A 112,955-nucleotide genomic window follows, 5' to 3' on the forward strand; every position below is an offset into this window, starting at 1 on the left:
CCGCTCTCTTTCCTGTGGCCCCTCACTCCTCTATTGGTGAATGGGCCATGGTGTGGGGTACACTGAAGGGAGAGACTCAGACCCCGACAATGTTGTCATCATTGAGACATTACATGAGAGGGGCCTTGGTGCCTTTGTAAGATTCCCCTAATCCCTCCCAGCACCCCCTGGGCCTACAGGACCTTTGTGGTATCCTCTCAGACTTTGCTGGAAATACTTCTGGATTTGCATACCAGTTCCTCTGTCAGAACTAGCCTTTCAGGACCTGGCATGGCTCTCTTTGTATTACAGATGGTAGCCAGGCCCTTGGTGACTTTCAGGTCTTGCTATCATCACTGTTGGGATTAGTAAGGATGCTGGAGCAGCTCCGGGAAGCCTTGCATTGCCTCTCCCTGGGCTGCAGCTTCTGAGGTGTCCTCTGGGGTGGCATTGCTAGCCACTCTGTCCTCTTCTTTGGCGCATTTGGCAGCAGGTGTACCTCTGTGGTCAGCCTAGAAAGGTGGCATGAACACTTTAGCCTGCTAGTTCTTTTTGTTTGGGTCACACAAGGCCAGTTAGACTCAACTCCCATCTTTAGTCTGCACACATCTCTGCTCCCCCTCGGCACCCTTGCCCAAGGCCAAAGCCTTTTCTGAGTGCTCAAAGGAGCCTGTGCCCAGGTTCCCTGTATGGTGACAGTCCTCATCAGCTTTCTCCTCGTTGAATTGGCTTTAACCTCCAGCCAAACTGGGTCCTACAAGGTTCATGGAGGCCTACTTTGTCAGCAATCAGAGACCCCCTGGGTAGCTCACATATTTCTGGTCCCCCATTTGGGTCCTGGCCATCCACACTCTTTTATTGGTCATAGAGAAGTGGACTTCCTTCCCTAATAGTCCTCCTGGCCCCTGACCTTAACCCAATGAGTCCTCCCAAGCCTGTCTTTCCAAGGGCTTCAACCTGTTTCCAAAAACCAGATCGTCTCCCCACCAAGACTCACAATGGAGCCTGTCCCCAACACAACACATGTGTGTTCTGGTAGTCGCCTTCTCTAGTCACCCCTGTGCTGCAGCGTCCCAAGACCTCCTTAATTACCTGTTTAGGCCTTGGCTGCTTCGGTGGCTTAGAGCTGGCTTTTGGGAATGGAATCTGGCAGGATGGGCAGCCTGGTACCATGGACAGAGCTGGGGAGGCTTGGGGGAGGATTGGGACTGGGCACCCTTATTCTGTCCATATGTTCTCTGGCTATGAAGTCCTAGAGGACAGGGACCCACTACCTGCTAGAGTCCAGATGTATGTTATCTGCCCTTTGCGGGCTGGAGGCACGTCCCACAGGCCAGCCAAGGAGTTTCTCGGTTCCCCACACCCTGCCACTTCAGAGCCCACAAGCTAGACCACGCTCATCAAGGCAAGCTCAGGACCTCACTGCCCATCAATTGTTCACAGGCTAAAGCAGAAGGGGTGTGGGCCAGAGTGGGCTGGACCATGAGGGAGGGGAGGGGGCAGCTGGCTCCAGCTCCTGCTGCAATGCAGCGCTCTCTGCCACAGCTGCAGTAATTGGATAATTAGTGTCATTATGCTTCCTGCCCATCGCTTTTCGCTCTCCTGCTCTCTTCAGCTCTCCTTTTCTAGCTCTCTCGCCTTCTCTGGCAGGAAACAAATGACTGCCCCCCCCAAGGGTAGAGTCATGACCCCCCTTAATGACACTTCAAGGCAGCAGCTAAAAAGGGACTTCCAACTTCCCCCTGGGACCCAGGAGCACCCAGTGTTGTGAGGGCCACTGTGTGCGAGTATGTACTTCCCTCCAGAAGCATCCTGGGGAGCCAGCTGCTTCTGCAGTGCCTAGCCCTCTCCAGGAGGGATTCAGAGTCAGGGTAAGATTGAGGATGGCCCCAGCAACAAGGAAGCATCTGAGAGGCTTATGGGATCAGTGTCTGTCCAAGCAGAATGTTCTGGTCCCACTGATGGAGCCTGGTCCTGACCTATGAATTCTGGGGTCCAGATGAACTCAGAGAGAGCTCAGGGCTTCAAGACAGGCAGAGGGAGGGTAGGCATAGCAGCCGGACTGACTCAACAAGAAACATTCCTCTCTCTCATTTTCTGGGAGAAGAAACCCTCCAGGGAAATAGGGACCTTCCTATGTTATGTACATGTCGTGACCCCATTGCCTATAATTCCAAGCTCTGAGGTTTACAGGGATAAATTTGCTGTCTAGTCACTTTGTTGAACTCTAATTGTCTTTAATCATGTGTTTGCTGCTTTTCTGGAGTTTTCTGGGCAGTCACTTGGCAGGGGAACAATGTAAAATTCTCTGGAGCTAGACCACCTGAGTTGACCTCTGTTCCTTGCTTGGCTGTGTGACCTTGAGTGAGCTCTTTAACGTCTCTGTGCCTCAGCAGCTTCAGCTCTGAAGTGGAGATCATCAGTGTTCCTACCTTACAGGCTTACTGCACAGAGGGAATGTGTCATTCCTCCAAAGCCTGAAGAAGAGTGCCCCACACAGTCCAGGTGCACAGCAATACCTATGACCATATTGTCATTCTGTCTCTCTCTAGTACTTTCATGGTTCTGTCTCCTCCTGCTTTGGCTAGAACTTCCAGGACCATGGCAACTGGCACAGGTAAGAGGAAGCCAAGCTACAAATTATCACATGTGCCAGGGAGCCTATGGAAGTATGGAGGTTTGGTAGGTTGTGGAGACTTCATAGAGACCTACTGGCTCTCTTAGAACCAGAACTAGCTTTGGCCACTAAGGAAAAGCAAGTATAGTACCCAGTGATTGAGGCTGGGTTCCTCCCTACATGCCTGAACTACCTAGGTGATTCACTTGCCCTCCTTAACAGTGACCCAGCTTAATAAGAGAGAAGTTGATTTCATTCATATGCAAAGGTCTAGGCAACCTAGGGCTGGTATGCAGCTACTTGGCCATCAGCAGCCCAGGCTCCTTTGCTAGTGCTGCCATCCTCAACATGCAGCGTGCCAGGTGGAGTAAGATATCTGCTTCTGCTCCTATCTTCACATCAGCATTTCAGCTGGCAGGAAGGAGGAGAGGGGCAGGAGAAATCACATTTTTCCCTTTAAAGACACAACCCTGCCCTGGCTGGTGTGGCTCAGTGGATTGAGCACTGGCCAGCAAACCGAAGGGTTACCGGTTCAATTCCCAGTCAGGAAACATGCCTGGGTTGCAGGCCTGGTCCCTGACTAGGGGTGTGTTATAGGCAACCAGTCAATGTATCTCTCACACATCACGTTTCTCTCCTTCTCTTTCTCCCTCTCTTCCCCTCTCTAAAGATAACTAAATACGATCTTTAAAAAAATACACAACCCTGAAGTTAACCTTATCCCTTATTTTTCCCCATGTGCTGAGAACCCCTAATGCTGTCCATGCGTAAGGTGTGTCTCTGTTCCTTTTGCTCAAATCTCATGAGCCAGGACATAGTCATATGGTCATATGTAACTGCACCAGAGTTGGGGGAATATAGTCATCAGCTGGATGACAAGACACCTAGCTAAAAATTAAAATACTGTTCGAGAACAGGGGAATAAAAATCAGGGAATATCTAGCAAGTTTATGCCACAACCTCCTAGGGGTTCCTTAGTGCCTCCTAAAGCCATTTGATATTAACAGAACCTGTGATCTGGAGACCAGGCCTTCCCCAAGTGTTCTGGCCAACCCTTCTGGTCCCTTCTGAGGATGGGATGAGGTCAGCACCTCTGAGGAAATGTATACAAACAATAAGAGAGGGGATAGGTGGGGAGAACACAGGGCCACACTTCTTCCAAGTAGGGGGGAAGAGCACCAGCAATGGCCACCAGCAAGCCCAGCTTCTCAACTCATCTGCTTCTCTGACACCTAATAGGTGACCAACCAACTGAGGTAGGATAAAGGTGGTGCCAAAGGTCAGAGGCTAAAGGGTGAAGGTAGAGCACCTATGGAAGGGACTGCTTAGGTTTTCATTCCAGGTAAGGGATGCTCCTGAAAGTGAAAATCCACATGGGTGGAATCATTGGTTGACTGGTCGTCAAGGCAGTGGGACTCCTGCTGTCACTGTGCTGCCCGAGGCACCGTGGGAAGTACTCTGGGCAGAGAACAAAAGGGCTGGGGGGGGGGCTGTTTGTTTTCTTAGTTGAAGCAAAATACACATACCATAGAATTTGTCATCTTAATCATTTTTAAATGTACAGTTCAGCGGCATCAGTGCACTCACATTGTTGTACAACCATCACCATCATCCATCTTCAGAACTTTTCATCTTCCCAAACTGAAACTCTGTCTATACCCATTAAACACTAACCCCTGTCCCTCTTCCCCAGCCTCTGGCAAACACTTTTCTATTTTCTGCCCCTGTGGATTTGCCTGCTCTAAGGACCTCGTATAAGTGGTATCACATATTTATCCTTTCGTGACTCGCTTATTTCACTTAAGGTAATGTCCTCAAGGTTCACCCATTTTGTAGCTTGTGTGAGAATTTCCTTCTTTTGAAGACTGAATATTATTCTATTGTATGAATAGACCATATTTTGTTCATCTATTCCTCTGTTGGTGGATACTTGGGTTGCTTCCACCTTTGGCTACTGTGAATAATGCTGCTATGAACATGAGCATGCAAATCTTTTAGAGATCTTGTGTCCAATTCTTTTGGATACATACCCCAATGTGAGATCGCTGGATTCTGTGGTAATTTGTATGTTTAATTTTTCGAGGAACCACCACATCATTTTCTATAGTGGCTGCAACACTTCACATTTTCTGTTGGCACTTGCCTTAACTGGATGATTCTGGGCCTTCCATGGAGTTTCTGAAGGCAACCTGGCTGGGCTTCAGGATCCCCTGGGGGGCTTCAAAGAGTCCCTGTGCCACCCCCCTTCTGACTTTGAGGCTCTGGCTGGTACCAAGCATTTTTAAAGTCCCCCTCCAGGTCTGGCATTTGCCACTCCAGATTAAAGTGCTGAGCTACTGGTTCTTAGGGGTGCTGTAGAGGTTTACCAACTTGGGTCTCTGCCATCTCCAGGTATCTAGACCTGTTGGTTTTTTCCGGGTTCCAGAATTCTCTTTGGCTGGACTCTAATTAGCCTGGACTCCGTGCATCTGTCATTCTGCTGGCCTGAGACAGTCTTTTGAGTCTGGACCTGACACTGAATAGGAAGCATCCTTTGGCCTTGCTGGTAGCCCCCAGCAGGTCCCTGAGGTGGCCTTGGTACCCTGGTGGCAGTATAACAGGCCCTCTCCTAGGGACAGCCCCACAAGGTTGAAGGTTCAGTTGGGAGGGTATGTTCATGAGTTTAGAGAGAAGGTGCCATGGCAGTGCTTGACTCTTTCCTTCTGTTATTGTTTTCATCCAAAACTGTTCCCTGGGAGAGCCACTTGACATGTGCACAGACTGTACCAGGAACAAGGGGGAGGAAGAACAGAGGGGGAGCTGTCCCTTTAAATCTGTTTTCTCTGTTTTATTTCCTTTTCTTTTCCCATACTCCTCCCTCCACTAGCACAAGTGGCAGGGCTGTGGAAGGCTCAGGAGCTGCAGTGACGGTGCCTCTGAAATATTAATGAGGCTGTTCTCTGCCTCCGCTCCCGCTCCCTCCCACCCTCCCTGGCTAAATGCAGGCCTTGTCCTTAGAGCCCTCTTCTCCTACTGGGTGGTCACCAAGGTGTGTCAAACATAGAGGAGGGGGCAGGGGGCCTGGCAGGAGATCTAGATCCTATCCCAGGAAGGGGCTTTGTGGGAAGTCAAGGTTAAAGAGGCACCTTGAACCACTGTTTCACCTGCCTGGATCAAATCAGTCCCAGAAGAGAGCAGGGCAAATGGGGTCCCCCGAGGGCCCCTGCACCTGCTCTCTTGCCTGCTCTCCACATGCTGCTAGTGGGTTTGACCAAGCCCCACTGGTGTCTGCAGTTGTTCGGGAGGCCCAAGCTGGACTGTGGGGCCTCCTGATCTTGCTTTTGTGAAGTCTGGCCTGGGTTTCAGGTGCCCGGAGGTAGAGAGAGAGGAGGGGACTGTTATTTCAAGGAATCCCCACAATGAGTCACGTTGCTGAGCCATGGGTTCTTCTGGAAGTTGAGACCCTGATCAGTGGATCTGTGGGGAGATGCCAGAGGGCAGTGTGCCTCAAGAAGGGAGGCAGTGGAGTGCATGTGCCTGTGGCGGGGGGGGGGGGGTGCTCAGCCCTGCATCTCTTGCCCTGACCCTGTCTCAGACTGCCTCAGACTTAGCTGTGCTGGATTATGCTTCCTTCTTGTCCCAGGATGTGATTTCTTGGGCCTGTGGAAGCCCCCAGGTGGTAGAACCCAGCCCTTTCCCTCAGGCATATTTCCATAAAACTTGCACAGTGACTTAGGAGCAACACCAGGAACTGCGACTGCTTGGTTTGTAGCTGGTGCTTCCAGCTGGGCTTCATCCACCCTGGGGAGGCAGTAAATGCTCCACTATCAATGTGGGGATAGATGCTCCACTCAGACCCCAGCAACTACAGACTTGGAGGTGGTGGACAGGGACTATTATGAGACCATATTTCCACAATTTAGGACAGGGTATATTCTAATGTGTTGCACCTCTCACTTGGACAGCAGTGGGATTTCATCTTCCATTCCTTCTCCTGCCTGTAAAGGTGAGGCTGGGCAGATCCACATGGAGCTGAGGAACCAGAAAGGTCCTGTCTCCTGGCAGCCATGAGGCATCGTGACTGTCCTCAGGAACATGGCCAGGAGATCTGATCACTGGATCTCCCTCAGCCCTCACAGGGTGTTTTTGAGAGTGCAATGAGGAAATCATCTGGAGTGAAGGTCCCAAGAGAGGGGACCCTGGGAACAGGGGTGCCCCCACCTCTTTCAGAAAGCTCCAGGCCTGGGGGTGTTCAGAGAGGTGAAGTTGGGGATCCAGGCAGACTAAGTCAGAGGTGCTGGGAGAGCACCCAAAGGCTGAACAGAGGTAGCCAGAAAGGGCCAGGGATGGGGAGAGGATTCTTGTGTTTCTCATTACATGGTCATGCACCACTGGGCCTAGGGGCAGGAGAAAGGTCCAAAAGGCAGTTGGGGGACAGACCTAAACTTAAGCTATCTTTTGCAGTGCTCCAGCAACCCCCTGAGGTAGCAGCCTGTTAAAAATGACAGTGCAAGGGTGAGGCGGGCAAGGGAACCTCCGCAGGTCTCTGTTCTCGCCAGCCCACCATGCTGGCCAGTTTGTGCAAGGGTGGAGCAAATGCCAGAAGGTCCCAGTCCCTTTCTGTGGACGTTTTCAATTCAATTAAGCCAATTAAAGTCTGAAAGATGAAAGAGTACAGAAATGGTACATTCCCTGCCCTTTTGGTGCCTATAAAACGTTCTAGGCAACCAGCCCAGTCCGGAACATCTCTGTCGGGCCTGCAGAACTGATATGCCCGGTCACTTCTGTTCTTGGCCATTTCAGTGGCGGTTGCTGTCCTTATTCAGACCAAGGAAGGCCATCACCCAGACTTACAGAGAACCCAGGAAAACAAGAGTCTATGCCTCTGCAGCAGCCAACAGTCGATGATAGACCTTGATATAACTGATGGCTCCTCTCTGCCCTGTGGCCTGTGGCATTAATCAAGATGAGAAAGGTTAGCACAAGCAGTCTTTGACTTGACAGGCCCCCAGAGCTGGAGCAGGACCCCTGAGAATGCTGAGAGTAGCCTGCTGGGGTTCATGGACATTCCTGTGCTTTATCCCCGCCCCTCACCCTTGTGCTCTCTGGGACAGTGCCCCCACTCCCAAGGCTTGCAGCTCCTCCTTTGCCAGACAGGCCCCTACTCACTCACTTCTCCAGGCCTTTGTCCTCACCTAGGGCTGATCAAACAATGGACTTCCCACCAACTCAATAACCACTTGTCTCAAAGAGCTTACAACCCCAAGAGCAGGAAAGACATGCTCACAGGTTGTTGCAATGTTGAGCAGAGCAAAATAGGACCAGTCGTGGGATTCTAGACTCAGTAGCAATCATTTTTGGTAGATATTTTCTCGAGCACGTTCAACTTGAATTGCCCCTCAAATTTGTTGGAAGGCATTAGGTAGAGATAGAACAGAAGGTGTGCAGGGTAGGGCACCTGCGGAGTACTCAGAGCTGGCAAACCTGTTTGTCATGGCGGGGGAGCAGTGCCGTGGGCAGACAAGCCAGGGGTGTGGCTGAGCAGACCAGAGCAGGAGAGGAGCTGGAAGGTCCTTTGAAGGAATATGGCCTTTTGCTTAATGGGGGGGGCGTTGAGGGTATTGAAACACGGCGCGTGGTTTTCTGGAGGCCAGTGCAGCTTGGAGGCAGAGAGAGTGACAACGTCTGAACCAGGAAAGGTTCCAAGCAGGGTCGTAACAAGCCACCCAACTGGAAGGAGACCTATTAGTTGGTAGATGGGATGTGGGATCTGCTTGGTCAGGGATGAGAAAGAAGGAGCAGGCCATGGGTGGAGGCAGGGTGCCAGGGGATACTGAAGTGTGGAGGGACACAGGGCCAGCCAAGAAGCCATAGCGAGGGGCCAAAATACTTTATGCCCTAGCAGAAGGTGAAGCTTCACTTCCCCACCTAGTCCCCTTATCATGAGTCACCACAGGCCCAGTCAGCCACAGTAATGACGCTCACCAGTTAGGAGCTGCCCAAGGACCCTGTGTGGCTCTGTCTGGGCTGCTATTGCTTAATCGAGGGCAGGGCAGCACTGGGGGCCAGGGGCAGGGAGTTCGAGAGGGAGGACAGAGCTGGCCTTGGGTGAACCCTGGAGGGCCAGAGAGTAGGGACACTGTATTGCTGGCATGCAGGGTACCCTGCTTGATGGAATAGGCATTTCTGTCAGGCCACTGGGATGAGCCCACCTAACTATGCACCATTCACTCTGTCACTCCTGAAACCCACCAGTGCCCTGTGGCAGGAGCTGGCACCTTCCAACCAAGCCTTAACCAAGTGGGTGTAGAGGCTGAAAAGATAAGAGGTTCCAAATGAAGAAACTCGTCCTCTGCTTCCCTTTTAGAAAGAGCCCCTATGGAGTCCCTAGGTGGCTCAGTGAGGGTGACACAGGTACACAGCTAACCCCTGGTGCCCTGGCCGCATGTGGAAAGTCTCAGAATGCAGGCCAGTGGCCTGCCTGCCAAGGGCATCAGAACCTGGAGTGAGTGCCCGCCATTCTCTTCAGCCAGTACTGCCAGGGCTGGCATGGCCTGGGGACTCTGCTCAGGACAATTGACTCACGTTTATGCTGGATGCCCCTGCCACTTGGCCCCAGCACTCACAGAACCAATTGTTTGGTCCTCTCCCAGCAGCCCTGCCTGGCTGGGGCCTGGAAGACAGCTGAGCCCAGGAAGTCGACGCACAAGGGAGTTTGTGGGCCTGATGCTGGCTGAAGCCAATGTCGGCACAGATAAATCAGACCCTGCCCCTCTCCTCCATCAGCCTAAACAAAGGTCCTAAGTAGGGGAAGGAAGCTGGCAGGGACACAGGCATAGGTGGAGATGCCAGGTGAAACTGTGTGGGGAGGACCAAGGAGTGCAGGTGACAACTGAAAGCTCCCATCACTGTCTCCAGCAGTTCCATGGTCCAGTGAGGCCTGTGGCCAGAGGCAAGAGACCTGGGTGTCCTTGTGGCTCTGCCACCTCAAATGGCCAAGTCTCGGTTTCCTGCCCTGGTGAATGGCAGAGTGACTCCTCCTGTGCCCCAGTTGGGTGGGTGGGGTGCATTCATATAGCACCCCAAAAGGAGCCCAACTTGCCTCATATATCACTTTGCTGCCCCACGCATCCCTGAGCTCAGGGCTCATCCACATTGCCTCCACCCTCACCCAGTCAGGCAGAATGACTGACTGAAGTCCCCTCCCCCTCCCCGCTTCTGCCCCTCCAGTCTGTCCTCACCCAGGTGGTGGCCCATATCACTCATGGCTCCAAGGGATCTGTAGTTCCTCCCCCCGCTGACCTGTCCATTATCTGCCTTATTCCTACTGTCAAAACACTGTTTGCTCCAAAAGAATGGCTCGCTCCACACCTTGAATTCTGGTCATTTCTTAAATATGTCTCTTCCGAGGGCCTTCCCTGACCTCTGTCCCCAACATAAACTTCGACCCCCATCACTCTGATGTCACTTTCTCACCGGCAGGACCTGCTATGTACCCATATCCCAGCCAGATGGAGACTGTGGGAATGCATTCAGTTCTGTCCACTGCCCTGTTAGCCTGTCCACCACTCTGTCCCCAGCACGGGCATATAGTAGATGTTCAGTAGAGATTTGTCAGGTGACAGACTGGAAGGATGGGCAACGGGCAGTTTCGTGACTGTGGGAGAAGACAGCACATTTGTGGGTCTGCTACTTGGTTCCCACATCTGGTAATGAAGGCAGCTCTGTGTGGAAGGTGTCTAGGGAGTGAAGACTGAGATGCCCAAACTTTTAAAACACGGATAGTCATTTTCTGAGGCACCTTTCTGCTTCCCAAACCTTGTCAGCAAGGACTGCTCTAGGTACACATGCTTTTTCTTGACAGGTGGGGCTAGCATCCGGATGACCTGAGGCCCCCACCATTTTCCAAGCCCCTGAGAGCTGTGGTGCATTTCTACACCCAGCATTCGCTCTGAGTGACAGGAGGGGCAATCCTGAGAGTAGCAAGCCATAGGGCTTTGGGCTATTGTGCATTCAAGGGCGGTTCTAGATCAGAAAACTGGATTGGTGGCCAAGTTCTGCCTCCAAGAGGATTATTCTGAGCCAGGAGCGTCCTCAGAGGTGAGGGATCAGGCCCAACTAAGCCACGTTGCCAGGAGGCCTCTGCTGGTGTGAAGGCCAAGGCCATTTGCACTGAGACTACTTCAGTCCTGGGAGCTTAGCACATGGCCTTGGGGGATGCTTCCACTCATGCGCAGGCAGGCTGCAGGCTGGGAAGGAGATGTAAGGAAAGACCAGCAGGAGAAGCTAGAGGCCTGGGACACATAGGCCCCACAGGCTCAGCAAACCCCTGTGGTCCAAACCGCCAGACCCTGTGAAGGCTGAGGACGAAGCAGCTGAAGCTCCAGCAGTTTCTTGGGCAGGTGTGGGCAGTGGCAGTACAGTATGGGGACAGTAAGAGGGACCACGGCTTCGTGGTACACTGCAGAGGAGAGAAGGTGGTGTGACCCAGGAGTCAGCTGGCTGCTTTCAGTGTGTGTTGGGGTAGGAAAGTGGTTGGCACTGTGCTGCAGGGTAGGACGACAGAGAAGTAGCCAGTGATCTATGGCTGCTTCCCAATTTCTCTTGTGTGCCCTCTCTTTCACCCCTCCTCTTTCACTCCCTTTATCCCCTCCTTCCCCCTTCCCTCTCTCCTTCCTTCCCCCTTTTTTCCCCTGCCTTCCCTCCCTCTCCCTCTTTCTCTCTCCCTTCCTGCTTCCTCTGGGGTCCCTCCCTTCTTTGCTTCCACTTCCCAGGTACCCACAGGATAGCAGAGACACCTTGACCTGGCACCCAGCTTGCCCTGTCCATGGCTTGGCCTGCTCCTTGAACCCCTGTGCATCACCCTGTGCAAACCGTGAACTGTGAACAGCAGAGGCTGTGCTGGAAGATCACCTCGCCGCCCAGGATTTATAGCATGCAGGCCTCACAGGGCAAGTCTTAATCAGGCAAGAACTAGAATGATGGATTGGATGATTTGCTGGAGGAGGGGCATAGCCATGAGAGGACCATGACACGGCTAACCCACCCATGCCAGGACAAGGCCATCACTAATCAGTCCTGCCCTCCCAGCTTGGGTGCTCATGGTGGGCATGACTGAGAGCTGGCCTGGCAGGTGAGCCTGTCAGGGCAACAGGGGCAGCACAAGCCCAGCTTGAGGGATGAATTTTGTACTTAGTGAACCATGACTTGGACTGAGCGCAGACTGGCAGAGAACATTCTAGAAGAATGGACCTTGGTTTTGTTTCAACTGTACCCCTGGCTTCATCTCACCCCTGTCTTCCCAGGTATCCACACTTGGCCACTTCCCTGCTGCCACCACCTCTGCTGCACCTCCCCCAGGCACTGGGACCTCAGGTGGCCACCTGCCCCTGAGGCTGCACCTGTGAGAAGGCCCAGCATCCTCTCCTCCCAGTGCAACAGGCAGGATGGGCGACATGGCCAACAGTTCTATCGAGTTCCACCCCAAGCCCCAGCAGCGGGAGGCCCCCCATGCAGGAGGCTTTGGGTGCACACTGGCTGAACTGCGCTCCCTCATGGAGCTCCGAGGGGCCGAAGCACTGCAGAAGGTCCAAGAAGCTTATGGGGATGTCAGCGGGCTCTGTAGGAGGCTGAAGACCTCGCCCACAGAGGGTAAGTCTGCTAGCAGAGACCCAGCACAACCACGTGTTCAAAGGGGACTCTGGGTCATGTGCCACCCAACACTCCTCCCGGCCATCTAGGGACATCCTGAAGATATTCCCTACCCGAAGCAGGCCCAGTCAAGGGCTGGGTGGTGCCACTGCAGCAGCTTTTGAGAAGTACTCTTACTCTGACCATGCCCTCTCCGGGCAGCCATTTCCTCCTGAGCGGGAGATTGTCTGCATGGGGTGGGAGGGTCACCCTCTAGGCAACCCGCAGTCTTCAAAGAGCTTTGGCCAGACCCCTGTGCCTGCACCTTCATAATCAGCAGCTCCCTGGATTCATCTGTTCTTTGGAATAATAGAGATTGAGTGACAGAAAAGGGGAAGAGAGGAAACAGCACCACGTCAGCCCATGCAGGCCAGATGGCCCTTTTCTGTATGTTTGGGGTGCCCCGTGCACTCAGCCTTGTGTCCAGTTAAGAGGAAGGAGTGTAGAGTATGGACCCTCTGAGGGCTTGGGTTATAGGAGGCCTCTCCCTGGCAAGGGAGGGGATGACTTCCAGACAGTGGGGCCTGAGGGGGTGGTGCCCAGAGTGCCAAGCGGAGGTCGCACTTGTGGCAGTCTATCCCAAAGAGGTGCAAGCATGAAGCGGTATGGATCTGAGCAAATCTGCTGCAGGGAGTCTCTATGGAGCCTGGGAGCATCCTTTAGAAGGTTCTAGGAGTGGAGACCTGACTGCCACCTTGGTTCCCTGCCTCTGCCCTGTGGTCCTTTCCCCCTGATCTGGAGGCAATCTTCCACCCTGCCCTGTACCAGCCTTCCCCAGTCCTGCCTGCTGGGTCTGCTGGGAAGCCAGGACCACCAGGAGCCAGGCTTGGCTCCAGATTCCAAGAGCTGGAGTGTTCTCTGTCCCAGCTGGCACCTCCCTGTCAAGGCTGCTGGGGCTGTCCCAGCCCAGTGCCAGGCCTGTTCTGGGCCAGCACTGATTGATCTCATCAGCTCTGCTCCCAGCCATCACATCTTCATCTACCCAGGGCCCTGGCCATCGCCCTTGTCTCCTGCTCCCTGGTCCCATCTGTCTGCGGGTGGCTCATGGGCTGGAACAGGGAGTGCAAATGGCCCACCTGGGAGGAAGTGGGTCCAAGGGCCAGGTGAGTGTGCCCACCTGACCAGGTTAGGAACTCCAAGGTAGGTGACCTTCCCTGGACATCCTGAGTCTCTCTCGGTTTGCACTGTCAAGGGGCTCAGCCCGGCACAGTGTGTCATGGGGGCAGATGGTCTGGCTCAGGGCCAGAGGATCTCTCTCCTTCCCTCCTCCTTGCCCTCCCTCATGATCTGGGGCCATTTAGCCACAAGAGCTCTGGCCTCCCCCAGATAAAAGGAAGCAGATGGGCTTCAGCTGGCAGCTCTTTCCTCTGCCTGTCAGGCTTTGTTAAATATTTAAAATGTCAAGGCCCCTGGGAACCTGCCTGATTCTGCCACAGCAGCTCTGGAGCACACCCGCTGCCTGTGGAGGGGCTGGCATGGAGAAAGGCAGGTGCCCAGGTTGGTGGCCCAGCCCCAATAGAAGGAACTGACCAGGCCTGGCCTGCGTCCCAAAGGATGAATGGTGTGAGGACCACCCCTCGCCTCTTTGGCTCTGGGAGCCCTCAAGGTCTGGGCACCAGGAGTGGTTGACTCTGGCCCTCCAGCAAGTGTGGGATCCTCACACACCTGCCAACCTAGTCCTAGACCTCTCACCCAGACCCCCACCCACTCCTGCCCAGACATAGTGGACTTAGCTTGTGCAAGGGGTTGGCTTAGCTATGCCCCCAGGCACTACACCAACCCCTTAGGGCACACTGCTGGGCAGACTGGGAGTGCTGGCAGAGTCGTGCTTTGGGGAGGGTAGGGAGGTGCATGGTATACTGGAGAGGAGACTTTTAGCAATCCAGGAGGATTCCAGAAGCCAAGGAACCCAGATCTTAGGCTGAGCTCAGTGGTAGGCCTGCTTGGGGGCCCTGGGTCCCGGCCCTTCCTCTGTCTGGCCTCCACCAGCAGTCACGGAAAGGAGGGGGTGGATTAGCCTGGAGCCGCACGACGTGGTCTTAATCCAATTCCAATGGCATCTGGCCTCTGCTCTGGGCAGGATGCCCATCTGTGTCTATGCCAACCAGTGGCCCCTGTCCCCACACCCTGAATGTGGGCCGCCCTTGGGGGCCTGCTAGGCCAGGGCATGCTTGGAACCAGAGGGGCTGTAGCTGCCTTCCACCCTGTGAGTACTTCAGTGGCGGCAGATGTCAGGACCCCTGAGCCTACAGGAAGGTCAAGGCCTCCAGCTGGTCTAGGGCAAGAGAGAGGGAAGCATTACAGCAGCATCGAGGGCAAACCAAGGCCAAAGGACAGGCTGGAGGAGGGAGGAAGGGAGAGAGGGAGGGAGAGAGGAGGGAGGGAGGGAAGAAAGGAGGGAAGGAGCTCCAGGGGACAAGGCCCCCTGAGGGCACAACTTCCAGTGGGGACAAGCTGGGTATGTGGGGCAGGGCAGGCAGGGTGCAGATTCATGTGGTGCCATAGACCATAAACTCGGGATGGGGGAGTTGTTCTCATGGGCTCCAGATCAGTGTCCTTTCCTGGGGCAGGAGCAGGGTGAGACCCTGGGTGTCTGGGAGACCCAGGATTCAGTTCAAATGCCTTCTTAGTCCTGACCACACCTTTTATATCTCTTGTAGCTCAAGGACGCAAGCCCCAGTCAGGAGTGGGGTACAGGCCCTCAGCTGGGTCCCTAGCCCTTAGGATCTAAGGACCTGAGCTTCTCCTAAACACCAAACTGGGAAGTTGCAGACTCCAGAAACTTGAGCCACAGCTGGCCCCTCATGATGAGGCCAGGGGGAGAAGGGCAGGGACAGCTGCAGCTCTGCTGGGTGGGGAGGACAGCATGTGGTCATTGCCTAGCTCAGGAGATGTGCCAACTCTGTGCTGGCTGTGGGCTTTTGCTCTTATCAGTCCTTCTACCTCCAAGAGGCCCCACCATGCTCCTCCCCAGAAGCTTTCTTTCTCTGCCCAGTGCACACCCACTCTCCTTCCTCCTGACTCCTTCAACACCACACTTATCACTTTCTTGTTCTCAAGTCCTGTGGGGCCTGGTCTTGTATGCCTTTCCAAGCTGGCTGGGAGTACCCTGTGGGCTGACTCGAGCCTTCCGGTAGACCCCTGTCCCTGAGAGAGACCATGGGAGTGGCAGCTAACTCAGGGCTGGGAACTGCAAGTTGCCATTAGTCCACCAGGTGTCAGTGTGAGACTGGGCACTGGGGGAAGAGAAGAGGAAAAGCCTGGGGAACTAGGGCAGCACTGGGCGGGGGCGTGGGAAGCTTGGTAGACAGATGACCCTGGAAGGAAGCAGAATCCTGAGGGCTGAGGGTGGGGCAGGGGACTGCATCATCCCATCTGCCTGCCTCTGGGGAAGGTGGCCAAGTCAGAATCTAGCCTTCGGAGGCAGTGGCCTGGACGCCAGTCCCACACAGCCTTTGCTACTTTCAGGCATGGGCCTGAGGACACTCATGCTCTAGGGGCAGAGACCCAGAGGCCTCCGCACAGGCCTGGGTAGGAAGTGGGTTGTCCCAGGAAGAGAAGTAAGGTTCTAGCTTCCAAATGCCAGACTAGCCACTTTGTAGCCATGCACAGCCCCTGTGTTGACCAGACCCACCCTCCCTCCCAGCCCCCAAACAGCAGCTTATTCAGGATGTGAGGGGCCTCCCAAGGTTTTAGAACTATGTGGTCAGGCCCCTTTCAGCTTCTCATCCCCATGTCACAGTGCCTCATCTGCTCAGGCCACAGGGTCTTCCCCACTGGAACAAGTTTCCCCAGCCTTCACCCTCCTTGTCCTCTGCCTGATGGCCTGAAGACACTGTGGCACGAGTGTGACCTATTGGCAATCTCATTAGACTTACAGATGTTCAGTAGCCACCGAGCATGCAGCTACCAGGGGGCCAATGGGCAGAGCAAGGAGCTCATGTCCTGTCCTGTTCTTCATTGTGACCCCCTGCTCTGGATGCAGAGTGGCACTGCAGTAGGGTCTGCAAAAGGCATCAGGAAGGAGGCAGCTGTCTCTGGAGGGCAGGCCATAAGACTCATGCTCTAGAGGCAGAAGGCTGGCAGTAGTCTCTATACAACTCGCCTGCATCATGGGCGCCAGGCCCTTGCTCAATAGCATGAACAAGACTGACAAGATCCCTTTGGAGTGACCCACCATAGTCCCTAGACCCCCCCCCCAAGTGTATCAGGAGGGTAGTCCAGCCCTTCCTCATGCTAGGAGCTCTGAGGTATGTAGTGGTTACATGCCCCAGCTATCCAGGCAGCTGGAGGGGCCACGTAGGCATTCCCAGATACATGCCCCCAGAGTTTGCCAGGCCAGTGCAGTTTCCACCTACTGGTGCTTTCAGTGTAGAAGGAGATGCAGAATTGCTCAGGAGAAGCGGAAGAAGGAGCAAGGCCACATGGGGCCCGGTTGCCTTTCCTGTCATGTCTGTCCCTCTGCTCTCTATTGCAGGCCTGGCTGACAATGCCAGTGACTTGGAGAAGCGCAGGCAGATCTATGGGCAGAACTTCATCCCACCCAAGCAGCCCAAGACCTTCCTGCAGCTGGTGTGGGAGGCCCTACAAGACGTAACCCTCATCATTCTGGAGGTGGCTGCCATCGTCTCCCTGGGTCTGTCGTTCTACGCACCACCAGGCGAGGAGAGTGAAGGTGAGGGGTAGGACCCAGAGGGCTGGTGAGGGAGGCATGGCAGGAAGGTGCAGGACAAGGGCAGCAGCACAGTTGGGCTGGCAGGAGGGGAGGAATGGAACCTAAAATGAGGGAGGGTCAGAGGATGTCCTTGCTCCAGTGTCAGGAAGGAGCTGGCTGGAGTGACTCCTCTGCCACCTTTGTACTCCTCTCTGTCCTTGGGCACAGCATGCGGGAATGTGTCAGCTGGGGCAGAAGATGAAGGAGAGGCCGAGGCTGGCTGGATCGAGGGAGCAGCCATCTTGCTGTCTGTCATCTGTGTGGTATTGGTCACGGCCTTCAATGACTGGAGCAAGGAGAAGCAGTTCCGAGGCCTGCAGAGCCGTATAGAGCAAGAACAGAAGTTCACAGTCATCCGGAATGGGCAGCTCCTCCAGGTCCCCGTGGCTGCACTGGTGGTAGGGGACATCGCCCAGGTCAAGTATGGTGAGTGTGACCATCATGGCTCACTCTGCAAAGGAAGCTCAGCTCCCATTTTGGCGGTAGTGTGGGACAGAGGAGACCCCACACACACACACCCAGTGCAGGCCTTCTCACCAGGAGCATGTGTGCCCTCACCCTGTGGGAAGCTGGAGGTGGGGGTTCATGAGCAGGGGGTCCCAGGAACACAAGCTATCCACATGGCCTGTCAAAGCCTTCCCCAATACTGCAGGACACTTCTGTTGCCCCCACTCTCTGGGAGCTGGAACACAGGCCTAGTGATTGGTGGGTCTCCCCAGAAAGGAGGAGGCTGAAGGAAGAGGGCCCTGTATCCAATGGGACCTCCCCCCGAGTGAGGCACGAGGCCACGGGGAGGAAGGCCACCTGGACCCATAGTCTGTGGTTCTGGCTGCCTGGCTGGCCTTAGGAGACCTGCTGCCTGCCGATGGCGTGCTCATCCAGGGCAACGACCTCAAAATCGATGAGAGCTCCCTGACAGGAGAATCAGACCACGTGCGCAAATCAGCCGACAAAGACCCCATGCTGCTCTCAGGTGAGGCCTCAGGGCACTGACCCAGCCCTTGGGGAAGCTGGGAGTTGGCTGGCTGCCACCCCATTGGAGCAGCCCAGCACTGAGGAGCCTTGGAAGGCATTTGGCCCAACAACCCCTTCAACCAGCACCACTCTGCCCCACCCCAGTATCCCTTCTGATTAGGGAGTCTGAAGACTTCACCCTCCTCGAGGCCAGAGCAGCCTGTGGGAGGCATGGTGGTGGTGCTCCAGCCTCAGGGAAAGACATGAGCCTCTCCAACCCCAGAGACCCCTGATGTCCTCAAGGAAGTCCTTAGAGGTAGGAGCTGGCTCTGGGTCAACACAGTGCCATGCTCCAATCCAGACCCTCACAAAGAGCCAGGGGGGATAGTGTTCCCTTTCCAGAATGTTCTATCTTAGCCTAGTGTTTATCCCAGTGGTAAATGCAGTGTACAAGACAGAGAGGCTGGAAGCTCCAGCTGGGCCTTACGAATGGCTCACCCAGTGCCTCTGGGAAAGCAGCTGCTCCAAGCCAAGAATGAGGCTTTGGTCTAGGCTTAGGGTCAATGTCACCTCCAGGGACCTCCAGACACTGAGTCCCTGCTTCTGGGATTCCTGGAATCAAACCTATAGGTGCTGAGCATGCCTCCCACCTGGTGGTGCAAATCTCTGTCTCGGTCTCTCTGTGTTGATTATGACAGGCACTCATGTCATGGAAGGTTCTGGAAGAATGGTGGTGACAGCTGTGGGTGTGAACTCCCAGACAGGCATCATCTTTACCTTGCTTGGAGCAGGTGGAGAGGAGGAGGAGAAGAAGGATAAGAAAGGTAAGGCCACAGAGACCCCCAGTTCCCAGTGTTAATGAGAGGTTAGCCCCTCTTCTACATAACTCGCTCTTTCTTCTCTGCCTGCTGGCGGACACTCGCTGGCCCAGTCCTTGGCTCTAACTTTGGTTCTCACTATGGGAGAGATAGCCCTCGGGGGTGGGAGGCCATACCCTCTCTTCTTATTCCTTTTGGAGACCCCTCTTTTGGGGTCTTTGCCCCAGAGCCAGTAGGTCAGGGGTCCCCCAAATTTCTGTGTAAGAGCAGCTTCGCTCAGATGGCTATTCCCCAAAGGCTTTGGGATTTACGTGCCAGGTTTGGGTGAGTACCCTGCCTTGGTAGGAATGGGGTCAGAATGACAGGGGCTTGGGAGAATGCCACACACCCTCAGAGGTGCTCAACCACCATGGTAAAGTGTTAGGGTCCCAGGCTGATGTTGCGGCCAGGATGTGCAGATCATGCAGCCAAAGGTGGAGGGCCCCCAAGCAGAAGTGAGGGCAGAACCCCCGAAGGATGTCCAGGGCTGGAGGAAGCTGGAATGGACAGGGATCCTCTTCCCAAGAGAAAGCAGTGTCCAGAAACAAATGTCTTCCAAGAACCCAGCTCTATAGCTACCCAGACCTTCCCGCTGCTTCCTCTTGCCTCTGCTCTGAGACCCAGACATGGCCAGTGTCCCCTCCAGTCCTCACAACAAGGCTTACAAAGCTACAGAACTGCCCTCAGCATCCACCATCTTGTCCTGGCCCCTCCAGTCAGGACTCCATTCTCTTCTGTGAAGCAGGTCTGTACCTGCTCATGACTCACTGTGCTCTGGCCTGGGTCTCCTGTCCTATAGTTGAACCAGGTGGAAAACAGAGTTTTCTAGGTGTGTGTCTCACCTCTGAGAGAATATACTAGGACCTATTAGAAGTGTAAACAAACTGTACATGCACAAGGAGAACATGTGCTAGAAGCCTGCAACCAGTGCCCCAGAGGCAGTGAGATGCTGGGGCTGCTGAACAGGGCAGGGGACAGAAGAGTGCCAGTCACTGGCCCTATCTCAGTTAGTCAATGCCACTGGACCAGAAGAGCAGGCAGGATCAGTCTGTCCAGCCCCAGCAACACAAGGACAGGTCAGCATGAGGTAGGATGTGCTAGCGTCCCCAGCCCTTGACCTCCCTGCTCCTGGAGGTAGCAACGGAGGAGGTAGATGAGAGCTGCTACCTAGAAGCTACCATGGGCCCTGTCTCCTGGCACCTTCCAGCTTCTAGCTGGCCAGGCCCACCCCTCACAGCCGCTGGTTGACCTTCTTCCACCTTTACCATATCTAGCCCCTTCTCCCTGCAGGGCTCAGCCCAGTGTTTCTCTATAGTGAGTGCCCTGGGCTCCATAAGCAGGCAAGTGGATGGGTAGGCAGGCCCTGGGCCTCATCTGGGCTGGGCTGGAGTCCCCATGCCTCTCTCCAGGGAAGCCCAGCTCATTTTGCCTGGTGGTACTTCACCAACACCCTGGTAGCTAGTTGGTGGGGCACCATTTCCACACTCCTTCTTAGGCCCCTCCACTTTGACCTTGACAAAACCCCTCCCCCCCAAGGTCCCTCCCCCCTTGCCCTTCTCCAGCACCCCAGGCTGGGCTACTTAGGAGTCAGAGGGGACACCTCCAACAGCTTGCTTTCTGGAGGAGGGGAATGCTGAAGGGACCCTGGAGGGGGAAGAGAGTTGGCCAGGTTCAGGGGAGTGAGCAGCAGCATCCACGAGCCCTGAGGTTTTACCCAAGGACTGGGCCACTGTGGAAATAGGAAGGTGGCCATTCCCAGTGCTTGTCCCTGGCTTTCACTGTATCCTAACTTGGGCTATCTCCCCAACACTCCCTTCCTGCCTGCTTCCCCCTCCCACCTGTGGCTTACCTTTTGGTCTTGATTCCTAGCCACCCTTCTCCTCGGGGTGCCCTCCTTCCCCTCTGCCTCCCCTCCTTTGGCTCCTGTCCCTCTCAGGCTGGGCACAATCTTCCTCTTCCTGTAGTGCTCATCCCAACCCTTCCTCCTTCCTCCACAGGCCTCCCCGGGCCCGGGCCACAGCCTGGGTCCTCTGGGTCCATTCTTCTTCTGGGCCTCCACAGCTCCAGGGCTTCCAGCAACACACCCTCATTGCGCTGTATTGTCCCCGTGCATCTGCAAGTGTCTCCCCTCCCCCCAGAAGTCTTCTCCATCTCTGAACCCCCACTGGACCTCCTCAGAGGATCTAGGCAGAGAAGATCCAACCCACACTCCACCTTTCCCCACAAAGGGTCTTTCACTTCTCCCTAGGGCCCCCACAGCAGACCCTACTGCCTGGGAGCCACCTGGCACCCAGTGTTCATTGATCCCCAGTGACATGAGCTATTGGGTGGTGGCTGACAGTCATCCCATAAGCCCCTCCTGCCCCAGATTGGGTTATCTCTGGATCCTGCCAGCTCACATGTGGCCTCCAGGAAGAACTGGTGTACAGAGCTGGGCCCCAAAAACAGCACCAGCATCCCTGCCATAGCCCCCTTGCCTGTCAGGTTTCCTGGGCCCTTCCAGAGTTGCAGCCTTTGGAAACCAGAGGCGTGACTAGCACTGCTTCCTTTGGCCTTGGGAAACTGTCACTGCACAGGCCCTGACACCCAGGTGCAGGCTTTGTGGTTGCAGAACACGTTCTGGGAGCTCTTGCATTTGTGTAACAGTTGTTGGCTGCAGGGACTATGGAGGAGGCTAGCTGAGTCCTTTCTATCAGGTGTACCCACCCCCTAAACCCCCCACCTAAGTCCACCTGGGACCCAGCTCATCCCATGCCTCTGCCGCTCCCTCCAGTGATAGGTGCTCAGCACCCAGTCCAGTGTCCTGAGCCTGGCAAATTCCTAAAGTCTCCTTTGTCCCTCAAAAAGTACACATAGAGCTTACTACAAGCCAAGATGCAGAGAAAGCTGACCTCTAGGCCAGCAGGAATTAGGAACCATCTAGCTAAGCTCCTTGTACTGGTCTTAGGAGGAACACATGTCTTGACTGGGGGGGCCCTACTCAAAGTGGCAGAGCTGGGATAAGATACCTGGCAGCCCTCACTCCCCATGGTGATGACCTTTTCGGAAACCTACTGCCCTCCACACATAACCCAGGATTCATCGAGGGCTGGCTTCGGGAGTTCACTGGAGGGCTGGGGTCAAGGACCAATGGGGTCTTACTTAGGAAGCCCAAATGCTCACAGCAACCATGTGCTACGTGCTGGAAGGTGGCGAGAGGGCATCAACGTGAGCCTGGAGAAAATAGGGCCCTCCTCCCCTCTCTCCTGCCTTTCGGCTGTGATCGCCATTGGACTGTCTGTGCCCTGCTGTCCTTTGTGTGTGCATGCGCCAGGGTCATGTGGTTGTTCTCAAGTCTTTGTGTCTGTCGTTCCTTTTCCATTATAGGCAAGCAGCAAGATGGAGCGATGGAGAGTAGCCAGACCAAAGGTAATGCCTGCCCTGCACTCAGGATGGGGTGGTAGACAGAGGGCACAACTCAGGGCGGGGGGCTGCCCACCTCAGTCCCAGGAGCAGCATGTAGAGACCAGATGAGACAGGTAGGGTGGCCCCTCCGAAACCCTGCCAGGAGTGTGCAAAGATCACCTTTGTGACTTGCCCATGGCATAACCAGGCCTGTGGGTTTCCCAGTTCAGCTGCCTTTCTTTTGGACAGACATCCAAGGGCCGAGGCCTACTCTCCTCTCGGCCTCAATGCCTGGTGAGAGCTGAGCCTGGGTGGCTGGGATGAAGGCCTATCAGCGGTCATTCGTAGGCACTGGGGATCCAAAGGTGGATAAAGCACCATCTCAGCCCTCAGAAAATGTACAGTCCAGATAGATGGACTCAGGGGCAGCCCTCAAGTGCAGCATGGGACCTAGGGACCAAGACAGGGTCAGAGAAGCAAACAAGAATGCAGAGCATAGCTTGGCTTGGAAGGGCATTTGTGACAGAGTGACAGCCCGATGGCTAGGGTCCTGGGCTGGGGCAGAGAGTGACAGTCATGATAGTCAGTGGTGCACAAGGCTATAGCAGTCCAGCTAGGTGGGGCCTTGAGTGTTGCTGAGGCTGTGACCCGAGGCCCCTGGGAAGAAGCCATCAATGAGTGGTCTCAGACAGTCAAGGAAGAAGGGATGGCTGAGAAGACTGGAAGCAAGACAAAGCAGCAGACAGTGAGGCAGCAGGGGGTGTGCAGAGATGGTGTCAAGAGCACTAAGAGCCCCATGGGTAGGGACAAGAGCAATGAGGCAGAAAGATGAGTGGCAGGTTTGGGTGTCCCCTCTGGGTAAGGGATGCACAAAATCACCTGAGGCAGTACAGTTGGAGACCCTCACAGCATGTGTGAAGTGACAGGGGTGATAGAGGCAGAGTATGGGACACACCACCAACATCAACACCACCACATCAGGGGCAGCATGAGGAGCACAGGGCCACTGGGAAAGTCATGACGAGGCTGTCTGTTCAAGAGAGGCAGGAAGGTAGCTGCAGGAGAGTAGTTCGATGAAGAGAGAGAGAGATGCAAGTCTTGCCCAGGGCAGCCCGTTTGGGCAACAGCCTCCAGCAACCAGGGAGCAAGCTGAGAACACTCGTGATGATCTGGGTCCTTGATGGAAGTCGAAGCGCTGGCAGGAAGAGACCGCCTGAGCAAGGAGCAGGAGAGGAGAGTGCAAGGGCTCCTGGGCCTCCCTGAGGGGAGCGAATAGGTGGTTTAGACACAGGTGGGCCAATGAATCAGTCAGCTCAGGGTTCTAGAATGTTCCTTGAGCCCAGGCCTCTGCTCTCAGGTATTGAGACTTGGGGCATTACAGCACTGGCTGCCCTATCTGTGTGCCCAAGTTACTTGTGCTTGTGTCTGTCCTTCCTTCCCCTGTGAAGCCTCAAGAGAACCATCTCCATCCCACTCAGGAGGGCCTGGGCTGCCAAGGACAGAGGAGAAAGAGGAGAAAGCACCAGACAGTGTCACACTCAGAAATCAGAGAAACCCCCTGAACCCCATGTCCTCTTGTATGATGTGGCATGTCTTTCCCTACGAAAGCCCCTTGTAGCTGTCACCCCAGTAGCCAGGCCCTAATCTTGGCTGTGGGTTCCTCTGTGTGCAGCTAAGAAGCAGGATGGGGCAGTTGCCATGGAAATGCAGCCCCTGAAGAGTGCAGAGGGCGGGGAGATGGAGGAGCGGGAAAAGAAGAAAGCCAACGTGCCCAAGAAGGAGAAGTCGGTCCTGCAGGGCAAGCTCACCAAACTGGCTGTGCAGATCGGGAAAGCAGGTGGGGATTGCAGAGGGGTGGCCCAGGGCCCCTGTCGGGCAAGGAGGACACCAGGTTTCCTGGACATGAGGCCAGGCTGTGGAGAGCAAGTGGGAAACGGGTGTGGAAGGTGGTGTGGACCAGACAGCAAGGGACCAGGCCAGGGGGGTGATTGCCGTCAGGGCCTTGTCCAGCCCCCTTCTGGTGAGCATGGATTCTAAACCCATCCATCATAAGGCCTGAGACAGGAAGCACCTCCCTCAACTCAGTTCAAGCTGGCACCAGCTGCAGCATCCCTTAACTCTTCCCTTTTGCTCTCTCCCTTTCTCGCTCCTGCCGACCTCCATTCCTGCCCCCATCCTCTGTCACCTCTGCTGTGGCTGGGCAGGGCTAGTGATGTCTGCCATCACCGTCATTATCCTGGTCCTCTACTTTGTGATTGATACCTTCGTTGTGGAGGGCCGGGTGTGGCTGGCAGAGTGCACACCGGTCTATGTGCAGTACTTCGTGAAGTTCTTCATCATCGGTGTCACTGTGCTGGTTGTGGCTGTCCCGGAGGGCCTGCCTCTTGCTGTCACCATCTCCTTAGCTTACTCTGTCAAGGTAATAATATGAAACACAGTAGTAGGACTAAAAATCTGTGATACCAGGATACAAACCCAAAATCTAGGGTGTAGAGCCTGTAAGCATCTTGGATGTAGTGAGAACTGGAGAGTTTGGGATCCATGTCTCAGGGGCAGAGTGGGAGGCTAAGCTGGGACCCACTCAGCTTCCTGGGCACAGTGCCATGAGCAAGAAAGGCTGGCAGTGGGATAGACTTGGCATCTGCAGCATGAGACCAGGGGCACAGAGGGGCCAGGGAGTTGAGAAAACTGGTTCCACTTGCAGAGGTGGGGACGGGAGGACGGTATTCAGGAGAGGTCCCACTGGGAGACAGTGGGTGAAGTATAGCAGATATGTAGGGGGAGCTACAGGGCTAGCATGTGACTTAAGAGGTCACTGTATACAGGGGAGTGGTCCTAGGCTGTAGGGAGGCCCCAGGTTAGCTGTGGGTAGAGCAGCTGCCCAGAATCGGTCACTCAGCCTGTCTGCTCAGAGTACTTAGGCCTTCCAGGCTTGCTGCCTAGGTTTGACGATCACCCTGCAGCTACTCCAAGCTGTGCCTTTGAGTGCTGCTGTTAGGCCCTGGTCTGTTAGTGCTGCATGGAAAGATGGATAGGCAAAGCAGAATCATACACGACATCTGTCCTCTTTACAGAAAATGATGAAGGACAACAACCTGGTCAGACACCTGGATGCCTGTGAGACGATGGGCAATGCCACAGCCATCTGCTCAGACAAGACGGGCACACTCACCACCAACCGTATGACCGTGGTCCAGTCCTACCTCGGGGACACCCACTACAAAGAGATTCCGGCCCCCAGCGCCCTGACCCCCAAGATACTCGACCTCCTGGTCCACGCCATCTCCATCAACAGTGCCTACACCACCAAAATACTAGTAAGCCAAAAGTGGGGCTGGGACAAGAGAAGGGGCCTGGGGCTCACTATGCTCTCTTAAGAACTTTTGACCAGAACTACGATGATCTCTAGGGTACTGGTCACCCTTCCCTCATCTGTGGTCCCAATACTCCTACCCTGCCTGCTGGTTTCGAACGCCCCTTCCAAGTCCAGTGAATGGTGTGATACCTGCCCATCTGGTCCACGCTGGAGGCACTCTTTGGCTCTCTGCCACCACACCCTAAAGACGTGGTGACTATGGCCAGGCTGGGGTGTCAAGGGTAGTAAGGAGGGTGGACTTGGGCCTGGACCCATGCTGGTTTGCCTCACCTCACAGCCTCCAGAGAAGGAAGGTGCCCTCCCACGCCAAGTGGGCAACAAGACAGAATGCGCTCTGCTGGGCTTCATCCTGGACCTGAAGCGGGACTTCCAGCCTGTGCGGGAACAGATTCCAGAAGATAAGCTTTACAAAGTATACACCTTCAACTCAGTCCGCAAGTCCATGAGCACAGTCATCCGCATGCCCGATGGTGGTTTTCGCCTCTTCAGCAAGGGTGCTTCAGAGATCCTGCTGAAAAAGTAAGTGGGTCACAGGAACAAGCCTAGGGCTTGGGGTGCCTGAAGGATACAAGCATTCTGGTATTACTATCATGCTAAAATAGACATAACATATAATTGGCCATTTTCATCACTAAAGCATACAGCTCGATGGCATTAAATGAATTAACAATGTTGTACACATTACCACTACCCAGTTGCAAAATATTGTCATCACCCCCAAAGGAAACCCTGTGCTGTCGCTCCCATGCCCCTTCCAACCCTTGGCAACTACTAATCTTTCTGTCTCTGTGGATTTGCCAGTTTCCACATTTCATATAAATGGAATCATACAATGAATGGCCTTTTGTGTCTGGCTTCTTTCACTCAGAACAGTGTTTTCAAGGTTCAACCACATCATAGCATGGATCAGAGCTTTATTCCCTTTTATGGTTGAATAATATTCCATTGCATGGATAAGCTCCATTTGGCTTATCCACTCATCCACTGAGAGACACTTGGATGTTTCCACCTTTGCTACTGTGACTCGCGCTGCTATGAACATTGCTGTACACGTTTTTGTTTAAACACGTGTTTTCAGTTCTCTTGGGTATATTTTTAGAAGTAGAATTACTGGGTCATATGGTAATTCTGGGAATGACTCTTGGAGGAACCATCATAGTATTTTCCAGAGCAGCTGCACCATTTTACATTCCTACCAGCAATGCATGAGCATTCTTACTTCTCTCATGCTCATCAACTTGTGTTACCTCCTTCTTCTTTACCTTCCTCCTCCTCTTCTTCTTCTTGTTGTTATCATTACTATTCTTATTATAATTGCCATCCTAGTGGATGTGAAGGGAGACCTCATGGTGGTTTCTAATGGTATTTCCCTGATGACTGGTGATGTTGGTGCCTTTTCATAAGCTCCTTGGCCATTTGCACATCTTCGTTGGAGAAATGCCTATTTAGATCTTTGCCCATCTTTGATTTGAGTTGTCTTTTATTGTTGAGCTGTAAGAATTCTCTATGTATTCTGAATGCTAGATCTTTAACATGTATCTGATTTGTAAATATTTTCTTCCATGTTATGGACTATCTTTTCACTCTCTTGATAGATTTTTATTTCTTTTTACTCTTGATTTGTCCTGGGATGCACAAATGGTTTTCAATTGTAAAGTCAAGTTTATTTCTCTTTTCCTTTTGTAGCCTGTACAGGTTTTCTTTTACACATGATGAAAGTGTTGTAAAGGTGACTGGTGATGGTTGCACAGATCTGTGACTATACTAAAAGCCATTGAATTATACATTTTAAAAGGTGAATTGTGTGGTGTTTGAATTATATCTCAATAAAGCTGTTAGAAAAATTGAGTGGGGAGCACGCAGCTCTGCCTCCAACTGCCCCAAACCCTCTAAGCTTGATCAGCCTCCACATCTCCCTTTGGTCTTGGCCTCTCTCTTCCCCAGTATTGTAGCAGCCCCAGTGACGCTCCCCTGCCCACCTGGCAAATCGCTTACTCAGAGGCAGCTTCTAAGGTGCGACCTTATTATGCCTCTGAACCCATAACTAGCCTTCCAGGGACTTCAGGACAGAGTCCTCAGCAGGACATCTGGGGTTCCCAGCACCCATAGGACAACTAAGTGCAGCCCCCCCAGTTGTGTCCTGGCCTCTCCCGACCACTGCCCCACCCAGAATGTTCTCTCTGAAACTGCCCATGCACAACCTCCCATGTGTGGTTCAAAGACCACCTCCTCCCTAAAGCCATCTCTGCTACATCCCTGTGGGTGTGGCAGCTGGACTTGGGAAAGCATGGAAGAGGGCTGTGGTGAAACACTGGATTCCAGGCCCAGTGCTACTCTACTTGCTGTGCAAATGTGAACAAATTCCCCTCAGTTTTCCCTGTAACATGGAGATAAGAAGAATACTTACCTCCTGCAAGTGTTGTGAAAATTACACAAGTGAATGCGTGCCAGCTTTTGCTGTGATCATGGCTTCCTGTTGGCCTCCACAGCCAGCTCCTTCTTTCCTTCTTCACCCCCGCCCCCAGCACGCCTGTCTCTGGGGCCCTTGGCTCCTTTGCTCCTTCCTCTTCCACACCCAAATTCTGCCAACTTTCACCATCCTGGCCCTTCTGAGAAGCTTCCAGGGTCACCAAAGCTCGTACTGAGCTTGTCATGGCCCACTACATGGCATTCAGTTTTTGCCAATGTGCCACACTCTCGCCCTACAGCCTGTGGAATCTGTGAGGAGCTGCAATGAGCCCCGTGCTCTGGCCTCCCTTTGGTCTCCTAACCTACCTCACCCTATGAGTTTTTAGCTCCTGGGGCTGCCAGAACAAAGGACCATAAACCTGATGGCTTAAAAACAACAGAAATCCATTTTCTCTCAGTTCTGGAGGCCAGAACTATGAAATCAAGGTGTGGTTGGTAGGGTGGTGCTTCCTACATAGCCTCCGAGAAAGGATTCTTTCTTGTGTCTCCCAACTTCTAGTGTCACAGGCAAACCTTGGCATTCCTTGGCTTGTAGATACACACTCCAGCATCTGCCTCTGTTATCACATGGCTTTGCCCTTGTGTAGTTATCTGTCTCTGTGTGTCCTCTTCTGTTTTTATGAAGACATCAGTCATTGGATTGAGTGCCTACCCTAATCCAGTGTGACCCCAACTATTTCCAAATCACGTCACATTCTGAGATTCTAGGAAGAACATGAATTTTGAGGGACATACCATTCAGCCACATGTGAGAAGAGCGTCCCTCCTTGGAAAAGCCTCTGCTGTGTCACATGGAGGGTCAGACCCTCACCCACCCAGACTCTCAGCCAGTGGCTCTCCTTGCTCTGTCCCTGCTCCAGGTGCACCAACATCTTAAACAGCAATGGTGAACTGCGAGGCTTCCGCCCTCGGGACCGGGACGACATGGTGAAGAAGATCATCGAGCCAATGGCTTGCGATGGTCTCCGCACTATCTGCATTGCCTACCGGGACTTCTCTGCCACCCAGGAGCCTGACTGGGACAATGAAAATGAAGTTGTGGGTGATCTCACCTGCATAGCCGTCGTGGGCATCGAGGACCCTGTGCGGCCTGAGGTACCCACTCTCTCCTCTGGGAGATGCCCAGGTTGTTGGTATTGGGGGAGGGGCAGCCCTTTGTGCTGTGGCCTTGCACATAAATGCAAGGAGAGAATGGCCTCTTTCTCCTGCCTTCCCGGATGTCATACTACTTTCTGCCAGAGTTATAAGTAGAGCAAACTGGTTGTCCACAGGAGTCTGGAGAAGTGGGTGATGACAGAGCCTCAGGTCCTCCAGGGGGCATAGTCACCACTCCCCAGATCAGACCCTCCATGGCACACTTGACACTGCTTGTCCTCTCACCCTTGCACCCACATGGAAGCCCTGTCCTGCCCACTAGAATGGCCTCTTCTGCTTGGCCTCCAGGCCTGGCTCAGGTTCTGCCTCCACCAGGTTAGAGAGAGTGGCAGTTAGAAGTTTGATGCCTATAACACCTGCAGGACTGATGGAAGGAGAGGGAGGAGACAGGAAGACTCTGGGGCTCTGACTTGGGGAAGTGGGTAGATGGTACTGCCATCACTAGTCTGAGAAGTCCAAGGGGACACATGTTTGGGGGACAAAGGAGGATAGTTCTAAGTTGAGGGCTTGGTTGGTGCCAAGTGAGGTCCAGGACATCCCTGTGGAGATGTCAAGTGAGTAAGTGGCTATAGAAGTGAGAGAGCTCAGAGCAATGGTCCTAACAGAAGACAGATTCCAGAAGCATCTTTACATGAATGATGTCTAGGGGAGGGTGAGCAGCTGCAGCAGGGGCCTTCAAGGGAGACTCGAAGGCAGGGGCCAGGAAGGGAGGAGAAGTCTTCAGGGCCATGTGGCCAGAGCAAGAGGATGACTTAACCCAGTCATGGCAGAGGCGGGTTCTTGACCTTAGCAGTTCATTGGAGACCTTGACCTGAGAAGGTTCTATGGGATGGCAAGGCAAGGAGCCAGGACATGTGGACAACTTTTCCGAGATCTTTTCTGAGCAGAATCAGGACAAGAGCTGGCCATGGTAGCAAGTGAAGGACCAATGGAAAGGGTGGCTGGTCCTTAAAGATGGGAAAGAGATCCTCCAGGGAAGGGAAGCTTGCCAGGGCTGGCCATGGAGCAAGGCACCTGTGGCAGCTGTAGCACACTGGGCCCCAGAGAGAGTGTGCAAGGCACAGGGGATGCAGGTTTCCAGAGGCAAGGAGGGACCCTATCTCCCTCCCAGGGCTTCTTCACTTCGTGTAAGAAACAGGGCACTTTGGCCCTGCTGATTGGACATATATGTGTACCAGCGGCCCTGGAGCGGGGGGAGGTGCTGAGATGAGGAAGGAGAAGCTTCTGAGCTCTCTTTCAGGAGATAGGCATTCACACACTAGATCACATGTGACTGTCCCATGATTCAAAAGTCATTTGCTTGCCATAGCTAAGCATCAGCCACAGGTTGTCCAAAACCTCATGTCCCTAAATTCCAAGGAGACTGGGACCATGATGTGCAGGGAGAGGACCTGGGAGGAAGCAAAGAGTGGTTGGGGGGAGGAGACAGACTTCTAGACAGAGGAATGGGCCCAGACAAAGGGGCAGTGGGAGGAGGTGCCTGGGAGAGCAGGAGGAGAGGGTGCTGCTGAGGGTAGCAAGGCCACCCCAGGGACACAAGGGATGGGCCTTTCCCTTCATCAGACTAGGGAGAAACTGAGGCACAGCACAGATGAGGACCGTGTCCACACAGTGAAACTGAGTCATAAAGTCCTGTTGTCCTCACATAGACCTAATGGCCTTGCCCTTCCGAAAGGAACCATTCACACATACCTCTGCCCCGTGGCATGGCTTCAGCCCTCAGGCTGGTATTCAGTGCTGCTCCAAGATGGTGAGTGTCCCCTCCTTACTTCCTAGGAGGTGTCTACAATACAGTGGTAGCTCTAGACTTCTCCATCCAACTTTCCAGGGCTGCATGATGCTGCCAGGAGGCTGGACCTCCTTTGGAGTGTGTCATAGACCCAGGAAGATGATGCTCCCTGACTCTCAGAACTCTGGCCAAGGCCATTCCTACACTGTCATAACCAGCCCACCCTCCCCTTCTATGCCGGCTGCTTGCCCAGGCGTGTGGTGCAAAATAGCTCTTGGCCATATAGCACAAGGAGCTCTTCTGGCCTGATTCCCTGGGCCAAGGAGCCCTAAATTTTGGTAGAAATATTTGTTGAACAAACTGAAGCTGAGTCATAGATGCAAAGCTGGAGACCTTAGATGTATTCATAGATCTTCTGGTCCAAGTTAGCTCATTTACAGAAGTGCCAATGAGGCCAGATGAGGGGAGACAGGGGCAGATGGAATTGTCTAGAATGGCTGCACATGGATGGAGTGAGGCCCAGCCCTGCTCTTGCTCAGTTTTCTTCTCAGAATAGGATGTTATTATTTTGGTAAGTTTTTGTCTTAGAAAATGTGGAATACAGGCACAAGTCCCTTGAAGGGTACAATGAAGGCCCAGCTATAGCGGCGGCCAGCAGTCAGAAGCTCAGGGCAGGAGACACTCATAGCTAGTGATGGCTGCTTGTTTAAAATCCAGAAATGACCTTGGTGACAGGGCCCAGGGAAAGAGACAACTTCTCTCAGGCTTGAGAGTGGCTGAGTGAGAGTCTGCACAGCAGATGGCACTGGTATGGTCAGGCTGAGGAGGCCAGGCTGAGATGCCCACGGAGATCGGCCAGCAGGGTAGTGGCCAAGTAGAGAGTGCCAGGGCCCTGCAGAGTCCTGGGTGCCAGTGCAGGCAGGAGGTGGATGGGTCCCTGCTAAGCCTTTGGAGTCCAAACGACTGCAGCCAGAGGAGGACTGAGGTGTCTGTCCTGGGTAAGGGCAGCAAGGGGTGGCACAGGGGCCCTTGGAGGCAAGCTGTATTAATGGCGAGTGGGGTGGACCAGGGCTGGGCCACAGGGAGACCAGTGAGGAAAGACAGTCACCTGATGAAAGAGAGAGTGTCCTTGGAGAGAGGGGGCTTTCTGCTACCTACATGGAGCAGGGGAGCGAGGCCGTGGTGCAAGGCTCCCAGGTCTCAGGCTCACTACAGCCACTTGGTGGCAGCAGAGGGGTGGCTTCCAAACCCTTCCTGGACAGGAGCTAACTCCCTAGAAGGGGAGCATCTGCTGGTAGCTCATCATCCACTCCCCAAGGGTCCCAAAGAATAGACAGTATCCCTGAGGCACATTACTAGGGATGCGAGAGGCAAGCCCCTTTCCTGGGTCTCAGCTTTCTGGACCACTTGGCAGTATTTGCTTCAGGAATCATCAGGTTGCTCTGTCACAGCCCTGAAGTGGGGGCCCCTCTGACTGGGCTTTGGGCCCCCTCTTCTTCTGATGCCCACTTTCTCTTCCCATGACCTCAGGGAACACCAGCGTATGGGACCTCCCAAGGCAATGTCCACCTGTACCCCTCCTGGCTCCACCTGCTGTCCACCTCTGCTGGGGACTCCCAGCTGTGCTGCCCCATCCCTACCACCTGGTGGCCCAGCTCACACCCTGTCCCTGGACTCCTAGGCTTGGCCGTTGGGTCTACCTAGAACACTACGTGTTCTCACACTCTCTCTCCTAGGGCAGACTGTCCCCAGCACCTCTGTCTCAGCTGGGAGCAGTGAGCACCCATCAGGTGGATTCACTAGGCCCATTGGACAGAGCAGGAAGTTGGGTCCCCAGGCTGCAAGTTCCTTGCTGGGGCTGCATCCGGGCATCTCACAGGCCTAGGCCTAACCTCCTTATCCAAATCCCCAATCTCTGAGTCTGCTGCTCAGAGTTCTCTGCAGCCTTTGAACTCAAGAGTCACCTCCACATTGGTTTGGGAGCAGGAGCACCTCCACTCTCTAGTAGGACACTGCCATCTCCAGGCTGGTCTCAACTCCCTTCAGCCCTTTACAATTCAGCACTATGGGGATCTCTTTTTCAGTTCCCTTTTCCAGAAACTAATATCATATTTGGAAAATGGAAATGAATGCTAAGTAACCAAGCAATGTCCCATTTTTTCTATTGAGTAGTACATCTTGCAGCTCTAAATGTGTTAGATTTTAAATTGTGGGAGGAAAAAAGTCAGGGAAGACCAGTGAGAGAGTTGCCCAGAGCTTGGTCACAAACCAGCTGACAGCTGAGAGCTTACCCTAAGTCAGGCCCCAAAGAGACAGGTCCGCAGTGGGCCCTGCCATCTGGCAGCGCGGGGCTGGTGACAGAGGTTCCTTTCCAATTCTTCCACAGCTAACTGACACAACCACCATGCCGCCCGCCTGGGAACCAGGGCTGGTCCTGGTTCAGCAGCTCTGGGTCCCCATATTGCAGTGGAAAATGAGGTTGACAGGGCTGGGCAATTTCCACAGTCACCTTTCCATACACCACTCATACAATGACCCTAGACAGAGTAACAGTTTCCAGTAGCTTCTCACAGCCTTGCTTGTGGTGTCAGGACCTAGATGTGAGTCATTGCTGGTCCCATGGGCCCAACACAGTGAAAGGAGGCACCTGGGGGGAATGAGAGCTGAAGGACTGAGGGAGACACCCTACTCACTAGGGACTATGCTGATGGCAGTGGCAGAGCACGCAGACCATTCTCCCTGCCGCCTCCAGGCCCACCCATCTGCAGAGGCCCTACCTCATGACCACAGGGGTGGTGGGTGGGTGCGCTGCAGATCTGGGTGGAGGAAAGGGACACACGATAGTGTCTTGCCTTCATGGCCCCACCCACCTCTATCATCTCTTCCAGGTCCCTGAAGCTATCCGAAAATGCCAGCGTGCTGGCATTACAGTCCGAATGGTGACCGGGGACAACATCAACACCGCTCGGGCCATTGCAGCCAAGTGTGGCATCATCCAGCCTGGGGAGGACTTCCTGTGTCTGGAGGGGAAGGAGTTCAACAGGAGGATCCGCAATGAGAAAGGCGAGGTAGTTCCCAGCCCATTTGCCCTCCTGCAGGGGGCTGTCTGTCTCTGTCCAGGGTTCTGGCCATTTCTCCCCCCTTACCCACCATCTCTGCTCAGCCTTGCCTGCCTGTCTGCCAGCCTGGGCTCTGCAGAAACTGTGTGCTTTCCCCTTCCAGATAGAACAGGAGCGTCTGGACAAGGTGTGGCCCAAGCTGAGGGTCCTGGCACGATCGTCTCCCACAGACAAGCACACTCTAGTCAAAGGTAAAGGAGTGAGCTTAATGTCCCTCACCCCTGCCCTTCTCCTCCCTCTTTCCAAGGTGGCATGATGCTGGTTGTATGTGGCTGTCACCCCTGCATTTTTTCTTTTCCTAGATACCCAAAGCCACACTCTCAAATGTGTCTCCAGGGCCCACCTAAGAAGTGGGGTCCTTGGCTCTAGACCCATGGCTGTTGGAGAGTAGGCTTGTGTCTCTGAGCAAGTCACTGGCCCTCCCTGAACCTCAGTTTACTCATTGGGAAAATGGGGAAAATAATGGAGACCCCCTCAAAGGGCTGACATACCAGAGCTTACCCCTCCATTTCTCTGGGCTAACAAAATGAATGGAAGATGCCACCTGAGCCTAGCCTCTCATGTACCAGATGAGGCAGCTGAAGCCCAGAAGAGGGACACATCCAGGCCACACAGCGCTGGGCCCCTGCCTTCTACCAAATCACACCTCCTGGTATTACCTCACTGTGTGATGAACCTGGGCAGGAGGAGGGACATGGGGCTCCCAGTGAAGGTCCAGAGACTTGATGCTGAAGGTGACAGGCAACACAGTGGACTGGGGGTGGTAGGCACAGTCAAAATCCTGAAGTGTTTCTAGACCCGACCACCCCCACCCCCACCCCCACCACCCCCCGGCTGGTCACACATGTCCCCACTGTGTTTCAGGGATCATTGACAGCACCACTGGCGAGCAGCGGCAGGTGGTGGCCGTGACTGGGGATGGCACGAATGATGGGCCAGCCCTCAAAAAGGCAGATGTGGGCTTCGCCATGGTAAGCTACCCGATGCCAGCCTGACCCACCATGCCTGGCAGGGCCTTATATCTCTAGGACATTCACTTTATGCAGGAACCTTAAAGTGTCTGAATTTCTTTCTCTCACATCCTGGCCACTTGGGCCTCTGCAAGCCTTGCCAGTCAAGAAACACACATGATTTGTTTAAAGGTATTTGGTGTGATAGTGCCTGAGGGAACAGTGGGGACTGGCTGCAGTGCTGAGGGGCTTGGTGGGGAGGAGGCTTGTCAGTTGTTCACCTGCCTCTCTCACTCTCAGTCTGCTCTAAGTGGACCTCTATCCTAAGTGCAATCAGCAGAATCCCCAAGCAAGCCTTGCCTCTGTGCTTCCCTTTTATTGCTTATATGGAGCTAGTTCTTTCTGTAAAGCCCTGACCACACTGAGCAGGGTGACCTGGTTGGCGCTGCCCAAGAGGCTGGCCCTGGCATGATGGCCTTCTGCAGGGAAAAAATCCAGCAAGCCCCTCCCTCTACCCTACTGAGAGGGTGTGCCCCTCATTGTGCGACATTCAGTGCAGCCCGCCACAGGCAGGCACTGGGGGCATGGGCCACTCCTTCCCAGATGCCGAGACAGACCCAGAAGAGGACCAAGACCCAGCCACTGGGTGCTAGAAGAACCAAAGCTATTCCTGCATCAGAGCCTTCAAGAAGCAAGGATGGGGGTCCTCCAAACACTTGCGTGGGCCAGGATGGCATGTCCTCACTCTACCAACAGTTTCCCTGCCCAGGACTTGGGCTCCTTATATAGCTTTTCTAGCATGCTAAAACTGGACAAAAGACCTGTTTTGGGCTATGCAGCAGCAGCACCCTCTTTGCTTATGAACAAAGCTGAGAGACGATCTGCCATTCATAGTACAAGGATGTGTTGGATGAAATGAGAGCTGTTCGCAGCTGGTGGGGAGCCCCATTTAGAAGGAAAGGAAGGAGTCAGCCAAGTGGGCTGGGTTGTTGAAGGGAGGAAGGGAATGGGCCCATGGACACTGTGTGTGTGCCCCCCAGGGCATTGCAGGCACAGACGTGGCCAAGGAGGCCTCGGACATCATCCTGACTGATGACAACTTCACCAGCATCGTCAAGGCAGTCATGTGGGGCCGCAACGTCTATGACAGCATCTCCAAGTTCCTGCAATTCCAGCTGACGGTCAATGTGGTGGCTGTGATCGTGGCCTTCACAGGCGCCTGCATTACTCAGGTGGGCACTGGGGACTACCTTGCTCAAAAAGGACCCTGGGCTCTCCCTCCCACAACCCATGTGGCCTGTAGGAGGCAGCTGGTTTCCAAGGCCCCACCTGCCCCATACATCTGGACCCCAGTGCACAGAGAAATCCCAGGGGAACCCTCTGGCAGGAGTGTGCAGGCTGAATAGCCCCCACCTGTGGACCCAGTTGGGAGAGTCAGGTGTTTTCTTTGCCGATTTTTTTTACTGTGATAAAATTCACATACCAAAAAATTCACCATTCAGAGTGTACAATTCAGTGGTACTTGGTACATTTATAGTATTGTGCCATTACTCTGCCTAGTTCCCAAATATTTCCATCATCCCAAAAGGAAATCCCATACCCATTACCAGGTACTCCCCATGCCCCCCTCCCCAGCCCTTGGCACCCACCAATCTACTTTCTGTCTCTACAGACTTACCTATTCTGGATGTTTCATATAAATGGAATTGAACAATATGTGGTTGTTTGTGTCTGGCTCATTTTACTTAGCACAACGTTTTCAAGGTCCATCCGTGTTATATAGCCTGGATCAGTGCATCGTCCCTTTTGATGGTGGAATAATGTTTCATTGTGTGGCTGCAGTGCATGTTGTGTATCTGTTCCTCCATCCATGGGCATTTGGATTGGTTTCATCATTTGGCTATTCTGAATAATGCTGCTGTGCACATGCATGAATGAGGCTTTCTGTAGACTGACCTTTTCAGTTCTCCTGGGTCTAGACCTACCAGTGGAAGTGCTAGGTCCTCTGGGAACTCCATATTTCACCTTTGAAGGAGTCTTTCCACCTTTATCAATAGTCCAATTCTTCCCATTAATGAGTGTCCAGAATTTGTATCCCTCTCAAAGGTTTTTTATTGAGATAAAATTTGTATAACATAAACTGCAGCCTAATAGCCAATGTAACCATTTAAAAGTACAATTCAGTGTTTTTAGTACATTCAAAATATTGTGCAATCATCACCTTTATCTAGTTTCAGAACTTTTTTATCACCTCTATACCCACTAAGTAATCACTCCCCACTCTCCCCTTCCTCAGCCCCTGGCACCCATTCACCTGCTTTCTCTCTCTGTGGATCTGTCAGTTCTGGAAGTTTCATAAGAATGGAATCATGCAGTATGTGGTCCTTGGTGTCTGGCTTCTGTGAGTTTTATTTTTAACCAACAAACTCAGAGATGATGAGGAGAAAGAAGGTCCAGTGCAGAGTTTCTACCTCTTCCTGCCCCTTGGATGTGGGAGACCAGGAGACCACCCCATTAGTCAGGCTCTTTCACAGTCTGGGGCAACTATCAACCTGCTAACAATTTGGAGCACACCTTCTAGAATCTAGATCATTGCCACCAGTTGAGAGGAGGCAAACTGGCAACATTTTAAAAGCAGAAATCAGAAAGCCCGGTGAAAATTTCTCTGCTAACCTTAAGAAAACATTTTATGGGAAGATTGGGTTTGCTGCATTTTTGATGAAATGAAATTGCAGTGACATTGATCCTGAGCTGATTTTCTTCCCTGGGGTTGGGTGCCGGTGGGGTTCCCAGCCCCACCTTGGGGTAACTGCCTCCTCTCCACAGGACTCTCCTCTCAAAGCCGTGCAGATGTTGTGGGTGAACTTGATTATGGACACATTTGCCTCTCTGGCCCTGGCGACAGAGCCACCCACTGAGTCGCTGCTGCTGCGGAAGCCATATGGCCGAGACAAGCCCCTGATCTCCCGAACCATGATGAAGAACATCCTAGGCCATGCGGTCTATCAGCTCACAATCATCTTCACACTGCTGTTCGTGGGTAGGTTGGCTCAAAGGCACACTGCTCTGTTACTGACCTCTCCAGCTCCAACCCTGTGTGCTGGTGGAAGGCACAGATGAGCACCCAGGGACCCAATTTGCACTGAGGTCCCTTCAGCCCTCACTTCCAGTCATTCCTCTCTGTGTATGCCCCACTTAGGTGTCACTGGCCCCTGGGCAGCTGAGAAACTGTTCACTGCTCCATAGAGCTGGTGGCATTTCTCATCATACACCCAGACCCAGATCATTCACCCATCTGTCCACTTACCCCATGACTATTTCTCCAGGGGACAATGACCAGAGCACTCTGCTGGAAGCTGTGGGAGGAGGAGGAACAGGAGGGAAGGGGGAGAGGAAGAGGGACAGAGGAAAGGAGGAAGGGATAGGAGGGAGAAGGAAAGGAGATAGAGGAAGGGTAGCAAAGAAGGGAAGCTGGGGGGCAGAGGAGAGGAGGAGGGAGAAGAGGGAAAGAAGAAGTAAAGAAAGGAAGGATAAGGAGGAAGAGGGAGAGCAGGACGGGGGGTGGAGGAGGGAAGGGGAGGAGGGACAGGGGTGTGGAGAAGGAGGAGAGGAGGGAAGGGGCAAGAGAGGGTCAGAAAACACGAAGGAAGGAGAGGGCAGGGGAGGGGAGAGAAGGCACAGGCAGGAGTGTGGTCAGCAGAGGGAAGGACTGATGGAGAGTGTCTGCATTGAGGTTGCGCAGGGTGAAAGCCATGGGGTCCCCAGCCACTGGCTGTGCCTGCAGCCCAGATATGGAAGGCATCAAGCCCTCCAGCACACTGCCTGCTCCTTGGAAGCCTGGTGCCAGTGTCAGCTGTCCAGTCCTCCTCCAAGTTTTCTTCTGTGTCAGGCGGGCTCCACTGAGCAGATTTCTTTATTTATATATGGGGTGCGTTTGGTGGTTTGTCTGTCTGTGACCTGTTTCCTTTATGCCAGAGTGCTCTCCATGTATCTGCGATCCTAAACCATGGGGTGGCCTGGGTCACCATCACAGTACTCCAGAGCGTGGTGAGGCTCAGTTTTTAGCACATATTTCTAGGGGCAGATTCAAAGCTCGGTGTGCAGGACTCATAGTCAGGGGGACCCAAAGATCAGCATCTAGAGGTCCTCTGGGGGACCTTTCTCTCATTTATTAGGAGCAGAAGCCTCTCGTGGCCTGCCCGAGAACCTAGGCTGGCTGCCTTGTCCTAGGGCAGGGGTATTAAACTCATTTTCACCGGGGGCCACATCAGCCTCGCAGTTGCCCTCAAAGGGCTGAATGTAATTTTAGGACTGTATAAATGTAACTATTCCTTAACTGTTAAGCGAGAGCTCAACACTGCCGCTGGGTAGAAACAAGGTGCCAGGCCAATAAAATAAGGCAGAGGGCAGGATTTGGCCCGTGGGCCTTGTGCTTGCTGCCTGTGTCCTAGAGGCAGGGCAGAGGAAGGCTGGGCTGCCCTGCAGCCTGCAGCCCTGTGACTCCTTCCCAACCCACCCCCCACTTGACCCAGCAGGCAAATGAGAAAAGATGTGCCAGGTGTCTGTCTCAACTCCATCCCTGCCCTTGTGGTTCTGGTTTCAGTGCCAGCCTCTCACCTTGGCTGTCACCCCATGGGGTGAGGGACTCCTTACTCCCCCCTTACAGTTGTCTCACAGAGGGGTCAGGGCTGTGCCTGGCTTGGGGCCCTGTCCCCTCACGTGCCCCTTGACTTGCAGGAGAGCTTTTCTTCGACATCGACAGTGGGAGGAATGCGCCCTTGCATTCACCACCCTCGGAGCACTACACCATCATCTTCAACACCTTCGTCATGATGCAGCTTTTCAATGAGATCAATGCCCGAAAGATCCATGGCGAGCGCAATGTCTTCCATGGCATCTTTGGCAACCCCATCTTCTGCACCATCGTCCTCGGCACCTTTGCAATCCAGGTAAGGAGAAGTGGCTTCATTCCTGAAAAAGGTGGGGGAGCAGGCAACCATGTCCCCTGCTGGTGGCCTCTGAATGAATCAAAGCAAGCCAGACCCTGGGTCCACCTGCTACTATCCAGAGGGGCTCAGCAGGCCTTCTCAGCCCTGATCTCCTTACAGGTCCCTCTGGGTCTGCCGCTGCTGTTTCTAACATGGGATTCATTGGTGGGAAGCTACCATAACTCCACAAGTTTCCTTTGGAGATGCGCTTGTCACCAGTGCTGACACACAGACCTTTGCCTGCCACAGTGCTGTGGACAGGCTGGCCAGTCAGCTCTCCAGAGGGGGCTGAGTATTTGAACAGAGGGTATACTAACCAAAAATGTGATGTATAGTGAGGCCAACAGGCCCAAATACTTTGTTCCTCACAGTTCTCAGAGGAGGGGGTCTGTCACACCATGGGGGACTGCCAGGAAAGCACCTGGGTCAGTCAGGAGGCTGAGGGGGAACAGGGAACTGTGGACAAGAAATAGCCTTTACTGCAGTTCCTAAGGGAGGAACTGTGACACAGGGTGAGCAGGCTAAGGATTGGCTCACGTGAGTGATTTCAGGGTTCTGGGGCAGAGGGCTGTTCCTGGTTATCTGGAACCTGGCCCTGGGTGAATAGGATTGGGGACAGTGGCCTGAAGTGTGACAGCCTAGTAGTGGAGGCAGTTGGTCTGTATTTAAAAAACTCGCCACTGGGTGGAGGCTTCCTCACAAGGAGGAGGCAATGAGGAAGCAGGAGGCTCAGGCAAGGTGGCTCAGACATGTCACCAGGGTATTCAGAGCAAGATGTGTCCAGTATATGCACTCAGGGTGGATGTTAAGCATCCAGTTTACAGAAGCTGGAAATGTGGCTCATCTGCTAAGCCCATCTGCCTGGGAAAACCAACAGCCCCTCTGAGTCTCTGAGCAGGGCGGCAGGGCCAGCCTGGATGGCAGGATGGGCCCTGAGTGCTGGAGGAGGGGGGTGGTATCAGTAGGTGTGTCGGCTAGACCCGCCTCCCTCCCACCCCTCTCCTGCAGATTGTCATCGTCCAGTTTGGTGGAAAACCATTCAGCTGCTCCCCCCTGTCCACGGAGCAGTGGCTCTGGTGCCTGTTTGTTGGCGTTGGGGAGCTGGTCTGGGGACAGGTGAGTGTCTGCCTCATCAGCTTTCATAGTCTGGCCCCCTTTCTGTCTGCTCTGCAACAGTGCTGGTGCTGAGCACAAGGCCAGGGAATCATAGGAGGCCCAGGGACCTGTGCCCCAGCTCCCTGCACCAGAGCCTCAGAGCCCAAGCCTGGGAAAACCTGCAGCATATTCTGGTGGGTGGCACACTCAGCAGGACTCAGACCTGGGACAGGCCATGACTCAGGTGCAAGACCACAAGTGACAATGTCATCAGAGAGAAGGCAAAGGGCCATGGCTGCGATGTCACAGGGCCTTGACAAAACCACCCGTCACTCCTCTTTTGATGCTAGGACCTGAAAATCACCCCTTAAAACTAGATGCCTGGGAAAATCCCCACAAATTTGAAAACAACCAACATCTTGCTAAATCCTCCACAAGCAAAGAGAAAAATCTCCAGAGAAATGAGGAAATACTTTGAGCTGATGGAAAGTGAAACTCTGACATCTCAAGCTCTGTGGGCTGTAGTTAAAGCCATGCGCAGAGGGGAGCTCATAGCTCCTGGGGGTGAAGTCAGGAAGAAGGATCCTGGGTGCTGGGGCAGCTCAGAGCACAGGAGGATCTGGCCCAGGCCTGTGAAAGCATATTCCCTGAGACCTAGAACACTGGTGTAGGGTGCTGGGTCCAGGAACCACCTTGCCCTGTGTTGCTCACCTCAGGCTGCCACAGCAAATACCACAGACTGGATGGCTTAAACAGCACAGGGTATTCTTGAACAGCTCTAGAAGCTGGAAGTCCAAGATCAAGCATACACAGGGCAGGTCCAGGAGAGACCAGGAGCGAGCTTCCAGGTCCCCCGCCAGTGGAATCATGCAGACAGCACAGTATCTCAGCAATGATGTGTGACAACATGCACGGAGGGCTGCCACCAGGGCAGCTCCCCTGAGCAGTGGTGCCCAGGGACTTTACTGGGAGTCGGTCCTGCAGGCCTGGAGCAGCCACATGGCTGACCTCAGCCACTCAGTCTCCAGCCCCTGCAGGTCAAGCACATATGTTCAATCCAAGCCCCCAGCAGAAAGCAATCTGTCGGCACAGACCACCTGGCAGGACCCTTGGCCCAGCAAACCAAGACATTCTCATTAGGCAGGACTACCAGGGCCCTAGAGGTCCACTCCCAAGGACTGGGGGCCGAGTCCAGAGCTCCCTCTGGTAAGGCAAATCCCTTAGTTCACACACTATGTGAGAAGGTTGCATCACATGCTCCTCTGGCTCTCTGGGTGGCTGAGGGACAACAAGGAGGAGCCATAGGCATGCATACTGGCATGCTGCAAGCCCACCTGCACTTCCCGGCCTATGGCCCTGGCATCCAGCCATATCACTGCTTCCTTTCTGGGAAATACTCCACACTCAGCTCCCCAGGGACTATTCTGGGTCTGCTCTCTTTGGTTAAACAGGGGAAACAAAGCCCTCCAGAGGAAAAAGGCTGGCTCTCCCTCTGAAGAATGGATTTGGCAGGAGGCAAAAGTGGCCCAGGCATGTAGCCTCAGGGACAAGGAAGGAATGTCCCCAAGTATGGGGAGACACGGACATCGGCCTCAGACATTGTCAGAGGGAGATGAGCAGTCTGGGTCCCCTCTGGGCCCCAGCAGAGCTCCCACACTGAAGAGCCCAGCACTGCTCTGATGACCACCTCTGCCTGTTGTCCCTCACCTCTGACCCCTCAGGTCATCGCCACCATTCCCACCAGCCAGCTCAAGTGCCTGAAGGAAGCAGGGCATGGGCCCGGGAAGGACGAGATGACCGACGAGGAGCTGGCCGAGGGGGAAGAAGAGATTGACCATGCCGAGCGGGAGCTCCGCAGAGGCCAGATCCTCTGGTTCCGGGGACTCAACCGGATCCAGACACAGGTAAGCTGCCATGCCACTAGCTTACTCTGGCTTTTCTGCCTCAAGAGGGTGGCAAGCAAACAAGAGGCGGAGTGGGTGAGGTGAGCCTGAGACTGACAGGGAAACCCTTAGGTATCACAGCCACGATCATAAGGGCAGTTGCTAGTGTCCCTATGCCATCCACAGATGTACTCATCAGCAGTTGTGGCACTGAGATGGCCTGTCCCTCACCTCCCCCTCCCTCAGAGCGCAGGTGGCCCTCCCCATAGTGAGAACAGGTATCAGCTACAGGTGTGTGCTGTGACCAGTGGCTGTCTCTCTGGGGGCTATGAGGAGCTGCTGGGCCTCCCTGTATTTAGAAGAAACTGCCCTAGGTCACAGAAAAGAGACATTCACAGGATGACCTAGATGCCCATTTCAAGTTGCCCTTGGCAAGCTCACCATTCATTGGTTCATACCACTCTACACATCCCAGGGCCACAGTCCTCTATGAAGTCACGCAGCCACAATGATTGCCCAGCCATGGCCATTTGCCAAGGCTTCACGGGAGCCTACCTGGCAGAGCCCACCCTGCTCTCTGCTCCCAACTCTTCCCAGCCAGCCTTCTTGCCAGAATGTTCCATACTTGCTGTCTCTCCATGGTATTCCCACACACTCACTTGTGATCCCATCGCAGCCTAGCCTCTGCCCTCAGCATCCCAGAGGTTCATGTCAAGGTCTGCAAGGCATCCTTATGGTTCTCAGGATCAGGCTGTCCCTCCTTCCTTCCTGCTTTGAAGCTTTTCCCAGAGCCCTCCTGGAAGTACTGTCATCCCTGCTCTCCCTGGTGACTTGCTGTCCCCTCTCCACCTTACTCTCTGTTCCTGCCTGGCACCGCAGCCTCCTGCTGAGACATCGGTCTACGCTGCCATGACCCTCATGTGTTCAAAATCCCATGGACCCAGGGGCATTGGACCCAATGGGGAAAGAAGGAGAAGTGGCTGAGAGCTGCCCCACCTATGGGGGATCCTACCTGACCCTCAGCCCTTAGCACTCAGCCCTCTTGAGTCACCTGCAGCCCCCTTTCATTCAGCTTCTCCTTCAGCCCCTGCCAACCTGCCCCACTAGGCTCCATGGATGCTGGTCTTCTTGGCCAGTTCCTGGTGCCCACCACTGACCAGCTCTTCCTTTGCTCAGCCAAGAACCCCAGAGTGCCACATTCACACCAAGATGACTCACAGTACACACACCAGGTTCGGCCCAGATCATAGGCCCTGTAGCCCCCAGCTCACCTCCTCCCAGCTCCCCAGCTCCTGACTAGTGACTCCAGAACCCCAGAGACATCTCAAACCCTCTTCCAGTCTCCCTACACGCCTGGTGCATTAGCATGGCTCACCAGCTCAGCTCTGCCTCCTCGAATGCAAGTCCTTAGTCCTACTGCCACCCTGGGCCTCTGAACCTCCTCTCAGCTTAGCCAGCCCCTGCTCTTGCTATGCTTCCTGCTGCTTCACCTCTACCCGAGGACCCCCAGCCCCATGGCTCCTGACCTAGCTCCAATTGCTTCTCCCCCTGAGGGTCCTACCAGAAAGAAGGATACCATCTGGCCCTTCTCAAGTTTATTTAGGTAACTTCCTGCCTTGGGCACCTGGGTCTGGGGCAGGAACTGAGACACATCTCTCCCTGATATCTGCCCTCCAGCCTGTCACACAGTGCCACAGACTCATCCCAAAGAATCTTCCATGAAACGTACCCAAAGCACCCTTCCTTGGCAGCCTTGCCTGTACTACCCCAAGTCTAATGCTACCTCCCAGTGCACATGGCTGCTGCACAGTCCCTGGGGGGGCTCATGGGGCTCAGCCTCAGGCACCCCTCTTCTCTTCCCCAGGTTCCAGGCTCAACTCTGTCCTCGAGCTCTCAGCCTCCTGCTTGCTCTGCCAGCCTTTGGTCATCTCAGCCCCTCCCAAACCACTCCCCATACCTTTGCTTGTGTAGCCCCTCTCCCTGTCCTAAGGGTGAAGTCCAGGGTCCAGACAGTGCCCTGCAAGCCCCTGCCCCTTGGTGTCACCCCATGCACCCTGTGCCCCTGTAATCCCTGCTGCCTTTCCAGATATGCACCCTGCTTACCTGCTTCACTGTGCCTCCATGCTGGCCACTGTCTGGACTCCAGGCCTCCCCAGATCCCGCCATGTCCCCTTGGGGCCCCTCCTCATCCTGCAGCAGCCCACTCAAAGGCCACTTCCTTGTGAAGCCTTCTCAGAGTCCACTCCCTTCCACCACCGTGGACCATTGGCACACACAGCTATGGCAGTTATTTCTCCCCATGACCAGCCATCTGTGAACCCAGCCCAGGGTGCTGAAATCAGTGAGGAGCAGAATACCCCAGGGAACTTTCCAAAGCTACAGAGTCCAGGACCACCCCCAAGAGCTTGGAATCCTTTAGGGCTGGGTGTGGGGGCAAAAAGAACTCCATGTTTAAGGAGCTCCCCGGGGGTCCAAGGGACTTCTGCAGTGGAGAAGCAGGCCAGGACTCCAGCTCATTTCTCTTGGTGTGCCGAGCACTTAAGCCCATGTGGCCAGGGAAGAATGTCATAGGTCTAGCAGAACACTGAGTGCCTGGTAGAATAATGGGAGTAGCCTTCGTAGCCAGATGTCTAGGTCTCCTCATTGCCTTCTAGCCACTCAACTGTGAGCCCCTATCCACCCTGGCCTGGCCCAGATGGGCTCTTGTCTGTCTGTCATGCAGAGCCTGAAACTGGTTTGAGCTTTGGGAGGGGTAGAGGTAGGCGGGAGCGCAGCAGCACCTTGTGCCCCTGGTCAGCCTTTTTGCTTTCATCAGTGAATCAAAGATGGTGAGCCTAGCTTTTCTAGCAGCTGAGGCAGCAACCCTGCCCTGATCTGAAGCATCTCAGGGGAGGTCAGTAGTGTCCTGACCACCTGTGTGTCTTCTTTGTGCCTATGGGCCCTTGGGCCTGCCACTGCTGCCAGGCTACTAGAGCGCGGGTCCCTGCAGTTGAAGTCTTAGATTTCCAGGTTGTTCAAACTGCCAGTGTCCATACAGACATTTGCCAGTCAGGTCCCTCCTTTACACAAGAGGAAATGGGCTCAGAGAGAAGGGACTTAACCAAAGTCACCCAGTGACAGTATAGGCCTGCTGACATCCAAGTCTCCATCCCCTGATCGTCTGGTGCACTCCACACTCTCTCCATCGAGCTACTCATTCCTGCATAAGATCTTGGCTTTGTCACATCAGATTTGCCACTCTTCTCAACAATGCTGAACCAACTGGTACTTTAGCTCACTTTTTAACAGTGTTCTTTGTTATTCAAAATACCTGCTTGAAAATAAGAAATAAATCCCCCCAGGTTGTAGGTACACCCCAAGCTAAGAGAAACATTTGTCTAGGAAGTTGGCCCTAGATTTCCAGATTTTGTGAACCACAAAATTGCTCCCCAGATTTCAGAGGCCAGCACAACTTTTTATGTTGCTAAGTGAAGGCATTTCTAACCTGCTACTTGCTCTCAAAATTATTTCATACTAACTTATAAATGCATCAGATCATTAGGATCCCATTCCATAATTTAAAAAAAAAAACACAGTCCTTGAAACCCAGAACATGGAACTTTTCAGAGCATTCATGACACAGTGTATTTCACATTCTATTATAAAGCAATGAGAAGCTTCAGCAGCAACTGGGTTTCCAGGAGTGGAGGATGGGTGAAAGTTCTGCGGTATTTTGACTGATGCCATCAATCCATCAGGAGGCCACATGGAGAGGCCAAGTCAGAGGCAGTAAGGGCATGTTTCCCTTCCCTCATCACCTTTGCCACAGTAAGAGTCCCCTCTTGAGACAGACCTATCTCCATAGCCTCAGGAACATCTGCCCATTGTAAGGAGAAGACACGCTCCCTCCCAAAGAGACAGTATGCCTTCCTCACAGGTGTCAGTCCTGGTCATGAGGTTCCCCTGATCAAGGGAGGGAATGTGCTGGGCAGAAGGGGACCTCAGCAGCTGAATACATGACAATAAGCTTTTTCTGTAGTGTGCCCAAGGGTTGAATGACAGACATACTCATTGTGGTTGGGGTAGGGACAGTCTGAGCGCTCACACTGCCTTCTTCCAAGAAACCTGGCCCTATGTCAGATACCCCGCTGAACCTGGTAGCCACCTCATAGCCACTGCGGGGCTTGAGGGTGGGGCAGGTCCTGAGCCCAAAGCAGGTACACAGTAAGCTCTGGGCTCCAGAAATGCATACTTGCTTTGCTGTTCACATCATCCAATGAACTACAGAGCACTTTCCAGAAACCAGATCCGCCTTCTAAGACACCAAATATTGCCCCCCACTCCCGTACCGAGGACGTTCCCAAAGACATGGCCAAAAGTGTGCCACACTGGGCTGGCCTCCCAGAATCTAGGCACATGGTCTCAATGGCAGGGCATTCACTGTGGCCACTCAGATGCAATTCCTTGGAACCCCACACCTGGGTCTGATACGCCCCTAGGCCTCCATACCAGTCCAAGGCTGGGTCAGGAAGTCCAAAGACACAGCAACTCCCAGCAAGTTCACCCACATGGTTCTCATTTTCCAAAGACCCACTTCCCTTTTGACTCCTAGGAAACTTAAAGGGTGAGGACAAAGCAAAAAGCCAAGTCTGTTCCCCAGAGTCTAGGCTCTCTGCTTTCCCTCTCATCATGCCTGTGGCTCCCTCCCCCTCTTTTTAAATCCATTCTTCCACTGAGGTTTCCCCTGAGTGCCCTTCAATCACTTGAATGAGCAGTAGAAGGAGAGTGATGACCCCATCTCCCAGCGGGGCAAAGCAGGTTGGCAAGGTGAGGCATCATGTAAATGAAGGACGTGCCCAAGGAAGGGCTCCTGTCCCCCTGCTGTGTAATCAGGGAGTGCTGCCACAGGGAGCCTTATTTCTAATAGAAGCATGTCATATCCCTCAGGTTTGTTGGGGCGGAAAAAAAGGGTTGAAAACCACTGACCTAGGATAAAAAGTATTGCCAGACACAGGTATTTATTGACGAGTGGCTTGCCATGAGCTTACTGTGAATGCAAATGACTCAGTGTTTGCAGTGTACCTGGTTACTAACTACCCACCCTCCCAGTCTTCTGAGCGCTAATTATTTTGCTCAGCAAAACCTCTCTTGGTGGATGACACAGAGGCCAGCCTGGGCCATGGCCATGGCCTTGCCAGGGAGCTGGGTAACCTAGATGAGGCTTTGCTGTCACAATATGTGCCCAGTGTGGTCCTTGTCCTTGCCCAGCCCCACCCCTGTGCAGTAGCCAGGACAACAGTGCAAGCCAAACTTTATCTCATTTTCTCTCCCACAGATGGAGGTAGTGAGTACCTTCAAGAGAAGCGGTTCATTTCAGGGTGCCGTGCGCCGGCGGTCTTCAGTCCTCAGCCAGCTCCATGACGTAACCAATCTTTCTACCCCTACTCACGTAATTCTCTCTGCTGCCAATCCCACCAGTGCCGCTGGGAGTGAGTCTTGAGTCCCCTTTTCTCTCATAAATGGCATCTCTGGGGGAGAAAAAAAGCCTCCCCAACTCTTCCTTCTCTTTTTTCCAGTCTTGCATCCTCCGCTCACCGTGGCTTTTCCGTTCTTTCTTTATTGCCCTGTCCAGTCCTTCCCACTCAGACGGTGTATCTCTCCAAAGCCATATTCTCTTAGAAATGTACTGAATCCATGGCACTGCTGGACCTTCTGTCCTTTTATTTGTTTGGTTTTTTGGTTTTCATTTAGTGCTCCTTTTGTCATTGGTTTTCTTTTCTTGAACTTGTCTGCACTTGCCGATGGTTCTTCATGAACTTTGGCTGCTTCTGGTGGTGTCTGGTGTCAGGGTGGGACCTTGGTCGATGTTTGGTGGGGCAGTGAAAGGGAGGCAAGCAGGCTTAGGTCCACCTTCCAGGGCTGGAGGGGAAGGCAAGTGCCTTTTTGGCATTATTTGCAGCAGAAGAATCCACCCCACCTATTAGGGACTAAAGTGTCAGCTTCCAGAACTCTCCTTGAGGTGGTTTCCAAAGGCACAAGACCTGATGTGAGCTTCAGGAAGCCACTGTCACATGTTCCCAGGTGGGGTTGGTGGTGGTCAGCTGCTCCTGCTCAGGTGCTACCTGTCCCATATGACCTTGTCCTGAACCCCACCGGGTGTTAGAGATGTCCGAGATACCATGAGCTGGAGCCTTCCTCATGCTCCAAGCCTGCACTCTACTACATTTCCATGTGTTCCCAAAACACCTTCACTCTTTTCAAACAGGCCTCAGCATTGGAAGGTCTTAACCCAATCTAGTCCACCCTTTCTCTTCCTTCCTTTGAGAAACTGGGAGATATGAATTCCCTTCTATATGTTCCAATGAAAAGTTCATGCCATGTCCATCACATTTGAAAGAGAACCAGGGGCTGTCCTAAAGAGATAGAAACATCCCTAATTACATCTTTTCACAAAGACAAAGGGCAAGCCACTAGACTACAGAAGCCCCCAGCCCAGGGAATGGCGTGGCCCCCCTGCTCCCACCCAGGGCAGCCTGCTTCTTATAACAAACTTGAGATTTCAAAAACCAAACAGTAAACCTTCGAGTATGAGCCCACAGCCCCTGCCAGGATGGTTCGATGCTACCTCTTTCCTTTCCTTCCAGTGAGACCCGGGAGCTCTCACCTCCGAGAACACACTACTTCCCCACAGACGGGAGTCATTAACCACGCTGTTTCCCCCACCAGACCCTGGGATTTTCTTTTGCTTGATTTCATCTCTTTTCCTTTTTTCTTTTGTCTTGTCTTGTCCTTTTCCTTTTCTTTTCTTCTTTTTTTTAGGAACTGGTGAGAGGTCCCAGTGGGGGGCGTCCCTCCTCTTGCTAAAGCTGTCATTTCAGGCCACTCTGCCCTTTAAGGAAGGGATGTGAGCCGCACCAGTCCCTGCCGGGCCACCTTGCCCCCTTCGGAAACAGTGTGCATGTGCACACACACATACACACCCCTTCTCCAAACCACAGGGCACAGCCACCTCCATCTCCCTCTCATACTCACTGGGCTTTCCACCTGGGCCACAACTATTGGCTGCCAGATGTCACAGGTGAATTGGAATGCTCTGGCCTTGTCCCAGAGGGACCTTGCCACCAATCCACCCAGAGAGGTCTACAGGAGGCTCAGCCACAGTCAGTTAAGAGCAGACATGGCGCACAGCCTCCTAGGAGTGCCTCAGCCAAGCCTTGGCTGGACAGCAGCACCTTCCTTCCTGGGAATGTGGGGACAAAAGGGGGTGTGGGTCTACATGAGGGGCACATGCTGACCTGCTCCTGTCCCTCCCTCCCCCTTGACTTCTTCCACATGTTTCTTTGCCATCTCTCTCTGCACCTTCTGCCTCTGTCCAGCTGCCTTTCTGTTGACTTGAGAGGAAAGCAGCCAACACAGACCCCACTGCACACACCCCTCAGGCTTTCTCCATAGCTCTGGCCTTTCCCCACTCCTGAGTCAGCCCAGGCCTCCCCTCTGTGCTCCTAGTGAGGCCTGCTGGTTCATAGCTCCCTCTGAATTCCTCCAGCTTTCTCTCTGGGGTCTGCCTCTCTCTCTCTCCTCTCTTCCTCAGCTCCTGGTACCTTCCTTCCTTCTGTAACCACCTATTCCCCATCCCCACCCCACCCCACCTTCCCATTTCCAGTATTCCAGCAGTGCCCTCTCCTACTGGTCATGAGCTACTCCAGGGGGACCAACTACCATGTGAGCACAAGAAGAGTTGCTGTCCCTTCCACACCATGTGCTACTGGGCAAGGAGCAGGTGGGAAGGCCCCAGTGAGAGCTTGGGCACCTGGTGTCTAAGGAGGGTGCCAGTGTGACAGCAACGGAGTCCTGATGTCCCCACAAGGGTTGGCCTAAAAGGCTCATCCCAGTTAAGTGGTGGCAACTCAGTAAGGACCCTGCTGTAGAGAAACATGCTGGTTGGAGGACCAGACAACACCGGGGGACACACCTGCTTCTGGAAGCCACCGACCCTGACTGCTTCCTATCATCATCACCGTATGGCAGATTGGTTTGGAATTCTGAACCAACTCCCCAGTCTGAGCTGCAAGGACCCCAAGAAATCACCAGACCCAGCACCCTCCTCAGAGGAAGGCCTAGCAGAATCGGGGCTAGCTCCAGGCCTTCACCCTCTCTTGGAATTTGCCAGAAAGAAAGCAGGGTGCTGGCCTCAACAGAGTTCCCAGCCTAGCCAAGAGGCAGCATTTTAGGAGGTGCAGTAGTCGTGGGTCACAAGGTCACATAAGGAAAACCTACCTCTTCCTTGCCCACCTCCCAGCCAGTCTGCACTTATCCCACATGCTGGGACAAGTCTCTCCAGCACGCCCCAGCCTCTGGGCTGGCACCACTTCCAGTGAGAACCTCAGGCTCTCAGGTGGAAGGCCCAATGCAAGAGTGTGGACAAGGAGCCTGAGGGCCACAGTAATATGTGACCTTGCTTGTCAACACTAGCCCAAGAGCATAGCACCAATGCAGGAAGTGTCTAGAGAATGTCCTTGGAGCCACAGGGAGAGGAGCACTCCCCAGAGGGGTGACCAGGGGAAGCCAGAGAGGATGTGGGTCTTGGGACTCAGTGTGTCCACATCCACCCCTGCCCACCCTTTGTAGCCAACCTGTGATCCCCCAGGCATCCCACACCTACAGGCACACATGCATCTTTGCCCATTCGGGACTCAGGAATCCCAACACAGTCCCTACTCTTTTGGTCTCACACAATTATCTCCCAGGTCCAGGATGGCCTTGGGCACCTCCTCACCACTTGCTCACCCATTTCTCCACCCTGCCTGGCCTGGTAGCCACTCCCCATCATGGCCATTTCATTCCCAGTCCAGGGTGTGGCACCTTCCCTTTCATGGCTACCATCTCATTTCACGGGACCCCAGCTGCAACTTTCAGGCCAGTCCATATGAGTAGCTTGGGAAACAGCATTCTTTATTAACCATTTTCAGTCTTTTTGAAACCAAAGGTGTACAAAATCCTATCCCCTCTTGGTATGTCAGTCTCCCCTGCCCTGACATTTCTGCCCCAATCACATTCCTCAGCTGAGTATCAGGATCCCCCAGGGTGTGGCCAGAGATGAGCAGCAAAGTCCAGGGTGCTGGATGGCTGCCTCCAGGTGTGAGCTGGCACACACAGACATACTCCAGCCCTTCCACTGCCACACCCAAAGCCTGTTCCCCACCAACTTACCCCAATGGCCCTCCCATTCCAACAGGCAGCTGAGCCTGGCCCAGCCCTTCCTGAAGCAACGCTGGGCCGCAATACTCGAATGTTTACTGTGACAGTGGTTCATGAGAGGGCTCCTGACCCAGCCCAGCAGAAGGGACAGGGGCCTGTGGCAAATTTGGTAAGATGTGGCCAGAAGGGCTCCCTCAAGGCTACTTAGTTCTGATTAACCATGCTGGCATCAGATCGTGGCACTTGCTTTATTTTAATTGGTTTTTGCAACCTTCTGTCCAACTTGGCAAAGCCAAGCCAGGTGAGCTCCCATGATTTCCTGGGACACACCCTGCTGGAACATGCTCTTCACTCATTCGCAAGGCAGCAGCTCCTGTCATTGAGACAGTCCCACAGAGGAAGAAGCTTTGCAAAGTAAAAACAGTCTTATTTGCTCCTTTCTCAGGAAGTTCATTGATTTAGAGCCAAGTCTCCCCACTTGGGTTTCAGAGAATCATGTATTTGCATTTTTTCTCAGCTGTTTCATGTTGTGCATACTGTCTCCACACTAGGAACAGCATCAGCTCTGCCCTTTCCTAGCCTTCCTACAACCACAGGGAAGGGTTTTCCAGGAAATTTCTAAAGCACATGGCAGCTTACTGCCTAGGGAAGACCCTGAAACCTCTGCTCTGAGTCCTCCCCAGTAGGCACTTCTAGGCTGACTACCAAGGCTGGGAGCCAAGGCCCAGGGAGCTCAGGAGACTTATTTGAAGCCTTGCATCTGAACATGTCCAGGACAAGAGGCAAGGTTGACCCATGAAAAGCCTGGGACTCACCATGCCTGTGTCAGCTCAGTTTGGCATCCTGTTCATTATTGGCAGCATGAATCTGGGCTCTCCCAGCCCTGGCCACACATGTGTGCACACAGGATGAAGAAATGTGCACAAAACTCACCATCCACTGACTGGTATTTTGCCTTGCCAGCATACAAAAGCTGTGTCTTTAATTTGGTTGGGTTCAATTCCTCAGTGAAAGGGCCAGCTCTAGAGTTGGCATTTTCTTATTTCCTAATCCCATGGTGAAGAAAGGGAGCCTTCCCTTCACTGTCCCTTCAAGTGTGGGTACGTCACCCCATACCTTTTTGTGTTGCTTTCAAGTCATGGTTCACCTTCATACCTGCAGGGAGATTTTGGGACCTGGGAACTCTGACGTTCCTGGCAAACATGGATTTCCCTGGCTGCTGTATCCAGAATTTTGTCTAAATCCAAAGCCCAGATGCCAAGGGAGGTGACAGGTTCCTTCTTCTTGCAGAAGGTTCTGTATTGGTGGTTGGTACAGAGACAGACACATTCATTAAGTGTGTAGGGGCTTTCAGGGAGTGGCAGAAGGGCAGGGCAGGAGTCAGAAGAATTCTGTGAGCCTCAGCAATGAGACAGGAGCAGAGGGCAGAAAGTGTGACAATCCCTGGAGCCTGCTTCTCCCGCAGCCCAAGGTGGGGAAAGCCAGGTGTCAGGCACAGTTTCTGTTGTTACTGTTGTCATCTTTGTTCAGGAGCCTTTGCTTTTATTTTTCTCTCCTCTTCTTTTCTTTTCATTCCCTTTTTGAATTCCTCTAATGGGGTGGGTGTTCCCTCAGTCCTTGGCTTGCATCCCTGCTTTCACATCCCTTCTCAACCCCACCCCAACCTGTACTGCAAACTCAGGTGACTGAAGGTCAGAACAAAAGCAGGCACATCCACTTTCAGCCATGACCTTCACCTCCTCTGCTTGAGCCCCAACCATCCAGCAATAGTTGGGTCCCACTGCAGAGTCTAACACAAGCATCCTTTTGCTTCAGCTCGGTGTGCCTGGGGTGGCCCCGTGAGTTTGGAGCATCACCCACTGCCCCCACTAGTGGAGCTTACAGTTCAGGTGAGGGCAGACCAGGGCTTACATGAAGGGGCAGGGGGCAGGCAGCAAATACAAGCAGAGAAGGAAGATTACACTAAGTGCAGATGGTCACCAGCCTCCAAAGAGAAGAAAGCAGAGCAAGAGAAATGTTAGGAACACTATTTTAGGTAAAGGTTGTCTGAGAAAGCCTCTCAGAGGCTGGATGTGTGAACTGAGTTCCAAATATGGAGAAAAGGTTGGCATGGGATGATCCGGCAGAAGAATGGCCAGGGCAGGGGAAAAGGCAGGTGTAATGGTCTTGGGGCAGGGGTTGGGGGGAGACTCAGGCTGGCTAGTTAAAGTTAAGTGGGTAGAGAACTGCTGGTCTAGTGAAGCCATCATAGCAGATATATGCCAGGCCCCACCCACCGAACCCTTGCTGGGTGCAGGTGACATGGTAGGCACTGGGGATATCAGTGAACCACACAGACAGATTCCTGTGCACAGGAACCTTACGTTCCAGAGAGAGTGGAGACAGAGATGAGAATAATGGGAGGTGTGGGGTGTTTGAAGGTGAGCCACATCAGGGAGAAAATGAAGCAGAAGAGCTAAGGGGTGCTGAAGGACATGGGTGGGTTTCTATTCTAAACAAGGAAGGAGGTAAGGTGGAGCCATGAGGCTCACTGTGGAAGAGACTTCCCAGCAAAGGGAACCCCCAGTGTAAAGGCTCTGAGGCAGAAGTGTGCCTGGCATGCTTGGGGAAGAGCCAGGAGGCATAGGCTGAAGAGAGCAAAAGAGGAAGAGAATGGCCTGAGGCAGGCCCTGTCAGGACTTGGGGTTTTCTTTTGAGACACAGCTATTGAAGGGTTTGGACCAGTGGAGGGTGTAGCATGCTCTGGCTTCTGTTCAAATGCATTGTGCAGGCTGTCATGCTGAGAATAGACTGCAGAGGTTAGGGGCAGCAGCAGGAAGAACAAGGAGGAGGCGTGGGAGGAGGAAGGCGAAGTGGAAGAGGCAAGCAGAGTTCTGGAGATGGAGATGTGGGAGTGGTGAGCAGAGAGCTGGTATTGGCAGATAGGAGCACCTAGGAAATTTGTGGATGTGAATAAAAAGAGAGAAAAGGCCCAAATACAAGCCCTGGGGCCCCTGGACACAAGAGATAAGGAGAGGAAGAAGGAGGACCTGAAGACCCAAGTCCAGCCAGAAAGTAGGGGTGAGGTATGGGGAGCACTGAAGTGCCCACTGAGGGGGTCCCCAGGAAACAGGGGCAGAAGAGAACAGAATGAATTAAAATGGAAGCCATGAGTACCAACAGCATTCCTCAGGCTGTTCCTAGCAGCTAGAGAGCACTTTGGCACCAAGAGAGGGTCTGTTTCAGGATGGGACAAAGCAGTAACCTAGAGAAGGGAGAGAGAGATGGGTGCAGGGGCCAGGGTAGGCACCCAGGCAGTAAAGGAAGAAATGGGGGCATGGTGGCACATTAGGTCTTAGTCAGGGTAAGACAGAAAGCTACAGGAGAGTCTCCCAGCCCCAGCCCTAGCCCAACTTGATCCTCCTTGGCCTCCCCAGATGCCTTGACCATAACCTTAGGAGTCATCTTTAGTGGACAGTGCTTTTCACACCTCTTTTGCTTTTGAATTATCCTCCTTGAATGTTTGGAGTTCCCACTAGAAGGTGGGGGAGGGCAGGGCCTGACTGAGCAGTCAGAGAGAAGGGACCCCAAAGACGTCTGCCACACAGGTAGGATCCTGGAAAAGATAGAGGGACCAAGCAGGTGAAATCTCTGCCCTCAGGGGTTGTGGATCCTGGGGGGCCTCCAGGGGCCCAGTAGACATGGCAGAAGAAGCAGAGGTGGGGAGGGCATCACTGTGAAGAAGTTGGGAACTAGGGGGCCACAGGACACACTGATGTATGGCATTGTGTCAGGTGTTCAGGTGCCTCTGAAGTTCAGCTGGAGCCCTGCACTGGGACAGGAAAACTAGATGAGGGCCAGGGCTGGCCAGGGTAAGGCTGAGGGCACTCTTCTTCAATGACTCATTACCCATTGGAGGAGAGGTGAAGGAGCAGCAGGTACATAAGTCTAGCATGCCAGAAAGGGGTGTGCCCTGGCTACAGACACAGATGGAGGTGGTACAGAGGGCATGTTTAACATCAAGGTGGTCTGTGGGCTGTAGGCGTCATTGATAGACAGTCTTGAGAGAGGTGAGGTCCCTTTGGGAGTGGTAGAGATAAAGAGGTTGCCTTGAGGACCCCACCCTGGATCCCTGGGACCACCCCAGGCTGGAAGAGCCTGAGGAGGCAGTAGGGGCCATGTGCGGGGGAAAAGGTGCTGGTTCCACTCAGTCTTGGTCACACTTTTGCTGGGACACACTAAACTCCACCGTAGTGATGTCCCTCAGACCCCATGTTCAAGCTTGGCTCCCCAGGGTGAGTGTCTCTTAGAAATGTTTGCCACTTCTCACTGAGCCAGCATCTCAGGAGTTGACTATGCCCTTCAGTGTTGAGTGGCCTGAAAGCACCATCGTAAGACAAATGCCAAGCCCTTTGTTAATAGCCCAAGATGTGACTACAGGGGAATGGAACCTGCAGGTCAACTGTAAGAGACTTTCAGGATGGCACAAACCTAACTGAAAGCCCCCACCTGCGGAATGTTTGAGCAGCCAGCCCCGGCACCCCCTGTTGATGATTGAGCGACTGCTCTGTGCCAATAGGCAGCAAACAAGCAGACACAATCCCTCCCCCAAGGCCAGTGACAAGACAGACATTAAAGTGAGTCTTTGATTACACCGAGGAGGTGCACTCTGAAGAAGCTGGGAAAGGAAAGGCTCATTAACCTTTTTGGGCAAAGGTTTTGGAGTTTAACCAGGTGCAGGGAGACCAGAGGGTTTGAGCAGGGGCTTGGCCTGATCACATGACCAGGTCCAAGTGAGAGGACCAGCTCAGCAAGGGGAAAGAGTATAACCAGAGTCACCAGATCATTGCTGATAAAACCACCACAAAAGGCTCCCAGAGTCAAGGGCAGCAGCTTGCAGCTTGCTGTCATTCCTGTGACTTCAGGGGTGTGGCCGACAGCTGCAATGGGGACTTCGCCACCACCATGTAGCCATGGCTGATGTTCTGGTGGCTACCCCACAATTCTGGCACCAGAAAAGGCACAAATAATAAAGCCATATCTGCAATGGCTATAAAAAGTACATTCTGTTTCTTCTTATTAAAAATATCAAACAATTCTCAATTTCTGTGTTACCCCTATTGCCAAAAGTGATCTGCAGGAAATAAGGAACTAAGTGCAAATAGTTGGCCATCTGCGATCTGGAAGACGTAGCTTCACCAAATTCAGAGAAAATCCTAACTGAATTTAATACATGGAGGTAGAAAATTTCAATTTTATGGGGCTCTTTGGCTCACTATTTTGCACTTGAAAGACTGAGGCTTGCCTGGTTTAAACTGATCTACGAGCACTGTGCTTGGCAGAGCAATGCCTAGGGACCAGATGCTAGAGGGTCGAAAGGAACTCATTGTCAACAGTGTGATTCATGGTCTAAATGAGGGGGCAGCAGAAGTCTCCAAAAAAGGGCTTTGCAGGCCCAGTCTCTGTCCCAACGATACAACTCTGCCCTTGGATCTTGAAGACAGCCATAGGCACTGCATAAATGAAGGGTGTGGCTGTGTGCCAATAAAACTTTATTTATAAAACCAGGCTGAGGGCCAGAGTTAGCCCTTGGGCCACAGTTTGACAATACCTTATCTAAACCAAGAAAACCAAATCCTAGAACTTTGGACCTAGAATGACTTTGGAACTCATGTTGTGTTCACCCACTCACAAAAGGAGGGGCTGGCTTCCCCATCTCAGCCAGCTAACTTGAGTGGGCCCAGCAAAGGCCTTCCTGTTGTATCTGGCTTCTAGAAGCAAGAGGGAGCTCAGGCTGGGGACCAGAAAGTGAGAAAAGAGAAGCAGCAACTCTGTGACTTGTAAGCCTGGTGAGACTTGAGCATAAACGTAAGTGAGGGTGGAGCACCAGTGAAGGGAGGGGTCAGAGAAACCGCAGGGCTAATTCTAGGAGCAAGGTCTTATAGGAGGTGCAGGGCTCAGAGGACCACCATGGCTGGGGAGTAGGACATTGTGGGAAGCTCTTCCCTGTGGGGAGTTACGCTAATCTGAGGTCTACAGATGCTAGTGAGATGGCCAGGTAACAAGGTGTAGAAAAACCCTAGTGGAGGGACTGAAAGAAGTTGTCTTGGAGAGTGAAGAAGAGGAGAACACAGCATGAGAAAGGCTGGAGGGGCAGGTTGCACCAGATTGCTAAGAGCTTCTGGTGGTAGGAGATACATGTGTAGAAGGTCTTCTAAGGGAAATGATGATCCAGTCAGATGCACCTAGATGTGGGCCAGGGGACTGTAAAGAGACACAAGGAATCACTGCAGTGGATCATGGCATCTGGTCAGGACAGGCTTAGTGGGTGCAAATCGAAAGTGAGGCCATTTTCAGTTATGGATGCCTCCAGGTGGGGAACTGAAAAGCTCTCAACCCTGGAACACTGAGGAAGGGTCTGGACCACAGTCCCTGGTTATAGAGAGATGAGTCCCAGAGTTATGTCCAGGGCTAGGAGGTGAACCTGGTGGTATGGTCAGAAAGGAAGAGGGCCAGAGCCAGGCGAGGACACTGGGGCACCCTGGGACAGAGGAAGGAGCAGTAAAGGAGATGGGGCCACAGTAGCCAGTGAGGTAGGAGGGGGGGCAGGCCTGGGCAATGTCAGGGAAGCCAAGATAAGTTTCCAGAAAGGGCAGTTGGCTGTGTTGAGTGCCCCTGAGGGGTCAAATAAGATGGAGACACAGAAATGGCCCCTGGACTTAGCAGGCAGACTGGTGGCCAGATAGGTCTGGCATGGCAGGTGCTGGCTGTGGCCAGGAGAGCTGGGAGGGCACAGAAAAGGTCCCTAGAGAATGCAGGAAGGGAGATCCACTCAAGAAAGGTTACCAATGCACCACCCATAGGATAGGGAAAGGAGAGGTAGCAGGCAAGAACCCAGTGCTTCTGTCATTCTTGAGCTCCAGAATATCTGCCCAGATCAACCTAGAGAAAGCCACTGTCATTTTTCCTGCATGTGGATCAGTTGACAAGACTGAGACCCAAACTGAAAATCCTTACCACAGCCAGACAGAGCCACCCCAACTGTCCCAATCCAAAGGATGAACACTTGTCACACAGTGACCCCTCTGCCATTGATGTGGGTGGAACTCGCCAGCACCAGTCTGCCATTGATTGTCTCCTTTCTTTCTTCTTTCCTTCCTTCCTTCCTTCCTTCCTTGCTCCCTCCCTCCCTCCATGCTCCCACCTCGGGCTCCTGTCCCTCCACCTCCCGCTCCAGATCCGAGTGGTGAAAGCATTCCGTAGCTCACTCTATGAAGGCCTGGAGAAACCGGAATCCAAGACTTCCATCCATAACTTCATGGCAACGCCCGAATTTCTGATCAATGACTACACCCACAACATCCCGCTCATAGATGATACGGACGTGGATGAGAACGAGGAGCGCCTGCGTGCCCCCCCACCCCCATCCCCTAATCAGAACAACAACGCCATAGACAGCGGCATCTACCTGACCACGCATGGCACCAAGTCAGCTACCTCGTCAGTGTTTTCTTCCAGACCCGGGAGTCCACTCCACAGCGTGGAGACATCCCTCTAAGCATAACTGCTCTCCGCACGCGCACCCCTGCACACATGGGCACCCAGGCAGGACGCACAAGCCTGCAAGGAGGGCACAGCCAAGGCAGTTGAAGATGTTGCTCACACAGCACTTGCAAGAAGCCAATCCATTCAAGGCTTCTTACCTAGGACCAAGGAAATGGAGGAGGAGGAAGGAAAAACAAGAGAACAAGAAGAGCTGTGTCCCCCCCTTTTTTTCTATCAAAGCTTTTTTTTAGTGAACACTACAATGCCACCAGATGTTTGTCATTTGGGCTGTGTTGTGGGGAAGGCTGTTGGTTTTGGTTTATTGGGAACTTCGTTGCACCCACTGGACAGCAATTAGATAAACAGATTCATACAAAAGGAAAACAGGCCAAGCACTGCTTTGCAGGGCTGGGAAGGATGCTCCTAACCAGACAGCCCACCGGAGGGAGCCGCCTGCAAACTTACTGGAACTGCCAAGCACCCCATCCCCAGGACACATGTGCAGTCTGTGTGTGTGTGTGTGTGTGTGTGTGTGCGTATAGACATATACGTACATATATTACCATATACATATTTAAAGAATAAGGAACTATTTATTGGCATGAATTTCCATTCCTCTTATCAGGTGTTTTTATTTTGAAATTTCATTATTTATTGTGGCAGGGTTTTGTTTTGTTTTGTTTTTTTCAGGGAACTAGACTGCAAGAGTATCTTTTTGATTGCTTGCCCCATCCCTGACTCCCCTGCTCCTCCCCTCTGTTCTCCCTCCTCCTGGCACATTCCTGGCAAAGTCACCATTGAGATTCCCAGTAGAAGGTCAGGGGAGAGAAGGACGTGGTTAAAGTGAAAGAAGTTACAATTGGAACATTTGCACTTTGAGGCCCCTGCTTATAGAGGGGAAAACATCATTTCAATGGAATTTTTATTTAAAAGGAAAATACCAAAGTATTATTGAAAGATCCCTTACAGGAGGTAGAAGGGGGAGTTTTGCTTTCAGTTTCATTTCAACTCCAAGTGCTGAATTCTGGCTGGTGGGCTTTCTTTGTCTTCAATTCAACCTCAAGAGCATGAAGCTCTGCCCCCTGCCGCCTGTGACCCCATGGGGGGACCCAGAATGGGGAGGGGGCAGTGACAAGAGTCAGCCAGAAAGCAGAGGAAGAGGTACCATCAAAACCCAAGAGAAGCTGACTCAGCTGCAATGCAGACCCCAGCCCTCTCGGCGCCTCCAACTAGACTCTCACTCTTTGCTTTGGCAAATGCCAACAAGTTGTTGCTGAGGCTCCCATAAAGCAACTGGGAAAAATTCTCAGTCACAACTTGCCAAAGCACTCTTCTGACCCCAGTCTTCTCATTCAAAGACAACTATGACCCATGACAACATGCATTTGTGTCTGCAGCCACCTACAGAGACATCAGGGAAACAGATGCTGAAGCAAAAGCCCCTGGGAGCCATGGCACCTCGTGGCTGTTGCTCTAATCACACCTGTGGCCCTTTCTCATGAGTCTGAAAGACTGAGGAGGTCAGCTGTACCGCATCAGCTGAACACCTGGTCTGCAGGTGGGGAGAGCTGGCCCTAGGCTCCCCAAGGAGCCTCTCCTTGCAGTGTGGCCACCCAGTGAGCCAAGCCTCAGTTTCCCCCAAATGTACATTAGCCAGGGAGGGAAATGCAAAAAAAAAAAAGCAGCAATGGTTCTTCTACCATCTGAATTCATCTGTCTCACATTTTTCAGGGAGGCAGTTGGGGTCCAACCACGGTTCCTCCAATGTACCTGTTGCTTGGGCCTGAGACTGAGCCACTGGAGGTCAGCTGAGAACTGAGTGTCATAGGGTCAGAATGGAAACCGCAGGTGCAGATGGGCACATTCAGCAACTGAGCAGCAGCTGGACTGGTAGCAAGGCTGGTCCGCCCATCACGCCCCTCCTCCGGCACCCACACGTGGGTCTTGTCTTACCTCCACCTGCATCTGTGAGCATCCATGCTGGGACTCTGCCGTTAACATGAATGCCATGTTACCCCTGAGCAGGAGTAGTTAAATCTTGGGCAAAGGAATTTCGGTTAGAAAAGAAAACCCCACTTAAAATGCCAGCTACAGATAACTTAAAGCCATCCCTTTTTTCCAAAGGGCACACTGAGAATGTTACCCATTTGTAAATTGTTCCCTATGTCCTTGTTTAAACAACCACAACAAAAAGGGCAACTCAATTTGTTGAGGGTCTGTGTGTTCTTAAACAAGAAATAAAATTGGAAACATTTCAATTGAAGAAGATAAGCTCCATAACGCTACACTCATGGGCTTCTTTTCACTCTCTGTTGTAGACACACTGATAGAACAAATGGTCCATATGTATTTAAACAACCCTCGCTGCTGCTGTACAAAGTTGCCTACTGTACATGTCAATTGTTTAGTCCCTAGATTGCCTATCCGTGGGGTGTATGGTTCAGAAAAGGGGGGCTGTGACCTCTGATCATTGCTCTGGTTTCTGTAGTTTTCAGGCCAAGGGACCTGTCTCATCAGGGAGCCCCCGTCTATAAAACATTATATTATATGGAATGGCTTGGTCCACTGTGTTCAGTTATTAAATGTTTTACATTTTTATCTGCCTGTTATAAACAATAATATCTTAATGAGGAAGACCACAGATGCATAATAATTTAAAGTCTGTAGTTGAACTTCCTAATTAAAGAATAGACCAAAATTTCTGTGTATAAAAAAAATGAAAGGCTCCTACAGTCCTGGTCTGGGTGACATGTGTGGTTTATTCTTTGGTGAATTATCTGGGACAAAAGGAAAGTGTCTTCATCTGCTTCACCCAGCTATGCCAAGCCCTGAGAGTGGTGGAGTTCCCCTGAGCATACAGCCTCCTTTCTGCCTTTCTAGTCCTTATGGAAGGGGTTCACCTATCCTGTGGGGTCAGAGGTGCTCCTGGCAGAGGTTTGCGTGGCAGTTCTCTAACTGTCTTGACCTGGAAGGGCCTGGTCTGACTGTCCACCACCCCGGGTGTGTCCTCAGAGGAGGGTGAAGGTCAGAGACCAGAGATGATTGCAACAATTCAATGCCAGCAAACGAACCCAAATGGCAGAACCTGGCACACAGGTAGAATCCCTCTTCTTTTTATTGTGGTAAAATATATACAATATAAAAGTTACCATCATAACCATTTTAACCAGTTCAGCAGCATTAAGTGAGTTCACAGTGTTGTGTAACCATCCTCACCATTCATCTCCAGAACTTTTGCATCTTCCCAAACTGAAGTCTATCCCCATTAGACACTAACTCCCCATGCCCCAGTCCCTGGCACCAACCATTCTATTTTCTTATGAGTTTGACTCCTCCATTGCCCTCGCAGAATGGAGTTGTATTTGTGCTTTTGTGACTGGCTTATTTCACTCAGCATAATGTCCTCAAGGTTCATCCATGTGGAAACATGTATCAGAATTTCCTACCTTTTTAAAACTGAATGACATTCTATAGTATGGATAGACACTTTTTTGTTAATCTGTTCATCCATCAATGGACACGTGGGTTGCTTCCATCTTTTCGCTACTGTGAGCATTGCTGCTGTAAACACAAGTGTATAAATATCTGAGTTTCTGCATTCAGTCCATTTGGGTATATATTCAGAGTTGGAATTATGGAATCAATATGGTAACGCTATGTTTACATTTTTGAGGAACTGCCAAACTGTTTACCACAGCACCTGCACCTTTTATATCCAACCACCCTCCCCCACCCACCCCTATTCCCACCAAGCAGTGCCCAAGGCTTACAGAGACTTCTTTAACCCAAACCCATTATTTTGCTCATTCATTTGCTCCATGAGTCATTCTGCCACTCATTCCTTCACTTACCAGGTGTCTTTGAGCACCCGTACAAGGGGACATCTGTGGTCTAGATGTGTCCCACCCCCTCTGCTTCACCAGCAGAGCCACAAAGTCAGCAATGGCCTGACACTTGCAAGTGACTACTGCAGTGATGGCTCCTAGACTCCCCGTGTCCCATTTCCATGTATTTCTATTTCTCCACTCTGCACTTTACCCTTTTAGACTTGGCAGTGCCAGAGGATGCATTTTCCAGGGAAGGTGCCAAGAAAGGAGAAAAATGGCTTCTCAGTTCCCTCCCTACCACCAGAACCTACACTTCTAAAAAAGCAAAAGGATAAATAGCTGCAAACAGCAAACAAATAACAAAGAGCTCTTGCTTCTTCATTGATATGCAAGTCCAACTCAAACCATAAAGCTATGTAAGTCTTCATTAGGCCAAATGCCAGATAGCACCTTATGGAGAGGATTGTGCTCCCTCAAAAGAATGGTTCACTTGTGTCTGTGGATTCTCTTTCCCACTGATTCACAGTATCAAATATGACATGGGGGAAAATTGGTACTTAGCCAAATTGATGGCTTGGAGCGAGGAAACATTATAACACTCATCCATCCACAAAGCCTACACCATCTTCATCACCCAGGGACACCTTGGGAGCAAGGGTGCATACTGGTACTCTGGGGAAGGCCACGCAGGAGTTTCCTGGTGCTGCTGTAACAAAGTTCCACAAACTGGGGGACTTCAAACAACAAACATTTATCCTGCCACAGCTCTGGAAGCCTGAAGTCTGAAAGCAAGGAGTAAACAGGGCCACACTTCCTCCAAGGCTCTGAGGAAGGGAACTTCCTTGTCTCTTCCAGCTTCAGCTGGTGGCTGGCAATCTTTGGCTCATGGCCACATCACCAGTCCCTGTCTCTGTTGTCACACAGTCTTTTCCTTCTGTGCATGTCTCTTCTAAGGACACCAGTCATGTTGCATTAGGGCCCCCTACTCCTGAAGGATCTCATATCACCTTGACAACATCTGCAAAGATTGTATTTCCAAATAAGGACCTGTTCTCAGGGGATTGGGATGTGAACCTTTTCTGGGGACACCATTCACTCCATCACAGCTAAAAAGGAAGAGATGGGCCAAGTTTCTCATAGGACCTGGTTTTCCCTCCTCCTTCTACCAGGTTGACATATTGAGTAAGACTCAGCCATTTGTCACTTTATAGTGATTAAGATGTGCTCTAGCCCTGGCTGGCATGGCTCCATGGATTGAGCATCATTCTGCATAGTGAAAGCTCACCAGTTCCACTCCCAGTCAGGGCACATGCCTGGGTTGCAGGCCAGGTCCCAGGTTGGTGGTATGAGAGAGGCAACCACACAGTAATGTTTCTCTCCCTCTCTTCCTCCCTCCCTTCCCCTCTCTAAAACATAAATAAAATCTTTTTTCAAAATCTCTTTAAAGCTCTTTTTTTTAAAACTGCTATAGACTAAAAAGCTCCTAGAAGCTTCAGGTTCTAGAAAATCTTCTTGATCTGCCCATGGCTGACCTTTTTGAACTTACAATAAAGGAGATGGGAGGCTGTATATCCTCAATCCCCATTATGTGTTTTACAAAAGCCTGTTATAGGAAGCCAAAAAGAACAACAAAAAATAGCCACCTTGTACCACTGACTTTAATTTAGATTCTATGGCCGAGTGTCCTTACAAAGCAGGGCTGGCAGGTCACATATTCCCAGACAGTATCACATACATCCCAATGCCTTCCCTTCTTCTCTATTCCAATGACAACACACTGAAGGTGTGACTTCCAGCAAAACACAGTGGCAAACACTGAGATGACAGGCCCAGAGGCTAGTACACAAAGCCAGCAAGTCCCCAGTAGAATGTGACAGGTATACATGCAGGTCAAGGGATTTTCATTTCTTGGTTTTTTTTCTTCTCTTTGCTTTCTCTCCCCCACCCCTTTTTTACTACAGGATTTCAAAATAACAATTACAGTCTGAGATGATTTGGTCCAACCTGCTCAATTTATAAAGTGGGAAACTGGGTCCCCTAGAGAGAAGGCCACTCACCTGGTATTCGGTCATCAGAAAAGGAAAGCTAACCCCACAAACTCTCCACAGAGACTGCATTAGCCTGTCACCCAGAGCTTTGCAGGCCGTGCTTTCCGGGTTCGGTATGGCAGCTGTCAGTGGGGAGTAGTGATGCTCACTGAATTCTTAGAGAGCTTTATCCAACCATCCCCACTTGGTTCTGATCTGTCCCAGGGCAGGGTGTGGGGAGGGGACAAACTGGAATGGGCAGAGTTGGAGAGCCCTCCCACCCAGACCCGGGGGTTCTGCCTTCTGAGGATTAAGAACTTGGCTTCCTGTCAACTGCATGGGAGTTGGCGGCTGAACCTAAGGAGATCCAAAGAAATGGATGCTTCTATAGGAGTCTGTGACCTTGTCAGGGCAGAGGCAACAGAGAATTCAAAAGTGAAACACCCATCTCTTAGGTCCATTCGAATCAATGGTAAGTGCTGGCCAAGAGCAGTGCCCTGTCAACACAACATAGACAAGGCTTGGGGGTGCGGGGGCCCAGCTTGCAAGGAAGAAGGGTATGACACAGGCAAGGTGCCTTTTAAACAGCAGAAGGCAGACAGGACTGGCAAACGCACTGAAGCTGTCCTCAGAGGCCTGCTGGGCTGGGCCCCTCACCTTGGGTCCTGAACCTGGGCGCTGACCCTGTCCTCAAAGGGCTCCTGATTAAGCTGGGTGTACAGATGTGAAAAGGACACAATGAAAAGGGGGACATTTACTTGGATCCCTCACCCTGAAGATAAATAGCACACTTTGTAACCTCGAGCAAGCCGCACTGCCTGACTTGTTATGAGTGTGACCCCTTCCTGTGCCCCCAACCAGGGATGAGTGCTCTGAAGCACCCCCATGGACTCTGGGTGTTCCAGCCATCCCCCACCACAGTGGCTGCCACAGGGCATGGCAGCCAGTGTTCACCGCCCATATCCCCTGGTAACAACCTCCCAAATGAAGTGCTTGGGACAGTCCCCTAGACCATATGCCATCATGTGTTAACAGGATGGTCCCACTAGTGTGCGTTGCGCCCAGTGGGGGTTCGCAGGGAGAAGAACCCAGGCTGGTCTGTTTCTCTGATGCACCCAAGAGCAGTCCTTCACAAAGTGCCTTTTGAGTGGGAGTTGGGGACAGCGGTTCCATGGCTCTGAGATTCTCTACATTTCCCATTCAGACTCAGTACCTCAACACTAAACATTTATTACTTCTGCCCTGGCCAGGTGGCTCAGTTGGTCAGAGTGTTGTCTGCATGTGCCAAGGTTGTGGCTTCCATCCACAGTCAGGACACATACAAAAGTCCACCAATGAGCTGGTGGAACAACAAATTGATCTCTCTCCCCACTGCCAATCAATAAATAAAATGTTTTTTTTTAAATGTATTACTTCCTAATTACATTTTGGTCACATCTGTTTTTTGAATCCACACAATAATCCCTAACCCCCCTTTCCAAAATGTATGTTCTCTCTCACCCGGGCAGGATGGTTGCCAAGCCCTGCAAATGTCCCAGTGGTGGAGCAGTGATGATACGTGAGCTCCTTTAGAAGACACCAGCATGACATGGGCACATGCTGTGCCATCAGGCCCTTAAGAAGCAATGGAGGACCTTCCCCAGAAACACCTCGGGAGCACGAGGTGCAATCCCATGTGGACAGCAGAGCATGGAAGGAGAAACCGAGTCTGGGCAGCACCCATAAACACCCCAGGGCAGCACTGGCTACAAAGCAAAGCCAGGGTGTCTCCATTGATTTGTATCATTTTTTATTAAACAAAATAAAACTTCATCTATTTATACTTTCTATAAATCTGGCCTTAAAAAAATATCCCCCAAAGTACAGTGTCATCCGTTCTTTGATGTTCCTTCCAATGATTCCAAATTTCGATGGCAGTCTGCATCCTCTCAAAGGACAAAGGCAGACACGGACGCCTCGGAGCCTCCCCACCCAGCACATGCCTGCCTGCTAGGGGTGTAGCTCCCGTCACTGTCGGGACCGTGGCTGCCGGGGACAGTCATGGCATTAGACTCAAGGTGGCAGCATGCCATCACCTTCACCAGCCCATCTGCAGCAGCACGAAACCAGTTCTCCCAACCAGTCCTCTGGGGACTGGCCATCATGGCGATGTGGTGGCGCTGTCCCCTGGCAACTGAGCACCCCAGGCTTCTCTTTGGGCAGCCTACACCTGGACCTTAGGGGATCTCTGTGTCCATTGTATAAATCTGAATGAGATCGCACACAATGTTATCAATGGTTGGCTTGGTGAGGTCATCACTGAACACCTAGAAAGGAGAAGGAAACAGGTTCCGATTAGACTCCCTCTGTGTCACACAAGGCTCCCGCCACTAAGTGCAGAGTCACACTGCATGGGGGGGGGGGGGCATGAGGACTTCACTATTGGAAATGATGATGGCTCTCTGCAACGCCAGTTCAGTTCCAGCCTGCCAAGGTCGATCACAAAGAAGACAACATCCCAGATGGAAGAGGCCTTGGGTGGCCTCTCCCACACAAGAGATCTGGGCCAAGATCACTTTGTGAGATCACTCCCACACAAAGTGATCTGGGTCACTGACCCAGATCATCTGACCCAGACAGGACAGGAGACTTGCCTTGAGTTACCCAGGAAGTTGGTAATAGAGGTGGGCCAAGAGCATGGGCTCCTGCCTCCCCTACAACCTCCACCCAGCCTCTGTCAACTTAGAGATCTCTGGGGATCTTGGGAGAGAAAGGGACAAGAATCTACTTCAAGAAATAAGAAACAAACAGGCTAGATCACCTGGACCCCACCCCACCCTAGGCTGGCCCGTGGGGAACCTGTGGACCTGGCTCTATAGCCTGGACAAAACATCCTCTTAACTGTGCCAGAGAGATTACAAACTTATGAGTCCCCAGGGGCCCAAACCAAGAGTGGTGTGCAGCTCAGGGCTGACCCTGAATGTTCCCAAGGAAGGTCTGGCCCTTGCCTGGCTCCTGGGAGGGGCGCTCTAGGCACCCGGCACAAGGGCCCTGGCAGGTGGTCTGTGCCGACAGACTGCTTTCTGCTGGGGGCTTGGACAGAACATATCAGCTTGACCTTCAGGGGCTGGAGACTGAGTGGCCGCTCTAGGCCTGCAGGACCGACTCCCAGTAAAGTCCCTGGGCACCACTGCTCAGGGGGGCTGCCCTGTTGGCAGCCCTCCATGCATGTTGTCACACATCACTGCTGAGAGACACTGCTGTCTGCATGACTCCACTGGTGGGGGACCTGGAAGCTTGCTCCTGGTCTCTCCTGGACCCACCCTACATATACACCTTTCACTGTCATTAACCGTAACAACCATTGCCACACATATAACGGCTTTTCTGTGAGTCCTCCTAGCCAAGCATTGAGCCTGGGGGTGTTGTTGGGGGCCCCTGATGACATGGGAAGTGAAAAGCAAGCAACACAAAGAGCTCTTGGTTGGATGCTGTGCCCCCTCTGAGCCAGAGTGTTGCTGCCTAGGGAAACAGGGTGCCATGAGGGTCAGGCCTGGGGCTGAGCCAGGACAAAAACTGGACTTGAACCATAGGACCCTCCACAGGCTAGCACCTCAGGTGGGAAACAGTGACATGAACACCCCCTGAGCCCTGGCTCAGGAAGGTTGCCCATCTCACCCTGGGCTCCGGTTGGAAAACAAATACCTCAGAAATATGGGCTTGTCTGTATCCACTACGTGTGTGCTCCTGGAGACCCAAACCAAGAAGTGACCATTAAAAAGTGGTTCGGGCCAAAAACTGCAATCAACCCAGGTGTTGCTCTGTGTACGGCTGGACAAACACAACGTGGTCCATCCAGACCATGGAATAGTATTCAGCGTTAAAGAGGACAGAAGCTGACACACTCTACAACATGCTACTGATTTAGAGGCGGTGCCTCATAGACCCAGAGGCTCAACAGGGCTTGGTGCAAAGGCCTGCCATGAGTTCAAAAGGTGTCTGGATTCTGGATGCCCCCAGTGCCAAAGGCCCAGAGCCATCCAGAAAAGGCAAAGAGCTGCATGAATGTGAGCACGCCACCCCCAAAGAAGCTCTTCTTCCCAGGTGTGAGAAGTACTGGTTAAGTCGGTGGTGCCTGGAAAACAAGCTCATGGTGGCACTGCTTCCTGGCACTGTGATCTCGTAAGGGATGAGAGTGTGAAGCAGAGACAATACAGTGGCACCCCATGAAGTTCAGGAGCAGGTGAAGAGAAGGCAGACACAGAGGACAGCTGTCAGGGACAATGGGAAACCAATGACAACACTGCGGATCGAAGCACCCAAGGGACTGGGGCCACCATGCCCATCAGATGCCCTCGGAGAGCAGGGCCAGGAAGTGGCAGCTCCAACAGAGCAGGGGCACTGCAGGCACATGATCTGGAACTCCCTGAGAAGCCCCAGCATGGAGCAATAATTTCTGTCTACACAGATGCCCCTTCATCCCCATGCTGCTGGGGGATTCATGTGGCCCAAGACCCGGGCATGGATGCATTTGTTCACATATATGAGCACCTACTACACGCCAGGTGTAGGCACTGGGCATGGGGCAGTTGATCAAGCAGACAAGACCCCTGGCCTCCAGGTGCTTAGAGTTTGGCGAGTGGGGAGCGGTGGGGATTGGACAGACAATAAAGGCCAGCACAGCAAAAGGCAGGAAAGGCTGTGCTCTCCCATGGAGGGCAAGCAGACTGGAGGAGGGAGTGTCAGGAAAGGCGGAGGCACCACTTAAGCTAAGAGCTGCAGAAGGGGAGAGGGAGCAAGGGGCACATTCCCTTCAGGGAAAAAAATGACACATTTAGAAGATTTCTGGTCACTGTGAGTTTGTGGAGGAGCAGGGATGTACCAAAAGAAGAGACCTTCAGCTACCTGAAATTCTGCTTACCATAGAACCTCATCCTAGGAAAAGGCTAGGCAATAACGTTTCATGAAGAAAGGAATGGCAAACTTCGAGTATGGGAAAGAAAAAACAAAATGATCTCGAAATCCCATTTTGAAACAATGGGACTACTCAGGGAAAATCTGACAAGACTGCAGAAGTCCTTGAGCACAGCCCTTCTGATGGACAGATTTCAACTCAGTATCTATAAACTGCACTTTGCATTCTGTAGGTCTAGGGGAGACAGGAATTTATCAATTGTCAACCTCATCTCTCTCTACCTACCTATCGTCTACCTAATCTATTCATCCACCCATCCATTTATCATCGATCTACCTACCTATCATCTAATATATTCATTCATCCATCTTCTCTCTACTTACCTACCTACCTACCTACCTATCTCTACCATCTATGTACTATCTATCCTGCACTCATCTTTTTAGAGCACCCCCTCTACTTCTTGCATGAAGCCAGGTTTATTAATCTCTGAACTATAACAAGCTCCCACTCGATTCAATAAAAGTGTTTGTCTGAGCTCAGCAGTTCTCAGCTGGGAGGGGACCCCTACTCTGGGACACACGGCAATATCAAGAGACATGTTTGGTTGTCATGACTATCAGGGAAGCTGCCCCTGGCTCTGAGTGGGTGGACTGATGCTGCTCCACACTCTACACTGTGCAGGATGCCCCACCGCAGAGAATGACCCAGCCCCAAGTGTCCACAATGCCAAGGGGGAGAATCTCTGCCTTAGACTTAGAAATTACAGGGTATTTTCAAGCTTCGATATTCCCAGGTAGCCCTCACCTCTCTTACGGTTAATTACTAGAAAGCAACATGAACACCCAGGTACAGAGACTTGTGAAGGTCCTTAGGCAAAGGAAGGGGACACATGCCAGTGTACTGAGCATCACCTCACCTGCCACCACGGCTTCTCGGCCTCCGCCTCGGCGGGCACCTCAACCCCATACACCTGCAGGGCCAGATGGAGCACTGCCACAGCTATGTGCTGAGCCCGGAACCGAAGGCACAGCCCGCCATGGTAGCTGTCCCGCAGCAGGGCCCAGGCAGTGACAGAGATAGGGGTCCGCTGCCAGCTGTAACGATTCAGCCAGTTCTTGAGGGAAATCAGGTAGTGGAGCAGGTACTGCAAAGACAAGCCAGTCAGCCAGTTGGCTTTTGGGGCTCTGGCCCCTAGTCACCCGCCTCCTCACTGTGAGGCACCGTGGTTCCTCTCTGCCTGCCAGCCACTCTCCCATAAGCTGTCTTGATGTATATAAAACAGAATTTGAATCCAGTTACCTCCTGTTCAAACTCTCTAATGGTGCCCTGTATCACCTAGAAAAAAGCCCCAGCACCTTCCACTGGTACCCAAGCCCAGCTTCCCTCTCAGCCTCATCGCCCACACCCCACTCCCCTTCGCTGTGTTTGATGGACCAGGTTTGCTCCTCCTCAGGGCTCTGGCACTCACACCCTCTGCCTGAAATCCCCACTCCTTCCCCAATCCCTACGTGTCCACCCACTCTTGTCCTCCAGGCCCTGCTCCTGATCCCCACCTGGGCCACTCTTGATGGCCATCCCCGTGGAAATCCCCCTCCACCACATGGTCCTGCACTGGCCACTGTCAGCAATCACTCTGCCCCTCCCCAAACATAAGCTCCAGGAACAGCATCTTTATCTGAAGAACAGAACACAGTGCCATATGCCCAGGCTGAGGCTGGGGGCCAGCCAGTGCTAGGGTGCCTGCTTTCAGAGACAGGTGACTGCATTTTGCAATAGCACTGATGGCTGTAAACACTTCACAAATGACCTTCCAGCTCAGCTGTCTGTCTGGGAAGACAGCTGCTTTGTGTGAATCTCCTGATCAACTGAATACACTAGAAAGCCTACTTGACAGGTGTGAACACTCATGCATGGGGCTCTAGCACCTGTGGAGGAGGGGGACTCACCCTCTGCTTTACTGCCCTAAGCCCTACGGAAGGGAAAGGTCACTGGGCCCCACTCCCGGTGTGTGCTGTCCTTCCCCAGACTCTGCTCTGTGACTGCCCCACAGAGCCTGCCTTGCCCCTGCATCAAGCCAGCACAGGAACACACAACTGTTTTAAAATCACCTTCGAAATCTCTGCCAGGGGTTTCTGGGAGCACGTCAGTGGTTTGGAAGGGGTGACATTATGAAAAGGGCAACACAAGGGGCCCCTGCAGTGATGGAGTTGTTTTATAGTTAACTGAGATGCCACCATGGCACACAAGTCTTAAAATTATTTCATACGGCACGAGCGCAGTACAAGTCATGCCCAAGCACTCCAGGAACCAGAGACACTGTAGCCAAGCTGCACCCCAGCAGCTACACTGTATCAACTTTACAAAATGTTTCCATTCCTGGAGACTGGGCAAAGTCTTTATCTTAAACGGGATGTCTTTGTTACTTTCCCTAAGTGCTTGTACATCTACACTTGCCTCAATGAAAATTCAATTAAAAAGAAATAATAATCCTGGCAGAGAGCTTTATAAACTACCCCCACCCCCACAGGCCACAATTTCCAAGTGTCTTAAGGGTTTAATGGGTTCCTTTTGTGGCTGTGTGAGACAGCGCTTCTGTTGGGACTTACGTGTTCCTTCCTAGCAGTCAAAAGTGTGCTATTTAACTCGAGTGACCTGGCTTTTCTCATGGGTTTCTAATTCTAAGCAAAACTGAACTGGATGAGAGCTCCGAGACAGAGCAGCAACTCTCAGGGACAGAAACTGGCAGGTCAGGAAACCAGCCGTGTTTCCCCATGGCTCACTGAGCACAGAATCTATGTGGGTCACAGGATCTGCAAGGGCTTCAGGGGGTCACATGGATCCTGACCTGTGGCCACAGCTGAGCAGGCAGAAAGGCAGAACCTGAGAAAACTCCTAGAGTGGGACAAGAGAGGCCACCTGAGCCAGTCACTGTGTGCCACCTGGTTGCCCAGCTGTAACCCTGCTCTTCCTATGTCCCCCATGTGCTCTCAAAGATTAGATGGAGGCACTTTTGGTATAAAGGACAAAGAGGTCCATACCTTGTGTGGGTGCTGAAAGGAGACTTGGAAACGCAGCACCCTCAGCACAAGGAGCTCACACTGCACGATGCTATCCCGGAGCACCCAGAACCGGGAGTCCAGCTCCAAGGGTTCGCTGCCTGGGTGGAAGTACCTGCGCAGAGAAATGGCAATGCTCACAGCAGCCAGAGAGGTGGCCCTGAGGAGCTCCTGAAGTCACCTGATGTCAAGATATAAACCCCAATGTCCTTCTGCCATACAATTAACATAGTGTCATTCTACTTCTTAAAAAGTCCTCACCAAGGATATGTTCGTTGATTTTAGAAAGGGGGGGAGAGGAAGAGAGAGGGAGTGGGGAGAGGAAGAGAGAGGGAGGGGGGAGAGGAAGAGAGAGGGAGGGGGGAGAGGGAGGGAGGCGGTATGGAAGAGAGGGAGAGGGAGAGGGAGAGGGAGAGTGGGGAGGGGCAGAGAGCGAGCAAGTGAGCGAGCGAGTGTGTGGGAGAAACACCGATTGGCTGCCTCCCTTTCCTCCCTTTCGTATACACCCTTTGGCCCCCTCTGACCCGGGATCAAGCCTGCAACCATTTGGTGTACAGGACAACACTCCAACCAAGTGAGCCATCCAGCCAGGGCTCTACTTGTGTTTTTACAAACCATTCTTCATCTATATGTCTGTCTAATGTACAGGATAAAAATAATAACTGACATTAATAACTGACAGAGCAAAGAAGCCAACTTCTAGTTTTAGTCCCTTATCACTCAGCAAGACAGTGTAAAGACAGGCTCTTTGCAATTCCTCCAGAGGAAGTGGAGGCTCTGGCAGGCCGAGTCAGCTGTGTTTCCTGTTACAGCCAGCCTGGCATCGGGGACAGTTTTTAGCACCTGGGATGGCAATGCCCAGGGTTCTCGCTCTGGGCACAAGGAAGGTCTTCACACATCATAGGGATGATGTGTTCAGGAGAGTAAATGTATTTCAGCTTAGAATTTCCCAAACTGTCTTTCCTTCTTTCCAGGTCATTCTGTCCTTTTTTTACACCATACATGTCTGCAACACTCTCGCATATGCAGGATCACCAACCAAGATGTACAAAAACAGAATTCACACTCAAGTAATCAAAACTCTGCTGATGACTCATCCTTCCTAGCTCATTACTAGTTTTCCAAGTCCCACAGAACCCCACCTGGGGCCCCATGTCCAATTAGCGATCCATACAATTTCCTCTCCTGTCAGTCCTCCCTGCTGCAGCCTTGGCAACTATGGGTGGACTCCAGCCACCCTCCCTCACTTCCCTCTCCTGTTTCACTCTTAGTCTTTTGAGGTACACCATGAACCTGTCATGCTTTTAGGGGGTGGGGAGTGCTTTCTATGTTACCTGTTTATTAAAAAAGAAACAGCGCAAAATAGTTTTCTTTGCTAATGATCAGAGTTCTTGGAAAGGCTATGACGCACCGTTAGTCAGTAACTTTCCATAAATCACTCTCCTGCAGGCCGCAACGCAGCGTGTCTGTCTGGCTGGACCCCTATACCCTTCCCCAACAGGAACACAGTTCCTTGGGCCCAGGGGTGCCACCCACTGACCACTGTGCCAACACCAGGGCCGGAGAAGCTCCTTAGCAACTCTCACTGGGTTTCTCTCACCATCTAAATAAGATGATGGCCAAGCTGGGTCCACCCCCTCCCCTATATGACAGGCTGAGCTGCAGGGCCCACAGAACCAAAATGGTGTATTCCATCCTGTCTAAGCCTCCAGACAAACCTTCTCCAACACATTTCTCCCAGCTCCCTCTACCCCAGCCACACACCCCTCCCTCCCAACACCATGATTCCAGGGACTTCTTCATATCCACCCCCTCCCCCACTCCATCTGGCCTTTGAGGCTCCCCATAATCTGGTCCAAGCTTCTTTCCCACAGATTCCTCCTTTCACGCTTCTGCTGCTAGTGCTTCCAGCCCTGGTTCAAGATCACCCAGGTGCTTCCTTCTAAGCTTGACTGCTGGCACCTGGAAGGCAGGGCACAGTGGGACCCTTCTCTGCCCTCCCATTCGGGTGGATACCAGGACATCTTCCCAAATGCCTAGGCCAGGAAGCTGTTACCTGTTGGACACATTGATGATGTCACGAGTACGCAGGTGTTGCTCTTCCACTTTTCCAGCCAAGTAAAGGGAAGACATGGCGATTAAGTAGGGGTCATAGGCATCCAGGTTGATCTCGCAGAAGAATTTATGGTAAATGGTACAGGCGGTGGCAATAGGAATGGACTGCATCCCTAGCTTGACACCTACCAAGAGAAAGTAGGCAAGAGATAACTCAACCCAGTACTCATCCCCTCCTAAATTTCCAGGGGACCTGCTGGGTTGGGCCCGAGGGTGCACACCTCTGCTCAGACAAGACCAAGAGCTTGCATCCTAGCCTGCAATGACTACTGGGTCTCTCACCAAGTCCCCTACCTGCCTGAGGGGGTTAGAGAAAGCCTTTTTAGACTCTAATGGGCTAACAAGCCCCTGTGGCTTGTGTGTTAAGTGCTTCAATAGCTCTGCAAATTCTCCTCTTCTACCCAGCCCCTGGGTCACACCCAAGCTCCAGGTCTGCAGACCCCACCAGGTGAAGTAAAGCTTTAGGCTACTGCTCAGTTAGCACCTGGCATCTCAGCTTCTGCACAGTATCTTGCAAAGGACCACACGCTGTTGTGTGCCTGCTTCCTGCTTAACAAGCATTTAACTACAGAGTGTCACTGCTCCTCGGCTCACCTAACTGAAATCCTGCCAAAATGACAGGAGCAAAAAAAGCCCTCTGAGCATCAAACAGATACCTCAAGTCCTGAGGTTACAGTTAAAGATTATACTCAGCACTGGTTTCCTAGTCTGCAGGTTAGAAAAGACAAGCAGAATACCTGCCAAAGGCAACTGCAGGCAAAGCAGGAGAAAAGCCCCAGCCAGGCCCCACAGAAGACTGACACACTGAAAAGTGAACAGAACTCAAAAACCAGAGGACAGTGGTTTGATTTAGGGGTTAAGGTCCATCCCCAACTCCATCCCTAGACAGATCCTAAGGAAATCACTGCAATGGGTCACAGAACCAAAACAAATTCACAATGACCAGGATTAACAAAATAAGATCAAATGACATCCAATAAACTGAAAAAAAGAAGGTGGAGAACAATCAACAATCATTAAGATCACCTTCAACATCATCCACCTAAGAAGGTATATTAGGCCCTGGCTGGTGTGGCTCAGTGGGTTGAGCACTGACCCTGCAAATCAAATGGTCGTCAGTTCGATTCCCTGGTTGCGGGCCAGGCCCTCAGCTGGGAGCATGCAAGAGGCAACTACACATTGATGTTTCTCTCCCTCTTTCTCCCTCCCTTCCCCTCTCTAAAAAAATAAATAAAATCTTTTTTTTAAAAAGGTGTATTAGTTCCCTAGGGCTACATTAACAATTTACCACAAATTTGGTGGCTTAAAACAACACGTTTTTTTCTCTCTCTCACAATCCTGCTGGCCAGAAATCCAAAGTGAGTCTTACAGGGCTAAGCTCAAGGTGCTTGGCAGGACTGGTTTCTTCTGGGGAGAATCTGTTTCCTTGCCCTTTCCAGCTTCTAGAGACACTTGCAGTCTTTAGCTCATGGCCCCTTCCTCTCTTGAAAGCCAGCAATGCAGCATCTTCCAAGTTTGCTTCCACCATCAAACGGCTTATCCTCTGCCCGTCCCTCTTCCTGCATCCCTCTTTGAGGATGGATGTAATTACCACATTTTGCCATATATAATGCACTCCCATGTGTAATGCGCACCCACGTTTTGGCCCAAACTTTCAGGATAAAAAATAACTTTTCTTTTAATTTTCTAATTCAATTATTTACTGATTTGTATTTACATACTTGATTGTTGTATTATAAAGGAATTTTAGCATTTATTTTTAAACATACTATGGCACAAGAAATTATATGTAACAAATAACTAAAAGAATTAAAGACATGTATATTGTTACAGAATTAGTACTACCCATGTATAATGCACATCCTTGTTTTTCCCTCAAATATTTGGGCAAAAAAGTGTGCATTATACACAGCAAAATACGGGTATACCAGGCCCACTGGAAAATCTAGGATAGTTCCCCCACAGCAAGATGCTTAAATCCATCTGTGAAATCTCTTGCTACATAAGGTAACAATCACAGGTTCCAAGGCTGAGAATGGGGACATCTCTAGAGGACCAGTATTCGGCCTAGCACAGAGGGCAAAAGTATGCACAGTAAGTTTTATAAAGAAGCCCCTCAAAAGTGATACCTAAAGAGCTTTTAGCATTCCAAGGTTTAAACTTCAGTTGTTACATCAAGAGTTCCTATGTGGGACCCCTCATTCCCACAGATATCAATAAGGTAGTATTGCTGCATCTGACCTCCCACAGTCTTATTCTATACAGCAAAGTCTCAAAGGGCAGCATGCTTCCCTGGTTTACATGGACCCTTGGAGCAGATGGATGGAGCATTTGAGGGGACACTACCATCCTTCCTGACACACTTCACAACTCTTCTTAGAAATATTATGATCCTGCATCATTTCCACAAACCCTCTGCTCCCCTTGACTTGATAGCAGACTCATCCAACCCCCTCTCCCTCAAAGTGCACACAAAGTAACAAAAAGTAACTAACTGTCCCTCAGTTAATTAAGATGAATGATGTTTTTACAGAAATCTGGTTGGTTTCATTTCCTGCCTTGGAACCAGGGGCGCCCAAAACCACTGTGAACACCCTGGCAGGGTTGAAAACGCTAGATGCACCCTGGGTCCTTGGTGTGACAGGACCTCTCCAACAAGGCTTATCCTGAACCTCACCAAGAGTGTGCTTCAAAAGCCTCTATGAACCCTGGCTGGTGTGCCCCAGTGGACTGAGCGCCAGCCTGCAGACCGAGAGGTCACTGGTTCGGTTCCCAGTTAGGGCACATGCCTGGGTTGTGGGTTCAGTCCCCATTTGGGGCACATGCAACCGATCGATGTTTCTCTCTCCCTCTCTTCCTGTCTCTCTAAAATAAAGAAAGAAAATCTTTTTTTTTCTTTAAAAAAAAAAAAACGTTCCACAAAACCAAGTGCCATACAGCGTCCCCATCCCCGTTGCTACAGATAGCTCTAGCAAAAGGCACGGTACACTCAACCCAGCTGCAGGCGCCCCGACTTGGCCACCTTTGTAGCTAGAGCCAGTTTCTTTCCATGCCGTCTATTTGGTCCTGAGCGCTGGATCATGAAATGACAATGCCCGCGTCTGCCTCGCAGCTCAAAGCCTAGTACACAGGGCGTGCGAGGGCAGAGGCCCCTTTCAGGCCCGGTTTCTTCCCTCTACCTAGCAGCGCCAGCTCCTCGTCCTTTAGGTCCCCTCGTCTGCGGAGCAGGGCCCCTCAACGCTGGCCGCAGCTCGCAGGCCCGGCCCCCCAAGAACTGGCCAGGGCCGCCTTCGTGAAAGTGCAGCACGCGGCCCTGGCCTCCGAGCCCCGTTTGCTCAGGGCCCGGTCTCTGCCCAGCCATGGTTACCTGCCTCCATGATGAACCTCGTTACACGGAAGTGCACCCTTGCCTCGGGAGCAGCCCACCCCAGGGCTCCCCGTGCCGCATCTCCCCCTCCATAGCAGTCCAGACCAATGCCCTCCATGGGACCCCGCCCGGAGGCCCCAGACCCCCCGGCCATAAGGACCAGAGTCCCCAGCACGCCGCGGCGGGCCCCGGAGGGGGGTCCTAGCGGCGGGCGCGGCCGCCCTGCCCCGCCCCGCCCGGCAGCCCCACCTGCCCCGCCCCGCCTTGGCCGGCCCGCGTTCCCGCCTCACTCGGCGGGGGGGGGGGTGAGCGCGCGGCTGCGCGCTGCCAGCCGGCGAGTTGTGCAGGAAGGCGCAAGCCCAGGCGCAGGCGCAGAGACCGATGCTGTCTGACGGCTCGCAAGCACCAGTTGCTGCCAACCACGCGCCTCAGAGGCTTATTCCGGGCAGGCAGAATACGCATGCTCCGACTCCAGGAGCCTTCTGTCTCATCCTGGGACACAGACTGTTCCGCTTTCAGACGCTTCATGCCCTTGGGAACTTCAAGCCCCGCACTCACGAGCTCTACCCACAGTTGCCCAGTCCCCGAAGACCACATACCCCACCTTAGGGAGCGGCGCGCCCTACCCCCGCCCCGCGCCCCGACAGCCGGAACCTACGGGGCCATTCCGCGAGGGCGCAGTGAGGCCATCCCCAGGCACCTGAGCTGGGGGTCCCACTAAGCTGTCTCAACGGGCTGGTGGCCCAGCGTAGTATATATAGGACGGGGAGAGTTGGCAGCATCTGCCAAGCCGTGGACGAAAGGCGCGCACAGGAGTTCATGCTGAGGCTTGGGCGCCTCCCAACAGGAGATGTCGTGTGGTTCAGCGTCAGTGTTCGTAAAACCCGAACCCAGGTTTGCTGTAGTGCCCAGAACACGCAGAAGAGCCCCGGAGGAACTGTTGTGCACAGAATGAGGGCATTAGGGGTGTTTGTCTCTGCATCCCTTGGGGATCTGGTTACTGCTCTCCTTTCCAGCCTGGTACAGAGTAGGAACTTAATAAATGTTTGCTGAATGAATATTCAACTCACAAAACTATCCCGCGTTTTATTAGTGTCTTGCACAAACAGGAAATTGTGCGTCAGGCATTAGGGATTTTTGTAGCCCAACAAAGGGACTCCCAAGGTCTCTGAGGTCATTCTGATACAGTTGAATAGGACTTGACACAGCTAGGAAGTTGAGAGGAAAATGCCACTGTTCTCAAGCCCTTCTACCCGGGTGAATGGACCCTAGTGAGGATCCCAAAGTCACCTTCCACCCACCCAGCCTTGATCCCCTTCCTCAGATCCCCACCACCACCCAGCTCCTCCCAGTCTTCTCTCCACATCAGCTAAGTTAGTTTCCTGTGGCTGCTGAAACAAATGACCACAAGGTGGGGGACTTACAACAGCTGGGATTTATTCTTTCCCAGTTCTGGAGACCAGAAGTCTGAAATCAGATGCCTGCAGAACCATGCTGCCGGAAAACAATAGGGGAAAACCCTTGCCTCTTCCAGCTTTTGGTGGCCCCTGGCATCCCCCTTGCCTTATGGCTGTACTACTCCCATATCTGCCTCCACCTTCACATAAGAACACTTACTGTATTGGAGACCCACCAGGGTAATCCAAGATGACCTCATCTGCAGATCCTTAAATTCATCACATCTGAAAAGACCCTTTTGCCAAATAAGGTCACATTCACAGGTTCCAGGGATTAGAACGTGGACACACCTTCAGGGGCACTACTATTTAGCCCACAAGATCAGCCACCAGAGTAAGCTTACTAAAATGTGAGGCTGAATGGGCCCTGTCCTGCCTAACACCTTCCTGGGCCCCTTCACCTCAGGAGAAAGCTTGAGGCCTTGGCCTGACATGTCAGTCCTTGTGGAGTTGCCCTGTCAAACGGCCAACCTCAGGTCTCACCATTTTGACACTCATGGCAGGACCTAGGGTATCTGCCTGAAGATAAATGGACTCCCAGCTCAGGGTCTTTGCACGTGCTCCACCCAGTGAAGGGATTACTGCCTCACATCCCTCTCTCTAGCTCCCTCTGTCTGAGGCAAAGCTCAGGCCCTCTGGGCTGAGTCCATGCATGTGAGCGCATGAAACCTGTGTGTGCATGTGTGGAAGGGCTCAGGACCCCCAGCTCCTGTTCTGCTGGCCTCTGTTATGCCTTGAGCACTCTGTCACTGGTAGCTTTCCGTGGTATCTGTCCCCAGTATCTGTCCCTGGGCCAGGAGCAGTGCTGAGGCAGGAGATAGTCACAAGGGAGGAAACTCTGGAGGTGCCCCAGGGCTACGACAAAGGACACAGATACAGGACAAGGACCCTATTCTAAGACCTGTTATTTCTGCTTTCTGGAAAAGCACTCAATCATGGTGAATCATGAGTGTACCTACGTGACCCCTGCTTCAGTATAATAGCATCATAATAAATTAACATTGTGGGACCCCCTTCTCCAGTGGCCAATCAAGAAAAATCATGGGAGACCACATGATCTTTAAAGTAATATAACTACTTGTACATGTACAATAAAACCCTACCAAAACTAGCCAGGAATTATCCACCCTATAAGAATAGAAACCCTCCAGCCACTGAGGGTCAGTCTCTGCTCACAGTTGATCCATTCTCATGTTCTATGGAGTGCACTATTACTTAATCTATCTGCTCTCTCTCTCTTTCTGCTATAAACTCTCTGTGTGTTCAGTTCAATTCTTTGTCCATGATCACCAAGAACATGATTACTGTGCCCACCTGTGACAGTTTCAGCATCTTCCCAGCCTGATGCTGAAACTCAGAGAGCCTGAATCACCCACCTAAAGGAGCTGTGGGTCTTGGAGGATCGGGCTGCTGCCTCCTAGCTTCCCACATCCATGCACACTCCACATGCTCTCCATGCAGTCACACACAAACATATGTGTGCACGCACATCAGGCACTCCCACCACTGACATAGAGGTGTACGTGTGTACACACATGCACACGCCCAAATTGTATCCCCCTTTCCTCTGGCCCCTGCCTGTCACCTCCTCACCCATTGTGTTTGCCAGTTAAACAGTGCAGGTTGAACTCCTCCTTCTCCCCTAGGCCCTTTGCGATGTGAAGAGTCTGGACTTAGCAAGTAATAGGTACCCATGAATGTGAATTGAGGGAATGACTCAATGAACACATTAATTTTTAAAGCCCTGGGTCACAGGGCATCCTCCTGGCAGGCAGCCTGGGTGCAGTGGTTGACAAATGAATAATTCACTAGCCACCAGTTGAAACTAGCAAACCCCTGGGCAGCACGTCAACTCCCATCATCAAGCCACACCCAACAAGGGGACCTCCCCTTCTCTGAAATGTTGATCCCCCCTCTTTCCCCATCCCCTGGACCCTTGACCTCTCCTAGGGATCATTCCCAGGCCTGACCCAGAGAAAATAGTCAATAAAGGTGGGATGGACACTCATACCAGAAGAGGATTGTACGGTATTATTTCCTTATCTAACCCTTACTGCCGTGCCTTGACCCTGAGTAAGCCACAAACTCCCTCTTATAGTGCTATTGTCTAACACAAGAGGAAGGGAGAGGGGCTCAGGCTGAAATTCAAAGGAAGACAAAGGGGGAGAGGTATTTATGGTGCAGAGGAAAGTCTGTGCCCAGGCAGGGTCAAAGGAAAGCCTGGGAGATCTAAAAGACAGGGGACATCCAAAGTGCTCAAGCCACCCACCTCCACCCCAGAGGAGCAGTCAATTGAAGATCAGCCTCATCAAAGTCCAGTCCTGCCTCTCATCCTTGGAACCTTCTTAATACTTAAGAACCAAGTTCCACTGTCACCCAGTTTTTTCCTACCTCTTCCCCCTTCCACCAGTGCCTCTGTGCCAGCGTGAGCAGCTGCTCAAGCCTCTTCCCTCCCACCATCAGCTAACCCAGCAGCCTCACTCTAGGTCTTCCTCCCTGCCCCTGCTGCCCTCTACCCACCCACCTTTCTTAACCCTACATCTCCAAAGCCATACGTGAAAGGATAAAATCAGCGCCATTTACTATCATGGCACCATTTTCCGAGCTGGCCTATGACCTCGTTAAACAGGACTGCCATTTTGCTTTTCTAAGTTTATGTCCCCAGGGCTGGAAATTACTGGAAAAGCAAGAACAGAACATGACTAACCACTCCCTACAGCCACAGGCAGGAGATAACATTGCAGCCTCTGTTACAACGCCCCAACTGCCCAGGGGCTACCCAACAGCACCCCCTCCAACCTTTTTAAATCCAACTATAATCCAATAAAAGCTCAAAGCCCCCACCCCTCAATGCTGATGTATCTCTCCACACTTTGCCCCTCTCCTTTCTTGGGGAGTGAAGAAAAACTTCATTCTCTACACTTTCTTCTCCTTGTAAATACTTTCTCAGCCCGCATCACCAACCACCCTAGCAATTTGTGTCACTGGACTCCATGGTCTCCTGCTTGCTCTGCCCTTGGTCCCCCAACTCTGGCCCCTGATGTATGAGACTGTTTCCCACCCACACCCTTATCCTTATCCTAGACTGTTTATGTGATACAACAAAATACCACAGACTGGGTGGCTTATAAACAACAGAAATCTATTTCTCACTGTTCTGGAGAATGGAAATCCAAGATCAGGGTGGCAGCATGGTGACGTTCTGGCAAGAACCCTTTTCTGGTTCCAGATAGCCATTTTTACACTGTGTCTTCACGTGGTGGAAGGGGCAAGGGATCTCACTGGAATCTCATAATTCCATTCTTGAGGGTTCTGCCCTTATAACCCAATCACCTCCCAAAGGCCTCACCTCCCAGTACTATCACCTTGGGGGTTAGGATTTCACCACACGAGTTTGGCAGGGGGGACACACACATTCAGATCATAGTGCCTGCCAAGGTCATGTGCCACCTCCAAACTGCCTCCTCCCAGCAGCACTCACTGCAATTGACCACTCTGTAATAGAGTCTGTCTCTGAACTCTGATGTCTAATTGCTGACAACTGTGAAGCCTCATCAGCCCTGTCCCCCTTGAGCCCACGTCTGGGCAAGCCTGGGTAGTCCCTCATCTTGATGCTGAAAGGGAGTTCAAACCACACACAGGAACCCTCACCCCGACCCCAGCCCCAACCATTATAAAAAAACCCACCCATCTCCCTCCCATGACCTCTTAAGCTATTTCCTAACCAGCTTGGGGGACCTGCCCTGCTTTCCCCCAGAGAGCCTCAGGATGTGAGTAAGGAAACTTCGTAACCTCTTGGTGGGTGTGGCTCCATCCAAACCAAATTTGGGGTGGGGGTCCATCCTATTTCCACAGAGTGACCACAACACACTCTCTTCTGCCCCAAACACTTGCCCCTTGTGGATTCCAGCTGGCTGTCCTGGCTTCCCTCCTCCCTCCCTGTTGACTGAGTGCCCACGTGGGCCATGATCAAGCCTGGGGCTGGGACAAAGCAGACAGGGTCTCCCTTCAGTAGCCTTGCCCTCCTCCCCACCCCCCACACTCCAGACAGAGCAACCTTTGTAAAACTGAAGTCTGATCAGAGCCCCTCCCTCTCCGAGTCCGCAGGAGCCAAACCAGCTGCCAGAATGCAGCTCCATTTACCTGGCAGGTCAGGGTTCGGTTTTATTAAAGAAGGTGGGAGTTTCCTTGGAAGTAAGGACACTGCTGGGATGATACTTCTTTGTTAATTTGCTGCCTGAGGTTATTTCCTTTTTCAGAGTTTGGAATAAAAAGAGGCTCAAGAGAGAAACATGAAGCAAGCTCTGAGCACCCACAAGACCAAGATCTTGTGTGTGACCAAGCTGGGCCTCAGGAGAGGTGCCAAGAGCTGCATGAGGTGCATGAAGGCAGAAAACCAGCGATAGATATGCATGAGCAGCTGCTACAAATCCAGAGACACAAAGTAGATTAGGCACCCGCCAGGGGTTGGGGGGCTGCAGAAGAAATGGGGTGACCACTAATGGAGTTGGAGTTTTTTTGGAGGGTGATGAAAATGTTAGATCATAGTAATGGGTGCACAACTCTATGAATATACTTAAAAACCATTGAATTGTACTATTTAAATGGGTGAATTCTATGGTATGTGAATTAATTATCTCTCAATAAAGCTGTTATTTTAAAAGTTACCAGAGACAATTGTGCCATCAAGGATAAAACCCTCCTGTGGGGAGAAAGGATGTCATCATAAACAAGAGCCAGAAGCCTGGCCAGCAAAGAAAGGCAGAGGGTAGAGCGGTGCCAGTGGAGGGACCATGAGATGTTTTTGGAGTCAGGGAGTTCTTCAAAGAGCTAAGGCTCTGTGCGGACAAGTGAACTCACAGACCCACAGAACAGAAGCCGAGATGCCACAGGACATCAGCAGTAGTACAGCTGCAGTGAGGGTAGCCCAGGGATTCTGGATACCAAGAAGACAGAAAGTGCAGGCAAGTGCAGCAAGGACCCTTAGGGGTGGGGTGGGCCCTCAAAGCAGTCACATGGGCTAATGGTGTCAGTTCTGAAGCCCAAGGCTCCTGGCAGAGGGGAGGAGCTTAAGTAGATTGTCAGAGATGGGGGAACACCCTGGCCTGAAGGTGCTGGTGGAAACTTCACTCTGTAGTTCTCCATGGCCAGAAGCGGGTGCTGATGGGAACATCTTGACCAGGGTCCATCTCATAGGTGACCTCCTTAACCCATAGGCCACATGGAGACAGGTACAAGGATTAGAGTGATATGTCCACAAGCCAGGGGACGTCTGGAACCCCTAGGACCTCTGGAGGGAGCGCAGCCCTGCAAGCACCTTAATTTTAGACATCTGGCCTCCAGAACTGTGAAAGAAGATATTTCTGTTTTTAAGATCCAGGTTTGTGGGTATTTGTTGCAGCAGCCCCAAGACACTCATACAAGAGGGCAAGGAAGGGGGTGGTTAAGCCTTCCCCTTGACTTCTGCTGATAAACTTGAGATTGTAAAGAAGATGGATATTGCTTCCAATGCATGGGACCCTCATAACCTCTGCTGATGGAGAGAAGGCCCAAGGAGGCATAATCTTCATCCTACGGCAGTGAGGATAAAACAGATGGAAAGAATGTAGATGAAGAAATCAGATCCGAGAAGACCAAATGGCTTTTCAAGGTCACCCAGCATGTGGATGCCATTACATGTTATCCCAAGCAGCCCCCACTGAGGTTGGAAAGTTCTTACCATTTTTGTCATCCTTGCCAGGCCCCCCTCTCCTGTATACTATCATTGTACCTCTCTAACTCCAGCCACTGGGTGTTTCCACTGGACCCTCTCGAGATAACTGCCAGCAAAGCCCTTACTGTGGCTGGGATGGCTGAGGCTCTGGGCCAGAACCACCGCCTTCCTGACTTCCTCCTCCTGGATTCCCCACTCCTGTTTCTTTGGCCATGGAGGCAGCACAGCCCAGACTTTCTGTCATGTGCCCACCATCATTTGACCAACTCTGCCTCTGAGGTTCAAAGTCCAGAGGGAGAGTCTAACTAGATGAGCTTAGTATATGAACACATTCCTCTGAAACACGAAGCCATCTTTGGTGAAATCAGCTGACAGGGTGGTCTATTGTATGCACAAGTTCCTGTGGAAAAGAGTGTGAGGAAGGAGGCAGGAACCCATTTGGCAGGGCTACTCTAAGGGCGCCTGAGCCCACTGCCTCAGGTGTCACGCTTTGTGCACCATCGCCATACACCTAGAAACAGACTCAGGGAAAAGGATGGGTAAGGCCAGAGATCTTGTCTTTGCTATTTGCTATCTGTTCACTGGGCAAGGAAGTCAAATCCTCAACTCCTTTGGCAGGCAGGCAGTAGAGAGTGTCTAAATTGCTACATGAAGAAATAGATGTGGAAGTCACTTGTCTGGTGATATGAAGGCAACTATCAGAAGAGTTACAATATTAAGGTCAAGATAAGCAAACAAAATAATACATTCAGACTGGAAAGGGAGAAATAAAACTATCTCTATTTGCAGATGATACAGTCTTGTACCGATAGAAATATAGATCAATGGAATAGAAATGGGAGCCCAGAAATAAACCCATACTGGTCAATTTATTTTCAACAAGGGCGACAAGACAGAAATCCAAGGGGAAGTCTCTTCAACAAATGATGCTGGAGCCCTGGCTAGTGTGGCTCAGTGGACTGAGCACTGCCTGCAAACTGAAAGGTTGCTGGTTTCATTCCCAGTCAGGTCATATGCCTGGGTTGTGGGCCAGGTCCCTGGTGGGGAGCATGCAAACAACTGATGGGTGTTTCTCTCATGCACTGATTTTTTTCTCTCCCTTTCTTTCTCCCTCCCTTCCCCTCTCTCTAAAAATAAATAAATAAATTCTTTTTTAAAAATAGTACTGGGACAACTGGATAGCCACAAACAAAAGAATGAAGTTTGGACCCCCTACCTCATACCATATAGAAAATTTAACTCAAAATGGATCATAAACCTAAATGTAAGAGCTAAAAGTATAAACCTCTTTCAAAAACATAGGCATGAATCTTTGTGACCACGGATGAGGCAATGGTTTCTTAGATATTATACCAATAACACAAACTACAAAAGAAAAAAATAGATAAGCTGGACTTCATCAAAATGAAACAGTTCTCTGCTTCAAATGACACCACCAAGAAAGTAACTAGACCATACACAGAATGGGAGATCTATCTGCAAATCATATAGCTGATAAGGGACTTGTATCTAGAGTATATAAAGAATCATTACAGTGCAATAACAAGACATATAATCCAAATAAAAAGGAACAAAGTTCTGAAAAGACATTCCTCTGAAGAATACATACAATGTGCCATGAGTTCATGAAAAGACACTCATTATCACTGGGTATTAGGGAAATGCAAATCAAAACCATGATATACCACTTCACATCCAGTAAGGTGGCTATAACTAAAAAGAGGGAATAACAAGTGTTGTCAAGGATGTGAAGAAATGGGAACCCTCATACATTGCTGGTAGAAATGTAAAATGGTGCAGCCACTATGGAAAAGTGTGGCAGTTCCTCAAAAAGTTAAACATAGAGTTACCATATGACACAGCAAATCCACTCCTAGATATAGACCCAAGAGAAATGGAAGCACATGGCCACACAGAATCTTGTACTTGAATGCTCATGGCAAATTTATTCATGATAACCAAAAAATGGAATCAACCCAAATGTTCAACTGATAAATGGATAACCAAAATATTATTTGGCCATAAAAATTAATGAAATACTGATACATACTACAACATAGATGGACTTTGAAAATGCTATAATACTTCAAAGAAGTAAAACACAAAAGGCTACATACTGTATGATTTCATTTATGTGAAAGGTCAGAATAGGTCAGAAATCCATAGAGACAGAAAGGACTGCATGTTGCAAGGACTGAGGAGGGTGGAATGAGAAGTGACTAGGTAGTGGGTATGGGTTTTTAGGGGTGGAGCTGATGGAAATGTTCTGGAATAAGATAGTGGTGATGCTTGTGTAACAATATGGTGATAGTGGTGAATATTCTAAAAATCACTGAATTCTATTGCTTCACTGGGTGAATTAGTACATAAATTTTATCTCAATAAAGATGTATTTTTTAAAATGAAAGCCTGAAGGGAACCCTTAAATTGTTAGTGCCCTAGGGCAACTCTAGCAAGAAGGTAAAGGAGGTTGGTCTCAGAGACACTGTGAGGGAGGCAGACAATGACCCCAGAGGCCAGGTTTGATACTGCACTATATTCATATAAGATGTCACCACTGGGGGAAGATGGGGTGACGATATGCAGGACCACCCTCTACTGTCTTTGGAACTTCCTATAAATCTGTAATAATTTCAAAATAAAAACAAAACAAACAAAAGATGGCAGATGGACTGTACTTTTATCTGAGGTTCTGGAAAATTCTGCTTCAAGTTCATTCATATTGGCAGAATCCAGTTCTTTGAAGCTGTAGGACTGAGGTCAAAGTTTCCTTGACATGAAGTCCCTTCATCTTCAAGCTGGCAATGGCAGATAGAGTCCTTCCCATGGTCTTTGAAAATTTCTGTCTCCCCTCAGGCCTCAGTCAGTGAAGCTCTCTGCTTGTAAGCATTCTTGTAACTATGTCGGGCCCAGCCAATAATCCAGGCTAATCTTCCTATGTTCAGGTCAATCAGTTAGTAGGCTTAATTACATCTGCAAAAGCCACACAATGTAACATTCATGGGTATGATATCAGAGGACCAAAGTCACAGAGGTTAAAATTCTGCCTACACAAGTGAATTATTTAAAAGCTATTTGGGATGTAAATACCCCAGGATGGATGAGGAGTTGGGTGTTGGGAAGAAGGAAGTGGGGAGCATCAAGAAGTTGTCCCCAGTTTGAAGCAACCTGAAGGGAAAGGCCTGGGCAGCCAGCCATGAGAGGAGCTGCTGTCACCCAAAGAGAGAGTGGCAGATAGAAAGAACAACCCGGTAGGAGTCAGCTGCTATCCTCTTCTGGGATGATCTGTCATGCTCTCATGCCCCGAGTTTAGTGTGAGGTTTTCTCTTTGGATCCAGCAGTCTCCTGTCTGTCTCTTTCATCTTCGAAGACGCTTCACCTAAGTCAAGGCTGGAAGGAATCCCAGTGAGTCAGGGTGGCAGCCTGCCCCTGAGTCCAGCACGCTGGCCACAGTTTGCCGCTAGGGGGCAGAGTCGTCTACACCAAAAGCCACACAACTAGAGTGTGCGTGTGTGCATGCACTCATGCACAAACTCACACGTGAGTGTGTGTGTGTGTACGTGCGTTGAGAAGGGCTTGTCGCTGGATTGAAGGAACATGACTGTCCGCCTCCCATGCCAGAGCCTTCTCGCAGTGCCAAGTGTGCCCAAATAAGGAAGCAGGCTCTTAGTAAGAGGTCACACAGTGAGGGGAAGCACCCAATGGGTCCAGCTCTTACCTCAGTCACCCCCAAAGCATACATTTTCTCTTGTTCTGGCCAAAAAAGAGATTCAACTGGGAGCTAGAGACTGTGTCTTGTGACAATATAAATAGCCTTGAAGGTTTGGAGACAGGAGTTGAGTCTCCTTTGGACACAGAAAGGGAGCAGGTCACTATCCAGCCCTCCCAAACTCGTGCCCAGCACCATCAACACCAGTTCACCAGAAATGAAATTCACAGGAAAATGCAAAACTAGTGAATTACTGGGCTCAGGTCCCAGAAATAGGCTGCCCTTTCTACGGGGTGAGGGGAAGATCCTCCCTGCTTCCTGTTGCCATGGTTTCCACTCAGCTACCAGACAGCCAGCGGGGTGAAAGCCATTTCCCCGCAATGGGATGCTGGAGCCGCCTGGATGTGCAGCTGGTGGTGTAACCAAACGAGAGACAGGTAAAAAAAGGCAAAAAAACCTGGTTCCAGAAATCCCACTGTCCAGAGAGTAATTATCAGGGCATTTTATAGATTTTGAGTGCACAGATCAAAAAGCCTTGAAGAGAAGCTATGCAGGAAATAGCAAAAAAATGTTAAAGCCAATACATGCTTGGGCAGAACGCACTGTTGTATTGGGCACTGGACATGGGTTCTCAGGACAGGGATGCCCATCTTCTGGCCAGAGAAACACAACAAAGGGGAGAACCCCTTGGCCGTGCTCCCCATAGAGAGGTGTCTCAGGGATCCCCAGCCTACACAGCACAAGAAACTCTGAAGCCCAACTCTCTTGTGCCTTGATGTTTAGAGTCTAGGAAATTGCTAGTAGGTCTGAGCTGGGAGCCCCATGGTCTGCAGCTTCTCTGCTGGGCCCTGTCTGTTCTCCATGGGCCCAGCCATTCCCTGTAGGCCTGCCCACACCTGGCAGCCTACCACCCTCGCAGGAGAGTAGGCAAGGAAAAGAGTCCCTCTGGTCTCCAAACCTGCAGGCTGCCTCTGTGCGGACTCAGGGGCCCTCTCACCTCTCCCCTGCTGTTTGTCCCCAAAGCACAGCCCGGTGATTTTCTGTCCACACAGAGTCTGTCCCCACTCTCCCTCCATAGCCTCAATTATGGGAAATGTCTCCCAGGATGGGAAGAAGATGAAAGTCAACCTGTCTCGACTGTAGAAAGGTAGAGCGCCCATTGAAGTGCTGCCTTCCTACCCCCAGATCCCTTTCCTGACTGCCTTCTTGGGGTTGCGCCTTACCCCCCTGGGTTCAGCTGCTATTCCTTACTCTGCCCATGTGATAGCCTCAGATGAGGCCCACCTGCTGAACCCCTCTGGAGGGGAGGGGTGAGGAGGCCACCCTAAGGCCTTGAGGGGTGGGGGCTGGGCACTCAGAGCCCCGGAATACAGATCAGACCTGGGCCTATGGCCCCTCCAGCACTTCCTGGGGCCCCACCAACCTTTTCCACTAGTGTAACTCACAATAGGGTCTGTTTATGCCAGTCACGGTGTGTTCTGGCACCTCCTCCCACACCCACCCCTTCACCCCCAACCATTAACTTTTCTAGTCCTTTTGAGTGATTAAAATTCAGCCCAGACTCACATCCCACTCAGAGCTACCCCTCCCCATCCCCAGGGCCAGAATGGACTGGAATGGAGACAGGGTGCTCTGACCTCCCCTCCCCTACCAACCCCCCTTAAGCGCTGGCCCAAGGTCAAGGAGAAGGTGCTCCATCTTTGCTTGTGGTTTTTGCCAAGGGGGGACACCCCTTTCTCAAGGTGGGCTCAGCTCCCTCCTTGCTAAGGACTCTTTGGGGCTGGCCAGCCCTGTCCTTTTTGGACTCCAGTTGTATCCACATCCCATCTCCCTCTCTAGGTGGGTATCCTCTGCAAGGTTAGCTGCCTAGGCAGTCCTCCCAACCTCAGCCCTCTGGTCCCCATGTTTCCTGCCCCGGAGGGGATCTGGGATATGGGAGCCTCAACTTTTCCTTCCCAGCACACACTATGCTTCTCCTGACTCATCTGGGCAGCACCTCCAGCAAGACTGTTGCCTCCAGAAACCCCAGCAGGCAGACACAGGTACCCACCCAAGAGTCCAGCATGCATTTCCATTCCCGAGGTCACATTTCACTTCCTGTTTGGAAGGCAGCCTGGAACTGAGCTTCCCAGAAGAGAGCAACGGTTCCTTCTCCCCAGGTGACACTCTTTGAGTCACACTGTCATTGGGCTGGAGGTTACTCCTCTCCCATTAAACCATTAACAGCTTTTGTGTGAGGGACAGTGGAGGAGGCAGAATGAGGGGTACAGGCCTCACCCTTCCAAGATGGCAAAGGCTCAGAGAGGTGGGCAGGTACTGGAGGAAGGCTTCCAGGGGAGGGTTCTTGATGGAGAGAAGGATCTAGAGATACAAGTAGAGCTCTTGAGGCCAAGGAAAGAGCATGAATGAGTGACAGGGAGATACTGGAGTTGCATTTGGAAGCTTCTAGGAGGCCTCCAGGTGCAGTGGGTTGGGTCTACATTTATATCAGGGCCGTCTTTTCTCCCAACTGTTTGACATTTTAAGGATTTTTTAAAAAACAAACAAAAGATAACAAAGCATTCCTCTCAGGGCAGCTTGCTTTAATCTGTGTTTCTATAGTAGTTAAAGTGGATCTCCAGGCCAGCGCCATAGTAAACAGTACATGGATTAACAGACCTCTAACTATCCGAAGGACACACCAGCCTTGCCCCAATTTACGTAAGAGGAGGCTGGCGTGACCTGTCCGGGGTCAAGAAGGTCCTTTGACAGCAAAGCCGTTGGGTCCAGAGGCCAAGAGAAGCCAGGAGGGCAGTCAGCATACTTGTGATACCTTCCACTTGTCTTTTTCCATTTCCTCTTCTCTGGAATACGGGACGGGCATTTTTGCCTTTTGGTCTAAAGATCTTTTCCGAAGATTGCTTTGTTCTATGCGTAGTATATTTTATTAAGATATGTTGTACAACATTTTATGTCTCCCAATCCCATTTTTCCTTATGAATTCAATAAAGTGGTACATATCAGGCACCTCACTCCCACTGGGTCCTTCACCAGTCAGAACCAGAGGTAGGCAACTCCAAAGCCAAGGGTGAATGAGCAGCTCTGGAAAACGCTGTGACAGAGACATATTTACAGCCAGGTATAGTCTACTTTGGAAAGAAACAGAAAAGAGCCTGCAGGAGAGTGAGTAACCCTGACCCAGCAACAAAGCAGTCCTTGCAAATACACCGTAGAGATAGAAGAGCCTTTGCTGAAATGGTTTCAAAATGCTTAATTTTTTTTAATTAGGCAAATTGATCATTAAAGAACTGATTAAGCTGGAGTTACTGTTAGAATAAAAGGTAAAAATAAGCTCCTTCATTTGAATTCCAAATTTGGGCCTCGAGGTGACCTGGTAATTAGGTGAATTGGTCATTAGGCAAACTGGCTGTGGGTGGATGGGGTAGCAAATGGATCCAGTGGGTGGATATAACCTTGAGTCTTCTCTCCTCCAAGAGCAGGGGTGCAGGGCCTTGCTGCAGAGCAGGGGCCTCAGGAGGAAGTACAAATGTTCCTCACTCTTGACCCTGGTGGCCCAACACAGAGGCTGCTCAGGGGCTCCAAGCAGGGTCTCAGAGGGCCTCTGCTGGACCCCATGTGAGGTGCTAGTTACAGGAGCAGGGTGGGGGACAGAGTCGGGAAGTGGAGGCTGGGATGGTCAGCTGGTGGGGAGCACTTCAGCTACAATGTAGCGAGCAGGTACAGAAGTGCTTCAGTACTTTAACTCGAGTACTGGCTTACCCAGGGTACCAGCTGCTGTGACCAAGACTACAGGGTCAGAGGACAGGGCCAAGCTCCCTAGGGAGGCACATGGGCCCAGAGGCAACTCTGGAGGTTCCCAGCCACTACAGGCTCACAATGTCTCTCCATAGGTAATTCAGCAGAACTCTTAGGGCTTAAAATTGCTTCTATTAGAATTGAGAAGATGCAAAAGAAATTTACAAAATATGTGTGAGTAGAAAGAACAATAAATACCATGAGCCCCAGCATACTCACCACCCACCTTAGAGAAAAGAAAGGTGACATTACCTGTGAAGGACCTTGAGTGTCCCTTCTCCTTCCCCCCCCCACCACACACTCCCCTCCCCACTTCAGGAGTGACCCCTTTCTTAAATTTTGTATTTACCACTCCTGCGCTTTTCTTTATAGTTTCACTGCCTTGGTGTGCATCCCCAAACAATATATTGTTTCATTCCACCTGATTCGAACTTTATATAAATGGAATCATGCTGTTGGCATTCTTCTGCAAACTGCTTTTACATAGAACATGGAATTCCCAAGACTCATCCATGCTGCTCCATAAGAGTTGGAATCCATTCATCTTCTCAGCCTTCTGCTCTGTTTCAGAACTAATCTCCATCTGTCTGGTCCACATACTGACTTGACGGACAGTTAGGTTTTTTGCCCTCTCTGTGCTGTTACAAACAGGGCAACTCTCCAAGTTTGAGGACAGGCCCCTTGATGCCCAGCACAGGTTTCTTTAGTGATCACATCCAGGGCGGGACTCCCTGGGCCACAGGAAACCTCCACTTTACTAAGGAATTACAAATCACTTTTCCAAGCAATTTTGTCCAATCCCAGGCCCACCTGCAGTCCCTAAGTTTCCTTACGCTTCCCCAGGCTTGCCAACAGCTGATGTTGTCAGACTTTACTTTCCATATGGATAACTAATTGTTCAAGTATCATTTATTGAAAAAAACACCTCTTTCTCCCACTGGCCTACAATACCAGCTTTGTCATAAATTGAGTTTGTACATATGGCTTGTATGCTTTCAAATTCTCTATTTTTGTCCCATTGGTCTATTTTCCTATCCTTTTGCCAATACTGTACTGTCTTAATTCAGTACCTTTAGAATAATTCCTAGAATTTGCTAAGGCAACTCCCTCCACCTCCTCCTTTAGCAGTGTCTAAACTATTCTTGGCCATTTGCTCTTCCATATAAATTTAAGAGCCACCTTCTCCAATCCCATTTAAAAATGGCCTTTAGATGACAATTGCATTCAATTTACAAATCAAATTGGAAAGAATTGGCATGTTCAAAAGATTGATTTGGGGGGTAGAATTCTGGATAGCCAAGATAATGGCAGCCAAGTAAATCTGGAAGTCTCCACAGAGTTTCCAAATAAAAATCAATTAAAACAATACAAAAACAAATAAAACCACACAAAAGAAGACAGAGAGCATCTGAACTTCAAATTATCTAAAATAAATAAAATCACAAGGCTAGTGGAAATGTCCTAAAATGAAATACAAACAGAAACAAATGGGCCAAACCATATACCACACAATACTGTAACCACCCTGAAGAGGAAGAGAAGAACTAACTGAAGGACCTTTCCAAAGCAGTCTTTGGACTATATGGCCTCAAGCTAAAGACAAAGAACTAGAAACAAACATTAAACTCTAGAGAGCAGGATTTTTTGTTTTGAGTTTTGGGGGGTTTTTTTGCAAAGACATGAGTGAACAGTTTTGAAACTACTTTCTGAGTATTCTAGGGCTGAGCAAGTACATAATATATTGTAGATTTTGGGAGCCAGCTTTCTCAGTTACAGAGAAAGAGGCTACAAATATGCAAGTGAGAAGAAGGCTAAAATGTTCCTGAAATTAGAGGTGTCAGTATGAACTTATGGTGATAGATAGATAGATAGATGAATGGATGGGTAGATAATTGATAGAAGATAGATAGACAGATGATATATAGTAGATCAATAGATGATAGATGATAAATACAGATGTGTGGAAGTGTACATATATACATACATCTACATACATGCATGAATGTGTGTATATATACATACACATGTATGTGGGGGGTGTCTGTGTGTATAATTTCCAAATAGGTTTGTAAGTGCAATTATCCACTCAAAATGAACCAGGGATCCTAGACTAAATGGATGATTCTAGGAATATGGGACAGGGAAAGTCTGGAGGAACTTAGAACATCTTGTTCTTCCAGAAGATTAAGAGTCCCTGAGTCCATATTTATATAAATAAATAAGTAAATGGAGAGAAAGAAAGATCTTCCTCACAGTAGAAAGCCAAATAATAAATATACTCATAGAAGTAATAATGGAACTGGAAAATCACCACTTGGCAACCATCATAATAATGATTGGCTCAAGCAAAAATTAATAATGGATGAAAAAACTAGTGGGTGAAGGTTTAATAAAGAATTGCCTCAAATTTTCCCCCCACAAATGAAAAGTGACAGCAAACAACAGCAACTTGACTATGGAAAAACCTGGCAGACACTACCTTAACCAAATGATCAAAGTTACCATAACCCATAAGGGGGCAATCTGCCATAGTGTGCCTACAGATCTGATGCACCAAGGACACATCACTTCTCTGATATTCTCACCAAAAGCACAAAACCTGAATCTAATCGTGAGGAGACATCAGATAAACCCAAAGAGGGGGACATTCTACAAAATAACTGGCCTGTGCCCTTGAAAAATGTTACTGTCATAAAACATAAAGACAACAGCTCCAGATTAAAGGAGACTAAGATATGGCAATGAAGGCAATGCATGATCAGAGATGCTCCATTTCTACAAAGAACATTGCTGGGACAATTGGCAAACTCTGGATAAGATCTGTAGATTATAGTATTTTATCAATGTTTATTTCATGATTTTGATAACTGTACTATTGTTAGATAAGAGAATATTCCTTGTTTTTAGGAAATACACACTTAAGTATTTAGAAATAAAGGAGAATAATGTCTCAATTGATTTTAAATATTCAGAAAATAATTGCATGTGTGTAATGCAAACGTGTGTGTATGGCAACAAGAATAAAGCAAACATAGTAAAAGGTCAACATTCGGGGAATCTATGTAGAGGATATAGAAGAAATGTATCTACTATTCTTTTTCTAACAGTGATATTGAGATATAATTCACATGCCATATAATTCACCCAATTATTGGGACTACACCCAAGAGTAAAATTTCTGGGTCATATGGAAACTTTATGTTTAACATTTTAAGAAATTGCCAAACTCTAAATCACTTGCACCACTGTATGTCCCCATCAGCAATGTCTGAAGGTTTCAGTTTCTTGATATTCTTGCCAACATGTTTGTCCATCTTTTTGATTCCAGTCATTTTAGTCAATATAGAATGGTATCTCATGATGATTTTGATTCGTATTTCTCTAACGGCTGATGATGTTGAGCATATTTTCATGTGTTCATTGACCACTTGCACATTTTCTATTTGAATTCCTTGCCCACTTTTAGAATTGAGTAATTTGTATTTTTACTGTAGAGTTATACGTTTTTTTATATATTCTAAACACAAGTCCCTTATCTATATTGTGAATATTTATCCTCATTCTGTGGATTGGAATGTCTTTTCACTTTATTGATGGTATCATTTGCAGCACAGAACTATTTTAATGAAGTCCAATTTATCTATTTTATCATTTGTCACTTGTGCTTTTGGTGTCATAACTAAGAAACCACAGCCTGATCCAAGGGCATGAAAATATACACCTATGTTTTCTTCTAAGAGCTTTAGAGTTTTATTCCTTACATTTAGGCCTCTGATCCATTTTGTTACTTTTTTTTAGTATAGTGTGAGGCAGGAATCCAACTTCATTTTTTTACATGTGGATATCCAGTCATCCAAACATCCTTTGTTGAAAACTATTGTTTCTCCTATTGAATTATCTTGGCACCCTTCCAAAAACTTAACTGGCCATGAATGTAAAAGTTTATTTCTGGACTCTCAATTGTAGCCATTATTTTTTTTTAAGATTTTATTTATGTATTCTTAAAGAGAGGGGAAGGGAGGGAGAAAGAGAGGGAGAGAAACATTTACGTGTGGTTTGCCTTTCATGCACCCCTTCTGGGGACCTGGCGCACAACCCAGGCATGTGCCCTGACTGGGAATCAAACCAGAGACCCTTTGGTTCACAGGCCGGTGCTCAATCCACTGAGCAACACCAGCCAGGGCAATAGTCATTAATTTTTAAGTCTATCCTTATGCCAGTACCACACAGTCTTGATTCCTATAACTATGTAGTAAATATTCAAATAAGGAAGTGTGAGTCTTCCAACTTTGTTCTCTTTCAAGATTGTTTTGACTATTAGGGTCCCTTGCATTTCCATGTGAATTTTAGGATTGGCATTTTTGTCAGCTGGTATTTTGATAGGCATTGCATTGAATCTTTAAATCCATTTTGAGAGTATTTTTAGTATTTTTATCTCAATATTAATTATTTTATCCATGAACATGGGATGTCTTTCTACTTATTGAAATGTTCTTCAACATCCTTCAATGATATATTGTTGTACACTCCTGCCTTTTTCTTTCCTTTTTTTTAGATTTTATTTATTCATATTTAGAGAGGGGGAAGGGAGGGAGAAAGTGAGGGAGAGAAACATCAATGTGTGAGAGAAATATCAATGGATTGCCTCTCACATGTCCCCAATCAGGGACCTGACCCACAACCCATGTAGTACCCTGACTGGGAATCAAACCGGCAACCTTTCAGTTCACAGTCCAGTGTTCAGCCCACTGAGCCATGCTGTCCAAGACTTGACTTTCTTTTGTTAAATTTATTTCTAAGTATTTTATTTTTTTAATGCTTTATAAATATAAGTGGTTGCTTAATTTTATTTGAATTGGTTATTACTGTATATAGAAATGCAATAGATTTTTGTACACTACCTAATATCCTGCAACCTTACTAAACATATTTATTAGTGCTAATAGTTATTTTTTAGTGGATTCATTAGGATTTTCTATATTACAAGATCATGTCATCCATGACTAAGGATAGTTTTACTTCTTCCTCTCCAATTTGGATGCCTTTTATTTCTTTATCTTGCATAATTTCCCTGGCTAGGACCTCCAGTACAATGTTGACTAGAAGTGACAAGAGCAGACATCTTTGTCTTGTTCCCGACTTTATAGGGAAAATTTTTGTTCTTTTACCAATACATAAAATAATGGTTGTGGGTTTTTCATGCATGCCCTTTATCTAGTTGAAGATGTTCCTTTCTATTTATTTCTACTATTTTTTGTAACTTTTCTATAAATTTGAAATTATGTTTAAAAAACTTAAAAGGAGGACTTCTGGCCAAGATGGAGGCGTAGGTAGATATGCTTCACTTCTTTGCACAACCAAAAGAAGGACAACAGAAAATTTAAAAACAAAAAACAACCAGAACTGACAGAAAAATGAACTGCATGGAAGTCCAACAACCAAGGAGTTTAAGAAGAAACATTCATCCAGACTGGTAGGAAGGGTGTAGGCGGCAGCTGTGGTCAGAGAAGACATGCTGCAAGGCAGCGACTGGCAGACCAGGTGGGCAAGGCAGTGACTGGTAACTGAGCAGTTCCACAATCACATGCGAATAAGTCAGGAAGAACAATTGAGAAGTGAGACAGATCACACAACCCAGGGTTCCAGTGCTGGGAAACAAAGCCTCAAAACCTCTGGCTGTAAAAACCTGTGGAAGTTGTGGTAGCAGGAGAAACTCCCAGCCTCATAGTAGACTTTGTTGGAGAGACCCACAGGGTCCTGGAATGTACCCAAACCCACCTACCCAGGAATAAGCCCCAGAAAGACCAAATTTGTTTGTGGGAAGTGGGAGAAGTCAGTGAAAGCCAGTGAGAACCAAACAAGCAGCATTGTTCCCTCTCTTACCACTCCCCCACATACAGCACCACATTGCATCTGAGTGGGTTCCCAAGGCTCCACCCCTTACAATGTAACAGGTCCACTAAGACAAAGGAATATGGACCAAATGAAAGAACAGATCAAAACTCCAGGAAAAAAAAAACTGAGCAATGAAGAGATAGACAATCTATCAGATGCAGAGTTCAAAATACTGGTCACAGAAAAGATTGAACACAGAAAAGATTGAACACAGACACAAAATAGAGGAAGAGGTGAAGGCTATGCAAGGTGAAATAAAGGAAAATATACAGGGAACTAACACTGATGGGAAGGAAACCAGGACTCAAATCAATGGTTTGGAACAGAAGGAAGAAATAAACTGTCAACCAGAACAGAATGAAAAAACAAGAATTAAAAAAAATGAGGAAAGGCTTAGGAATCTCTGGGACAACTTTAAATGTTCCAACATCTGAATCATAGGGGTGGCAGAAGGAGAAGAGGAAGAGCAAGAAATTGAAAACTTATTTCAAAAAAATAATGAAGGAAAACTTCCCCAATCTGGCAAAGGAAATAGCCTTCCAAGAAATTCAGGAAACTCAGAGTCCCAAAGAAATTGGACCCAAGGTGGAACATACCAAGACACATAATCAAATTACCCAAGATTAAAGATGAGGAGAGAATCTTAAAAGCAGCAAGAGAAAAGGAGACAGTTACTTACAAAGGAGTTCTCATAAGACTGTCAGCTTATTTCTCAAAAGAAATCTTACAGGCAAGAAGGGACTAGAAAGAAGTATTCAAAGTCATAAAAGACCAAGGACGTACATCCAAGATGACTCTATCCAGCAAAGCTATAATTTAGAATGGAATGACAGATAAAATTCTTTCCAGATAAGGTAAAATTCAAGGAGTCCAGCATCACAAAGATCTTACTATGTGAAATATTCAGGGAATTCAAGATCAAAAATATGAACAGTAAAATGACAAAAAAAAAAACCTCACAACTATCAACAACTGCACCTAAAAAACAAAAACAAAAACTAAGCAAACCTGTAGAACAGGAACAGAATCACAGAAATGGAGATTGCATGGAAGATTATCAGTGGGGAGGGTGATGGGGGAAGAATAGGAGGAAAGGTACAGAACCGTAATTAGTAGGTATAAAATAGACAGGGGGAGGTTAAGAATAGTATGGGAAGTGGAGGAGCCAAAGAACTTATATGTACCACTCATGGACGTGAACTAAGGGGGGCAATACTGGTGGGAAGGGTGGAGGGGGATAAAGAGGAGAAAAAATGGGACAACTGTAATAGCATAATCAATAAAATATACTTTAAAATGGAAAAAAATGTTAAAAGGAAAAAATTATATGTTTCAGTCCATGAACATAGAATATATTTCTATTATTTTTATCTTTGTTTCAATGTTTTTGAAACTATTATACATTTCATTCTTACATCTTTATGAGATTTATTCCTAGGTAATCATATATGTTATGCTATTTAAATGTTATCATTCTAATATTTATAAATCATGTCCCTATTTATTTTTATGTATTGATTTTGTATCTAGAAACCATCTTAAATTTATTTATTTGATTCATTGATCTGTAAATTCTTCAGGGTTTCTTTTTTGCATAAACTATCATATCATTTGGCAAATAGTTTGGAAATTTTTTTATTTACTGCACTGGCCAAGAACTCAAATACAATGTCAAATGATATTGGTGTTATAGCCCTGGCTGGTGTGGCTCAGTGGATTGAGTGCTGGCTTGCGAACCAAAGGGCTATTGGTTCGATTCCCAGTCAGGGCACATGCTGGGGTTGCAGGCCAGGTCCCCAGTGGGAGGTGAGTGGGAGGTAGCCACACACTGATGTTTCTCTCCCTCTCTTTCTCCCTCCCTTCCCCTCTTTCCAAAAATAAATAAGTAAAATCTTTTAAAAAAAATAAAATTTCTGTTATACCGTAACCTTATCTTGCACCTGATCTCAGATGTAAAGCTTTCAACATTTCACAATTAAGTGATTCACTTTTTTGTTATTTTACCATGATGCTCCCAGGTGCACATTTCTCTTCATTTATTCTGCAGGGTGTTTCTAAACTGCCCTTAATCTTTGGTTTGAAGTTTGCCATCCCCATTCTGGAAAGTTCTCAGCCACTATGTCTCCCCCCCCCCTCTCATACACACACACACATATTTTTTTTTTTGTTTTGGGGAGGCAGGGCACAACTTTCTTTTTTTATATTTAAATAAATTATTACAAAATAGACTTTAGAAAATAAGTTACAAATTGTAGCAAAAGGCCCCCCATCCCACAGGTAACATTCCTACCTGATATTCTCTCTGAATCTACCTCTCCCTTGTGTTGCAGTCTGGTTGGTGAGGGTGGCCCCACATCATGGCAGAGCCTGGCACCACGTTTCACAGAACTGGTCATAATAAATAACATGGTGTCGAAGGTTGCGGAAGAAGGTCCTTCAAGGACAGGGACATAAGGAACACCTTGCCCCTTGCTTGGGAAAGAAGCCAGATCTGGGTCCTCTTTGCAAGGGAAGAGGAGAAAAGATGGGGATGTCCAAACTAGTCCTAAGCAGAACATGGAGTCAGCCACTATGTCTTTTAATATTGTTTATGCCCCCATTCTTTCTCTCCTCTTCTTCTGGGACTCCAGTTACACATGTCAGATCTCACTGTATCCTCTCTGTCTCTTTCTCCCTTCTTTTATATTTTCCATCCTTTTGTCTCTCCATGATTTGTTCTGAATAGTTTCTTCTTGCTTATCTTCCAGTCCACTGACATTCTCTTTGGCTGCACATGTTCTGCTCTTATGTCCACCCATTCATTTCTTAATTTTGGTTACTGTCATTTTTAGTTCTACAATTTTGAAATGGCTTTTTTTACAGTTTTATTTCTCTGCCATAATTATCAATATTGTCATTTATATCTTTGGGCAGTGTATGCTTAGTTATTTTAAAGTTTATATTTCGTAATTCCAATGTCTGGAGCCACTGTGGGCTTTTCTATTATCTATTACTTCCATTCGTTGTCATTCATCTTGTCTTCTGTTTTCATGTGCCCAGTTACTCTTATTTTTTACTGAACATTGTAATTGAAAATCTTTGTAGCAATAACTTGAGAGCAAGGATGACGTTATCTTCCTCCAAAGATTCCAGTTGGCTTTGAGAGCTTCTGAGGTCACTAGCAATGTAGGGTCATTCTAATCTAGTTTCAGGAATTGAAAGTATGAAAAGCTACCTAAAGTCCTAGGAGACTCTTTCTATTTCCAGATCACCTTAATCCTAGGGAGCAACTCTTCAGGGTTCCAACTAAAATGAGGAAGATTCACCAGGGTGCTCCCTTGTCAGGCCCTGGACTGCAGTGCCTGTCCTCCTAGCCCCATGTAGTTGTCAATAGCCCTCTGCAGTCTCCAAGCCACCTATTCTAGACTCTGCAGACACCCCCAGGGTGTCACTTCCAAACTCTGGCCTCACCTCCCTCAGCTTCTGTCCTTCTCTGCATCCTGGGTTAAAAATTCTTCATCCTCTTTTTTCTATGTGATGCCTTCGAGCAGGTGATTTTTACATTTTCCCAGCTTTTCTAATTGTCCTCATGAGGTAGGTACAAATTAACTAATTTATCACTACCAAAAGTGGAAGCCCTTCACTGAATTCTTAAAATTTAATTATTTTATTTTTCACTCTTAGAAGGATTATTTGGTTATTCATCACTTTTATTTTTTATAACTTCATAGTGGGAGCACCTTGAAACCTGAGTTGAAGGTGGGTTCCTCCCAAGAGGATTCTCATTGGCTTGTAAAGATTTTCTGGGGACACTCTAACCCAGAACCACTTTAAACTCAATTCTCAGTTTGAGGAATTTATGAACTACCCAGGTATCATAATTCCAGCTGCAAATCCACGTGGTGCTACCTTGTGAGAAAAACATGCAGAGCAGATATTTTCCCCTCTTTCTTGCACCAGGTTGGGAAATAAGCCATACTCCTGGAGATCTAGTGGTGAAGAGGTGGTATCTCTAGTTTGCCCTTCCAGTGATGACATACCTGTTTTGTCCTACCTTCATGCAGTGGGGGAGGATTGTTTTCTATACTACACATCCTGTTTTGCAAGCCTTGGGCTTTGTGGCTTGTCCCCACAATCCATGAGGCCATAAAACCTGAAACTCAAGGCTACCGGGGTCCACAAATACCCTCAGGGTGAAGGTTAGTCTCAGAGTTCTATTTACCAATCTGAGTTCCTGTCTTAACTTTTAGACTCTGGGATTCCTTATTTTTTCATCATCTCACTGGAGCACTTAAAAAGAGGATTTTAAAATCTTTTATGGAGCAATTTCAGTTATTTTCATCAGAAAGGTTATTCATAGCATCTACTTTACCATACTGACTGAAAGAAACAGAAATCAACTGTATGTTTTGAAATGTCACAAAGCTTAAATGCATGCTGCCATGAAAACAGCTTCCCTCTTGGTTTTCTGATTGGCAAAATCTGGACACATTCATGTGAGTCTCTCTTTCTCTCACTCTTAGTTTTTTGTTAAGGGGCGGCCTTGTCTTTTTCTATTGTAGATATTTTTGCACCAATAATTACATGCTTACTTATTAGATATGTCACCAGATGGCTGTCCTCCCACTAGATAATAACACAGACCACATCTGTTTTGTTTTCTCCTCTGTCAGTAAACACTACATTCAGGTGCACCTATGAGAAAAACTCATGATGATGGCGACTTAACCAAAGTAGACATTTGTCTTGTGTACCAATAAAGTACAAAGGTAAAACATTTAGGGCTACTATACTATATTTTTTTGGACTACAAGACACACTTCCTTTCCCCCATTTGGGGGAAAGGGGGTGCGTCTTATAGTCCAAATGTAGCTTACCTGGTTCACTGTGGGGGGGGGACAGTGGAGCAAGGTCACAGGTTATTAAATATTTTACCACATTTTTTGCTTCAAAAATTTTTTTCCTATTTTCCTCCTCTAAAACCTAGGTGTGTCTCATGGTCTGACACATCTTAAAGTCCTAAAAATACAGTAGATATTCAAAAAAATCATTAGGGATTAAGGTTGTTTCTGGATCATTCCAACTCAATGTTCCATAATCCCTAGGGTGTGGCTTTCATTGCCTTGACCTAAAATGGCAGCTAGAGCTCCAGCAACCACACCAGAATGAGATGAGGAAGAGAACAAAGGAAGGGGTGAACAAGGGGAACAAGGAATGCCCCAAAGGATGCTATACAAAACTTCCAGTTAAATCTCACTGGCCAGAACTTGTCATGTGGTCATACCTAGCTATAAAGTTGGCTCATACATGGTCTTTATTCAGGCAGTCATCAACCCAGCTAAGGCTCTGCCACAAAATAAGAATGGGGAAGCAACCAGTGGTCTCCACCATAACCACTGCATCCAGAGAACCTGGCCCAGGTTCTGACATATGACCAGCATTCTTCGTATGTTGAAATAATTCAGGAGGAAGGGGGCAGGCAGTCCCACAGACCTGTCATGAGTAGGTACTTATCAGTAATAGCAAATGACTGGAAACATCACCCATTTCCAATGCACCACCCATTACTGGACCCAAGCTACATCAGCTGTGCCAGGCCTGTGTCTTGAAGCATTTTACAGCTGGCTAAAGGAATGAGGAAAAGCTTTGCATACTCTGGAATAGCTCCAGAATATAATAATACATTCAAAAGCTATAAGAATATAAATATGACATATAGATATTGTTACATGAAAAATGTTTCTATAATTAAAACAAAATCAAAAAGAAAACTAAAGCAACTCCTAAGCATCAAAAAAATCAAAAAAACAAAAGCAAATGGAACCAGTTGGTGGCATAAGCTGAACAAAAAATATTTCGATTGTCTTGAAAATGTGTTATTTTGATTGCATTCACTTAATGGGTTATATCTTAAGGATGAAAAGAACTGCAAGCAACTCTTAAACTGTAATCAGCAGTATCTACATGTGGTCTGTCTGAATACTGTTTCCTTCTAACAAGAACTAGTAGGACTCCTTAAAGAAATGTCACAATCCAGGTCTGAAGCAGGAAATATACAAGATAGGCCTGGGACATCCTGCTGTAGTGGGAAGTAAGGAAACTCTCAGATCAGTAGGACCAAGTCTGGGAAACACAAGAGCCACCTTGAAGGAGCTCCCACAGGCCAAAGATGAGACCATCTCCACATAAAAGGAAGAACGATGGCAACAGCTGAAGTGTATTCAGAATTCTTAATGACTGTTCAATGTGGACGTTGCTAGGGAGCCATGTCATTATTCTGAAGGGTAATAAATAGGAAAAAGGTTCCTGCATCAATCCTGTTTTTCCTAGATCACCTATATTTCACAATAACCAGGAGTTGATGAGGGAAATTTCTGCCATTGCAGAATTTCAACCAGGAAATACAGATTTACAAAATCAGAAAATTGCCCTTTTGTAATCCTAAATAATGAATCTAGATGGAGGTAATCAACAGCTACTAAAACCATTAGGTGTCAGGTTGCTGGGGAGTTTTATAAAGGCTGAATCAGGCTGATGCCACTGATTCTACCGATCCATCTTAACATCTTTGAAAGCGGGGTAACAGACAAGGTGTGCCTCCTGGCGTTATAGGATGGGAAATTCTCAGCTCCATCTGGGGAGTCATCTTGCTCAGAAAATTTAACTTGAATCTGATTATGCCTCTCTCTCTATTAGTTGATAGGAAATGCAGAACATAAAGGAACTCAGTAGACACTACAAGGATGCTGTCAGCCACATCCAGATTGTGGGAAATGCTACAGGGCAAAGGACTTGGCTTTCTCAACAGATAGATGGTATGGGAAAGGGGGAAGGAGCTGTTCTAGATTTTAAGAGACATGAGACATATCAACCCTGTGCTAGGTATGCACCTTGCTGACATCCATAGCTGAGTAAACGATTTATAAAAAGGCATCTTTGAGACAATCAAGGAAAGTGGGGTTTAGGTGACATTAAGGGCTTATTTTTCATATGGACATTAGGTGTGATAATGACATTGTGGGGTTGTTTTTAGAAGCCTTTATCTGTTAGAAATCAATAGGTAACTATTTATGTGTGAAATCATGCGATAGCTAGCATTTATTTTGAAATACTCCAAACTAAAAGCAATGTGGGATCCTGGAACAGAAAAATAACATTAGTAAGAAAACTGGTGAAATCTGAATGAAGTCTAGGATTGAGGTGCTAGTATTGCACCAAACATTCATTTCTCAGTTTTGACAAACATCCTGTGGTCAGGGCAGATGTTAACATCAGGAGGAACTGGGTGGGGGGGGGTGAGGGGGTACAGCAGGGAGGGTACACAGGAACTCTACAGTTTCTTTGCAGCTTCTCTATAAAATTAAAATTATTTCATCATCAAAGTTTCATTTAAAAAATATATACCAGAAAAAGGGGGAGGTGTATAAATTAAAAGGATGGACAAAACCCAAGGGTAAAAATGCAGACAATCATTTTAGAAAATGAACAAAAGACATTTCACCAAAGAGGCCATGGGGGTGGTCACATGAAAAGCTGCTTAACATCATTAGCCGTCCGATAAATGGAGGTCAGAACCCAATGCAATGTCACCCCGGGTCTATTTGAAGGGCTGAAATTAAAAGTAGGGACAATAGCAATGGCGGGTGAGGACGTGGAGAAATGGGCATGGAAAATGGGGCAGCCACTTTGGGAAACAATTCGGCAGATTCTTATAAAACTACACATCTATAGAAGGTAGCACAAAGACGTGTGTGGTGACAGCACAGGACTGTGTTTTGATGGCAGAGGTGTCACATGGATCTACACAGGCAATGACATTGCAGAGGCACACGCGCACACACACGCACGCACAAATGTAACCCCCAGCCACTCTTGGATGGCACTGGTCTCACCCACTGGACGTGTAAGATGCTGGTGCTGAGGAGCTGGGGAGAGAGACACCGGACTCCCATTCATGTCTTTGCAACTTCCTGTGACCCTAATTACAATATTTCAAAATAAGAAATTCCAAAAACTACTCCAGGAAATAAAGGAAAGGTATAAATAAAAAATGCAAGCAAACTGTTGATAATTGTTGACACTGGCTGATCAGTTTCAGGGCTTCATTAACGATTCTGTACCTTTGCTTTTGGTTGACATTTTCCATGATAAACAGTTTTCTTAAGAGGCACTGCTAAACCAATGTCTGTTGAATGAATAAATGAAGGATTAATGAATAACCCCAGTCTAAACCTGTGGTTCTATAGATAATGGAAGCAAGACTTAGGGAGGGAGAGGCCTGCTCAAGGCCACACTGAATAGCAGAGGCCAAGCCAGGCGTCAAAAGCCGGGCTCTTGATCTCTAGTTTAGCTCTTTTTAAACATATTTTTTAAACTTTACACAAGCATTACGTAAACACAAGCTTTATGTTAAAAAAAAGCATAAACTGAGGGCTCTAACACGGGGTGGGGAAAAACTGAGAGCTCCAACCTGGGGGGTCCACAATAAAAGGCAAAGGAGGACCTAGGATGCCAGCTGTGCCCAGGGACAGGGCACAGGCAGCTAGACAGCCTGCAGCTGGTCAGAGCTCCGCCATGAGAGATTTTCTTCAAGATGAAATCACTAGAATGCCTGGTGTGTTTGAACGTCTTGAGAGAACATTTACACACCAGGACGAGTCTGGGGTTGAATTAGTGATAAGTGCATGGGAAGCTAAGCAAACAGCCAGCCAAAGGACAATTATTAACTCCTGGGAAAACAAAATGCTCTGCAGAGAAGAAAAGTAACCATGGCTTGCATGGCTTAACTGTGAATGGCCTTTACGTGGCTGCATAATTTTCAAGGGTGGGGGGATCAGAGAGAGTGGGGAGAACAGAACCCTCAGCTTAGGGAGGAAGCGCTGAAGCAGGCTGAGGTTGTAAGGGCACGAGCCTCCAGGTAGGGCAAACTCATGAGCGGAGGTTTGGGGGCAGGACAGAGGGAAGCCTCCCTGTAGTTTCTCAAGATGTGCTGGTCCCTCTTCCAAAATGCTCAAGGGTTCAGAGGACTGTGCCTTCACTCTTCACACTCCTCCCCCCACCCCTGTCTTCCCCCAGGGCTCCCTATTTTCCAAGGAAACACAACCCACCACCCCAGCTGTGTCTCTTGACCCTAGCTTCTTCCTGTCCCTCCCAATGGCCTGTCCTTCCTCCTATCTTAGGCCAGCTCCTCTGCGGGGGCACCAGCCCCCTCCCTACTGGCCTGCTCCAATCAAGGATTTGGTTCTCCATTGCTCACCCATCTCTCAGTCACAGAGAGACCTCAAACACCAACCTGTGCATGTGCCTGGACAGATATACCCAGGCCACTCTAAAGAGGGGACTCCTGTCTGGCTTTGTGCTGGACAATGACTGGGTGACAGGGAGGACACTCAGATCCCCATATCCAGAGCAGGAAAGGACTGCAGAGCACGTGGCTTTGGTGGTCATGCCTTTCACACCTGCACCTAAGAACTACTATCCCACAGAATGGAGCACAGCTACGGTGTAGTCCCTGGCCTCCAGTGCAACTGGGGCCATCCAGGACCCCCACACACAAGCCAGTGTCCTCAGAATTGGGGTGCCTAAGAGTGTGATGCACAGTGGGTGTGGTGTGGTAAATGGTGGTCCACGAAAGATATGTCTACATTCTGGACCCTGTGAATGTGACTTACTAGGACAGAGGACCTTTGCCAATGTAATGAAGTCAAGGATCTAGAGATGAGATCATCCTCGATGATCAGGTGGGCCCTAAGTCCAATGACAAGTGTCCTTCTAAGCGATAGAAGAGAAACACAGAGAAGGTCATGCAAAAGTGGAGGCAGAGACTGGGGTGGTGTCTATAAGCCAGGAATGCCTGGAGCCCCGGAACTGGAAGATGCAGGAAGGACCCTCCCCAAAGCCTCCAGAGGCCCTCCAAAACCTTTATTTCAGACATCTGTCCTCCAGAGCTATGAGAGAAGACCCTCAGTCATGGTCATCTGTTAGGGCAGCCCCAGGACACTCCTACAATGAGGAAAATGGGGACATGAGAAAGAGCCCCTTTATGCACACAGTGGGTGAGGGCCACTGACCACAGCAAGCCTGCCAGGCCTCACAGTGGAGTGCCTGGTTAGCCAGTCTGACCCATACAAGTAGGGAGCATGGGGTGCTTCTCCTAACCTGATGGACAAGAGCCAAGAGGCTTCATTCAGTAAGTGCCCAGAACATTCTCGCTGACTGTGAGGCCTGGGCCACAGGGAGGGAAAGGGGTGCATAGGAACGCCCTCTAGACATCACCTCTCTTGCTAACAGGCCTCAGCCAATTCAATTGCTACCTACTCTGACACTGCTCGGGCCAAGGCCCCCAGGTCCTTCTACATCACCAAACCTGGTAGCCACAGCTCAGTCTTCCAGGCGCCTGGCCTTTCAGCAGCCTGTCTCCAGCCCTTGCCCTCGGCCATTTCCTCCCTCTCCCTCTACCATGACTCTTCTCCCCGTGGGCCTGACTGACAGTCTATCTACCCGTCCATCTGTCTGTAGCTTCAGTTCCATGATCTCTGACCTTGACTGGGGGAAGGGGGAGAAGGAGAGACCCAGGACTGTTCCACTGCTCCTTTCTCTGAGGTGTTCTTGGGTTTGTGTGTCAAGATTGGGGGATGACATTGTGAGCAGAAGTGAAGGCCATAGCCAAGACAGACAACATGTTCATTCAATCTGAGGCACAAGGAGGGGAGGGTCAAGGGGTGGGGGTAGGGACCAAGCACTGAAGAGGGATACATACTGGTTTGAGCCCCAGCACCCTCCGTTGGGAGCAGGCAGGCTTACAGGAACCAAGCTCACCATGAAGCTAGGTGCCCAGAGCTTCCAACCCAGGATGGCCTCACAGCTGCATTGGGTGCAGCCACCCAGGGCCTAACAGTCACCAGAGGGCAAGGGGTTAGAGAATTGTGGACCTGCCATAGCCACAGTGACTCCACGGGGCTCTGGAAGGGTGCCTGGGCCCAGGTGCACCCTGGGCTCTGGGCAACTTGCCCTTTATCTGGGTAACCATCTGGCTCCCCTGATTGAATGTCAGCACTGTGACAAGTCACTTGGTTTTCTTCACTTTTCTATCAGCACCTAGCCCAGCAAGTGGCACAGCAGAGGTGCTTCACTGTTTGATAACCAGATGAAGAGAACCAGCTCTCCCTACGAGTGCAGGCAGCAGAGAGTGGTCTAGATGGCCCCTGCAATGGGCCAGTGTCACCAAGGCATGGTTGCTGTGCCCCACCCCTCTTTGAGGGGTGTTCTGGGGATCAGAGGTGTGGCTGACAGTGCCCCAGGTACAAGGAACCTCTTGGTCACAGCCACACAGTCTGGAGCTTGGGAGCCCCTGGGAACAGGTCACACAAGTCCTGCCCTGGATCCTCATTGCCACTGAACCCAAGTGTCTTCCCTGTGGTCAGGTCTCTTGGGCCACTTGTTGGAGCAGTGGCCTCTGAGCTAATGATCACCAAGCACCAAGGCCACATATGAAGGGACCACGGCCCAGCAGACCACAGTCAAGGGGGTGAGGCAATCACTTGTCAGAGTTCTTCCTCCTGAGGGAGGGGATAACGTTTGGGTGCTGGGGGAGCACGTGAGGAGGACTTGAGGAGGAAGGGTATAGTGCTGGCCCTCTCCCCATGTGACTGACGTGACCATTCTCAGCTCCACTCCCCACTTATTTGAGGCTATCCCAGGACACAGGTGAAGCAGCTGGGCTGCTGGGGAACTAGGCCAAGCCAGAGGCAGCTTCCTCCTGGGGCAGGAGGCATCAAGGCACCAGCTGTGCAGCAGGTCCTCTGGACCCCAGCAGGGAAAGGGACTGAAGAAGGGGTTGAGGGTGAACCAGCAGTGGGGAAGCCAGGCCTATGTAGGCCATGGTCTAACTTCAAAAGGGACAGGGGCCTAAGTGGGTACCTCTCCTATGGCCACTGTGGGTGCCATGTGGGCTTGGTGAACAGGAGAGTGAAGGTTGTCCTGAAAGTCCATGGCCACACCAGTCAGCTGTGGTCCACACAGGGCCACTTCACTCCATCTCTCCTCTGTCCACCCCCCTTTATTGTGAACAGGGGACTTCCCTGAGAGAAGTGGCCTCACACTGCAGGTAAGGACAGTGCCCCTCGGGTGGAAAGCCCAGACACGGAATCTTGGCCCACATCCGTACCAGCTGAGGCAGGCAACTAGCTCACTCAGCTGGAGGGACCCACAGGGGTGCCCCAAGCTAGGCTCAGGCTACTGGGGGTGGAGGCTGCCCAGAAGCTCTGAGTTCACAAAGCAGCCTCTGGTGCTTCATGGGGCAGATCAAAGCCAGTGTGAAGTATGGGAGGTATCTACAAGGGCGACATGAAGAAAGCAAAGTCCTGGGCTAGAGGCGGGCCCAGACAGAAATCGCCCCAGGCATTAGCCCACATAGAACAACAGCATCAAGGAAAAGCAATGTCCTAACCAAAAAAGAAGGTATATGCATCAACTTGGTACAAAGGTCAGGTGGGACGGGAACTGGAGCAGAGAGGACAGTGGCCAGGAATCTCAAGGGGCAGGCAGGAAGGAAGCCAGGCACTGAGCTCTCTCCCAATGCCTGTCACTCCCTGTGGCCACCACAGGCTTGCAGCCAAGTCCCAGATCCATGGCCCAACCTCCCACCTACCATCTCATGAGGGTGTTCTGAGAAGGCCTGACACATCCTCCAGCCCAGACCAGCCTCCCTTGCGTAGATCCCTCACATACCTCTGCCATGCGCTCTCGCCAAACATCTGAGCCATCCTGGAATGCCTGGCTCCTCTCCACCCACCCTAGGCCTAATCCAGTTTCAGGTACAATTGTTTCTCTCCTTCCCAGATACCTTCCAGGCCTGTCCACTTCTCATCTCTCCACTCCCTCCTTTGAGCACCCACTCAGGCTTCCTGCCTGGAGGCCAGGCAATGGCCACTGTGTCCCAAAGCCCTGCTCCCATCAACAAAAATGCAAGCTGCTTGCAGGTTTCTGGAAAGCTATGGCCCTCTCCCCTCCAGCAGCTAGTCCTTTGAGGGACTGAGTAAAAGTTGGGACAAACATACCTGCCTTTGCCTTACAAATAATGGGTGAAAAATCATTTGATTCCCATCACAGGTAGGCAGAGAGACTGGACCTGGAGTCCGAGGCTTTCAGCACAACCACATCTTGGAAGAGAACGGCTCCGAGGGGACTGTCAAATGGTCACCATCTTATTGGCCCAGGATGGTGGCTGCTCTCAGAAATGAGCATCCTGGGTGAAGACTGAGCTGGCAGGGTCAGCACCAGGCACTGGGCAATTATGGCTCAGCTGTGGGTCAAGGGAAATCTCCCTCTCTCCCTCCCACAGCAGGCTTGCTCCACCCCACCTCATCCAGACCAGGCCTGCTGGGCCCGGCTCTGCCTTGTCTGGGTTCCCCTCACCCAGCTCTTGGAGGGTCCATAGTGGCAGGGGCCAGCATAAGAGGAGCAAGGGGAGGGGTTGGC

At 50.5% G+C, this 112,955-nt stretch overlaps 2 protein-coding genes across 8 annotated transcripts; one reads left to right on the plus strand and one right to left on the minus strand.

The window, feature by feature from the left end:
* The first annotated feature begins 11,887 nt into the window (after positions 1-11,887).
* On the plus strand, positions 11,888-60,245 carry ATP2B3 (ATPase plasma membrane Ca2+ transporting 3). Of its 7 annotated transcripts, none has more exons than XM_045845475.1 (21): positions 11,888-12,226; positions 16,743-16,940; positions 17,148-17,405; positions 17,827-17,952; positions 18,632-18,757; positions 22,157-22,198; positions 23,847-24,011; positions 24,379-24,593; positions 25,249-25,491; positions 25,828-26,069; positions 28,880-29,114; positions 33,792-33,971; positions 34,126-34,213; positions 34,887-34,993; positions 36,013-36,204; positions 37,799-38,012; positions 39,710-39,921; positions 40,969-41,076; positions 42,777-42,959; positions 48,253-48,339; positions 59,332-60,245. In XM_045845475.1, the coding sequence occupies exons 1-21, from the start codon at positions 12,022-12,024 to the stop codon at positions 59,650-59,652; spliced, it is 3,747 nt and encodes a 1,248-aa protein (XP_045701431.1). In that variant the 5' UTR covers positions 11,888-12,021; the 3' UTR covers positions 59,653-60,245. The 7 variants fall into 7 exon arrangements, with proteins under 7 accessions (XP_045701431.1, XP_045701437.1, XP_045701439.1 ...); XM_045845481.1 differs by having other exon boundaries at positions 48,253-48,406; positions 59,332-59,490; XM_045845483.1 differs by lacking the exon at positions 59,332-60,245 and adding an exon at positions 47,865-47,931 and having other exon boundaries at positions 48,253-48,391.
* Positions 60,246-67,265: 7,020 nt separating this feature from the next.
* On the minus strand, positions 67,266-79,154 carry CCNQ (cyclin Q). Its single transcript, XM_045845434.1, has 5 exons — positions 78,929-79,154; positions 75,503-75,686; positions 73,429-73,561; positions 71,307-71,534; positions 67,266-67,799 (listed from the first exon to the last, which is right to left on the minus strand). Exons 1-5 carry the CDS (start codon positions 79,080-79,082, stop codon positions 67,710-67,712), a joined length of 789 nt encoding a protein of 262 aa, XP_045701390.1. The 5' UTR covers positions 79,083-79,154; the 3' UTR covers positions 67,266-67,709.
* Between the last annotated feature and the right edge of the window lie 33,801 nt (positions 79,155-112,955).

This window comes from Phyllostomus hastatus, unplaced genomic scaffold, assembly GCF_019186645.2.
Source record: "Phyllostomus hastatus isolate PE091 unplaced genomic scaffold, TTU_PhHast_1.1 phas_contig_471, whole genome shotgun sequence".
Lineage (NCBI taxonomy): Eukaryota > Metazoa > Chordata > Mammalia > Chiroptera > Phyllostomidae > Phyllostomus > Phyllostomus hastatus.

What these genes read in the sequence shown, in the direction of transcription:
- ATP2B3 (XM_045845475.1), top strand. Translation starts at nt 12,022, where the DNA reads ATGGGCGACATGGCCAACAGTTCTATCGAGTTCCACCCCAAGCCCCAG. An exon ending in CTTCACACTGCTGTTCGTGG is followed by an intron (nt 38,013 to 39,709) that starts GTAGGTTGGCTC and finishes CTTGACTTGCAG; the next exon opens with GAGAGCTTTTCTTCGACATC. An exon ending in GGGAGCTGGTCTGGGGACAG is followed by an intron (nt 41,077 to 42,776) that starts GTGAGTGTCTGC and finishes CTGACCCCTCAG; the next exon opens with GTCATCGCCACCATTCCCAC.
- CCNQ (XM_045845434.1), bottom strand. Translation starts at nt 79,082, where the DNA reads ATGGCCGGGGGGTCTGGGGCCTCCGGGCGGGGTCCCATGGAGGGCATT. An exon ending in GAGGTTCATCATGGAGGCAG is followed by an intron (nt 75,687 to 78,928) that starts GTAACCATGGCT and finishes TTCTCTTGGTAG; the next exon opens with GTGTCAAGCTAGGGATGCAG. An exon ending in ATCATCAATGTGTCCAACAG is followed by an intron (nt 73,562 to 75,502) that starts GTAACAGCTTCC and finishes TTCTCTGCGCAG; the next exon opens with GTACTTCCACCCAGGCAGCG.